General features: G+C 43.1%; 1 protein-coding gene across 2 annotated transcripts; it reads left to right on the plus strand.

The window, feature by feature from the left end:
• The first annotated feature begins 2,546 nt into the window (after positions 1-2,546).
• Positions 2,547-121,373, plus strand: ELL3 (elongation factor for RNA polymerase II 3). Of its 2 annotated transcripts, none has more exons than XM_068275279.1 (12): positions 2,547-2,618; positions 26,616-26,669; positions 55,085-55,212; positions 58,822-58,985; positions 73,496-73,755; positions 78,893-79,017; positions 80,891-81,008; positions 84,854-85,313; positions 93,394-93,451; positions 113,038-113,209; positions 115,394-115,438; positions 119,309-121,373. In XM_068275279.1, exons 1-12 carry the CDS (start codon positions 2,559-2,561, stop codon positions 119,414-119,416), a joined length of 1,752 nt encoding a protein of 583 aa, XP_068131380.1. In that variant the 5' UTR covers positions 2,547-2,558; the 3' UTR covers positions 119,417-121,373. The 2 variants fall into 2 exon arrangements, with proteins under 2 accessions (XP_068131380.1, XP_068131379.1); XM_068275278.1 differs by lacking the exon at positions 2,547-2,618 and adding an exon at positions 10,629-10,803.
• Positions 121,374-121,896: the final 523 nt, after the last annotated feature.

The raw sequence follows: 121,896 nt of genomic DNA on the forward strand, positions 1-121,896 counted from the left end.
AAAATAAAAATGGCAGCCTCCATCCTTCTCACTTCAAGCATTCTTTAAAGCGGTACTGCTACTGTCACCATAAAAATCAAATTTCAACAGCAACTGGCCTGAGTGTATTAAGTGATAAAGATGCTAATCCTGCATTCAAAACTCTTTCTACTGTTATGGTTTGGAGTTATCACATACTTTAGGAGCACTGGCCCTAGTGCCAAACAGTGCCAAAAAGTTGAATGGTGGGAGTTCTTTTGAATGCTGAGAGTTCTTTTTATCTATAATATATTCCTCCTCTTCCATTTATTTCCCTGCCTAGCTGATCACTTGTGTTTACAAGCAAAGCTGAGGTGACTCAGTGATTGGATGTGTAAATAAAAAAAAGACTCTGGGAGGAGGGCAGCTAATGAATACACAATGAGCAAGAGAAGGGAGGGCGGAAAACAAGAGTCAGGAAGGATATGATGTCAGCATTAGCTTGGCAAAATGGCCACTGCCTGCAATAGGATTTTCTGCTTTTCCTTTATAAAATTCACAGGAATCATTACGTGGATAGCACAATACATCTGTTATGTAAGTAGAAGTAGTTTTTATCTACTTATATACAGTACAGTATGTGTTTTTTATTACTAGGTTAGCATGGGTGTCGCTTGTTCTTTAATAGCCAAGGAGTTATGTTTACCATCAGGGGCGTAGCAATAGGGGGTGCAGCAGTAGCGACCGCATCGGGGCCCTTGGGCCAGAGGGGCCCCGAAGGGCCCTCCCTCAACTACAGTATTAGTTCTCTATTGGTCCTGTGCTCATAATAATCACTTCTATATATACATTGAGTAGTGGTAAATATTAACAAGCTCTTCCCCATCCCCTTCTTGCACCTCTGACACTGTAGTTGCCATTGGCAGGTTTTGGTGCGCCGTATCAATTGTTATGTATAGAGTGCCTGGGGGGGCCCCATTGTAAAACTCGCATCGGGGCCCACAGCTCCTTAGCTACGCCACTGTTTACCATACAGTACACAGTAGACAAACACATAACCAAAAAAATGTTAGTGTTCAAAAAGTCATATTGTCAGACAAACATCTGAACCACCAACAGTTTAGACCAATTGTTAATTCTTGTATTGTATGACACACAATCAACAGACATTGTACAAGGTTAATGTCTCCTTACTCCTTAAAAAGCTACTGGACATGCACCGGGATGTTTGATTAGGCCAAATTCACAAAAGGTCAGTAAAATTGCCGTGGGCAGGGAGAACACTGCAATGTTACAGTTACCTACAGTATACTGATAAGGTAGAGTGTGTTGTACAATAAGCATTTCCCGTGTTATCTAGGTAACACAATCATTCTTAGAATAATGTGCACTGGGCTAGTAGCCTAACATGCTAGCAATGTTCACATTACCTGGGTAACGTGGGTCTACCCAACTTTTGGACTCGTTGCGTGACAGATTTTTCACACATGGATAAATGTTCGTTAACAGTAAATATACAAATTTGCCAGATTCCTCTAGCCAAAGATGACCAGTGATGGTCATGTTTAGGAAAACCCATGGAGAAGCATATGATTAGTTTGGTCAGGTGATAAGATATGTAAGTCTCTGATTTGCTAGTCATGATCATGTGCTAAAGCAGGATGTGATCACAGCAAATCAGAACATTGCAAATCCGCTGATCAAACAAATCACATGCTTCTCCATAAGTTCTCCTAGATATGGCCATCACCAATGATGACGAACAGGCAGAGCTGCTTGTTAGGTGGCCTTAGACCTAACAAACACATGCACAAGATCAATACATCTTTAATTTTGTGGGGTGTTGTTAGACTTCAGTCTAATTTGTGGGGACCAGTAAATGTACCGTCATAAGTGGTATCTTCAATGTACAGTCATGCTCAAGGGTGCACCAAGACCTATGGGAGAGCACCAGAGCCAGAAACCACAAGGGACATGTTAAGGACCCTTTATTTAGTTCCAAATTCCAGAAAATATTATTTTTAGTTTTGCTTGGTGTGAATAATTGTTACAGACTTTTTAGTATTTTTATTGGTGTCTGAAGGACATGAGTGGACACAGAAGGTGACTATTTGAACTGTTGATATATCGATCAATTGACCCAATGGCCCATATGCAATTAACTTTTTCTCCTGAGTTATCTCCTTGGAGATATTTTTCATATTCTCTTTAAATTAACTTTTAAGCATTTTACAATTGAAAAAGTACCCAAAAGTTGGTAAAAAGGTACAATCAAAATTATTTTGGACTTTTTCTTGCTTGCTGGTGGTTTCAAAATAATTTTATGGCAATTTGGGAAAATTTCACCAAGGAGAAAAGTCAGGTGAAAAAGTGAATTACATATGGTCCAATGTATACCCCACACACTACAGAAGGGCTAATTGGACTGCCAGTCTTTTATAAGTTTTTCTACATCCTATCTAAAGCGATAAGGTGCATTACACATGCCCAATAACTGTTGCTCGTAGTGACTGGAACTCAATCGCTATGGCGACAGTTCAGAGCGCCAGCATTATACAAGCACGTCACTCAATTACAGCCAAGGAACATCAACTGTTTCTATGGAGAAGGTAGTAGAAACAACAGCACAGAGGATGATGGAACAGCTTCCATTGGAGAAGGTAAGGAGGGAGACAATGCACTTATTTGTTGCTGTTATTTAAAGATCCAGCATGCTGAAAATTAAATCGGAAGGAGGCTGCACAATCTTCAGACTCCTGGCCAAGATAGACTTGTACTCTATCGTGTGAACTAGTGGCGTAGCAATAGGGGTTGCAGAGGTAGCGACCGCATCGGGGCCCTTGGGTCAGAGGGGCCCCAAGGGGCCCTCTCTCAAGCACAATATTAGCGCTCTATTGGCCCTGTGTTGGTAATAATCACTTCTATAGATGCATTAAATAATAGTAATCATTAACAAAACTATTTCTCATCCCCTATTTGCAGCTCTTACACTGTTGTTGTTCTTTGCAGGTTTTTGTGCGCCGTAGCAATTTTTATGTATAGAGTGCTTGGGGGGCCCCATGTAAAACTTGCACTGGGGCCCATAGCTCCTAAGCTATGCCACTGGTGTGAACAAGGCCTTAGTCCCACCAGAGGTACTGGCTCCACACTTTGGGAAACATTGACCAAGTGCAATTGTCTGGCGAGCAGGGGAGTAACAAAAGCCCCCGCTACCTCATCCTAGGGCAAAGGGGGCACGGCTGTCTTGAGATGCATAGTGTGGCAGCGGAAGCGTCATACATAACCTGTCAGCGGAGCTAGCAACATGTCCTCTTCAGCCTCGAAGTACAGTGTAAGGCCTGGTGCACACCAAAAACCGCTAGCAGAGCCACAAAATGCTAGCAGATCCGCAAAATGCTAGCAGATTTTGAAACGCTTTTTCTTATTTTTCTGTAGCGTTTCAGCTAGCGTTTTGCGGTTTTGTGTAGCGGTTTTGGTGTAGTAGATTTCATATATTGTTACAGTAAAGCTGTTACTGAACAGCTTCTGTAACAAAAACGCCGGCAAAACCGCTCTGAACAGGCGTTTTTCAAAGCGGTTTGCGTTTTTCCTATACTTAACATTGAGGCAGAAACGCATCTGCAATCCAAAAAATGCCTCACCCCGGGAGGATTTGTTTCTGCAAAACGCCTCCCGCTCTGGTGTGAACCACCCCATTGAGATACATTGACCAAGCGTATCCGCAGCCGCAACCGGCTGCAGAAACGCTGAAAAAGTCGCTCGGTGTGCACCAGCCCTAACTCCTTGCAAGTGAAGAGGATGGAAGAGGATTAAGAGGACGTGTCGCTAGCTCCGCTAACAGGTAAAATAAGTAGCTGCTGCAACACTCTGCTCGCTTAGGGGAGGGGCATAAGTACTCTGATTAGGACTATTGTATGTATTTTGTGACATATTTACATGTCGGGACCTCTTGTGACATTAATAAAGTTAAAATAATCTAGTAACATCCTAAAATACAAGCATAAAGGAATCATTTACCAGTTACAACAGGTGTTTTAGTGTTTCTGGATAGTTAACCAGACTGGGGGAGGCAGAGTGGTCCTCAGAGGGATACCTAGGGGAGTTGTGGTTCTCTGGGAGATGGGCTGGAAATAACGTTCCATGACAACCAACTTCTTGGAGACAAGTGCTTTTGTCATGCAATCAGACAGTGAATGCTTGTTCTGGCAGATGCAATAACATCTGATAGCCTGATCTTGTACTTGTAAGCATTAAAAGGTGTCTTAGCTGGTTACCCAGTGATACAGCAAAGCCCCTATAGTAAGACAGTGTAGGGGAATGGTGACAGCCTCTTATTAGTTGTTTAGGATTGACAGCTCCATTGCCATCCCATTTCTCCTCTAATTTTTTATTTATTTTAGTATTTATATAGCGCCAACATATTACGCAGCGCTGTTCAGAGTATACTGTCTTGTCACTAACTGTCCCTCAGAGTTGCTCACAATCTAGTCCCTACCATAGTCATATGTCTACGTATGTATCATGTAGTGCATGTATCATAGTTTAGGGCCAATTTTAGGAGGAAGCCAATTAACTGTATGTTTTTGGGATGTGGGAGGAAACCAGAGTTCGTAGAGGAAACCCACGCAGACATGGGGAGAACATACAAACCCCTTGCAGATGTTGGTCTGGCTGGGATTCAAACCGGGGACCCAGTGCTGCAAGGCGAGCATGCTAACCACTACACCACCATGCTGGACACATCATGGCCTGGTACAGAGACAGCTTGGTAAGGAGGCCCGCATGTTATCAGACCCTTAAGGGGATATCTACCTGATGTGTCAGCCTGTAATAGCAGTAATTATTTTTATTTTAAAAATCCAAACAACAGACTGGCAGTGCCAGACCACGCATATAGGCCTGCTGAATGGATCAGATAGTCTACCGGGTTGTTTGATATTTGCACGTAACGTATTCTCTTTTGACCAAATTGCCACATTTGCGTAAAGATCAGATGGGACCACTATCTGTTTGCATTACTCCTAGAAGTGTGGCCACCATTCTAGTGACCACTCTGGTGACAAAACTAGAAGTGTAGTGAACATATGAGTGTTTTGAAGTGAACATATGAAATCAGGAAATCAATAAACTTTATTTTAAAACACTGAGGCCCATATGCAAATCACTTTTCCTCCTGAGTTTTCTCATTGGAGATAATTTTTCCTCTTCATTTTAAAATAACTTTTTAGCACTTTGCAATAGAAGAAGTACTGAAAAGTAGGTGAAAAAGTACTGTCAAAATAACTTTGAGTTTGTTTGCTTGGTGGTGGTTTAAAAAGCATTTTATTTTCAAGTTGAGAAAATATCACCAAGGAGAAAATTCAGGTGAAAAAGTGAATTGCATATGGCCCTGCGTGTGCATAAAAGTAACACCTACATAAAAACCTTGTTATAATTTACAGGGGAATTGTACGGGGCCATGATTGCTATTTTCAAAACACCAGAATTGTAAAAGGGCAAACAAATTTTGTACAGTGCTCACTAGTGCTTTGATCAACATAATGTATTCGACTCTAAACTGCTGCTCCTCAGCTCTGTTCACTGTATGTAATGGATCTCCCTCCCCAATCACTTCTTCTCCACAGAAAAAGTGGCCATATGCAGCCTGTTGACTTGCACTGTGGTCATGTACCACTACTACTTCTTAGCTGCAATCTGCTGCAGTGCAAACTAATGAACAGAGTGTTTGACATAAAAGTGCCCGATTTCCACTGTACCTTCAAATAAGTGAACAAGGTTGACTCTGACAACTATTGACTGAAATGTAATTGGTCATTTATTAGGCAGCTTGAGGGCTGAGTGGATTGCACTCTTGCCTTGTAGTACTAGCATACCAGTTTCAATTCTTGGACAGTATCTGCATAGGGTTTGTATGTTCTCAACATGTTTGTTTGGGTTTCATCCTAAAACATACAATTTTAAAATGGCTTCTATCCAAAATCTGGACCTAGACTATAGGAGGGATATAAACTGGTACCCATACACTGTTCAATTTTTTTTATAAAAGCCGATGATAAATACTACAATGCATACTACAATGGTAGAAATGGTAAAGAAAATGATAGATCAGATTTCTGCTGAAATATAATTTCATATCTAGTGGAAGTGGGTATGAACAAAAATGATTAATATAAAGGAGATATCGATCAATTACCTGATTTAATAGTGTATGGCCTCATCATGTCTACAGCAGGGACATTACATTGTTAATTCCTTTATAGGTTATTAACTGACTTAAATAATTTAGTGCATAATAACAACAACATTTGATAATAATTTTAATTTTATTTCACATTGCATCAATTGAAGCCTAAACAGCACTGCTGAAAGTAATAGATGTTCATTAGGCCTCTTTTAAATGGACAGTTGAACTGTGTGCTCAGCAAGCAGTTACCAGGTGTCAGTGAGCAGTTACCAGGCAGCAGTGAGCAGTTACCAGGCAGCAGCAAGCCGTTCTGAGGCCTCGTTCACATCTGAGGAGCGCAGATGGCCGTGCGATCAGAACGCAGTGCATCCGATTGCACGCCATCTGCGCTGCTGCCCGCGGCACTGCTGATCTCATCCATTGACAGTGATGGGATCAGCTCTGCACTTGCGGGCAAAATGCAGGCAGCAGTACGCAAGTGCTTCCCAGCGCATCGTACTGCTGCGCAGCGCAGTAGATGTGAACGGTAGAAGGGCAGTCTATGCCCTCCTGCCATTCCTGCGTTTCAGCACATCATACGCGCTTCCATATCCGCACGGAAGCGCGTATGATGTAAACGAGGCCTTAGAGTTTGAAAGGCATTTCACTGCCTATAAACAGTCCGTGGAAAAGAGGCCTTAGTGTGTTTCTGCAGCACTAGATGATCTGTTGTGCCCTATGCACCCAAACATGCCCATTAAAGTGGACCTGAACTCTTGCACAGGACAAAAGGAAAATATAGAGAAATGCACCCTGTATGTATTTAGAGAGTTTAGCCTATTTAATTCCCCCTCATTTACGTCTAATCACACATTGTAATTTAATCTCTCCCCTGGGTCACATGACTGCCATGGCAGATAAGCTCATTTGAAAGCAAAGGCTGTTAACAATGTCTGATTCTATGAAAACAGGAAGTAGAAACTGTGCAGATTTATTTTAGGAATTGTATCAGCCCTATCAGAGAAATGTTGTTTGTTTAAAGATTATTATGCTACTAGTGACCTAAGCCCGTTTGAAAACGGGCTCTAGGTCTGTCATCATCACACACGCACCCGCCTGCCCGCACACCCACCCGCCAGTCGCACCCGCACACCGCTGCGCGTGCACACACCCGCCCATCCACTCGCCCTGCATCCTGTCCCAACGGCTGTTAGTGCTTGACATGCGCAGTAGCGCAAAAGCACTGACACACGGACAGGACGCAGGGACGCTTGCCAATTATTAGGTAGGATTTAAGAGCAGAGAGGACGTTCTGAGTTCAGGTCCGCTTTAATGGTACAATGTTTTCCTCAGACGCGATCTTTCTATCAGATTTTTAGGATCGATTAGTACAGGATACCACAGTATGTGGAGAAAATCAATGGAAAATCAAATGATTCTATTAAGGTGCCCATTAATGGAAAATATTTGCATCAGATGCAATCTTTTGACGCAATATTTACAATCGAAATGTACAGAAAACAGCGCAGTGTTTTCAGACAGCAATGTGAAATGATTCTTTGGTCAATTGGAACTGAAAATCACTTTGATCTGAAAGTTGAATTTTACGATCGTATCTAAAGCTGGTCACTAACGGTCCAATTTCTAGTGAAAAATCGTTAGAGCGATCAGAAATTCTGATCAGATTGGTTGTAAATAATCTCAGTTGATGGGCACAATCGATAATGAACGATTATAAAAACAATCGTCTGATTGAATTTTCGTCGAACCAAAATTTGGATTTTCTTATTGGTCGTGATAGATAGGAAGCAATGATTGGTTAGTTGATGGTGTAGTGAACAATTTTTCGTCTGATCAGATTTCTGATCGCTCAAACGATTTTTCGCTAGATATTGTACCGTTGGTGGCCACCTTAAAGCAAGGCCGGATTACCGACCAGGCAACAAAAGCAGTCGCTTGGGGCCCCCATTCAGAGTCAAAGGGGCCCCATCAGCACATAAACCGGCCCTTGCCATCCTGTCAGCGGTGGATGGATGGTATAATGGTTAAAGGGACTCTGAGCAGTGCAGTAACTATGGAAAGATGAATATCATTTTAAAGCTCTCTTTCTCCTCTTTCCAATGATAAATAAACCACCGCCCTATGCCTTTTAGTTTTCGCTATTTTCACGATCAAAATCACAGCAATTTTGATCGCGAAAATAGCGAAAACTAAAAGGCGTAGGGTGGCAGTTTATCTATCATTGGAAAGAGGAGAAAAAGAGCTTCAAAATGATATGCATCTTTCCATAGTTACATTGTATTACACAGGATGACTTTTCTCCAAAGTCGGCAGCTCGATTCAGCACAATGCAATGAAATATAAGGTAACCAGGGGGATATAACTACAAACATCATGCTGGTAGGTGTGAGGATGTAATTAATTAGTTGTGGGTATGCTTAAAAGGACACTGTAGGGGGATCAGGGGAAAATGAGTTGAACTTACCCGGGGCTTCTAATGGTCCCCCGCAGGCATCCTGTGCCCATGCAGCCACTCCCCAATGCTCCGGCCCCGCCTCCGGTTTACTTCTGGAATTTCAGACTTTAAAGTCTGAAAACCACTGCGCCTGCGTTGCCGTCTTCTCTCTTCCCCTGATGTCACCAGGAGCGCACGGTGCAGGCACAGACCATACTGGGCCTGCGCAGTGTGCTCCTGGTGCGATCAGCGGGAGTGAGGACACGGCAACGCAACAGCAGTGGTTTTCTGAAATACCAGAAGTGAACCAGAGGCGGGGCCGGAGCATTGGGGAGTGGCTGCATGGGCACATGATGTCTGCGGGGGACCATTAGAAGCCCCGGGTAACTTCAACTCTTTTTCCCCTGACCCCCCTACAGTGTCCCTTTAAAGGCATACCCACAGGCACTGCTCGGAGTCCCTTTAAGGGCTCTGCCTCTGACACAGGAGACCAGGGTTCGAATCTCGGCTCTGCCTGTTCAGTAAGCCAGCACCTATTCAGTAGGAGGCCTTAGGCAAGTCTGTCTAACACTGCTACTGCCTATAGGGCGCGTCCTTGTGGCTGCAGCTCTGGAGCTTTGTGTCCACCAGGAGAAAAGCACGATATAAATGTTATTTGTCTTGTCTTGTCAAATGATGCCGTGCGCTGCTGATTGTCTTCAGAGCCAGGCTCTCCTCCTAGGTCCCCCTCCTGCTACTGTGCGCTCTGCCGCTGCCCACTCCTCCCTCCCTTCCCACAGAGAACCACAGCTGCAGCAAGAATGATAGCAGCAGATGGCAAACGCTCATTCACCTATCCATGATCCAAGCGATAGAGATCCCGTCATCTGAAACCCATCTGTCTCTTCTACAGTGCAGCCGCTCGCTCTGAACTTCCTGATTCTCAGATCAGACAGGAAGTAGTCATAGTAGTAGTAACAGAGTGGCAGCACTCTAGAGGAGACAGATGGGCTCCGCAAATCAGTTACTTTGCTTAGGGCCCCATTTAGCCTTAATCCGGCTCTGCCTTAAAGGATACCTTAGTCCTTAATCGATTCGAAAAGTGAAGTGGGTGAGGAGGTGCGCATAAGCGTGAGGAGGTGCGCACCTTTAGCGGCCCGACGTCTAAGGACTAATATATCCTTTAAAGGGTGAAGATGCCCTAATTGACCTGTTTATGGGAACAATCAAGAATAACCTTCCCATTCCTATTGATCATAAAAAGTGCGGCGAAAGATTGCATCCAGGGCCGGGCCGAGGCAGAGGCAGAAGAGGCTCCAGCCTCAGGGCGCTGTGTAGGAGGGGGCGCACAACTCACTCAGCTATCATTCCCCTATTGTGTTTGTAGCAGAGAGAAATAAGAAAATGGGATACATGGCAGTGACTGCAAGCCAGATAACTAGAGATTAGGGTGTTGGGGGCCCTGGGACGCCTCTTACTCTAATGGTAATCAGTGTGTGATGAATGGGGGGGGGGCACTTTGGTGTCTCAGCCTTGGGTGCTGGAGGACCTTGTCCCGGCTCTGATTGCATCTGATAAAAATATTATACCGTTATTATTGGGCACCTTATGGGCGATTGGATTTTGCAATCTCTGAAGAGAGAAAGTTCGGTTTATGCAAACAATCGATAATTACCTTCCGATTACTGTCGACAGATCTAATCAAGTCAAATGGTCGCATCTGATAAAAATACTGTACACCTACATAGACCACTTGGTTATAGTGTTGCAAAGTGTAGTTATAGTGTGACAGCAGGCAGCGTGGAGGAAGTGCTGTCTGTGATGGGCTCAGCTGCCTCATGTCTATAATGAGTTGCAGACGGTGGAACTGAACAGGCAGCCAGAAGCATGTAAAGTCAGAGCTGTCATCAAGCTTCTTCCTGGAGCCAGAGGTGGCTGCTGCTCCCTCAGTCACGTCTCCCCAGCTGCAGCTCGCTGTCCTATGTGTGTGCAGCGCCATGCCTCACATCTGTCATCTCTCCTGTGGGCGTGTTCTCCTCCCCGCCACGCCCACCCCTCTCCTAGGCTGGGGCATTTCTCCCGTGTCCAGCTGTCTGTCGCTGCTGTCATGTCTCGGCCAGGAGGAGAAGAGCTGTGTGGCACGCTGTCCTATCGGACCGAACCCCGCAAGACTCCCCGGCTCAGCCTCTTTCACCTCAAGCTGACGGACTCGGCTCTGCGCTGCCTGCGGGACTTTCAGAAGGCGCAGGTGAGTCCCTGCTGTCACTGAGAATGGGTCACCCTACTCGTGTCACCTGCCTTGCGATATACAGTGTCTCTAGCTGTGACCAATGCTGCCCTATTCAGTGTGTGTCACTGTCACCTACATGCAGAGATCGCCTCTCCACAGGTTGCCCAACAGTTAGCAGAGCATGTCCTCCACCTCTGTGTGATATCTACATTATCACCTGGTGACTTTCCATTTCTCTGCCAGTGCACCCTGATGTTGTGTGTAATGCTTTATGACTTATGCTTTGATGTAAATGCTGAGCTATTCTGAAATGCTGAGCGATTCTGAAATGCTTCTCCCAATACTGTGAAGCCTGCTGTTAACCCTTTGCATGTGTTAACCACACTTGTATTTTCTGGCAAAGTTTCCATTGACAGTTTCTAAATATAGGACCTCTTTTAGGATATGTGTGTTTATGTATGTGTAGATAGATAGATAGATAGATAGATAGATAGATAGATAACTGACATACTACGCAGCGCTGTACAGAGTTTATTGTCTTATCCCTAACTGACTAACACTAACTCACTAGATTTTCCCTTTTCAGCAGTGTAACTTATCATGTGCACCATGACATTTACTTGTGGCATTAAGGTACAAAGCCTGTGCCATCTGTTGTGCACTTGAGAAATGGCCTTTCACCAGTAGCCCGTCCTTGCTATGTATTATTACCTGTTGATATCAGCTCTGTCCCACCTGCCAGCATATGTTCTGTGGTTTTCACCTTTCTGACATCTGTTGTGAAACTGCTCCTTTCTTATGGTTTCTGTACCTCATTTTCCATAGTGTGATCTCTTTAGTATGAATTTCCTTGAAGTTATGGGCTGCTGATTGATATTAATTCGACAAAGTGTTTTTCATGCATGGGTTTCAGAATGGCTGGGAAATCCCATCATTAGACAGCATGGTCACATACACTGAGACATAAAGGGAGGGACCACTATTAACTAGTGGAGGCTGAAAGTAGGACTGCATATATACAATACTGTATCTGTATTTTGGAGCAGATGTCAAGTCTTGAAGAAAACTGGAGCAAAAGTGCAGCAGCTCCCTAAAACAACCAATCAGGATCCAGCTGCTAAAAAAAAATCCAAGGATCTGGGCAGCTGCTCCACTTTTGCTGCAGTTTTCTTTTCCATCTCTCTTGATTAGTCAACCCCTCCTACATATCTTTTTTGTTTTGTATTGTTACAAAGTGCATCCATCATACACAACTGCCCATTCTTTTTATATTCCAGTACTAAGTGACCTTCAGTTCCATGAAAATTTTATTTCATTTTGTTTGGCCAAAATGCAGATTTTTTTAGTATCCCGTGTGTGTGTGTTTTCCTTTAACAATGCTTTCTCTGACTTGTAATTTATCCATCTATTTATAATTCCCATATATTTGTATTTATCTGAATGTGTGGGTGTTGTGTGCTGCAGTATCTGTTTGACTCATCCTCTGTTCACTTGGCGTGTTTCTTTACATATGGAACAAGGTTATATAGAGAGATGACTGCTGTACTCAGAATCCACTGGAGCAATGAGGCCTAGTGCACACCGGAGCGTTTCCGCTGCGGTTTGCGATCCGCTTGCGGGTGCGGATCCGCTAGGGTAATGTATTTCAATGGGCTGGTGCACACCAAAGCGGGAGGCGTTTTGCAGAAACGAATCCTCCCGGGTGAGGCATTTTTTGGATTTCGGATGCGTTTCTGCCTCAATGTTAAGTATAGGAAAAACGCAAACCGCTCTGAAAAACGCCTGTTCAGAGCGGTTTTGCCGGCGTTTTTGTTACAGAAGCTGTTCAGTAACAGCTTTACTGTAACAATATATGAAATCTACTACACCAAAACCGCTACACAAAACCGCAAAACACTAGCTGAAACGCTACAGAAAAAGAAGAAAAAGCATTTCAAAATCTGCTAGCATTTTGCGGATCTGCTAGCGGTTTTTGGTGTGCACCAGGCCTCAGTCACTAGCGAGATTGTTTTTTTTTTAAAAAATCGACATCTTCTGCAAGCAATTGGAAGTTTGAAATTATTATTTAGTATTTATATAGCACCAACATCTTCTGCAGCACTGTACAGAGTATATTGTCTTGTCACGTAACCGTCCTTCAAAGGGGCTCACAATCTAATCCCTACCATAGTCCTATGTCTGTATCATGTAGTGCATGTTTTGTAGTCTAGGGACAATTTATGGGGAAGCCAATTAACTTATCTGTATGTTTTTGGGATGTGAGAGGAAACTAGAGTGCCCGGAGGTAACCTACACAGACACAGGGACAACATAGAACTCCTTGCAGATGTTGCCCTGGCTGGGATTCAAACCAGGAATCCAGCGATGCAAGGCAAGAGCGCTAACCACTATGCCCCCGTGCTGCCCACACATGAAATGCACATGTTCACTTCACTGCACAGGTCTTCACCTTTACTGCTCTTGTAAGCATGTATCTGATGACTTTGGTATAGAGAGAAAAAAAGAGGACATTAAATATCTGCCGTGCCCCTAAGTTGTTAGTCTGTAGAATGCCAATGAGCCCCATCTGCTTTGGTTATTACCAGTGACAAATTCATATAGAGATCAGAGGCCATTCTGTACAGGCATAGGGAGGATGTGCTGCCTTTAAAAACATAGCTGGTAGTTCAGTGATATATAACACAGTGTTACTTGACAATGTTATGATAGGTACTCCCTTATGAAAGCTGCAGTTTACCAAATAGCCCCTAGAACGGGAAACAATTTAGTTGTGTGTAAAAGCCATTTAGGGTCCTTTTACATTTACTGTCCGCGGTACTTTCCCCTGCCACAGCTTGTTGCAGTGGCCATTACAGTCAATGGAACATGACACACTGCTTGCGGTGCGACGCGATGTGACGCAAGTACTCCAGGTAACGCACAAGCTACAGTGCGACTTCCGCGGTAATCCCAGAAGTGCCATGTCATTTTTTTTTTTAAGTTTTCCTTGAGTCATACCTCGGCCAGGAGGGGCGGAGCGACTTGAGGGCTATGGTGTGGTGCGATTGTTCCACATTGCACTGTACTACATTGCACCTAATGTAAAAGGACCTTTACCTACCTGAATTATTTCTAGGTGTGTGATACTTCCACTTAGCCAACTTCATGCTATAATGATTATGATGTACCTGTCATTTTAAAAATCCCTTCTTTCAAATTGCTTACCAGTGCTGGTAATAATCACTTTTATAGATCATTTGAATAGTAGTAGTAATCATTAACAAACTATTCCCCATACCCTTCTTGCACCTCTGACACTGGTTGTCCTTAGCAGGTTTTGGTGAGCCATATAAACTGTTATGTATAGAGTGCTTGGGGGGCCCAATGTAAAACTTACACTGGGGCCCATAGCACCTTAGCTATGCCGCTGGTGACAGGTGGGCCCCTTGACACCCACTAGACCCCAAGCAGCTGCCTATGTTTCCTGGTGGATAATCCTGCTTTGGCTGCTGCCCACCCATGTGTCTTCTGGGAGCCACGGCAGCGTTTTCTGAGTCGCACCTCCCCCCCCCCCCCCTCCTTTCTGGACCCTCCCTCCCCCCTTCTGGACATGACAGTCATATGAACTTAGGTGTGGTCCCATCCCATACATCCGCACATTTGCTGTATTATGGGGCCACAAGTGGCAGAGGGGAAATCACAATGGCAATGGGACTGCGTCAATTTCCTACGCAATCTGCAGTGACCCAAATATAAGCTTAGATTAGACATAAAATGCCAGTTTGACCCCCAAAATATCTTGGTTTATATTTCCTGAAACTCAAACCTTGTTACGACGAATTGAGCCGTTTGTACTATGGTTCTTCTGAGCTGGAGTACAGCAGACAGCAATGTCTAACCAAAGTGATATGGCAAAACCAATGCTGGATTCATTAAAATTCTTTTCTGTTATGTAAAACAAGTTTCAAGCCTCACTTGGTTATATCAGAGCAAACCGAGGAATTTCACTAGTAGCAAAAATAATTTTACAGTAGGCAAAATATTAAGTTACTACCTGTATTTGACAACAATGTCAGAAGAGGTCTCCACTGGATTTGACAACTAAATCAAGATGATATGAAGGCTGTCATATTTATTTCTTTTTAAGCAATACCAGTTGCCTGGCTATCCTGCTGATCCTCTGCCTCTAATACCTTTAGCATAGACCCTGAACAAGCATGCACCAGATAAGGTGTTTCTGACATTATTGTTAGATCTGACAAGATCAGCGGCATGCAACTGGTATTGTTTAAAAGGAAATAAATATAGCTGCCTCCAAATACTTCTCATGACAGCTGTCCTTATGTGCCCTGTATACTATATATGGCTCCAGGGAACAATCTGCGCCTGCATTTTAGTTTACATGCATTTAGTTAATTTTAGATGCAGCTCATGTATATACAGTGCTTGTCATGCTGTATTTCAATATTGTTGATTGCAAATCTTATCTGTCATTTGGAATTATTCATTAGTCTATGGAATTTCCCACCTGCCTGCAAACTGTGTTAGTAGTACAGCCACATTGCAAAGACATGCAGTAATACACTAGAATAGCAGGCAACATCTACAATGCACTGTCTGCCACATACTGTTTTGTACTGTAAATGTATGTATTTCTGGGCAGCCCTTTCAATCGACCATTAGTTTCTCTGCACCTGTGAAGAATCTGCAGATGTTAATTTCACAAGTCTTTGATCTCAGTTTTTAAATTATTACTTTAGTGGCAGCCTTAGTTTTCACACAAGAGGCTGATCTATTTACATAAGTTTGAATTTACTGGCAGAATCTAATCCTCATCAGCGCAGAGTGAGAATAGAGAAACAGGTGCATGAAATGAAACAAAGTTTCAGACATTTCAGGCACTATGGTTCTTAATTGTATCTAAGTGTTACAGCTTCGTACATGCAAATTGCAGTAATCATTGCGGTTGACTAACCAAAGCTGCTGTGTTGTATGCCTGTATCAGTGAAGCTTGTATGAGCTGGCTTGTATGTTAGTTCTTAGGTCTTCATCATGACTACGGTATAGATACGGTGTGTATTCTTTACAACATACAGAGAAATCTGCTTTGTGAGTGCTTGTAGTTATTTGGGCAGTAATACCCCATGAACTGAAATACTGTAATGTAATAATGTTTTGTATTGTGATTGAGTCTTGTGGACTGATCTAATTGCAGTAACTGTTCCCTCCTCCCACTACCAGCCTCACCTGATAAAAGCCTGAGTGGCCACGAGGACATTCACACTTCTGCCTCCTGTCCCAGCATGCCTTTGGTGCTTATCTGTCCCCAAAGAGAAGCAAAGCTCTTATCTGGCTGAATTTAAACAAAAATCATTTACAAAATCATCAATACAGCATAGCTTACAACTGTGCTTCTTTTGGAAGCAAATCTCCCTGTCAGCTTTTCCTCTTCTATTGTCCTTATTTTTGGTTACCTTATTTTGATTTATGAAGAAATGTATTTCCCTACTAAAATGTGATTACATGTTCTTACAATGTAGAATTTCCAGATGATCACCTTGCTTATCTGAAATTACTAGTATAATGGTTGAAAAGGGATGGAAAAGGGATTAGGGTCATCTGAAAATTGAAAATATGTCTCTTGCTTATGACTTTTTCATGCCTGGCTGGAAGTGTGGTAAAGGCGTGAATGTAAGTGTGATGAAGGTGTGACTGGTGGTGTGATGAATATGTGGTAAAGGCATGGCTGGAGGTGTGAAAAAGGTGTGGCTGGAGGTGTGATGAATGTATGATGAAGGTGTGAATGGAGGCGTGGTAAAGGCATGGCTGGAGGTGTGAGAAAGGTGTGGCTAAAGGTGTGATGAAGGTGTGGTTGGAGGTATGATGAAGACATGCTTGTGTGATGAAGGTGTAGCTGAAGGTGTGACTGGAAGCATGATAAAGGTATGGCCAGAAGTGTGATCAAGGTGTGGCTGGAGGTGTGATGAAGGCGTGACTGGAGGTATTATGAAGGTATGGCTGAAGGTGTGATGAAGACATGTTTAGAGGTGACTGAAGGTGTAATGAAGATGTGTCTGGAGTTGTGATGAAGGTGTGACTGGTTTCATAATGAAGGTATGGCTGGAGGTGTGATGAAGCTATGACCGGCGGTATGATGAAGGTATGGTTGAAGGTAAGATGAAGGTGTGACTGGAGGTGTGATTAAAGAAAATCTGTAAAAAAACAAACAGCCCTAGGGGACACTTACCTTAGGAGAGGTAAGCCTCTGAATCCTAATGAGGTTTCCCCTGGCCTCTTCACCCTCCGGGATCCAACGCTGGCAGCCCCAAAAAATATTTACCTTCCTGGCTCCAGCACAGGCACAGTAGCGGCTTTCCGATGGGCTTCCGCGGAAATGGCGCTACTGCACTACAGCGACAAGCTTGTCGGCTGTATTTTCGGGGTCTGCCAGCACTGGATCCCAGAAGGTGAAGAGGATTAGGATCCAGAGGCTTCCCCCTCCCCAGGTAAGTACCCCCCAGGCGCTGCTTTTTCTTGTTACAGATTACTTATAAGCACAGCAGAGTCCACAAACAGCCTAAGAAGCTGGTCTTCACCACTGTGAGTACTGCTGGCAATTTGTGCTGGTTGGTTGAGACTGTTGTTTAGTTGAGTTCCGGATAACCAAGTCTCTACTGCAATTATAAATGTCATAGAGTGATTTATTGTAGCATCCTTAGATAATAACCAGTTGCACTGCAATATAATGGCTTTGACTGTTATTCATTATTGGTGGTCATTTGAAAATAGTATAAAATCCATCAAGGATTGCTTGTGTGTTTTTAAAGGACTGAGAGGGATATGGAGGCTGCCTTATTTATTTCTTTTTAAACAATACCCATTGCCTGGCTATCCTGCTGATCCTCTGCCTCTAATACTTTTAGTCATAGACCCTGTACAAGCAAGGATGCAGATCAGGTGTTTCTGACTGAAGTCTGACTTCAGTTGCAAGCTGCATGCTTGTTTCAGCTGTTTGATCCAGCTACTACTGCAGTCAGCAAGACTAACCAGGTAACTGGTTTTCTTTCCTTCTTCAATAGCCTTTTACATTCATGGGTGAGGTGTTTCAGCTCAAAGTGCTACCGCCTGATGAATTAACCATATGGTGCCAGAACAAATGTTTTGGTAACAGAGATGTTCTAATTAGATATGTTTACTTGCCCTTTCCTGAAGTAGGGCCTTAAGATTGTCTTTGAACAGTTTTGGCAACTATGATATGTTTGACCTTAGCTCAACTAAGAGTACAGGACTCTGTCACTGGGGAGTTTCTGGGATCAGTCATGGGGTGCTTTATGTTACTGGGGCCCTGTCTGTTGTAGGGGTGGTTACTTGGAGCCCTGTCTCTTACTGGGTCTTTCATAGCAGTATTGTCTAGTACTGAGGTCTGTTATTGAAGTGCTGTCTGTTACTGGGGTCTCTCATGGAGCTGCTCTTACTTTAGGTGCTGTCTGTTACTGCTGTCTATAATGGGAAGCAGTCCAAGCTGAACTGAAGCATGGCTAATATGAATGAAGTATGGCAATAGGTCAGCAAACCTCTCAAATAACAACTGGGCAGCATAATAACAAAGTTATTCAAGCATTTTTACCTAATATCATAATTAGGCAGCATGCATACCCCAAATACAATACCAGACCATGTAAGAGATAGAGTGCCATGATCTACCCCTGTAATAGACAGCAATCCCAGTAATAACTAGCTATTCATTAAAGAGCACCAGTAACAGACTGGTGGACCCATCTTGCAAGGGTCAGAAAACACATGTGGAACCCATAACAAGGATAGCCACAAAAACACCTGATCTGAAGGAAGGACCCCCTTTATCAGAGGGAGTATAAAGAAGTAGTTGGAGCCCCCTTACAGCTCTGAGCCCCCCTGTGGTCGCCAGGGCTGCTCCCCTGTAGTTATGCCCCTGTTTCACAGGTCTCTTGTGAATTTGGAAGCTATATTCTGATTAATATTGCTGTAGCCATAAACTAATTCACTTGAAAGGGTGACTGGAACACTTAAAGCCAGGGGTTCCTGTAAGAATAACTTGTTCTAGTTTCCGCCTACAGTTCTGCCCTATCTTGTAGATCTTACACTCAGTATATATGACTGCGATTCATAGGAAAGAACAGTGATAAGGACTAGATAAGTGTGGGCAAGCCGTTGAAAATGTCATATTTAAATGTTTACGCAGATAACATAGCAAATATGATGTGAATAATTAAATAAGCCTTAGCTTTAAGCTTTCAAGTCACATTCTGTATCTCTGAAAAATATACCATAAGTGAATTGCCTATTAAAGTCATTATTGTAGACTATTGTACACTGCAAGCAATGGAAGACCAGCAGCTAATTAAAGGCTGTTTTTAATTGGCAGCCATTCGTTTTTGCACTTTTCTTTTTTTTTTACTTAAATGTGTGCTATTATATCTTTTAAAACTTGGATAAGCAAGGTGCTGTACAAATCAAATGAATACTGACCGCCCTTTTCATATTCCTATTCAAGCATCAAGCCATGTTTATTTTTATAAAATGTGTTATGACCATGCAATGTTTTCTTTGCATGCTGAATATCGTTTCTTGAATTTTGACCTGCACAAGGTATAATAGAATTCCTTTATTCTCTTTCCAGTAAACAGGAGTCCGCTGTAGCTGCCTTATGTATAAAAAGGTATGCTTAAAACTCACATTTTGTGCAGGCTCTGTATAAGGAAAGGTGGCCATAGATCTGCAGATGGTAGATTGGCAAACACTACAGTATGGTCAGTCTGCCAGCTGCAGAGCAAAGTCTATCAAAGCTGTGCTGTCACAAACCATGCTAATTCCTGAACATGCTTACGCGCAGATCTGGAGCTGTGGCAGGGCTGGTTTCCATTTGAGGGGTGTTCTGGCAGCCCTCTGTGGTGCCCTCCAGGTGGAGATGGGAATCCATGGTCTTGCTAGCCCAGCTGACAGATGATTTTAGGATAAAATAACCATGTTGCATGAAGGGCACAGGGAGGTATTGTATAAGGATGGGTACTAAGAATAAGAATTTTATGGCACTAGAGGCTGAAATAACTGTTTCAGAAAAAACTTTTGACTGGAGTTTTGCTTTAGATTGTAACCAGCATGTTTCCCTTTATGACAGGAATTTCCCTTTAAATTATCATTAATTGAATTTGTTTTCCTACATTTGTACCTTCCAAGATAGTATGTCTCTGCAGTTTTGCTTAGTTCTTTTGTTGTTCTATGGTTACTTTCTTTTGTTATATTCATGCCAAGATCATGAGAAAAAACACCAAAATGTATTTCATTTGAATTTTAAAGACACGCTTTTCTATAGAATACCCTCCTGTAAACAAATGTAGTTAGAGTAGTCTGGATGTTGCATGCACAATGGTAAAGCATATTTTGTTTTTATGAAAAGCCTAGTTTTGTAATGTTTATTTGGAAAGACTAATTTACCTAATATAGGAAGTAGATGTACTGCCCCATCTTCAGTTACCTGAAAGATTGCAGCCTCCAGCATTGAAAGTCTGTGGCACAGGAAGTGGCCAGTGTCTGCGCTGATAAGGTACTTGGCATAAGCTAATAGCAAAGCTTTTACAAAAATGACAATAAGCTCTGATACGAAGTACCTACACAGGTTAATGAAAACATTAGTGCCTGGAGTGGGGTTCGTATACGCGTTTATGTTAAAGTGGTGGCTTGACAACTACATTTGTGGCTCCCCGCTACCATCCCCATTTACTGAATCCTTTATAACCCGTGTGGTTTTGAACATTTCTTCACATTTAATCATTAAATTATGTTAAATTTGTCCAGTAAAGGACAGTAAGCAGCATGATACTAGTACATATTTTACTTAACTATATTTTTTGAAGATATTGCATTCACATGTGCCTAATAGCAAGTGTGTAAACAAGCATATGTGAAGTTTAATACATGGAAGTATGTATTGAATGCTTAACCTCTTGAGTAATGCAGTGTTAAACCCCCCTAGTGACCAGGCCATTTTATGTAAAATTGGCCACTGCAGCTTTAAGGCCACGCTGCAGGGCCACACAACACAGCACACTCGTGATTCCCCCCCCCCTTTTCTCTCCACCAACAGAGCTTTTTGTTGGTGGGGTGTGATCGCTCCCCCCATGTTTTTTTTTTTTTTACAAATATTTTTTTTAATTTTTTTTTTTAATAAAAACCCTATTTCTTTAAATATTTTCCCTCCCTCCCTGCCTCCCCCCGCCAGCCTATCACAGCGATCAGCGTTCAGCCTATCACCGCCGATCACTTCTAAGTCCCCCAGGGGGACACGGCTGTCCCCAGTACTGTGCTGCTGCTGATAGCAGCGCTGTACTGATATAAACACGGCGTTTCGCCGCTCGGAGACTGAAGTCTGCTCTGCCCCTCAAGCAGGAGATGCGCGCGCAGACTGCGTGCGATCTCCTGCAAACTGCTGCCCCAGGACCTTACGCCAATTGGCATTAGGTGGTCCTGGGGCGGCCGCCACGGTCATCGGTGTGACCCGGTCGGCAAGCAGTTTTAATAAAGGCCCTTTTCATTTTTGTATAGAAGAGAGTTGGTGGCGCTCAGGGAAGCTCATTTGTAAAAGCTGCCCCTGCACATTTCATCTACAACTTAGAAAAAATAAAGGAAAATGGGACTGCTTGCTTTGTCTTTATAGGATACATGAGGTGACATGTGACATGATGATATAGACATGTGTATGTAAAGTGCAAAGCACACAAATAACTATGCTGTGTTCCTTTTTTTCTTTCTCTTTGTGAGGAAACGCGGAAAAGCCGCCGTCTCTCAAAGTGAGGCGGCTGTTTCCGCGTCCAGCAGGGCGTCACAACGCGGAAAAACCGCCGCATGCCGCTTAGGCAGAGCGGCGGAATCCGCATTGGGAACGGCGGAATCCGCATTGGGAACGGCGGAATCCGCATTGGAGGCGGCCCCCGCAATCGGTTCACAAGATACATTGCAAGACAGTACTGGTGTGGCTGGGACTGATAGTCCACCAAGATTCAGAGTGACACGCGCGCGCGCGCACAGAGGCTGAGTTTAAATAACAGCCAGAAGTGAGTCAGCTGACCAGGCTGGTCAGCTGACATTTTCCACAACTCTCATTGGTCCAGCAATTAGGGAGGTCCTGGAAAGGTCCTTGAGTATATATACTGCTGGCTGTTCACTTGCTCTTTGTCTGGCGTTGCGATCACATATGTGGGAGCACCCAGATCCGTAGTCAGATGCGCAAGTGTGCCGGGACCAGCTGGAGCTGTAATCCTACACTTAGCTAGATTCTGTTGATAGCTAAAGTACTAGTTTGATTGTGATTATCTGTTATGAACTTTGCCTGCCTTGACTATCCCCTTGAACTCTGATCTTGTACCTCGATACTTCTGATACTCTGTTGCCGAACCCCGGCTTGTACCTAGACTCCGCTTCTGCCTCCTGATTCTGTACCTCGTTATATCTGATTCCCCGTTGCCGAACCCTGCCTGTACTTAGACTCCGCCTTTGCTTTCTGATATTGTACTGTATCTGTCCGTGTGTGTACTACCTGGCTTGTCCGACCTCGAGAACCGACCTTACCGTTAGAGGCAGTTCCTCGCTCTGTTAGTGACCCTTCCTCCTGAGTGTCACTTTCAGTCTGTCCTTCCTACTGTCAGTCTGACTCCTCCCGTCTTGGAGAGCTCAGGTCTGCGGAAGGAATCTGTGCAGTACTCCTTGCTGCACTGAGGCCTTGCCCTCTAAGTATTACTGTTACACCAAACACTACACTCTACTCAGGTGAACAGAGGTTAGCTTGTATATCGGATTATCAGTGATACTGCAGATCACTTATAATCTGGTATACTTCTGTATTCCCAGTGATACTGCAGATCACCGGTAATCAGATCCTCTCTGTGCTTCACCGATCTTTACACTCTTCCTGAAAGAGTTAAACATCATGAATACAAATGGACCTGGTTATAGCGTAACCTTCATTGATAAGGAATTACAACCATAAAACCCTTTCCTTACATAAAATGGCTTCTGAGAGCAGGAAAGAGATAGAACGGTTCAATAATTCAAAGTTTTCAGTTCTGGCATACTTCAATAAATTTGTCATTGAGGAGAGACAATACAATGAAACAGTAAAAGCTTAGAGTCAAATATAACATAAAACTGTGGGATATCTTAAAAAAGTAATTTTTAGGAGAAGGAGGGTAGATACAATTGTTTATCTCATAAGTTTAATGTCATCTCATGTTTCCTTTAATGAACTCTTTTTTACTCTACTTCAGTAAAAATATGTATTTATTTATATTGCTTATCCTTGCCACTCCACCTATTATAAATACAATAACACTAGGAGCACATACACTTTTCAGATATTTTTGTTATAAAAATATGTAGGAACAGGAGAGGTCTGTAGTCTCCCAGTAAAGGTGCACATAGCTGTCCTCAGAGAGCCTTCTGCAACGTTTTCTCTCCTTTAAAATCAATTGTCTTCATAACATGACATGTTCTCTGCATCACATCTTTAGAATCAGCCATATAATGCAATCAAAAGTAGCAAAGTCTAAATTCACAGAAGCAACATAATTGCATCAGTAGTTAGACATCACAGCCAGACCTGGTTTTATGGGAAGGACAATTACCGGTATGATGACAATTCTTAGGTAGCAACAGCTTTCTTTTCTTTATAAGTTGAGTTTTGTATTTGCAGTAACAAACATGGATGAAGGCAGGAGAGACGTTTTCAAAATCCAGACCTGATAATTAGAAGAAAAATGTTGCTTTTAATTTTTGTATTTTTGTTGAATCATTGATTTACTGTTGCTTTTGCTGTTCCACTGATTTCAGTTGAAAAGGGTGATTTGTAATATATATATATTTTTAATGAGTTTACAGATGCTTTTATTCAAAACCGCATGCACTAAACCAGCGTGCCTTGAATCTTCTAAACTCTTGCCATTCTCAGATGAATAGTAGGGGTTACTTCTCATCTGAGAATGGCAAAGGATGAAAAGATTCAAGGCATTCGCTGATTTATGGAAGGTTAAATCCACTCATATGTGATGCAATCGAAAAAAAAATTCCCTTGAGATCTGCACTCTGCCTATATCGCAGTTATGCTGGTATTATTCAGAGCAGTAGTATCACCTTACCCCGCTGGATCCATCATAAGTATATGCTAGATAAAACTTGGCCAAGGCGGGCAGTCGTTATTGCCTCTGCTGAGAATCCAGCATGTGTACAGCATTTCCCGACTTTTCCTCTCCCCCCCTTTCCTCCGCCAGCAATCCGCCTGGTGGATTGATTTGGCTGTGAGATGTCCGAGTGCTTGTTCTCTCCACTCAATGGGTTCCTGTGTGGCAACCGTCAAGAGAGGTAAATCCTGAGTACTCACAACCTTGAAACTGAGTCAGGAAGACACAGACAAACATACAATCCCAGGGAGAATAGACTATGCCAACACTGTGAGCAGAAGACCCTCGAAGATGAAAATCACTTCCTACTGCACTTCCCCAAATATACCACAACCGGAAAAAAACTCTTTAAGAAACTGATGGAAGTATTTTTTTTTCATTATCATAACTACAATTCTTTTTTTTTTATATTTTCTTCACATAAATCACACAGCATTTTTCAATTAGTGCACATTTTAATTCTAATACATGAATTCAATATGCTTGATGGGACTATGTCCAGTCTTTCACACATTAGAAAATGAGATAAAACTCTACATTCTACTTGGAGATGAGGAATCGCAGTGACAATCGCTGCACTCTATGTCGCAGCATGCCACAGACTGAGAGTTGCATAAATGAATTGTGACCTTAAAGTCTATGGACTGCTTACCAATTGTACCTCTATCCCTCCCTCTTCCCCCATTCCCATGTCCCCTAATTCCCGTTGCCTTGGCAATGCCTGTATGAGTCTTGGTAATGCCAATAAAGCTATATTTGATTTGATTTTGATTTCAGTCTATAAAATGAAAGCAATGGGCACATCTGTTTGCCATGTAATGTCTATGGCTAGATTGGAATGGTATCAGCTGTTATTATATAAGCATATTAGAACAAGAAATGTATTGTAATTAAAGGCAGATAAATATCTGACAATTACAGAGCTGGAGTGTCTGGCAAGGCTTGCTATGTGAGTCACCTTTATATACAATCTATCTTCTTAACTACCACTCATGTTGCGAAGCCAGGCTGAGGTTGCACAAGAAAACTTCCTGCTGCTATACCTTTGTGTACCTTGTAACTGGGACATTGCCTGCAGTATATCACACATGTCTCATTAATGGTCAAAGAGTGCTTTTGTAAAGAAGAATTAATTGTATTTTAAAGCCCTGGTACAACCTCTCATTTTTAGCTCATATGATAGCAAACTTGCATTGATTAGCAATATGCAGCGTTTTGTGCATACCATGCCTGTACTTTTTTCAGTAAATATGTTAATATTACCTGGCTGGCTCTTATAATTCCATTTACTATGGAGACAACAATGCAGTTTTACTGGACAGAAAGTTGTGTAGCCTACTCCCTCCTACCCCATCATCACCCACATGAAGCAATCAGAGTGGCTATGGGAGGCGGCAGGAGACAGCGTCTCCCTGTAAGCCCAGATTAACTTACCCAGCTCACCTCTGTCTGCTGGTAAAATATTAGCTCTTTTTAACCAGCTCTACACCTCACCAGAGTCTCCTAATAATGAGACTCTGGTGAGCTGCACAATGCTGGCCACAGAGAGTTAATCTGCAGCAGATAGAATCTCTGCACAGTAATAGCTGCTCTCTGGCTGAGAACACCCACTCTGGAGCCAGCCCAATGTTTACTTGCGGGATCTCTGAGTCACATGACTGATCTTTTCAAAAAGTATTTCTCTGGAACGGCTGCATCAAATATAAAACTTGTGCAAGTAATGGCAAAGGCTCTATTCAGCTTGACTAATTATGAAAAGGGAAAATCTGGGAGGATGAAGTAGCATCTTAATATAATTTCCATTAGGATATTTTTAAACAACTAGATATGCTTCTCTAATTACTGCCAGTGGCATGACCACTTTCCAAGTCAATATTTTCCTGGCTGCTGTCAGAATACAAAAAGAGTTCAAATGAGGAGGCAATGGATTTTTTCTCTGATGTAATATGCAAAATATAAAAATAACTCAAAATATGTTTTCATATTTGTTTCAGCTGGGCAGTCTGCTGTGTAGCAGGGAAGGGTTCTGAGTACTGTGCTGATTATTTGCGGACAGTGTTGAGGAATACTGTATACTCGCTGCCTATTTATTAGGGACACTGACTAATCAAGGGAACAAAAATTGGATCCGATTAAGGTCTCTTGCATACTGCAAGCAATTCAGATTCAGATTCCGCTTTTTAATCAGTTTTTACCTCCGATTCAGATTCAGATTTGCAGTGTGCAAGGAGCAAACTGCAAATCTGAATCTGAATCGGAAGTAAAAACAGATTAAAAAGCGGAATCTGAATCTGAATTGCTTGCAGTGTGCAAGAGGCCTAAGGTAGATGTTTGTTCTGCAGTAGCATCTCAGGCCCTTTATTCAAATCATTTTTTCTCCTAAGTTTTCTCCTAGGCGATAATTTTTTTTCTTCTGTTTAATATAACCTTTCAGCACTCTGCAATTGAAAAAGTACCAAAAAGTAGGTGAAGAAATACTGTCAAAATATTTTAAGCACTGGACATGCTGCCTTGCTGATTTTGCCAGTTAGTAGTCTGTCAGTTAGTACTCAGGTGTGTGTAGCTACATTTCCTTTAGAGTTTGTTTACCAGCTTGCTCCTAGTTACATTTAATGACATACATTTCTCTTCTCTCTGTTAAAGGGTTCAGGAGCCACATTGCCACAGCCTGTGATCACTTTCCAAGGCAACCAGGGGGTAAGTAACCTGCATCAACTTGTTTGATTATAATACACGAATTATCCGTACTGCACATACAATTCATTATATCTTAAGGTTTTTTTTCCGGTTCAGTGTTACTTTAACTACATAATGAACGCGTCACGCCAATGGGCGTGACCGCGGAGGCAGCCCCAGGACCGCCAAACGCTGATTGGCGTCAAGTCCTGGGGCTGGGTTTTTTCCACTCGGAGACTTAGACGGCAAAACCATTGTCTATTTAGTTAGTACAGCGCTGCGATCTACAGCAGCGCTGTACTGGGGACAGCCGAGTGACACAGCTGTCCCCCTGGGGGACACGGGCGGATCGCTGTGATAGGCAGAGGGAGGGAGGTAGGGGAATTAAAATAATAAAAAAAAACAGGGAAATTTAATACAAAATAAAGACATACATATTTATTTATAAATAAACATCTGAGGGGGGTGATCTGATCCCACCAATAAAAGCTCTGTTGGTGGGGAGAAAATAGGGAGGGGGGGGAGAATCACTTATGTGCTGAGTTGGCAATGGCCTGGTCTCTAGGGGTGTTTAACATTGCCGTCCAAGTGGTTAGACTGAGCTTATCCCAGCTCAGCTGCATTGCCCCTCTCTAGCAAAATAGGCCAAAGAACAGCAACTTGTAGGTCTTCAATTTAGTAAATCAGGCTCAAAATTATTGCAGCGGATTATTTTGGCGCGCACCGCTGAGCACCGTGCGCTGGAGCTGGGCGCTGTCATAGCAGCAATGCTACGCTGCGTGCCCCGCGTACCGGTAATTCGGGGCTCTGGCAGCTGCTAGACCCCGAATTACATCTCCCTCCAGTTGCTACAACTCGGAGGGGGAATAGTATTTAACCCCGCCAGGGAGTTTAGAGGCAGCCGGGAGAGCCGTCATTCTGCTCTCCCCATGCCGAACTGAGCGGTGCTGAAACAATATGTACTCAAAATTATAGATTATTAGTGAGATGCTGATTTATCTGACGATGCAATCTGCATACGAATTGAAGTTGGGCAAATCCAAATTGGCAGCAAATGCACTTGATTAGTCCAATTTGCATCAAAAATTAGAAACAAATGCAATTCCTTGATCTCTACTTAACAATCTACATATCAGTATATCAGGATTTTAAAGTTATTTCACAAACTGGTTAGAACAACTTCTGGATTTGGGAAAAGTTTGAGTAGAGTTTATAATGATTGAAAATGGATGGGACAAGGAGAGCATAATGACTTTTCAAAATCCTTTCTACGCATTAGAAAAACAGATCATTATTTAATGTGAGCATGTTGTTCTGGTTCCATGAAAAACAGTTGGGTGATCTGGAAGTAGTTTAGTTGTTATTGGCATACTATCTATACAGATAATAGCACATTACCATATGTAATATCTCTTTTAGCCTATGTTAAAAAAAAAATATTTCTTTTTAAAGGATACCAAAGCTGAAAAGCTCAAAGAAAAATGGGGAGCAGGCATGTGCAGGGAGCTGTCCTGATGGCCACCGCTCCGCCCGCTCTCCTTTGTCCCCCTCCTGTCATAACTGAATGCCCCCAGGCAGCCTCTTCTGGGTCGCCGGAGTCGGGCCTCATTGCGCAGGCACTAGCCTAGCTGCGCACATCCTACAGTACGCGACCATGGAATTGTATGTCATGTGCATGCGTAGAGCGCTCTCTGTAGGACACGCGCTGCTGGGCCACCAGAAATCATCCTTAAAGCATTACCTTAAATACAGATTGTGATTAAACAGCAATTCCCGTATAGGAACAGGGACATCTTAGGGCTGTTGACTTGAATGCTGCCGAGTGTTGCCATAGTGTATAAAGTAGTGGATATATACCACTATCTAGTGCAAGGGGTTTAATTTGGTAGCCAGTGTTCGGCTTTTGGACAAGCACCAGATAATGGCTACAGCAAAAAATTGAGCTCCAGCATTCAGTTATAAATTTGAGGATTGAATGCCCAAATGAATTTCATGCAAACCATAACAACAGTGATTATGGTCAGGTGCTACATCAGGTGGGTTACTGTTAGATGGTAGGGTGGGGAAGGATAGAGTGAATGGGGTTAGGAAGTCAAGTTTAGGCATCAGAAAGGACTTTAAATGTAAGTAGAGGTTAGTATTACAAAGGGCAATGTGTAGCAGTAGCAAACACTAAAGAAGAGTTTGTGGTAAAGCTGATCATAGATTACTGATAATTACACCTTACCTATATTCCATGGAAAAGCTTACCTGGTGCTCAAGTTAAACAATGGCTATAGTAAACATACCATTCATACAAAGCAGGGTTAGGGGCTAAATTAGGAGGGTTTGGTGTTAGGTGGTAGGGTGAAAGGAAAATAGAATTAAGCAGTAAGGGACAATTACACTTTCTATTGAATGGCTCACCCAGGCTAGGGCCCAAATTATGTGGTGGCTATAAACATGTATTGATGCTATGGTACAACATTTGTGGAGTTCCACTATAAAGCTGAGATCAAACTCATACTTCTCTGTGCGTGATTGCATCACCAGTTCTTGAAAATGTATGATTCCATCACCAGTACTTGAAAACTTTTAAACACTTACTCTGATTGCACCACAGCAATTACATACTTATGAGTGGTTGATTGCTACTATCATGTTTCATAGCAGATAGTATTGCTAAAGCTGTGTGCAGGACTGCAAAAGAGGAGTCTATTTTTGCCTCTGTTTAGGTTAGCATATGATTATGCTTAAAGGAGAACTCCAGGTTATGGAAGTGATAGGTATGTGGAACATGGCAGTCATGACCTCTAGTAAAGGAAAGTATAGACCAGGGTTGCTTTAACACACTCAGCAATTCTAATTTAAAGCAAATTTTACCTACAGTAGGTAGTGACCGCACACTGTCCTGTGTGTTGGTCTTTTTTAGGTCCAAAAGTGTGCTTACAAATTAAAGAACAGTTACTTTTGTGCCCCCTGGAATTCTACTTAAAGGACCATTCTAAAAAATAAAAAAGTAAGCAGTTTAAAATAGGTTTTGCACTAGTGCATCTCCTCATGGGGGATTCCCAGGTTTTCCTTTCTTTTCAAAAGCATTTCCTAAACGCCATTAATTTACTCCCTTCCTGTACAATCATAACAGGGTGGTGCTGCCTAGAGTCAAGCAGCAGGAACCAGCCTGTTAGAATAATAACTGATGTCACTCCCTGTCTGCAGAAGAGCCGGGGGGATAAGGAGAGGGACAGGACTTATGACTCCACCATACCTTCCTGCTATTTCTGTAGATGGGTGGACATCAATGATTGCGTTGACAGGCCTGTCTGACACTTTGCTGCAGCACCACATTCTGTACCTTTGTAAATATGGTTATCCTTTAAGGCTGCAGCAAGCTTAAAGAAAACCTGAACTGAAAATTAAAAGTCAAAATAAGCATACACAAGTCATACTTACCTTCCATGTAGTCTACTCCTCAGCGTCTTTCTCCTGTCCCGCATCCTGTTTGTTCACTGTGATCAAGGGAATTTTCCGTCCTCCATTTTGAAAATGACCATTACCCATAACAGCTTTCTGGTCAGCACACAGTTAAACTGTAACATCGCCCACTTGAGCCATAGGAAAACATGGACATTACCTGGTACATCAGTTTTCCTCTCAGCTATAACTGACAGCAACTGATATTTTATTGACAGCAACTGATATATTTCAGATCTGACAAAATATTGTCAGAACTGGAAGGGATTATTGTCAGAAGAAAATGGTGAGCCTCTGAGAGGAACTGATGGCAATGTAACTATGTAATGCTCATTTGAAGTTACCTCATGTGTTTATTTTAAATATTTTTACTCAGTACAGGTTCTCTTTAATATAGCTTTATATTCTCATCTGACATATTACTAACATTATTCGCCAGAATAGCCTGTTAACCATTTTTATCCGCAGGTCTTAGAGTCAGTCAGTGGGCTTCTCTTTCCCATTAAAATAGATGGTGGCAGCCTAGTATTTTGGTTTTATAGTTCGCACGCCTCCTTCTAGTTTGTCTGCTGTCAGAATTCCAACGGTTTCCGCCCATCAATTGCGTCCACGAGATTGGATGGTCTGTGTGCTGAAACCGATTGGAAAGCATTGTGCGGTCTGGCCACCAGGGGGGGCGTGTGACAGTTAAATGTAAGTCCAGTCATAGAAACAGATTTACATTATTAGCATTAACTTATATTATTTATTAACCTCTACAATTTACTGTATGAGTAAGTCAGAGGAATGCTCTATTGCTTGAACTCTAAGTATGATATCTACTTTGAGTTTGCTTACATACTTGCCCTCTGTATAATATTTAGTAAAAATCACTGTAATTAATGGGGAGAGGGGGGGGGGGGGGGGGGTGGAGCACTGGAGAGGACTGAGGACTCTAACAGATTTAAGATTTGCATAACTTGCATAGCAGTGATTGTGAGCCTAAAAAAAAGCAGTATGACTTGTGTGTGTGTGTGTGTTTTTTTTTAATGTGTTGTACTTACATATACAGTAAAGTAGGTAATTTAACCTGCCAGCATATACAAATAAGGCTCACCATTTCTATAAAGGTGAAACTGTGATCTCTAGAACCAACTAAAAAAAAACAAAAACAAATCTTCGGGTTTTAACAAATAAAATCTTATAGAAGCGCAGCAGCAGTGGCATAATTGGGGTCTCCTCTGAATGATGGGAAGTAAAAACTCCAGTGTGTTGCAAGTAGAATCTGCTTTATCCAGATTAAAGCCAGTGGCGTAGCAATAGGGGTTTGCAGAGGTCTTGAGTGCACCAGGGCCCTTGGGCCAGAGGGGCCCCATAGGCCCCTCCCTCCTTCACGGTATAAGCTCTTTATTGGTCCTGTGCCTGTAATGATCACTTCTATACATGCTTTGAATGATTATACTGATCAACAAGCTGTTCCCCATCCCTTCTTGTACCTCTCTGACACTGTGGCTGTCCTTGGCAGGTGTTGGTGCACTATATCAATTGTTATGTGTAGAGTGCTGGGGGTGGCATTGTAAAACTCACACTGGGGCTCACAGCTCCTTAGCTATGCCAGTGGTTAAAACACAGGTGTCAAACCCCAGTCCTTGAGGGCCATATCCATGCCATTGTTTAGGATGGACAGAGACATGGAAAATTGATTTCTACTTGATGGACCTCACCTTTCCTGATTCAAGTCCCATCAATTAATGTGAGCTGTGCCAGAAATGTGTGAGGAACTCAGCCCTTGGGGACTGGAGGTCGACATGCCTGCTTTCAAGGCAGAGAAATTGGTATGTATACTTTATTTAGACTGCCTGTGATGACTACGGCCCAACATAGCTGGATTGAATAATAAACTCATGCTATGCCATCAAGAAATACCCACCAGTGACTATTATACTGGGAAGATTGTACAGTTTTGAAAATCGAGCTTGCTTGCTTTTCTTTTTTCCTGCAAGCAGGTATGTGACTAGGCTCCTTCTTCCCCTCCTATTCATTTAATCATGTAAGCTTGGTTGAGCTGATCATACATGGTCCTGTCACAGCTGACTAATAGTGCATATTTACGGTCAGCTTACCCGTCAGTGGCTGACAGACAGGAGTGCAAATTAGAGGCAAGACTATTACATAATAACAAACAATAATAACTACAATTAAATTTAGTCAGAAATATTTGTCTCTGGTAGTATTGTGTATATTCACATAGAATGTATGAGGAATTTGGGTTCTCGAGGGAGTCGTTTTTTCTTCCATTTTTAGCATGTTAAAATAACACCATTGGGGGTCCATGTTAAACAGATCTCCTAGAATTAGCGATACTGCCCCAACAATACAAGACTGCCATGCTACTTCTACATTTATTTAGTCATAAAAACACAGTTACATGATCACTTCAGCTCAAACTCCTCCCCCATTACACAGAGTAGTAGTAGGTAAGCATGAGCAATGGCATCTCTGTCCTATCTAATACTTCACTATGGGCAATAGTGGCTACAGTGTCCCCCCACTGGAAATAAGAGCCGGAGAGGTCATGTGACTGTATGTTTCACATTAAAATTAGGATTTATTTTTTTTTAACCCAAGTTCAAGTTTATTGAAAATTAAGATATTTAAATGCTGCAGGGCTGTGGACCATATTAACAGTTACATATAGTTACATAGTTATTTGAGTTAAAAAAAGACTTATATCCATCGAGTTCAACCTAAAAATTAAGTACAACACCAGCCTGCTCCCTCACATATCCCTGTTGATCCAGAGGAAGGCGAAAAACTCTTACAAGGCATGGACCAATTAGCCCCAAAAGGTCCTTCCTGACTCCAGATGGCAATCAGATAAAATCCCTGGATCAACGCGATCGGGAATTACCTAGTAATTATAACCATGGATGGCTTTCAACGCAAAGAAGTATCTGCTTTAAAGTGTACCTGAACTCTTCCATGGGACAGAAGGAAAACATAGAGACATGCACCCTGTATGTTTTTAGAAGGTTTAACCTGTTTAATTCCGCCTCTTTTGTGTCTAATCACAAGTTGTAATTTGATCTCTCCCATGTGTCACATGCTATGGCAGAGATGGCATATAAGCTCATTTGAAAGCACATGATGTTAACAATATGTCTGCTTCCATGAATCACAAAGTAGAAACAGTGCAGATATATTGTAACATGCAAACTTACCTTGAAAAATACATACTAAGAACTGTTAGCCATTTACAGACTAGATTACCTTCCCTGAGAAAACTGTTTCTGATTATCTTAGATAAATATGTAGGTTGAACACAGGTGTTCTATCTACGAAGCCATTGGATCACTAACAACCAAACATTATTGTTATACTTTTATAGTTCCCTTGGCAGGGTAACTCCCCTCTCCATAGAACAGCATAGGCTGCATGCATTGTGCAGCAGTACGTTCTCGTGTTCATGCATTTTTGTCAGTGGCGCAAGACTATCTTATTTGTTGCCAATTAATGGGATCACCACTGCAACAGAAAGCAATGTAGGTGCTGTGCCTTAGCATACAGCCTCCATGTTTTCAAATTACAATTATATATCAGTTGTATGTAGCTGTACTGGTGTCACTGGATGTCCTGATTGTACACTGTGTTGAACTGCTCATTAATCTACACTCCTCATCAGTGTATGTTTTGTACTATGTACATTAGTATGGAAGATGATGGCGCAATATAAATTAAACATAACAATAATGTTAATACAAATAATAACAATTTGCAACGTTATTAATGTTGAGTAATATTGAGTTCTATAAGTGTTATTGCTGTTGTCAAGATTAGATATATCCCGGTAATTTTAGTTCTCACTTTTGCATAGTCTGCTGTAGTTATAACTGTACAATTGTGGATCAGGTAAAAATGTCGCAGGACAAGCACTACTAAAAATGGCCCAGCGCCCGCTATTTATCTGAAGCCATAATTACCTTTCATTGCAGCTAATCGCACATTTTACTATTGCTGCTTACAGCGGCAGGCATTAGTTTGTATGAGCAGGTCATTTGTAAGTCAGGTGTTTGTAAGTCGAGGACTACCTGTACAGCAAACATACCCAATGGGTGACAGGTTAAACTGTTAGAAGCAATTTGGAAATACAGCTGTCCAGATCTCAAGAAATTAACACTGTTTTATGAATAAGTCCGATCAGTTATTTCATGCTGTATATGTCGAATATTTTATCAGTTAACATCTGCTTGGTAGGGAGAGCTTCCTTCCAATGTCTTGCTAATAGTAAGTGGACAGCTGAACAAGCAATTAAGACCCATTTATTCTGCAGCGAGGATAGTCATGGGAGCTTCCTGTTAAACAAAGTAGATGAAGAATGAGGGGCAGTTTTGTTAATGCAAGGCAAACTTACTGTGAACGGAGAGTGTTTTAGGGGCTGCAATAGAGCCTGCCACTATTGCAGCCGCTAAAGCACACATTTAATGCAGTTAGGCCAAGTGCAGAAGAAACTTTGAAGTTCAACAGCATTCATAAAAAAACCTTACATGGTTTCTCCTCAGTGATGGTTTTGCAAGAAGATATGGCCAGAGATGGGAAGAGGGACCCCACTCCCAGGTGGGTTTCCCATATCCCAGTGAATGCTGATTTGTTAACTTGGCAAGAGGGGACACTTTAATCATAAAGAAAGGATGCCTGGAGAAGATTGGTCATCAGTGAAGCCTGGAGAAGTGAGTCACTTCCTCTATGCTCCACTGCTGAAAGTCTGCATCTGCATCTAGCTACTGGGGGGTAATTTTGCCTTCCCTTAATGAGAGGGGAGGGGGGGACCTTCTGCCTACCGATATTGGGGAGTCCTTCTGCCTGCCTATACTGGGGGATTCTTCTGGCTACCTATACTTGGGGGGGAAAGGGGGGTGTCATATCTGACTACCTATACTGAGGAGACCTTCTGCCTACCTATACTGGGGGTCTGGCTAATTCCAGTTACCTATACTGGGTGTGGGACCTCTGGCTACCGATACTGAGGCTACCTCTGACTACCTATACTAAGAGTGTACCTATACTGGGGGGCTACAACTGGCTACCTATACCAAGGAGGATAATTCTGGCTACCCGTACGGGAGGTACAGGAGGGTGTGCTACTTCTTGCTGCTTATACTGGTGGATCTCTGTACTGGGGTCTACCTGGAACTATATAATACTAGGAGTTACTGGAGGGCTACTTAAAACTGTTGGGGGGGGGGTCCCTCTGGCTACTAAAAATTGATGAGGGGCACAAAGTTTCCATATCATTTTATTTGGGGGCAATGAGAACTTTACTATGGGGCATACATCAAATAAGGGCGCCTGGGAAAAAGGGTGCAGGTATAGTCAATATTTTAAGATCTTGTGTTTTACAAGATTTTTATCAGTTATTCATCTTTATGTAACATAGAATAGTAAATATGTTAAAATGGTAATAATATCGCAAAATATCATGTATAACAATAAAAACGAAGTTACAGTCGTAATAAGCATAGTAAAACAGGTAAATATCACCGATATTTCACTACAACTACACCTAACCCTACTCTCTCACACAAAACCCTCCCTATACCAATGCCGAACTCTAAGACCCCCCCCCCCCCCCCCCCCCGGTGGTGCCTATCCCTAAGACCCCCCTGGTGATGCATAACCCTAAGATCACCCTGGTGATGCCTAACCCTAAGACTTCCCCTGGTACTATTCCGTTAGCCGGGCGCAACCACCAGGTGGCGATAAAACTTCAGCGTGGAACAGTGCTGGGGAAGGTTCGGGCGCAACTGAGCTAAGTAATGTAGAATGTAATCTCCCTCGGCCTGAAAAATCCCAGCGGCGTTAATTACTATTCCCCCTCCAGGCCGCCATGGATAGTAGGGACAGATGTAACTCTACTGCCAGCGATTGCTGGCGAGGGAGATTACATTCTAAATTACTTAGCTCAGTTGCGCCCGGCTAACGGAAAATAACCCTTCCCCTAGTGGTGCCTAACCCTAAGACCCCCCTCCCCCTGGTGGCTCCCAGCTCTAAGACCCCCTGGTGGTGCCTAACTCTTAAGACCCTCCTGGTTGTGCCAAACCCTAAAACTCCCTTCCTGACGCCTAACCCTAAAAACCCTTTCTCCGCTCTGATATTAAAGTTCAAAATGATAATTTACAAACACTAGTTGTCAAAACAAAAAAATTCAGTTGGATGAGCCTGGCAAATGCTATTTATCGTGTGCCCTAATTTCTTCTTTGGGGGCCCAATAGCCAGTATTTTGCATTACTGCCTATTGGGCGTCCAAGTATTCCATTAGCCCCAGGCACCCAAATTTCCTGTTCCCACTACGGGGCCCCATGATTTCTACCTATGCCCCTGTTTGGAGCTGCCATATTTAACCTTGTTTCACTAACCAGAAATCTTGTTTCACTTGAACTTGAACAAGACATTTTTTTTAGTGCGCTTCCAGTCCCACGGCTTTCATGCCTCATTACGTTTGTCCATAATCGCTGTTTGCTTACAAAAGAGGCTGAATTCCATATGTAACACTTAACTTACTTTAGCTGCTTGCAAAGCTGAGCAGTGTAAAATGCAGTATTTACATTTATGAAATAGAAAGTGTTTAAACAATGAAGACTTTCAGGTCAGTGCTTATTGCTAAGCTCGCTACAGCAGTTATGTGTGTTTAGTTAGGACAGGATCTAGCTAGTATCTTTCTTCCTGTGTTTTACTAACCAGAAGGTGTGATGCAGTCATTAGCAAAATACACTGCTTTCCTCAGAAGGTGGGCACAGTTTAACCACATAAATGCCCATAGGCATAATACTTCATTATTATTATTATTATTATTATGATTATGATTATTAATAATGTATTATTATTATTATTGATTTATAAAGTGCCAACAAATCGGTTAATTTGACTGCCTATCCGCAGCAAGAAAGACCTTCATTTTGTGAAAAAGATGTTTCCTGGCTGAAAAATGAATATGCCAAGAAAGATTATTTCTGCTGAGGATAGATTTAGTGTCATATGCATATAGTAATGTCGCCCAGCTGTACATTGAAATATTCCATTTACTTCTGCATCTGTATACCTGCTTCAGCAGACATTGCACTGTTTCTGCAGACAGTGGTCTACAGTGTCTATGGATAGGTCTGCAGGTGTTAGGATGGATATAGGTGCTTGATGATTTACCCATTTGTAGACTAAGGTATAATATCTATGGCCAGCATTGGGGTAGGTTCACACTACTAGCGTATTTTTAGTGCCAAGGACTTGAATAGCGCTTTGCTAACATACTGCTAGACAAGACACAGGACATCTATATCATGCTTTCCTCCTGGCTGACTCAAAGCGCAAGAGCTGCATCCACTTAAGATGCTTTTCATGGGCACCAGGATCATTAGGGAGCCTTGCCCAAATACTCCTTACTGTTTTGCGTACTGGTTTAAGCCGGGATTCAAACCCATAGGCATGGCATATGCATTCCATTAGTATATTGCTTGGGATGATCAGTAATTAAATGAAGTACCGTACCAACAGACTGACCGAACTGACTCATTCTGGGGGATTATTCTCTGTTGTTCCTGAGTATTTACTGACATCTGAGCTTTCTGCCTTCTGCTTTGATTGGCAACCATGTTTAGATGCAAACTATCCCAGAAATATGTCTGATGTGGTCTGAGCATGCCCACTGGGGTGACTTCCTCCTCTTGATTCCATAGCTGACATTAGGCATAAGACTTTCTTCAACACCAGAAGAGAGAGTAGTAAAGTTAATTCTGCTATAAACAGAAATCTTGTATAGTAGGAGGATGCACTAAAAAAGGTGTGGATTGTGCAGGGCAGACTGTATTGTGTGCAAGCCATCAGCAGGTCCTGTCAGAGGAGATGAGCACAGTTATTCACAAGCTGCAAAGCCAATTAAGCTGAGTGTATTTCGTCTCTACAGGAAAAGAGACAGATGCTTAAAGGGATACTGTAGGGGGGTAGGGGGAAAATGAGTTGAACTTACCCGGGGCTTCTAATGGTCCCCCACAGACATCCTGTGTTGGCGCAGCCACTCACCGATGCTCCGGCCCCGCCTCCGGTTCACTTCTGGAATTTCTGACTTTAAAGTCAGAAAACCACTGCGCCTGCGTTGCCGTGTCCTCGCTCCCGCTGATGTCACCAGGAGTGTACTGAGCAGACACAGACCATACTGGGCCTGCGCAGTACACTCCTGGTGACAACAGCGGGATCGAGGACACGGCAACGCAGGCGCAGTGGTTTTCTGACTTTAAAGTCTGAAATTCCAGAAGTGAACTGGAGGCGGGGCCGGAGCATCGGTGAGTGGCTGCGCCAACACAGGATGTCTGCGGGGGACCATTGGAAGCCCCGGGTAAGTTCAACTCATTTTCCCCTGACCCCCCTACAGTATCCCTTTAAAGATCTGTACTTAGATCTGCATTTCTGAGGCCACTAAACTCTTGTCTTCTAGGAACACAAGTTGCAGCTTGAACTCTAAGATAAAGCTTACTGTAGAGTGAAAGCCCCAAGCTTTGGGCCTGTTGAGGCCTGATCACACAGGCAGCATGCACTCGTGGCTGCTGTGACATGTTGTATGTACAGGCTGGAGGATTAACCACCTAACCATCGCTCTCCCTCCTGCCAGCATCACCACTGCTCATTTGCTTTGTGCGTGGGAATAATGAATGTCAAAGCAAACGGGATTACCTTTCTCACTACATAATGAACTCATAAGTAAAACTGTTTTACCTAAAAAACAAAAGTATGCAAATAGTTGTTAAACAGGGATATTCTAACAGATGTTGTACTTGCATAGTGGTCTTGCTCTTGGTCTTCCTTGTTTTCTTTCTGTCTGCAGTCAACCTGCATACACTTTTCCATTCATGTAGTGAACAACACTATTTTGTTAATATAGTGAAAAATATAGAAGATATTTTACTTGCCTAGATGGTTGCAAACAGTGTCGGAATGGAAGGTAGAAATGGAGAGGAAATCCACTCTTGCTGGCCAAGCAGCAGTAATCAGGTGTTTGTGCTCACAGTATACTGTAGACTTGCTGCAGGTTTCTATTGGGAGTGATAACACATGGTTTCTGCTGATTGGCCAGCAGGTGGATTTCTTCAGCTTTTCCACCTCTTAGTCCGACACTGAGTTACACAAAGCCTCAAACATGCACCAACATTCCATATACCATTATCTGGCAGGTCTGAAAAATGGACCACCAAGCAGGTGAGAAAACATGACTTGTTTAATTGTCCTTGTTCCGTAACCCAAATGATGAAATAAAGTAGGGATACTGTCACCATTAAGATCTGCTGGCCAGCCTAACAATAAAGCACGTCACCACAGTGGGCATTATGCATGCTGTGCACACCCCAGTGGCGTAACTAAGGAGCTTGGGATCCTGGTGCAAGTTTTACATGGGGCCCCAAGCACTGTATTGATATAGAGCCCCAAAACCTATCGAAGACAGTTTCTGTGTTAGAGAGGTGTAATGAGGGTAAGGAAACAGTTTGTTAAGGATTACTACTATGCAATGCACATATAGAGGTGTTCATTACCAGCATAGCACCAATAAAAAGCTAATAAGATGGATGAAGGAGGCCTCCTAGTTGGCTCCTCTGGCCCAAGGGCCCCGCTGTGCGGTCGCAACCTCTGCATCCCCTATTGCTATGCCATTGGCACACCCCTAAAACCAGGCCGCTTACCAGATGATGATATGCGGCTGCTAATTAAAAGTAGTGGAAATAAATGCTCGATTTTAATGACAGCATAATCCTCTGGTCAAACAGCAACTCCAGATGTCGATCCACACACCAATTCAAATCTCCAGGATAGGAAGACACTTTTTTCTAGTACTTAAAACAAATTCCATATATCTGCCCTGAAGCAGATGAATGCACCTCTGGGCACACTGATCTCACCCTCCACGGCATCCTGCTCAGGCTCCCTTACAAAGTCCATAGCTGTCCTCTAGACATTACTACATTCAAGGAATAGAAGCACACTGCAACTCCACCTACCACACCCTATTGGTTTATTGCCCATAAGTGACCTTCCTACTACATCCTGATTAACACAACACTAATGCACCTAATTAGTATACCGGTATATTAGTGAGCTTTTGCAGCACACAGTGTAATTTATTAACAATAATGTGATTAGTGTAATGGTTAGTTTAATTTGATATTGCCTTAGTGTTATGTTAATCAGGATAGAGTAGGAAGGCCACTAATAGGCAATAAACCAATTGGGTGACGTGGGAGGGGTTGCAGCGTGCTTCTTATTTTTGGGAATCCTTGCTTATTTTTATTCTTTGGAAGACTTGCTGGGAGTGGTTTGGTGCTGATAATGGCAACAAGAATAATCTACAGTACCTATTCTTTGCAGGAAGAATCTGCTGTAGCTGAAGTGCTGGCCACAAAGAGTTAATCTGTATGCAGTAAAGGGAAGAGTGTGTGATGAATATTGAGAGCTGCTGTCTAGATAGGGAACTCCCACTCTCTGTAGTTGTAAGCTTTTGTGAATGCATCCTAGTCCACATGTCTATCTGTTTTAACAGAGAATTTATCCGGAACAGGAACATCAAATATGAAAACCGTGCGAGTAATGGCACAGTCACTGAGTTACTAACAGTACATGGCTAAAGTGTGTCCCTGAATCTATAGCAACACATGATAAAACACCATTGTATGTTTATTATAATTTTGGATTCCATAACACTACAGCACAAAATTCCATAATAGGATGCAGAACATAATAAGTAATGTAAATATTTGCTAAACCCTTCATAATATACAGAGAACCCTGGAGAGAAACCTATTTTTTTATCTCAACAAAAGTTCAGTTCTAATTTATGGCCATTTTATTCGCTTCATGGCCTTTATACCTAGACCTTTTTAAATAAATAATCATTTTTAGTTTTACATTTCTCTGGTCTCTAATCAAGTAAAATAATAGCTTTGTCCATTTGTATCCTAGAGCGTTCTCTTTTAATTGGCTGTGGATGAGTTTCAGCAGGATAACAATATTTGGAGACCCTTGCCTGACACTGATGTATGTAATGTGACACAGCCATGGTGGAATCAGACCAGTAATGCCATGATAGTTAAAATGTCTGGTGTCTGCCTAATGATTGCCTTTTGGCCACTCAAATACATTTACATTTCTCATGAGTTTTAGAGGGATTAGGGCATTTATGAATATGGCCAACCCAACAGTAAAATAACAAGTTCATCTCTTTAAATTCTATCTTTCCTTGCAAATCACACAAAGGTAGTCTGTAGAATCCATCCATGATTGCTCTGAATCAGAATAGTGGTCTTGGTGGGTAAGGACCTGTAGCGACGACCTGAAGGGAGAAGATTAAGATAACAGTTGCCGGGGTGAGTTTGCTATCCTGATAGCTCTGGAACGGAGTCTGGAGGAGTAGAGAAGGTCAAGTGGTGGAAGGATGGTACCTATGATACTTTCCACTGCATTCATGACTTTCTGTAGTTTATGCTTGTCACTTGCAGAGGCCCGTGTATTATAGGATAACTGCAGTGCATAGTATTGACTCGTTGGTAGCAGAGTAGAAGCAGGTCAAACGAGCTTGCGCCGTTCCAAATGTTTTCAGTTACGCAGGAAGAACAGTCATTGTTGGGCTTTCTTCTGGGTTTTGGTGGCATTTTCCTTCCACCTTAGGTCACTGGAGATGGTGGTGCCTAGAAAACGAGCATACGGGATTCTGGCGACTTTGTTTCCTACGGTGAGGACTGGGGGGAGTTCAGGGAGGCTTTTCCTGAAGTTTATGATCAGTTCCACAGCTTAGTGTTTAGAACAAGCTTGTTTGCCTTGCACTAGTTGCAGATATTCTCAATCACTTGGTGTTAAGCCTCATCTACACGCGTAGATGAGGCTCCGATGTTACTTATCATTCGAGCCGCTGATGCGGCTCGATTGATAAGATCCAACAGGTCAGATCTTTCTACCGCCGAATCCCTGCTCGTTCCCCGCGAGGGGACAATGGCAGGGAATCGAGCGGAAGATAAGCGGCATGGCGCGGGGACGAGTGGGTATCGAATCCGGCGCACGTGGGGGGGCGAGCGGGTACGCGCGGGTACGTGGTAGAGGCGATCCGGCGGCTAATCAAGCCGCCGGATTGGAGCCTCATCTACGCGTGTAGATAAGGCTTTAGGCTTGTTCATCGCTCTCATCAATAAGGCCAAGGATGGTGGTGTCATCTGCTAACTTGAAGACCTTGGCAGAGTTGTTCATTGAGGTGCAGTAGTTTGTGTACAGCGACAAAAAGGATTAGAGACAGGACACATACTTGACGGGTGCCTGTCTTGGTGACTCACTTGTGAGGAGAATGTGTCAAGCTTGACTACCTCAGTCCTGTTAGAAAGTCTTTCAGTCAGCCGCAGAGGCTGGGATGTACATTAACCTGCTGAGCGGTCTGGACGAGCTCAGCTCGTCCAACACCGCCAGAGGCTGCCGCTCAGGCCCTGCTGGGCCGATTTGCACGAAATAAAAAGCAGCACACGCAGCCGGCACTTTGCCAGCCGCGTGTGCTGCCTGATCGCCGCGAAAGAGGGTCCCCCCAGCCGCCCGAGCCCAGCGTAGCCGGAACAAACAGTTCCGGCCAGCGCTAAGGGCTGGATCGGAGGCGGCTGACGTCAAGACGTCGGCTGACGTCCATGACGTCACTCCGCTCGTCGCCATGGCGACGAGGGAAGCGAAACACGGAGGGCCGCTCATTGCGGCCTTCCGTGTTATCTCTTGCCGCCGGAGGCGATCGGAAGATCGCCTCCGGAGCGCCCTCTAGTGGGCTTTCATGCAGCCAACTTTCAGTTGGCTGCATGAAATAGTTTTTTTTTTATTTAAAAAAAACCCTCCCGCAGCCACCCTGGCGATTTAATCAGAACGCCAGGGTGGTTAAGGTGAACTAGCTTGTTGAAGAGGATGACAGAGCTAATGGTGTTAAAGATGTAGCTGAGATCGAGAAGGAGAATCCTGGCATAGCTGTTTGGCCTGTCTAGGTAGTTCTGAATATTCTCCAGACTGATATTGATGGCATCCTCCATGGACCTGTTTGCTCTGTAGGTGATTGTTATACAAATCTTAAAATGAACTGTTCACCCAAGGGTTTTGTATGGAAAGGAATCAGCTAAAGGTCTACATATGAAAAAGTGGACTTATAATATATGTGGCTAAATTAAAATCCACTCCTATTGAGAAGTAAAGGAAGCCTAACTGTCCTTAATAGCTATTGAATTACTTGTGTCTGTGCTTTCTCCCTCTGTATACACACTGTACATGGTGCAGATGACTGGGGATGGTCAGTGAGAGACAGATAATTCTCAGTTGATGCACGATTATGCACATTGTTATGCAAATGTATGCAGCTTGAAAATTGACCAATTGGTCCATTTGTCAAGCTGCATTAATTTGCATATGCAAAGTGTATTTCTTTCTGCCTGTTCAGTAAGCCAGCACCTATTCAGTAAGGAGTTTCTTGGGCAAGTCTCCTTAACACTGCTACTGCCTACTGAGTGCACTCTAGTGGCTGCCTCGCAAGCGATTCGAGTCCGACAGGAGAAAGGCGCTATACAAATACTGCAATTATTACATATGAGTACTGTAAACGAGTACCTTTGAGCATTTACAGAAATCCACCGCTCTTTTACCCTAGTGAAAGCACAAAGAGCTTACTAAACTGTTTATCGTTCATTCTTCAAAAAAGATAAGCATATTATTTCTAAACACATTGGCCTCAATTCACTAAACGTTATCAAACACTTTATCAAACGTTTGATAAATTTACCTCATGGGTAAAATCAATTTTGAATTCACTAAGGTGTTATATATTCATCAAATGTTTTATCGATAAAGCGTTCAATAAATCTATAACACCTTAGTGAATTCAAAATTAGATTTTACCCATGAGGTAAATTATCAAACGTTTGATAAGGTGTTTGATAAAGCTTAGTGAATTGAGGCCATTGTATTTGAAGAAATACGAAGTGTTTATTATGTCCCTCCTTTGGCTGAGGAATAAGAGCAATGAGATTGCGCTGTGACTTACGTTTGTAGCGTATTAGTTATGCCTGACTGATATAGTATTGGTCGTTTACAGCCTGGTAGGCTTGTGGGAGAAAACAGATGATCACATAGTACATTTACCTGGTGGCACTGTGTCCTATCATCTTCCTTCCACTAAAACCTCTCATGCATTTGTTAATCCGTCTTCCTCTGTGTTCATTAATACATGAACTCTTGTATTTGTCATCATGGAAAAACCTGCAAAATAAGCCCACATTCATCTGCATGAATGAACCTTTGTCTGTGCAAACACACTTGACTTACCTGTGTGTTTTATCACACTATTTACTCAGTGAGAAATATTATATTCCAGATACCTATTGAATACCCTACAAGGCGCATTACTAGTTGTGCAATCTGGACAATAAAACAGCTTGGAAAAAAAAATCAAATGACCTTTTAATTGTCTCAGAAATAATGCCTTTGATACCGTAATGTAGGTGGTGATGGATTAGGAAAAAATGACAAGGCCCTGAGAGTACATTGGTAGTCAAAAGTTGCTAAAGAGGGGAGAATTCATGCAAAATCTGGAAAAAAACTCAGCTGCCCACCAGTAACCAATAGGGATGAGATCAATTCAAGCTTTTCATGCAAATTTTCACTGACAGAGTTGAGCTAATCGAGCACAGTGGGGCTGACTAATTAGCTGGCTTGTGGTTAATTTAACCAGTTTGATTGGCTCTGATTCCATTCAGTGAACATTTACATGCAGTTTGAATGGAATGCATGCGTTGATCCTCATCTCTGCTAACCAATATGATTTCTGATTGATTGCTATGGGCTTCACTTTTTTGTCTCTTATTCTAGGTTTCATAATTGAGCCTCACAGAAAATGGCCTAAAGGAAAGCTTTATTTCTCCAATGATTTGTGCTTATTCCATACTGACAGTGAAGTGGCCAGCATCAATAGAACCCACTTTCAGGCTTCCTTTACAATGCAAATCGCAATCACGATTTGCGATTTTCACTGGATGCTAACAACACATGAAGAGAAACACAGAAAAAAAACACAGCAGGCAGGACTTTTTTTTAGTGGCATCGAAAATTGGAATTGCATATAGTGTAAAAGAGCCCTGTTTTTTTTTTTTTTTTTTGCAGCCAGAGGCTAGGCTTAGGATACAGTAAAACTTATAGAGAAGTGAAATGCTAATATGATCACATAAGCTAAGGTTTTCATTACTTGCACTGTCCGTGGTCACAAATCCTGACACAGTTGTCTTTTTGAGTAAAGCTAGCTGGAATAAAGTGATATGTGAATATTAACCCTGAAACACTATATTCTCATGAGTTATCCATGGGTGTTGGGAGAATATCTCCAAGGGGGGTTGCTGCTCCTACTGTAGGGTGGGTGGGAGGGAAGGTATCTCCGGGGGGGGGGGGGCTGCTGCTGTGGGGTGTTGGGAGAATATCTCCAAGGGGGGGTTGCTGCTGCTACTGTGGGATGGGTGGGAGGGAAGGTATCTCGGGGGGGGGGGGGGGGCTGCTGCTACTGTGGGATGGGTGGGAGGGAAGGTATCTCTGGGGGGGGCTGCTATGACGCACATCGGGGGTCCCCCTCCTGTCACCCTGATCCTCCATAGCGCTGCCACTGCATTACAAACAGCTTCACACTCACTTTCCCTGGCTCTGGGCTCCGCTGCAGCGTGGTTTCTCATCCACAGCGCAGCGCTATGGAGGGGCATGGTGACAGGAGGGGGGACCCAAGGAGAACAAAAAATAAGTCGACCCCCCTCTGGTCCTGCTCCCGTTCGTGGCGCCCTGCCCCCACCACAAATTGAGCCTTCAGAGAGGCTCTGTTCGTCACCGCTATTCAGAGAGTCTCTAACAGGCTGCTCGCTCTGGCTGCTCCCATGAGTCGACTCATGATTCAAAGATTACTGCCCTAGATTCTAGGGCCACAATCTTTGACTCATGAGTCGACTCATGAGTCACAGGAGCAGCCAGAGCGAGCAGCCTGCTAGAGACTCTCTGGCAGAGACTCATCTCTAGCTGGTTGGGAAGTCCGGCTCACTAAAGAGCAGCAATGAAGAGTGTAGCCACATACGGCTAGGGGATGACATGCTGGGCCATCCCAATGCAGAAGTAGGGGCGGGGGGGGGGGGCGAGTTTCCCTCCATGTGGTTGTGCTCTCTGCTGCAGACACACACACACACACACACACACACACACACCCCCCCCCCCATCCTCTCTCGGCAGGCAACTTTTTTTTTTTTTTCCTTAATAAAATTTTTAAAAGAAAAATAATACATAGCTAACAGGTGCCCCCCCCAAGGGGCCGCCCATGGCACCGGCCCACGGGTGCCTCTTAAGAGATACGTCCCTGCTTATCTGATGCAGAGAAAGTGTTCCAATTATCTAAATTTGAACATTTTCTTTTACTAGCGGCTAAAAAAGCAGTGTTAAAGCAATGGTTGGAAGAAAGCCCTCCATCCCTTTCTCTGGTACAAAATATTTTAAATCACCTTCTTCATATGGAGAGACTAAACTTAGACACATTTTTATATAAATCCATACATGGGTTCTTCAAGGTATGGAGAAAATATATTGAAAAACTATTTACCAGAGATCAAATTATTGATTTAATGAGACCACTGGAAGGAACGGAATGGTATTTAGAACCAAAAATTGGAGGGTATTTGGGCTCCCTGGTGATTTGAGGGGTGTAGGACGAATGTAGTGAGGGGTGAGCGGCATTATAGGGCAGGTAGTGATTTAGGTTGTTAGTGTTTAATAATGTTTGTTCATTTTATTGTATTATTGCACAAGTTTTCTTCCTGATATTGCTGGATTTGAAAATGGCGAAAGATGATTCTAAAAATAACCACTGTTATGTTCTTGATGAGGTTATTCACCATTGTTGCCTTTCCGTTAACTTTGGATCAATAAGAAGGACAATATACATGAGACTATTATGTGATTTAGGTTTTTATTGAAGAAAATTGTGTATGACTAACTATTATTTGACGCAATGATACAATAGTAGCAAATGCAACTTTTTCTTTCTTTTGTACATCTCTCATTGCATGTACAGTGTATATGTAATCATCAATAAAATGTGTTTTAAAAAAAAAGACACAGGGCTTGAGAAAGGAGGATATCCCTCCGAAACGTCGCCATTGCAACTGTTATGTGTCTTTTATTAAATAAAAGAGCTTGAAAAATACAGATGGTGCCGGTCTTCATCTACTACTACTGCATGCGGGACTGGAGTGCTGACTTTCCCATTTGACGGGGCACATCGCTCTGAACAAGTTCTGGAGTGCCTTCTATTAGACGTCTAGCATATAGAGGACATCAGGGCCGGTTTAAGCAACAATGGGGCCCCAGGGCAAAATAAACCTGGCCCCCCCCCCCCCCCCCCCCAACATATACCACGGAAAAAAAATCGGCATTAGGGGACCTTTTTTCAGCTGGTATAGTCAGGGTGTGAAGTCCCAATCGGACAGAGCTCCACATTCTGGCTATCCCAGCCTGCATGGGGGACAAGGGGTTAAAAAGTTTCAGGAGGGGGGACCCCACATAATTGAAAAAAACAATTTTCCCACACTCCATAAAAAAAAAAATGGGAAAATAGGAAAAAATGCCAGGGTCCAGAGATCTTCATACAGCCATATTGCGGCTGTATAGCAATCCCTGGCCAAAGCGCTGCGGCTGCGTATAAACCCCCTGGAAACCCCGTCAGGAAATTTATTGCGCTTTCGTTTGATGCATGTAAAATTACACTACCGTTAGGTTTGCTACTAAAAGTGACATTTACCGCAATTAAAACTATACTTTTTTCCTTCTAAACTTTAAAATCGATTTTCTCAAAAACTATAAGGTCTTTTTGAAAAATTGTTTTTTCCTCTTATTCCTAATGATCTCCTTAACATATCCTGCAAATTTAGGGTTTCTAGCATTTAAGGTGGACTTGCTATTAACCATTAAAGTCGACAGGTTTTTAAATGTGTTTTTTTTTTTCCTTTGAAACTTTAAAATCGATTTTCTCAAAAACTATAAGGCCGATTTGAAATTTTTTTTCCTCTTGTAGCCACTGGGGGCCCCTACAAGCTCTGGGGCCATGGGGCAGCTGCCTCTTTTGCCTTAATGGTAGCGCCGGCCCTGGAGGACATGACCAGGGGCGGGGCATCTGCTGAGGGGCAGAGTTTGAGGTGTCAGATTGTCTATGCCTATAGGCTTTTGAGATATAAATGTGGCCTGGCTGTACAGCAGCAATTTTTGACATATATGAGGGATTTGCATCACTTTTGCCCACAGACTTTACACATGCAAATACATCTCCTGACTTCATGCTTGTTATTATTTTCTGTTTTAGGAAGGTACAATTATAAAACAAGTCAGTGAGCATTTCAAGTGACCAGGTGAAATGTAAACAACAGTTTGGCTCACTATTAAATCCCCACAATGCATTTCTATATCGTGTTTGCAAAGTAAATAGACTTTCAGGCTGCGCAATCTGAGAAGTTTAGTTGAAGGTGTCAGTTTAGAGCCCATTATTTTCTCTTTCAGGTGAGCCCCTCCTGAGGCTTTTCCATTCTAATTGTGATCTCCCTTGAGCCCCTCTGTTTACAGATTGAGAACCCAAGTGGTTTGCTGCCTAATTGTCAGGTTATCCAGGGCAGGGCAGCATCTGGATGAGCCCCCATAGGAGAGTCACAGACATGATCAACACCCACAGAGCTGGCTCACCTGAGCACATTCCCCACCATTCAGTTATAAAGTCACCTGCATTGTACACCATCCTGCCTTATGGATCAGTGAATGTAAAAGTAAATTAATATTAAAAATACATAATATTAGTCTCCATGCCAGGACCACGATAATGTTTAATTATTATATGATGTATTTATACTGTGCTGATTTCTACTGCAGAGCTTTACAGAGTACATAAACAAGCCACTAGCTGTCCTTCAGCAAAGCTCACAATATTTTGTCACTAATTATGTATCTTGTATATTGAGGGTACACCATTGTCTGTATTATTATGTACCCCATGTTTGTTTCTTACTTTGTACAGCGCCACGGAATATGTTGGCGCTTTATAAATCAATAATAATAATAATAATAATAATAAATATTTCTCTTACTAAAGTTATAGTCTTGTATCCCTATCCTCATGCTAGGTACGTGCCATACAATTTTCTGGCAGATTTACCTGCCAGATTGTTTTTTTCCAACATGACTGATCTGAATTTCGATCTATTTTTCAATTTTCCGATTTTTTTATCGATTTTCATAGAACTGAACAAAAATAGATAAAAAAAACTATCGAAAAAACGATTAAAAACACAATCGGAAAATCAAAAAAATTGATCGAAATTCAAATCGGAAATGTTGGAAATAATCGACCTGGCAGGTAAATCCGCCAGAAAATTGTATGGTGTGTACCTAGCATAATGTGCCCACTAACTATACAATCTTGACTGTGCAGTCTTCTGTGTAATATGAGGGATGACCTAAAGTATCCATTCAAAGTATATTCACTCAGTTTACTCTTCTACTTCAAAGATTTGGTAAGATTGTACAATCATGATTGTATCATTGGCCCAATGCCTGGTACACACCATGCAGTTTCACATCAGATTTCGGGTGGAATCGATTATTTCCAACAGGACCAATCTGATTTCTGATCATTTTTATGATCGATTTTGTGCAGAAGTGATCATGATTGGAAATCAGATCTGACCTGTCAGAAATAATCATTTAGATTAGAAATTGGATGGAAATAGCATGGTGTGTACCAGGCATTAGGCTAGTATTTTGGGGGAAAACAACTAACCTAGTAGCATGTGTTGCCCAAATGTAAAAAAAAAAAAGTTTAAAATTATATAGAAAAAAATAGTTTAATTTTCCTACTTTATAAACTTTAAAAATATGTTGGCCAAGTATGTGTGATGCAAAATTCATAGCATTTCCCAGTATTGAGTGTTTCAGCATCCTCACATCTTTATTGTCTTGGTGGAAGGTCTCAGCAGCTGCCCTGGGAGCCCCTAGAGAGCAGCATCGCCTGCCTGACTCTGCTCTCCTGTTACAGAGAGGTCTGGGAATTCTCTCCTTTCTTCTCTTCTCTGTTATTAACATGTAAAGGTCGGATGGTGATTATCATGTATTTTGCATATAAGAATAGAAAGAAAGTGCATACATTGTACAAACAAAGCATGACCCCACCCCACCCCACCCTCCCCTTTGGTTTTTCATACACATGACAAAAAAAATTATTGGTTTACCCACCCTGTGACAATTAGAACCTGAAATTAAAGACTCATCTACACAGTACAATTTTCCATCAGATCGGATCTATTAAGCCCCCTCTACACCATGCAATTCTGCGTGCAAAAATTGAATTTGATTAGATTGAATTTGATTGGATCGATTAAATCCGACATGTCCAATCGGGATTCGATTGGTAGTGTGGTCAATTTTGCATTGATAACTATGCAAAATCGACCCCACTACCGATTGAATCCCGATTCGACATGTCGGATTTAATCGATCCAATCGACTTCGATCAATCGCATGCGGAATTGCATGGTGTAGAGGGGGCTTTAGACAGATTTATTAGATAATTTCCAACCAGTCCAATCGGATTGCGTTAGATTTTGCAATGGATTTTGGGTAGTCATCAAAGCAAAATCTATTGGGAAATTGATCTGAAACAATTTGGACGTCTACAAACTATGCAATTTCTTATTCGATCTATCTAATAGATCCGTCTATCTGATGGAAAATTGTACCATGCAGATGAGGCTTAACAAAAAATGTTTTTGATCTTTGAATGGAGTGAAACGTCACTATCAACATTTATCATTTTTGATCCGAAAACCATTAATGAGATCAAGATAAAAGTAATATTGTGACTTGTATGGGCAACCTGACAATTCAGTGATTTAAAGAAATGTTCCTGGTACAGTGGAAAGCGAGTTAATAGTGGATTTTCCACTGATTACCATTGTACTTGGGAATGTAAGTATATATAAGTAAAAGTCAACAAAACACAACAGAGTTCAAAGAGCCCTAAAAGCAGCAGCTGGAAGAACTGCTCCGGGTACGTCTTGGGCTATACAGAGCGCATTGTTAACAAACTGCCATTTTACCCTAATGCCCCATGTACATGCTGAAGATCTACTGCCAGAAATAATCCTGCAGATTCTATAACAGGGCCAATTGCAGAAGAGGAAAAGGGCTGATATCTGGGTACGGTACGTACCCAATCTAAAGTTTGTTTAAGGCAAACCTGTAGAGAAAATAAACTTATGAGATAATGAATTGTAATAATGAATTGTAGTAGTGTAGTACAGTGTAGAACATTAGTAGCAAAGAAAAATATCTCATGTTGTTTTTTTCAGTACAGGAAGAGTTAAAAAACGACAGTTATTATCTATGCAAAAGCGCATCTTTGAGCTCTTCGACCCTACATGGGTTGGATACAGTCCTGTTTTCTGAGGCAATTAAACAACCAAAAAACTGTGAGAGACAAGGTTTTACTGCAGGAAAGTTCAAAGGGTCATTATGCTGTGTTTTATAGCTTAAAAGACAGAGTGTGCTTTCTAAACTGCAAATATTTTTTGTTTAAAAATATACAACTGAAAATAAAAATGAGACTTTTTTTTGGCAACTAATCCTACTAATGTTCTATTCGTTATCCGTACTACACATACAATTTATTATATCATAAGGTTTTTTTCCGCTTCAGGCTTGCTTTAATGAAAGGATACCAGAGCAGAAAGGCTCATGTAAAAAGTGAAGCAGTACCGGGTAGGGGGCATAATCAAATACTTACCGCATTTCCCGTTTCCCTCCATCCCCCCCATTCTCCTCCCGTCAGTCCCATCCTCCTGGACGACTCCAAACTCACTCTCTCGCTCCCCCGGCGGCTCCAATCAGTGCTCACGTCGAGACTCAGGAGCGAGCACGCTCTTGTCCTGCTACATCACTACGCAGCCACAGGGGAGAGGAACGGACATTCTGCGCATGCATGGCACAGTGTGTTTGGGTTTGGAGTTGCCCAAGTCACCCAGGAGAACGGGACTGACTGGAGGAGAACAGCAGGGGATGGAGGGGAACGGGAGGCGCGGTGAGCATTTGATTATTGCCCCCTACCCAGTACAGCTTCAGTTTTTACCAGAGCCTTCCGGCTCTGGTATCCTTTCAGTTTAAGCGCATCCGAGATGAAAAAATTAACGGTAACAAGTAACTTGTCTATATGTCTTATCTAAAGTTTACATAGTTTACACAGCAAATCAAGCTAAAAAAACAGCTTCAACAGTATATGATTATTTCTTCCTGTGATACAATGACAGCAGCCATGTTCTGCTTGTAAACATTACATACAGGCAAGCTGCTCTGCATCTCCATCCCTCAGCCTGTGAAAAATTCACTCCCCTCTACTCCTCCCTCCTCCCCTCTTCCTCTGAAATCTCTGGCTAGTAACACCTCCTCCTCCTGCCCAGACTGAGCTCCCATAAGCCCTTGCTACATGGGTCTGAGAGTGCCAAGGTACTGGAGAAGCTGTAGGCAGGGCTTGTTTAGTTTATAGGTAATTAGAGTATTAAAACAAAAAAAAAGTATTTGGCTTGAGGAATACCGTATAAACTATATGAAAGGAATACAAATTATGCAATGCGTAAACGTTTATCTCTGATCATAGTTACATAGTTATTTGGGTTGAAAAAAGACATATGTCCATCGAGTTCAACCAGAGAACAAAGTACAACACAAGCCCGCCCCCTCACATGTTGATCCAGAGGAAGGTGAAAAACCCTTACAAGGCATGGTCCAATTAGCCCCAAAAGGGAAAAAATCCCTTCCCGACTCCAGGTGGCAATCAGATAAAATCCCTGGATCAACATCATTGGGCATTACCTAGTAATTGTAGCCATGGATGTCTTTCAACGCAAGGAAAGCATCTAAGCCCCCTTTAAATGCAGGTATAGAATTTGCCATAACTACTTCCTGTGGCAATGCATTCCACATCTTAATCACTCTTACTGTAAAGAACCCTTTCCTAAATAAATGTCTAAAACGTTTTTTACTCCATGCGCAGATCATGTTCTCTAGTCCTTTGAGAAGGCCTAGGGACAAAAAGCTCATCCCCCAAGCTTTTATATTGCCCTCTGACGTATTTATACATGTTAATTAGATCCCCTCTAAGGCGTCTTTTCTCTAGACTAAATAAACCCAGTTTATCTAACCTTTCTTGGTAATTGAGACCTTCCATCCTTCGTATCAATTTTGTTGCTTGTCTCTGCACCTGCTCTAAAACTGCAATATCTTTCCTGTAATGTGGTGCCCAGAACTGAATTCCATATTCCAGATGTGGCCTTACTAGAGAGTTAAACAGGGGCAATATTATGCTAGCATCTCGAGTTTTTATTTTCCTTTTAATGCATGCCAAAATTTTGTTAGCTTTAGCTGCAGCGGCTTGGCATTGAGTATGATTGTTTAACTTGTTGTCGATGAGTCCTTCTCCAAGTTTGATGTCCCCAACTGTATCCCATTTATTTTGTATGGTGCTAGACCATTGGTACGATGAAAATGCATGACTTTACATTTTTCAACATTGAATTTCATCTGCCATTTATGTGCCCATATAGCCATCCTATCCAGACCCTGTTGCAATATGACACTATCTTCCTGAGAGTTGATGATTCTGCACAATTTTGTATCATCTGCAAAAATAGCAACATTGCTCACTACTGCATCTACTAGGTCATGAATAAATAAATTGAAGAGCACTGGACCCAGTGCAGACCCCTGTGGGACCCCACTGCTAGCAGTCTCCCATTTTGAGTACGATCCATTGACCACAACGCTTTGTTTTCTGTCCATTAGCCAGTTCCCTATCCATGCACACAGACTCTTCCCCAGTCCGTGCATCCTCAACTTTTGCACCAGACTTTTGTGTGGAACAGTGTCGAAGGTCTTTGCAAAGTCCAAGTATATCACATATACAGCATTCCCAATATCCACATTAGCGTTCAATACCTCATAAAAGCTGAGCATGTTAGTCAAACAGGACCTGTCTTTAGTAAACCCATGTTGATGCTGAGAAATAAGATTATTTTCTACTTTGAAGTCTTGCATAGTATCTCTTAGTAACCCCTCAAGTAGTTTGCATACAACTGATGTTAAGCTTACAGGTCTATAAATTCCTGGATCTGATTTTTTGCCCTTCTTAAATAATGGGAAAACGTGGGCTGTATGCCAATCCACTGGGACTCTGCCGCTTGAAAGAGATCCACTTTAAGCTCTGAATACACTAGATGTCATGTGATGGTCTACCCTGTGATGTGTTATGTTGGCAAAATTAACCCTTTCCACAAACCTCACCCCTATTAAATGTTATATAAAATAAGATAGTTGGAATAGATATTGGGACAGTCTCACACTGACTGTATATTCATATGTTAAAATGAGATTAGTGTACTGTATTTATAAGTCACATGTTTAGCTCCAAGGTAAGCAAGCTATGCTCACAGCTGTCACAGTTTCTGGGTGTGGGTAATGACATGTGCTGGAGTTGGCTGTTTTGGGGGATAACGTTTGAAGTATTGTAAGATATGCATTCACATATGTACTGATGGGAGGATACTCCCTTTGAGCCCCTCAGCTAATTCCCAGCATTCAGCGTCGATTCTTGATTAACTGGAAATAAGCTAATTAAATATGAGTCACATGCATCTTGTAAACCTAAGAGCTGCTTTAAGTAACGTATATCTTTCATACAACCAAGGCAGTACAATGGTGTACTAATAATTATTCTATGAAAAGCATGCATGCGTGTAATTTTCGATTAAATTGCAATTAGGCTTTTAGGCAAGTTGCTTATTACCACTGAATTTTGAAATCTACCGTACAGGTCTGAAACTTTGATTTTAGCTTTAATACTTTTTTCTTATAACCAACAGTACATCAAGATTCCCTCGCCAATTGCAGGATCTGATGACAGAGTCCGGGTTTTTGCCTTTTACTTATCCAGGGAGATAAAGGACAAGCCTCAGTCAAGTTTTGAGTGCATAAGACAAGGCACTACCTGGTAAGCACAGCCCAGCCTCCGCTTGTCCCCCGCTGCTCCGGCTGCATTCTCCTCTTCCGCATACATGCACACCCCACGTGGTTTCCTTGTAGGTGCGCGTGTGATGTCACACACGCGCACCCTTACTAGGAAACTTACTAGATGTATGGCCACCTTAACTTCCACAAAACATGCACTGTTGGCGGCACTTGAGGACAGGGTTGGGAAGCCCTGTTATAGAACTTATATGTGTATGATGGACAGCACACCTGGTAAAAAATGATGTGCCTGGTGTAAGGGTCTAGCAGCACTCCAAGCCTAGCAAAACTGGTTCAGAAGATGAAGACCAGCACCATCCATTATTTACTGAAAGATCACATGACAAAATACAGCAATGTTTTGGAGTGATGTCTTCCTTTTATCAAGCTCTCTCAGTGTCTAACATGAATCAAACTCACCTATAGTATATATACTCAACCCCCCATGGAATACAACCAATCATGTTCAAGTGTTGTCTTTGGTGACAGGTGATTGGTTGTATTCCATGGGAATTTGAGTATATATAGGTGAGTTTGTTTGATGTTAGTTAGACACTGTCAGAGCTTGATAAAGGAAGACATCCCTCCGAAACGTCATCTTGTCATATGGTCTTGCAATAAATAAGAGCTGAAATACTGGATGGTGTCGGTCTTCATCTTCTGAACCTGTTATAGAACTTACTAATGGCAATCAGACACATTAAAAGACTGTTGCTTGCCAACATATTGACACAATTTTGACCAGTCTCTGCATTCTGTGATAGAACAAAGTAGTGATTGAGGCCAAGAAATTGTCAAGTGGGATTGGGAAAATTGCAAATTTTCGCTTGATCTGTTTTGCGATGGTTGTCAGATTGCACAACTATTTGTTAACAGCAGATATATGTATCAATATGTGCTCTTGTAGCCAAATCATGTAGGGCAGGGGTGCCCACACTTTTTTGGCTCGCGAGCTACTTTGAAATTTGCCAAGTCCAGGAGATCTACCAACATTTAAAAAGTGTTGCAGACACCCCCCCCCCCCCCGATCATGAACAGCCCCCAGGTACAAGTGCCTCCAGTATAGGTAGCTATGTATAGGTCCCTTCAGCAAAGGTAGCTGGGTACAGGTCCCTTCACTGGGTAAAAGTGCCTCTAGTATAGGTAGGTAGGGATAGGTGCCTCTAGCATAGGTAGGTAGGGATGGGTCCCATTAGCATAGGTAGGTGGGGATGGGTCCCATTAGCATAGGTAGGTGGGGATGGGTGTCAGCATAGGTAGGTAGGGATAGGTGCCTATAGCATAGGTAGGTGGGGATGGGTCCCTTTAGCATAGGTAGGTGGGGATGGGTGTCAGCATAGGTAGGTAGGGATAGGTGCCTATAGCATAGGTAGGTAGGGATGGGTGCCTATAGCATAGATAGGTAGGGATGGGTGCCTCTAGCATAGGTAGGTAGGGATGGGTGCCTCTAGCATAGGTAGGTAGGGATAGGTGCCTCTAGCATAGGTAGGTAGGGATGGGTCCCATTAGCATAGGTAGGTGGGGATGGGTGTCAGCATAGGTAGGTGGGGATGGGTGTCAGCATAGGTAGGTAGGGATAGGTGCCTCTAGCATAGGTAGGTAGGGATGGGTCCCATTAGCATAGGTAGGTGGGGATGGGTCCCATTAGCATAGGTAGGTGGGGATGGGTGTCAGCATAGGTAGGTAGGGATAGGTGCCTATAGCATAGGTAGGTGGGGATGGGTCCCTTTAGCATAGGTAGGTGGGGATGGGTGTCAGCATAGGTAGGTAGGGATAGGTGCCTATAGCATAGGTAGGTAGGGATGGGTGCCTATAGCATAGATAGGTAGGGATGGGTGCCTCTAGCATAGGTAGGTAGGGATGGGTGCCTCTAGCATAGGTAGGTAGGGATAGGTGCCTCTAGCATAGGTAGGTAGGGATGGGTCCCATTAGCATAGGTAGGTGGGGATGGGTGTCAGCATAGGTAGGTGGGGATGGGTGTCAGCATAGGTAGGTAGGGATAGGTGCCTCTAGCATAGGTAGGTGGGGATGGGTCCCATTAGCATAGGTAGGTGGGGATGGGTGTCAGCATAGGTACGTAGGGATAGGTGCCTCTAGCATAGGTAGGTGGGGATGGGTGCCTTTAGCATAGGTAGGTGGGGATGGGTCCCTTTAGCATAGGTAGGTGGGGATGGGTCCCTTTAGCATAGGTAGGTGGGGATGGGTCCCTTTAGCATAGGTAGGTGGGGATGGGTCCCTTTAGCATAGGTGGGGATGGGTGCCATTAGCATAGGTGGGGATAGGTTCCATTAGCATAGGTGGGGATAGGTTCCATTAGCATAGGTGGGGATAGGTTCCATTAGCATAGGTGGGGATAGGTTCCATTAGCATAGGTGGGGATAGCTGCCATTAGCATAGGTGGGGATAGCTGCCATTCGCGTAGGTAGGATGGGTGCTCAAACACTTACCTCCCTCCAGCGGCGATGTCTGGTCTCCCCTCTCAGACTCGGAGCGCTCCGGCGGGCAGCGTGCTTGAATGAGACGGGCAGCGTGCTTGAATGAGGCGGGCAGGCGTGCGTGCGTGCCGGACGCCGCCTCTAGCCATGACGTCGCGTCATGGCCTCTTCAGCCGCGCCTCCTCTCTCCTCCCCTGCTTCCTATTGGCCAGCGGCTGGCAGCAGAATTCGATGAGACAGCTGCCAGCCGCAAAATGTGATGGGACGCGGCCAAGAGGCCGCGATCTACCAAATAGGCGGTCGCGATCTACCGGTAGATCGCAATTGACCTATTGGGCACCCCCGATGTAGGGACATATGCAGGTACATTAGTGGTATGTTACGTCTAGATCATAGATTCAAACTCCGGCCTGCATGCTAAATCTGGCCCTCAGAGCCATCAAATTTGGCCTCACGTGGTTTCCCCACTTTGCATTATGTTTGGCGCATTCTAGACCACCAGGAAAGCGATTGTGGAGGTAAAGCCCTAGAACACCAGAGAAGTCATATGGGGGAGGGAGGGGGAATGCACAAGACATCAGGGAACAAGCAATTTAGGCCCACTTTGTATTTGAGTTTGAAACCCTTGATCTAGATGCTACAATTCTAGCATTGTATTTCTTTAATGCCCGGAGAAAACCTACAAAGACAGAGGGAGAACATAGAAACTCCATACAGATAGTGTACAAACCGGGACCCATCGCTGAATGGCCAGAGTGCTCTCAACTACGCCACCTTTTAAAGTGGCAAATTCTATCTGGTGATCTGTAATGTGGTGTGATTTGCTTGTTCCTCTTTTTATAAATATGGTGAACAGCATTTTTTTCTGGCAATCATCACAGAAAACTAGTGATCATTGGTAACTGGAAATCTCTTATAAAGAGCTTTTAAGCTGACCATCACTTTTATAAATATGTATATCTGAAAAATGTGTCATGTCAGTAACTATTTTTGTGACAATCAGTGGATCACCAGCTTTATATAGGGCTCTTAGTCAATAATAATAATAATAATAATAATAATACACGTTTTTGAGTGATGTCAGTACAAAGTAATTTTCAGTTTTCTGAATAACCATGATAATTTGCAGAAGTTTACTCTAACTTTGTTCACCCTAGGACTGGAGAGAAGCATCTCAGTTGTATTGGCACAATACAAGACAAGATAACTGTATGTGCAACTGATGAGTCCTATCAGTTAACGCGTGATCGTGTGTCCCAGGTGGAGAAGGAGTCGTGGAGCAGGACTGCCATTGAGATTAAGCCTGAAGTATCTCATCGAAGTATGTATCGACCTGAAGCAGATCCTTATTATAGAAGTAATTATGGTAGTGATAATGTAACTGGGGATTTCTTTGTGTGTGTGTAACTCTAATCTGGCCTTCCTGTTTTTGAACCAATGGTTTACATCTTGCGGTGAACCCTCTGTATTCACTATGGTGAAGTCTTCTCTTGATTGTTGACTTTGACAAAAGCAGCAGGATTAATTCAGAAATGTTTCAGGCAATATTATTGGCTCATATTCAGCCAAATGCTTCAGAACTCATTGGGTGGCGCTTCACAGTGCAGATGGACCCAAAGCATACTGCAAAAGCAACCAAAGAGTTTTTGAAGGGAAAGAAGTGGAATGTTATGCAATGGCCAAGTCAATCACCTGACCTGAATCCGTTACAAAGCAATTAGCACCCTCTGGAGGCTACGCTCTCTCCTTGCAGCGTAGCGTGCCTTATTTTGCTACGCGCGTTGCTTTCTTAGCAACGCGCGCTCCTTTAACCACTTTACCCCCGCCCGTACGAATTTCTCCGTCCTTTTTCCATCCTTTCACCCCCAAGGACGGAGAAATCCGTACTTTCCGTGCTCCCGCCGCTGCCCGCGCTCCCGCTCGCTCTAGCGCGCACTCCTGCTCATAAACACGCCGCCGGCCGCTCGCCCGGAGATCAATGAACGGGAAAATCTATTCCCGTTCGTTGATCTAAGCCCCACAATGATCCACTGCTTCTCCGCTAAGCAGCGCGATCATCGTGAAAAAAAAAAACGTTCCCAGCCTCCTAGTACTTACTCCAAGCGTCCGGAAGGACGCTCGGAGGTCGCATTAAACAAAAAGTTACTGTTGCCATCTTGTGGTCAAATAGTAAAACTACACCCTAAAGCATTTTTCACATACAAATACATTACTTATACACAAAAAATTTACTCATTACCTCCCACACTCCCCATATATTTTTTTTGTAATTACATTTTTTTTTAAAAATTTACAATTAAAAAAAATACATAAATAGTTACCTTAGGGACTGAACTTTTTAAATATTTATGTCAGGAGGGTACAACACTGTTACTTTATAAACTATGGGCTTGTAATTAGGGATGGACGCAAAACTGAAAAAAAGGCACCTTTATTTCCAAATAAAATATTGGCGCCAAACATTGTGATAGGGACATCATTTAAACGGTTTTATAAGCGGGACAAATGGGCAAATACATTTCATGGGTTTTAATTACAGTAGCATGCATTATTTAAAAACTATAATGGACGAAAACTGAAAAATAATAAATTTTTCCCACATTTTTCATATTTTCCCATTAAAACATATTTAGAATAAAATAATTCTTGGCATAATGTCCCATCTAAAGAAAGCCTAATTGGTGGCGGAAAAAACAAGATATAGTTCATTTAATTGTGATAAGTAATGATAAAGTTATAGACGAATGAATGGAAGGAGCGCTGAAAGGTGAAAATTGCTCTGGTGCTCAAGGGGTAAAACCCCTCAGTGGTGAAGTGGTTAAATAGTGGGTGCCACTGTGAACTGTGGCAACCGTGATACTTCACTAGCGTGGCCGCTTCTCATAGAATTCTGGTTGATGAATCAGCCTAATTGTGTTAGTTTCATTTCAAATCCATTGTGGCTGTGTATGGAGCCAAAAATGTTAATTGTGTTGATGTCCCAATATTTATGAACCTGACTGTATTGTGAAGTCCAGGATGGACTGTCAGTGGCTGCTGGGCTGACAAAGTATGTCAGTACAGGGCTTTCATAACAGTGCTTGCCCACAGATAAATATTTTGCTTGTCTCGATTCAAAGCTCAATTGATACGCAGATTGGCAACATTTCTAGGTTTCCAATTCTTGAAGAGTTGTGTTTAGAGATATTGACGGGACAAACCATTTGAAAATTAGAAAGTGTCAAAGTTTTGGCATACAGATAGCAATGAGTAATTCTGCCTTCACCTGGTAGATAGAGAAGGCGTGAGCAGTACAAGGCAGATGTCATGTGATAAAGATATGTTTGCTACATGGGCTGGGTAATTAAAGTCCATATGGTGTATTCTTGTCAGCATTCAGATCTGTGTGTTCATCCTTAAAGTTGATAAGTCTTTTATTAGCCAAAATGAAGACATATTCTGCCTGCCGTATATTTACTATTATTATCAACAATACAGCCTTCACCTTTTTTAAAAGCTTTGCAGTTATTAGATGGAGGGAATCCTTTATTTTAAAAGCTGCAGTGCTCCAGGCTGTGATGACTTCAGACACATGTAATTCTGATATGAAAGACTTGTCCTCAGGTAGAGGTGTTAAGGCTCTTCATCATCTGATAGATGATTGCCCAACGTGAAGGCCGAGTTTCATCCCTCCCACCCCTATCGGAAGACAGTTTATATGACCTTTTTATATCCTTCATAAATAAAAGAAAGATTAGTTACAGCCATTCTGTGCCATAACTAGTGCCCTTCTCAGTGAGTTCTCACAGTATGTTCTGTGCAGAATTAAGCAGTGTTTCTCCTTCTTTCATATATTTTTGTATCTGGCATCTACTTTCAGCTTTATTGGGCGTACTGTAAAAGAACAAACTGTAACAACTTACCGGTACGGTAAGTGCTGAACAGGACAGTGAAGGGATTTCCTGTGAGGGGGTTCTGATCACATTTGCCCTTAGGTTTTTATTTACACTTCTGATTGAATCCACGTACACAAATATTTCCTGTAGAGCTCACGAATGGTATTTTGAATTGTTAGTGCCTATGTTTACTGTATTATGTAATTACAGGTATCAGCTGCTAGGAATTGTGCTCATCATCTCATAAACACTATTAAGACACAAGTAAAAATAATCTCCTGTTAAAAGATATATGTTATGCTGGGTCCACCCTTTAAACTGTCTTATAGGGTTAAGTTTTGTTTCTATCTCTTGTTTTAAATAAAGTTTTCAGTAAAGAATAAACAGTAGCAGTGGCATAACGACAGGGGAGCAGCACCTGCATCTGCAGGGGGGCCCGGATCTGTAAGGGGGCCCCAAATACCACTTAACTCCCTCTGATATAGGGGTCCATCCTTCAGATCGGGTGTTTTTGTGGCTACACTTGTTATAGGTGTGAAGATTATGATGGCCACACTTGTCTTATGACCCTTGCAATATGAGACCTCAGGCTGTGGGGGTCACAAGGGTTAGGCAAGGTCGATCAGGGTCGAGGCAGGTGTGGTGGTTGATCGTTAGCATCAACTGAGGTTCGACCAATCTCCAATAGATTTCCTGCTGAAATGTAGTGGGAATTGTTGTACTGTATGCGGAAGGAAATGATCCCTCTCTGATCAGATCCAGTCAGAGAAGGATTAATCGTTTTGCCACTTTGGCGGGAAATAGATGCGTGTATGGGCACCTTAAAGTAAAAGAACAAGACAGTAACCTGAGAGAAATATAGAAACGAGTTAAAGCAACACCGAATAAATATGCAGTAGCAGTAGTTACAAGTAACAATTCGAGAGGGAGCCCTGCCCTTGTAAGCTTAAGGTGGCCATTAACGGTCCAATTTCTAGCAAACAATCGTTTGAGCGATCAGAAATTCTGATCGAATTAGTTGTAAATAAACTTCATTGATGGGCACAATCGATTACGAATGATTATAAAAATAGTCGTCCAATTGGATTTTGGTCAAACCAAAATTTGGATTTTCTAGATGGTTGTGATCGATAGGAAGCAAAGATTAGTTCGTTGATGGTGTAGTGAACGATTTTTCTTCCGATCAGAATTATCTGATCGCTCGAATGATTTTTCGCTAGAAATTGGATCGTTAGTGGCCAACTTTAGAATATAAAGGGATAGGGGAGGAAACACAAAGTAGGGTAAGCTGCTTATGGATTATTGATTATTGCTGTGATTGCTTTCTACTTTGCCCTGCACAGGGAACAGAAGCAACATAGGGCCATCAAATTAGAGCTCTACAAACCTAACACCTGACCAAACTGATCATCAGATTCTCCATGAGTTCTTCTACACACCACCAACTCTAACCACTGACACCAGCAACTCACTGCTGATTGTGCAAAATATGCTGACTGGCAGATCAGGTCTCTGGCTGACAATGATCATGTTTTGGTGTTGCAACAAATCATCTGCTGTAACAACGCCCCTGACAGAATCATGGCTATAGTTACTTTGTAGTAGAAAGAAATGGAAAGGGAAACCAGACCCGAACATGTTTAAACAAATCACTACAATGCCGAGCTTAAACACATGCAGCTGGTCAGGAAACATGTTTTGCTTTCAGTAGGTGTGTAGTATTGTTACTGTTCAATCTCTGACTTGCATGTTATGTTCTGTTTCCCCGATCCTCAGAGTGATATTCCATCTGGGTGACATTAGGGGTTTAGCACCTGCTTTCTGAGGATTGGATTAACAAGCTTCTAGCTGCTTCAGTCTGCACCTACTGACACGAGTTCCCTAATTATTCTTTTCAGGGCCCAATTAGCATGTCTGTCTTTCTCAAATACTCTGCTTCTGCATGAATGGGTTTTTTTAAAAGCTTAGAGACAGAGGACGATTCCGTCATCAGTGCCTTCAGGGCCTTTTCACACTGGCGTGGTTCAGCATTTTTACTGCAGCCCACCGCAGGGCAATGTTATTACACTGACGCGGCGCAATGCGACGGATATGACATTTTCGCCACATCCCCGAAGTGAGACATGCAGTGGACTAGGAGTCATGTAAGTCTATGGCGACACATGTTTTTTAAAATGCCCGTCTCAAGCTTTACGCGTCGCGCATACACGGAAGTGTATTTTAGCAATACGTCTCCGCGCGCTTTGGCCACAGGAAGTGAGCGTCACCTCCTGATTGACCGACTTCCAGACGGGGATTACCGCGTACTAACAGGGTAATCCCCAAAGGCTTTTTGTGGCGGTGCGGTGCAGCCCCTGGGCCGCACCGCTGCCGCCAATCCGTAGTGTAATACCGGCTTTAAAGTAGAATTCCACAAGAGTAAAACTCATAATAATGTTTGCCCATTGTAAAATGTTCCTTCTCCCTGATTTACCTTCTGAAATGTATCACTGGTGGTGACATTTTAAGTTCTGCCTGGTGATCTGTATGGAATGTTAATTACTAATAGTTCTATGCGCATAGGGAGATATTGCTTGCTTGGAGGTTGGAAACAGCCATTATTACCAACAATGCAATGAGGTTTACAGACAGTAAACTGTCAGGACATCACACTGTAGGAGTGGTTTCACCACAATATCGCCATACAGACCCCCTGATGATGTATTGTAGAAAAGGTAAAGATTTCTCGTCGGAAATGGGATATCAGCTATTGAGTGGGATGAAGTTCAGTCTATGGTTAAACTTCCTCTTTAATCACCAAGCATTTTCACTGTGTTGCTATCTTAATTACTATTTTTAAGTACAACTAAAAATATGATGTGGTCGTTAAAAGGTGAATTGCCAAGTTGTAGCTCTAATAAGCTCATAAAATATTATTACTGCTATGTTACATTGCAGATCTAAACTGAAATCAAGAAACAACAAAAAAAATCAATGTAGGATAACAGATTTGAACATCCTATATAATAAAACCCCTCTGTCCCTGCGTCATCCTCCTGTCCCTGTGTCCGTGTATTTTAGTTACTGGAGGAGCCGTTGGGACAGGAGGATGATGGGGCCAGGGGGGGTGGGCATGTGTGCGTGCGGGTATGAGGGCGGGCGTGTGCACGGGCGTGTGCACGCATGCTTGTGTATGCCCACTTACATGTGGCAATCATAGGGGTGGGAGGGGAGGGGGGTTGTGAGGAACTAAAGCCCGTTATATTAACGGACTTGGTCCACCTATTATTTCTATAATCAACTGATCAACTGATCTGTTAAAAGTATTATATATTGTATATGCAGTACAGTACTACAGTACTAAATGTGGTGTGTCCTATGACCATTCAGAACAATGGGCACAAAGGGATGACTAATTGTATGCCAGGTGCTTCTGAGAGAGGAGACATTCCTTACCACCCTGTAATACAAGCTGCTGCTGTTGTCTCCAGTATGTTCCTCTCCCCTGTAAAGGTCTGTCTGACCAGAAGTTACTAGCTTTAGCCACAAATATTACATTTCAAAAACATCTTACACTTCCTGTAAAAGTATAAATATTTGTATTTTCTCACTGAATGGATGGCTATTATCATTGGGTATATTCGGACAGCAATTCTAGGGTAGGATTGTGCTTTTTATAATACAGTTGACATCAGGCCCGGATTTACTTCACAGGAGCCTATAGGCACAGATGTCCTGGCGCTCTAGACGTCGCCTACCATGAACCTACAAACCCCTAACAAACTGCACTGCAAGTGGTGCTGGCTGGCCCAGCTGTCACTTCTCCCTTACTTTCCCTGCCCAGTGTAGGTAGCTACAGGTGCCCTTTAAGCTGGCCACTAACGGTCAAATTTCTAGCGAAAAATCATTTGAGCGATCAGAAATTCTGATCGGATTGGTTGTAAATAATCTCCATTGGTGGACACAATCGATTATGAACGAGTGAAAGAAATGTCGCCCGAATGAATTTTCGTCGAACGAAAATTTGGATTTTCTTGGTGGTCGTGATAGATAGTAGGCAATGATTGGTTAGTTGATGGTGTAGTGAACGATTTTTCGTCCGATCAGAATTTCTGATCGCTCGAACGATTTTTATCTAGAAATTGGACCGTTAGTGGCCAGCTTTAGTAATAGTCAGCCAGAGCTATCCTCAGTATTCAGTAGCTAGAGGTGCCCCAAGTATTAGGTAGCTAAAGGTGACCCCGCCTGAAGGGAGTTCTGGTCAGTGAAACCTCTCATTTACACTCTGCTCAGAACTCTGCATAGGGAAGGAGAGAGGGGGGTACTAGCGGAGGGGAGTGAGCTGCCTTTCCATCATCAGGCGCCTGTAGGCACGTGCCTACAGTGCCTTATGGTAAATCCGGCCCTGGTTGACATTCACATTTAAAAGATAAAATATCATTTATACTTGCACCTTTAAAAATCTTTGTACTTGAGAATGAAAAAGATAATAAACCTTATGCTGTCTTCTGCTATACTGCTTGTGCCTTGATATGCACCATGCTCAAGGGAGCACGTAGGGTCCACCAAGAACGAAGCAGATTATTTTGGCACGCAGTCCTGAGCGCCGTACGCAAAAGCTGGGTGCCATCATAGCAGCAATGCTATGCTGCGCGGGACGCATAGCGGTAATTCGGGGCTTTGGCAATTGCCAGACCCCAAATTACATCTCCCTCCGAGTTGTGACAACTCAGAGGGGGGAATAGTATTTAACACCACCGGGGAGTTTAGCAGCAGCAGAGAGAGCCGTCATTCTTCTCTCCCTGCGCCGAACTGCCTGCCGCCACAATAATATGTACTCCACCAAGTATCCCCCCTTAAAGAGGAACTGTCGCGAAAATCTTAAAATTTAAAACACATACAAATAAGAAGTACGTTTCTTCCTGAGTAAAATAAGCCATAAATTACTTTTCTCCTATGTTGCTGTCACTTACAGTAAGTAGTAGAAATCTGACATTACAAACAGGTTTTAGGCTAGTCCATCTCTCCTAAGGGGATTCTTAGCATGGCCTTTATTCTTTATAAAGACACTCCCTGAAAATGATTTATACAAAGATGCTGACCAACGTCTTTGCTCAATTTTTTGGCAGTTGGACCGAGCAACTGCCATTCACTAAGTGCATTTTGAAAATAAAGAAATCCCTGTGAACCCCCCTGAGGAGATGGGCTAGTCCAAAATCTGTCGGTTCTGTCAGATTTCTACTCCCTACTGTAGGTGACAGCAACATAGGAGAAAAGTAATTTATAGGTCATTTTACTCTGGAAAAAAACTTACTTCTTAATTGTATGTGTTTACATATATTTCAAATTTTAAGATTTTCGTGACAGAGGTCCTTTAAAAGGCATCACTATTGGATTATGGGCTTGCAGTGCATTCTGAGTGTCACCATCAGAGGGGTGACATCATCTCTAATAATGGCTGTGTATATTCACATGTTAATATTTCCGCGGTTGAATTAGAAAATATGCAGTAAAGCTGGGTACACACGGTACAATTTTCCGTCAGACCAACGGATGGAACATATTTTTCGACCAGTCCGATCGGATTCTGATAGATAATGTGATCAATTTTGGGTAATTATCAATGCAAAATTGATCGCATTATCGATCGGGAGATCACCTGTCGGTCTGATGAAAAAGTGTACCATACCGTGTGTATGAGGCTTCATAGTGTTGTTATCTATGCAAAAGAGCTTATCTGAGCTCCACGACCAATTTTTGCTGCTTTCTGGAACATAGTTTAAAATACAGAGTGTGGCTTATATTTGCAAATATAAGAGAATTATGCAAGGTAATCTAAAAAAAAAAAAAAAAAGCTATATATATATATAAAAATATCTAAAAATTAAAATATTTTTTTTTTTTACTAATATTCTATCAATTATCAGTACTACACATACAAATCATTACATCATAAGTTTTTCTTTCAATTCAGTGTCACTTTAAGAAAAGGGCCACCTCCCTGTCCCTGAGGCCCATATCAGTCATTATTGCAAATATAGCTATGTCTACACCTCTTCTTATTGTTTTGAAGACACCTGTTAATAGACAATAGAAAGGAGAGCTTTCTCCTGTTGATAAACATTCTGAAAACACAGGTATTGGTATAAGACTTGTTACTTACATTGCATGTAGTGTCAGTAGGTGGAGGGAGGGCATGACCACAAGGAACGGGTTAAGCTGGTCTGAAGAATATTTCAGACGTGACTCTGATCACAGGCAAGGCTTTACCTGGGTTACGTTATAACTTGCACTGTACAAAGTGTGAATACTGAGAGGGCAGGAGGAAAATGCATTGTGTGATACACGGTCAGGCAATAGCAGCCATTTCTGGCTCTCATTCACAGATCTAGTATGTTTTCAATTTAGCTTAGTAATTTATCTGTGGTTTAATGTGCCTAATTATTTAGTTTAGTTCTTGATTACAGATAGTTAAAATGGAAGATTAACACAGGGGGCTTGATTCACAAAAGCGTTAGCACGCCTATGAAAAGCCCCTTAGCACGTCTAAAGGCACTTTGCGCACTAATACGTTTAGCGCCACGAAACGTAGCGAAGTGTACTTAGCACACGAACGGTGTGACATTTCGCGTGCACCAGTGCAACGTTTCACGTGCACCGCGCAGCGCTAAACTTTGCGCGCGATCACTAACAGCTTTAGACGTGCAAACTACTTAGCACCCTAGAAAGCTGTTAGGCGTGCTAACTATGTTAGCACAGCTTTGTGAATCTAGGCCAGGGAAGCAGACTCTGACTATTAAAACTAAAACTTAACATTTATGAATTGTAGCAAAACATAGTAATAAATATAGGTGGAAAGTGACTAGATCCTGTGAACTGACCTGAGAGGGATATGGAGGCAGCCATATCTTTTTTTCTTTTTAAACAATGTACATTATCTGGCTGTCCTGCTATGCTCTGTCTCTAAGGGCCCGTTTCCACTAGCGCGGAAACCTGGCCGAATCCGGAGAGTTTCCCCACAGGCAAATCGCGCCGGGAAACTCTCCCATAGGCAACTATGGCGCCGCCAGCCGAATCGCTTACCCTAGTGATTCGGCCGACACTGCCCACAGTTTTCGCGCGGGAGGCTGCGAATCCCATAGCCGTGCATGGCACAACTCATGGGATTCGTCTGCTTACCCGCAGAGCAGGAAGTGCCACCGCGCGTCTCGCAGCCACACGCGTTGGCTAGTGGAAACGGGCCCTAATACTTTGAGTCATAAACCATGAATAAGCATGCAGATCATGTGTTTGACTTAAGTTCGACTGCATTTGCTGCATGCATGTTTCAGGTGTGTGATTCAGACACTACTGATGCACGAAAGATCAGCTGGATGCCAGGCAACTGGTAATGTTTATATGAAAATAAATATGGCAGCCTCCATATCCCTGTCACTTCAATTGTCCTTTAAAGTCTCTTTGAAGTTGCATTTCTTAAGCTATGTACTATGAACATTTGTCACTTGAAACCTGTATCAGACTTGATTTGGATATAGACACACTGAAAGGTTCAAAGTTCTGTTCAGCAAAGGGGGCTGGAGAATGACTGAATGGTGCTTCTCTGCGGAAACCTCAATAAAAGCCATTTGGCAAGAGCAGCCCCTCCCCCGCTGGATCGCTGGTGAGGAGTCCAGTGGTGTTAGGAGACCATTGTGCACATTCTAGAATTTTGGCCAAGATGATCATGAAAGATCTTCTTATTGAGATAAATCTAAAGTGTGTACCCAGGTCTGGGTTGGTGGAGATTACATGTTTCATTTCTTGTCTGTCTTACATCAGTTAGCCTATAAAAGATCTTTAAAAGAAATCACGTAGGAGAAATTAATCATCTCAATAAATGATTCTAGTCAAGCCATTAGTGCAGAGTACTGAGCCTAAGAGAAGATAATTTAAAGAGGAACTCCAGCCTAAACAAACATACTGTCATTAAGTTACATTAGTTATGTTAATTAAATAGATAGGTAATACAATCTCTTACCCACACTGTTTTAAAAGAACAGGCAAATGTTTGATTTCATGATGGCAGCCATCTTTTTGGTTGAAAGGAGGTGACAGCGAGCATGAGACACAGTTCCAACTGTCCTGTGTCCTGAGCACCTCTCCCAGTTGCTAGGCAACGTGAATAACAACATAGGAAATCCCATCATGCTCTGCACAGCATGAGGGAAAGAAAAGCCCAGGCTTTTTTTACTTTGATGGGTGGAGCTTAGCTAAAAATGCAGCTAAAATGATGCTGTGAAACTGTTAAAGAAACACCAAGGTTTTTCAGTTCTGCTGAGTAGATTTTTAGTCCGGAGGTTCACTTTAACTGGACATGTTCTCCCCTCCCTCATACACCTTGACCTAACTTGTTACTCTACAGACTGTATGTGAATGGGGAGGGGGGGTATCGTAAACCAAAAACAGGTTGTGACATTTATTATGGCAGGGCTACATTTGTAAATCTCCCTAGAAAATAGTACTGTTTTTGTAACGATTGTGGAATTCTCTCCGTGGTCAGCGCACAGGATGCGCGCTGACACTGCGGAAATCCTCCACAAGCGTATAATTTGAGAGAACCCAGCAAAAGTTGCAACGCACCTGTAGAGGGAAATTCCTGTCGGCAGATGGAGCTGTGGAGTGCAGAGGAACAGATCCTCTGCCCTGCCACAGACGCCAGACAGGAATTGCACGAAGGGAAGAACGCAGGGCAAGATAGCCCTTAAAGAGAGAGAGTAAAGCGACAGAGTGTATGTGTGTCCACCAATCTAGTCGCCACCCAGCGACGATGAACACACAACCATGAAGATCAGGTGAGAAGGCAATCGCAAGGGATGGCGATTGCTAACAGCGACACAAGACAGAATAAGCACAGATGAGGAATGTATGTGTGCGCACCAATCTAGTCGCCAACCTGCGACGGTGGACACACAACAGAGGAAACCAAGTGAGAACGCAATCGCAAGAGAAGCAATTGCGAATGAGAATGAGCACAGGGACAGAATGTATGTGTGTGCACCAATCTAGTAGCCAACCCGCGACGGTGCACACACAACAGCAGATACGAAGTAGGAACGCAATCGCGAGAGAGGTGATTGCCAGAGGTTGACACAAGGCTAAAGCAAGACAGGGCACGAGAGTAGCAAAAACACAGCAAATCATACAATGAGATGATACGGAAAATAACAAGAGAGTAAAGCGACAGAGTGTATGTGTGTCCACCAATCTAGTCGCCACCCAGCGACGATGAACACACAACCATGAAGATCAGGTGAGAAGGCAATCGCAAGGGATGGCGATTGCTAACAGCGACACAAGACAAAATAAGCCCAGATGAGGAATTTATGTGTGCGCACCAATCTAGTCGCCAACCTGCGACAGTGGACACACAACAGAGGAAACCAAGTGAGAACGCAATCGCAAGAGAAGCAATTGCGAATGAGAATGAGCACAGGGACAGAATGTATGTGTGTGCACCAATCTAGTAGCCAACCCGCGACGGTGCACACACAACAGCAGATACGAAGTAGGAACGCAATCGCGAGAGAGGCGATTGCCAGAGGTTGACACAAGGCTAAAGCAAGACAGGGCACGAGAGTAGCAAAGGCACAGCAAATCATACAATGAGAAGATACGGAAAATAACAAACGCTAACTAAACACGAATACCGCACTCATTCGCAACAGTGAACACGTTTACTGCGCAATCTCCGCACGTTGAGCGCAACAGAGACAAGCACGCCTAACTAACCCCCGCCACCCAAACACTAAACAGAGAGCGCGAGCGAATGCTTAACGGTTACCTCACCGAGCCTACAGCAAGCGTTCGTATCAGACAAGACAGACAGACGGACGTGAAACAGGATAGGAAAGATCCACTGCTTTTTCCGCCAGAGCGAGTGCGATCCGGGTTCAGGGACAGGATCGGAGATCAGAAGGATCCACAGCTGCTACCGCTAGGGGCCAGTGCGATCCAAGCAAGACAGATGAAACAGAAGGGGCTACCAGTAGCAACCGCTGCTCTGGTTAGTACCCCACAGACAGACAGGACGATTTCCTATCGACCACCGTTGGCGACAGGACAATCACAACAGATAGGCAACATAGACAAAAACAGATAAGCAGGCTAACTGCACTAGAGGAGCTGCCTAGTGCAGTCCCCACAATACTCTAAGATAACTATAACAATCCAACAGGGAAGGCTGTCACTCCAGAAGTGTGTTTAACAAACCGTTATGACCAGAAAATCCTTCTGGTCAGCAGAACGCTTATATACTGCCAGCCCTCAAAGGAGACAGCTGGGCAATTTGCATGTATGCAAATCCCTCAGCAAGGCAACTCAGAAAGTTGTAAGATGAAGCCAGGTCTCTTTTCCAGAGACCTGCATCTCTCAGACATAAGGAATGGTCAAACAGCTGGCAGCTGAGCGGATCATTACAGTTTTGATATTAAACTCCCAGAGCACTTCTGACAGGTGCCTCCGTTTTCTATATCAGCTTTATTGCTAATCTGTTACAGTTGTCTACCTTTCTGTTGCAGGAGATTTTGAGTGCAAAAATAGAGGAAAACCATTGCAAACCATTTGGTGCACAATTAGCAGCTAGATTTGCACTAATCAAGTTACAGATTCTGTCCCAGGCTTGCTTGATAAATGTCCTACTTTGAGTTACACTGCAGTGGTGCAACAATAGCCCTCAAGACCATGGGGGCATGGAGGGAGGGCTTAAGTGTCCCCTGCTCTTCCTTCATTGGATATTTCCCTCCTTCAGTGTTCCCCCTCTGCAGAGTAGCACAGCAGAGAAGTGCAATATTTATAATAATATTATATGAAATTATATCCATTTTAATTTAAAATAAAAATAAAGATTAAGTAGATAAATACTTGCTCTATTTACATAGCATATGTATTGCACTGTTCACGTTTTGATTTTAGAGATTTTTCTACAGTAAAAAAAGAGAAAATCCTTCTTAGAATTTCCCATTTTAACTGTGGCTATTTTGAAGCCAATCCTGATGTCATTTCCTCCCTCTGCCTGATTGTGTATACATTGCCCGCCCTTCACTATAGAAAGTGCATTGTTTCAGCATAAGAAATATTGCCCATTCAGTGAGGAACAGCGGTGTGGGAGGGGAAAACAGGAGGGAAAAAGGCTTCAGCCAATCAGGCTGCATTAGTTAAAGGGACTCCGAGCTCACAAAAAAAAGGAAAGTTGTACTCACCAGGGGCTTTCTCCATCCCAGTGCTGGTCGGGAGGTCCCACGCCGGCGTCCTGGCTCCTCTCCTTCTCCCCGCTCCGGTATGGCTGACAGGCCGCAGCCCGGGCGACACTCGGTAGAGTGTCGGGCTGCAGCTTCCACGTATGACGCGGATTACGTCACACGCCGGCCGCCTCGCGTCATCACGGCGGCCGGCGTGAAAGTACTGCGCATGCGCGCTTTAATCGCGCATGCGCAGTACTTTCACGCCGGCCGCCGTGATGACGCGAGGCGGCCGGCGTGTGACGTAATCCGCGTCATACGCGGAAGCTGCAGCCCGACACTCTACCGAGTGTCGCCCGGGCTGCGGCCTGTCAGCCATACCGGAGCGGGGAGAAGGAGAGGAGCCAGGACGCCGGCGTGGGACCTCCCGACCAGCACTGGGATGGAGAAAGCCCCTGGTGAGTACAACTTTCCTTTTTTTTGTGAGCACGGAGTCCCTTTAAGTCTGAGGAGAATTAGAGAAGCAAAAAAAGACAACCCAACATGCCCTGCAACTTCCTTTTTTGTGTACCAAATTGTGTGTGTATCAAATATGAGTCAGGTAAACTGGGGAATGATCATTTATCAACAAGAAAAGTAATAGTGAATTTAGCTTTTTGGTTAGCATCCTCATTACTTGTTTACCAAATAAAAATAAAGAATTGATTTTTGATTTTATGCCCGGCAGTTACACTTTAACATGTGCTTTTTATTTGTTTCAGGTAAATGCCTCAAGATTCCAGGCAAAAGCACAGCGGAGTCCAATACAGAGAGTCCCCCACCTGTTCCACGTCCCCCTGTGTTCTTGACGCCAGCAGCCAAAAAGTGCAATCGGGTTAATGGGGAACGAAGGCCTCTTCAAGAGTGGCTTATTCAACTCCTAGCCTTGAAACCATATCGAAAACATGACCTCATTATGCGCCTAGAGAAATCTAACACATTCCCTAGAGATCAGATGGAGCTGTTATCTGCACTGGATGTGGTATGTCTGTTTAATAATGCGTTTTGCCACAAAGATCACAGCCTTTTGTGGAGCTCATTTACTCAGCTGAAACCATTATTTCAATATTCAAAGGTAGTGGGCATGTTAGCTGGTCAAGATTTGACTAATATTGCACTTTATTAGATATGCTTTTATTATATATAACAATCATAGAATTGTATGTGACCTAAACAAGGGTTTGGATATCCCAAATGAAAGAACACACTTGCACAAAAAGATGAAAAAGAGGAGGAATATTTTTCCTGGCTGATAATGTCAAGTATGTTGTTATGTCATTTATTAATATTGATTAAAATGTCATATTGACATACAAAGAGATAATGGGCCCCATCCAATTCACTTTTTTTCCAATTTTTGTCCCAGGTTCACACCTATCAATAAAATGCTTTTAAAACCACCTGCAGGCAAAAAAAATACTCAGAATAATGTTGACAGTATTTTTTTTCCATCTACTTCTTGATGCTTTTTCAATGCAGAGTGCTGAAAAGTTATTTGAAACAGATGATGAAAAATGATCTCCTTGGAGAAAGCTTAGGAGAAAAAGTGATTTGGATTGGGCCCATTTTTCAGTGAGATTACACATTCAGATGCCATGGGAGTGAAATGAAGCGTAATACCAGCTTGTTTTACTTCCCTGACACATATTTTGCAGAAGGGTTTAATCTGCACTCTTTGTCCTGGCGGAAAAAGACACTTTTTCATTTGGTGGGTACTTGATTGTGGGGCATATTTTAGATACAGTACAGCCATGATGAAAAGCATAATTTTAGTTCTGACTACAGCAAGGATAAGTCTGTCAGGTATTACTGCTGTTTGTACCCCCAAAGATAATTCCCTTTTCCTTTCATCCTCAGTGGCTCTTGTCACTGAGACAGGAACTTACTTTGGCCTGGTTCACATTGGCACTAAGTGAACAACGGATCAGTTTTCCATTCCAACGGATGCCAACGGATCAATTTTTCATCTGTTCTGTTGGCATGCATTTTGCTTCCGTTTCGTTAAAGCTAGAGGTGCTAAAAATAGCCCTTTGAGAAACACACAGGGCTGTGGAGTCATAGTCGAGGAGTCAGAGTAATTTTGGGCACCTGGAGTTGGAGTCGGAGGTTTCATAAACTGAGGAGTCGGGAGTCAGAGTCGGATGATTTTTGTACTAAATCCTTAGTTCTGTTAAGTATTAGACTAAAGAGTTGTAGTCGAGGAGTCGGAGCCATTTTGGGTACCTGAAGTTGGAGTCAGAGTCAGCGGTTTCAAAAACTGAGGAGTAGGAGTCAGATGGAGTCAGATGATTTTTGTACCGACTCCACAGACACACACACACACTGTAGTACTGTTTCTCTCAGAGTTACATGCTCCGGAATAAAAAATATGTCCCCATACAACAATATCATTAGAGCTGTATTAACTCTCCCAACTTTCAACTCTCACCATCCACCTTGCTCATTAGTGAACATGACTACAGCATTGATTGTCTCCCAAGAGACTGGTCGTGTGCTGCTATACTGCACCTCCTATGAATGTAACTGTATTTAATTTAAGGAAATCGACTACTTGAGCTGTTGCAGCAGTGATTTGTGCTTTCTAGGAATCGCCCACTGATTCCAAATTTTTCCGATTCCTATGGCAGTGATTCCGCAGAAGCGATTCACTGAAATCTCAATCACAGTGCCTGCAGCATTTATGGAATGATTTCATTCAGTGAATGCAGGGGGCCAAAATTGCAATCCCTGAAATCACTCCAGAAATTTCTCGGTTGTTAGTAGCAAAATCACGCTAAAAATGCTTACGTTTTTGAGAGTGAATTGCAATCTGTAGTGGGCCACAAGCCTCACTAAAGATAGTTACATTTCAGCTACATGTTACCAAACAGAGCTAAGGATACTGTTCAGAAACCCCTTATTTGAATTTACCACCAGTGCTATTAGTTTGAACCAATATGCCAATTTTCCAAGAATACTCACATAAGCCCCCAGTGCAGATTGCAGAAGTCAATATTTGTATTTATGGCTAAGCATTGGTCCATTCATATGATGCTGACTGTAATCTAACCTAGTATTGAGTGATGCAGTGTGATACACCAGGGAAACAGTCAATACCAGGGAGGTACTGTGGTACTGCAAATGAAGTTCTCTGATGCTGCTGAGACTCTGCTGGTGAATACTTATTCCAGTTCAGTAACTCCATAATTACTGAAGCAAAATAATCAGCATGATAGTTTGACAAGTGTAATTTTTTTCAGAATGAGAAAAAGGATAAGAGGGGAGCGTATTTTAATCAATTCAAGTTTTCTTGAAACCTCATGGCAGTCAGACTTTGTGAAAAATAAGAGCTAGGCAGCCAGCTCCAGAAGGCCCACCGCGTGCTTCTAATCTGTGCTGTCAGCAGAAAATACAAAGTTAGTACACAGTTAATGGAAATAGCTTATGCTGGAAACGTTCCAATCAGCTGCTTGAAAAAACTTGCCAGTATGCTAATCTCACATTGGCCAGATACACCCTGAAATTTAGGGATTAAACTGTTTATGCATCGTAATTGTAATTAACAACAGAGTTTATAGCTAATTATTTAATTATTTTGTTTGTATAAGTTGTTCAGGATACATACCACTTTTGTGTTACTTTGCATCTTGGGGGGGGGGGGGGGGGGGTACGTTTTTGAGTTGCTTAATCCAAAAATCATGACTTTCTGTTCACCTGAAAATCACCATAGACATTTACTTAGGTTAAGGCCCCCTGCACATTGCAAATCCGATTTGCGATTCCGATTTGCGATTCCGATTTTCCCTGGATGCTATCAAAAGAAAAACGCTGAAAAAAAAACGCAGCTTGCAATACCAAAATCGTAATCGCATGTGAAAATTGATTAAAAATCGGAATCGCATGTAGTGTGCAAGAGGCCTTAGACATCAACTTAAAGCTTAAAGGGAACCTGAAGCGAGTAAAATTATTTAAAGGAGAACTGTAGTGAGAGGGATATGGAGGCTGCCATATTTATTTCCTTTTAAGCAATACTAGTTGCCTGGCAGCCCTGGTGGTCTATTTGCCTAAAGAAGTGTCTGAATCACACCAGAAACAAGCATGCAGCTAATCTTGTCATATCTGTCTAATTTGTCAGAAACACCTGATCTGCTGCATGCTTGCTCAGGGCCTATGGCTGAAAGTATTAGAGGCAGAGGATTAGCTGAATAGCCAGGCAACTGGTATTGCTTAAAAGGAAATAAATATGGCAGCCTCCATATACCTCTCACTACAGTTCTCCTTTAAAATAAACACATGATGTACCTGCAAATCTGAATATTACATACTAACCTCACCATCAGTTCCTCTCAGAGGCCTACCATTTTCTTCTTATAGTGATCCCTTCCAGTTCTAACAATATTTTGACAGAACTGAAATATACCAGTTGTCAGTTATATATCAGCAGCTGTCAGTTACAACTGAATGTGCAAGGTAATGTCCATGTTTCCCTATGGCTCAAGTGGGTGATATTACAGTTTAACAGTGTGCTGACCAGGAAGCTGATATTGGGTAATGGCCATTTTCAAAATGGAGGACGGAGAATTCCATTGATCACAGTGGACGAATAAGACGTAGGAGAGGAGAAAGTGATTGAGGAGTAGACTACTCAGTAGGTAAGTATGACCTGTGTATGGTTATTTTGACTTTTTATTTTCAGTTCAGGTTCTCTTTAACTCCAGGTATCGCTTTTAAATAACCCCAATGTTTGGCTAAATTGATATAGTAAATATATACCATAGGCTGCTTAACAAAAAAAGACCATGTGCTTGATTCACTAAGACAAATAGCATGCCTTATCAAAGTTAGCATGTCTTATCAAAGTTGACATGCTTTATCAGAGTAGCATAGCGAACTTATGCCTGCTAATTGGCAATGACGAGAGCTCCACTTGTTCTGCCCTGAGTCCTGCAGATTTGTAGCGCTCGCTATGCTACTCTAATAAGGCGTGTTAACTTTGATAAGGTGTTCTAACTTTGATAAAGCATGCTTTTTGTCTTAGTGAATCAAGACCCATATGTTTTCTTCACAAGAGAGTCAGTTCTTCCTGTCCTGCTTGTTGGAAGGGTGTTTCTTGCGTTCTGCTGTACTGTTTTGACTGACATTTTAGACACAGCAATGGGTGGAGAAACCTTTCTGCATTCTCACTCACTCAGACTTTCAACTTTTCAAATGACATCTAACTAGCATTTAAAGCATGAACAGTTCATATAAACAGAGCAGAACGGCTTCTCTGTCTGTGTAAGCTGGTCTTCTGTGTTTTCTGGCAGCTCCTTGAGGCACATTAAACAGAAATATGTATTTCTCCCCTTCCTCCTCCCCCACTTGCAGTGTTGTTCACTGTCCACTCTCCTTATTAGCCAGATCTGTGGCAGCTCCACATTTGAAGATAACCTGAGCATAAACCATGGAGATGAGATAAGGTTTTTTTGGGGCCAGTTCAATAACTTTGTTTAAATCTTCTTTTGCCCCCAACATATCAAATTGATTCATTTTCAGTGGATTTTGGACATTTTTTTAATCAAAAGTATGACAGAACATGTTGGAGGATCTCAGTGTGAGTGGGTGTTTAAACAGTAGTTTTGGCTGATACATCCACCATTGATCTTTTTGCGAACAACATGTGTTGGAATAATTGCTGTACAGACATGCTGCCTAGCTATAGCCAAGTGACTTGGTGCATGGGAAAGTGCTTAGCAGAAAAAGGGTCAATGAGAATGTCACCCTCTTCCCACTCCTCTAACCAGCTCTCTAGGTATGCCCCTAGCCTGGTGGGGAGGCTTGTAAGAAGGGGGGCTCATGTGCTATCTGATTGCCTCCTTAACAATATAATGATAATGAGGGACTCCAGATGGCCTAGGTACATATGTGAATAAAAAAGGTGTCTGTACAACCGCTCACTTATCCACAAAAGTTTAAAGGAAAACACACACACACACACACACACACACACACACACACACACACACACACACACACACACATCAATTAGCACTCAATAGGTCAGGTGACAGTTATGAGTAGATTATGAGTGAACCAATGACTGTATTTTTACGTGTAGTGATAATTGCATAGATGAGCTTGCCTGTTTCTGTGTATGCCAGGTAGGACAGCTGAACCCCAAGGATGGCAAGTATTGTCTCAGGGAAGACCTGTACAGTCAAGTACAGAAGGACTGGATGGGATACACCCCAGAGGAGAGGCAGCACTTAGCAGGTATTCTTTCAAGGTACGGAGGACAGTTTTATTACTAATCGTTGCTACACTTGATTTGTTTAAGACACTACAGTATTGTGAATGAAAGTATGGGTGTTATCCAAATCCACAATAAGATTTTAACTATAATTTTCCTAGTGTTAGATGAAAATGAAAGCAAATAAATAATTAAAGCAGGCCCAAAACAAACATTTTTTTAATTCAAAATATTTAGTTGCACCACTCCTTCAAGCCTATGAGCATTTCAGTGCATGCTTTTCTCCCTTCTTTTTTCATAACTAGGGTTATACAGGTGGCAGCCATTACTTCTGAGCTTAGTAGGAGGTTTTAGATCATGGGTAGGTTTGTCATCAGCTAAGCTGAGATCACCTCCCCTGTGACATCATCAGTAGCAGCCTGTGTTTTGTTTTTGTTTTTTATCTCCTTTACCAGTCTGCCGGATTCTGTCCTTGCAATATGAAAGGAAGGGAGGGGTTCCTCCAATAAATGTAAAATATTTTATATTTGTCATCATGCAGCTGAAAAAAGGCTGCTATTATTATTATAATTTAGAAAATAGATTTTATTTCTGAAATCTTGTATTATTAATTTAGGTCCACTTTAAATATGAATGGGGGGGCCATTTCCACTAGTCACTGCGCGCGGCTATGAGACGCGCGGTGGCACTTCCTGCTGTGCGGGAAAGCTGACGAATCCCATGAGCCGTGCCATACACAGCTATCGGATTCGCAGTCCCCCACGCGAAAACTGTGGGCAGTGTCGGCCGAATCGCTATGGTAAGTGATCAGACCAAGAGGCACATGTACTGTCCTATCACTAGTGACCAGACCAAGAGGCACATGTACTGTCCTATCCCTAGTGATCAGACTAAGAGGCACATGTACGGTCCTATCACTAGTGGCCAGACCAAGAGGCACATGTACTGTCCTATCACTAGTGATCAGACCAAGAGGCACATGTACTGTCCTATCACTAGTGATCAGACCAAGAGGCACATGTACTGTCCTATCACTAGTGACCAGACCAAGAGGCACATGTATTGTCCTATCACTAGTGATCAGACCAAGAGGCACATGTACTGTCCTATCACTAGTGACCAGACCAAGAGGCACATGTATTGTCCTATCACTAGTGATCAGACCAAGAGGCACATGTACTGTTCTGTCACTAAGGATTAGACCAAGAGGCACATGTACTGTCCTATCACTAGTGATCGGACTAAGAGGCACATGTACTGTCCTATCACTAGTGATGAGACCAAGAGGCACATGTACTGTCCTATCACTAGTGATCAGACCAGGAGGCACATGTACTGTCCTATCACTAGTGATCAGACCAAGAGGCACATGTTCTGTCCTATCTCTAGTGATCAGACCAAGAGGCACATGTTCTGTCCTATCTCTAGTGATCAGACCAAGAGGCACATGTATTGTCCTATCACTAGTGATCAGAAAAGCTTTCAACTGCTAGGAGAAGACAGCTTTCAACACAGCTTTCAACCCAGCCAAAAAGAACATTTCACATGTGAATATCACATTTGTTTACAAAGTAGGCGTATTAATGGAAGATTGTCTGCAATAAATAAAGTATTGAATTAATTGCAATAAAATGTTACACATTACATCTCTGGGACTTACGGTACTCTACTGTCATTCATATGAATGAATCAGTGACTCCGAGTTAACAATTTGGAGGATTCCTATGGATTCCACAGTATCTTCCAAAAATGAATTCATTTTCAGACAATAATATCATGGACAGTTCAAAGTCTTATGTAACATTGTAAATGTAAAATTCAGAATGTATTATAACATTTTGTGTAGAAATGTATAAAACTCTCTATTTATTTGTGGTATTAATTAATTTGTTGTCATTTCATCATGCAGTAGGAAGTATCCAAACATTTCATCATCCCAGAATGAACAGACAGCAACTGAAAGAGTAAAAACTCAGCACAGTCCATCATTCTTTCACCACAGTGCACGGCCGAGACCTCCTGACACAGTAAGTACTGAGGAGATACTGTCATGTTTATGTGAGATGAAGTTTCTTTAAGCACGCTAGCTTCTCCCCACAGCCCAACTGAAGCTGCTATTTTTGACTTTGTCTTTCCAGTGCTCGGAGCACTGTATTCAAATGAATGGAGCTTCCAGCACAGCAAAATTAAAATACTCAAGGCATAAAGATTAATACAGGTCCGCTAACAAAGCCCATAAATCACACATTTGGCCATGCAATTTTGGTTTGAGTTTCCTGGAACCAGGGCCGGCCTTACCATGAAGACACCTGAATTACATGAGTTAGGTAGCAAAATCTAAGAGGTGGCACTGTGACAGGTATCGAGAGCCTACGGAGAGATCCTTCTGCTTGGTGATGGGCTGCAGTGAATAAAAGGGAGGAGAGGAACTGATGCTTGAGTAGGTATTTGTGCTGCACTGCGTGCTCTCTATTCAGATGGAGAGAGAGAGAGAGACAGGCCTCGTTAGTGTAACGATTGTGGAATCGTCTCCGTGGTCAGCGCACCCGACGTGCGCTGACGCGGCGGATTTCCTCCACAAGCGTATTATGCGGACACCCAGGCTAGGTGCTATGCACCCGCAGAGGGCAATTCCCACCGGCAGATGGCGCTGTGGAGTGCAGGCGAACACAGCCGCTGCACAGCCACAGGTTCCAAATGGGAATTGTACAGATCCGGGACAAGGTACAATCAGGCAGGGCTGGATAGCCCACAGGGAACAGAGCAAAGGGACAGAACCAATGTGTGCCCACCAAATTAGTCGCCACCCAGCGGCGGCGAACACACAACGGCGGAAACGAAGTAGGAAACGCAATCGCAAGAATGGCGATTGCCAATAGCGACACAAGACTGAGCAGGACAGAGCACAAGGGTAGCAAAGGCACAGCAAATAATACAAAGAGAAAGATAAAGAAAATAACAAACGCTAGCTGAACGCGAACACCGCACTCATTCGCAACAGTGCACGCGTTCGTGCGCGGTCTCCGCGTGTTACGCACAACAGAGACAAGCACGCCTAACTAACCAAAGACAGACAAACACGAAACAGAGAACGCGAGCGCTTGCTTAACGGTTACCTCACCGAGCCACCAGCAAGCGTAGCAGACAAGACAGACACACGAAAACAGGGACAAGCGAGAGATAGGATCCACAGCACTAGCGAAAAGTGGCTAGCACGATCCAGGTACAGAGTAGCAGAACAGAAGGATCCCCAGCGCTAGCGAAAAGTGGCTAGCGCGATCCCAGAAGCCAGAACAGAAGGATCCCCAGCGCTAGCGAAAAGTAGCTAGCGCGATCCCAGGAGACAGAACAGAAGGATCCCCAGCGCTAGCGAAAAGTGGCTAGTGCGATCCCAGGAGACAGAACAGAAGGATCCAAACACACGGCAGACAGAACAGATGAGGTAGGCAGAAACAACCGCTGTTCCAACCTACACTCCAGACTCAATCAGAAGGATTCACAACCGCTAACGCTAGGGCTTGTGCGATCCAAACACAAGACAGACGGAACAGGCAAAACAGATAATGCAGTCCTAACTGCACTAGGGAACTGCCTAGTGCATCCCCACGAATTACACTAAGATAACTTCAACAAACGAGAATGGCTGACACTCCAGCAGTGTCCATCAGGAACAGACCATGGAAGGGAAATGTCCAGCAAAGCATTCTGGGAGCAGAATGCTTTTATAGTGCCAGTCATCAAAAGAAGGCAGGTAAGGGATTTGCATGACTAATGTATGCAAATCCCTCAGCAACACAAGCTGCACAACTGACAGAAGGTCTCCTTTCCAGAGTCCTGCAGCAAGCAAACCTAAACAATGGTCAAAAGGCTGCCTGCCTGCGCAGGCAGCTGAGCGGATTCTCACAGTTAGCCCTGGGAACTTATTAGACTGAGGGGAACACAAAATCTTGCATCACTTCCTACGGGGGGAGATAGTAGCCGCAATTCTTTATGGGGAGAGAAGAGCGTCAAGAGGACCTGCTTAACACGGCAAAATCTCTAGCACCACCTGCTCTGTCTGGCGCTGGATATGTTTGTCATGAAAAAGGGCTACTTCACTCCTGCATCACCACACGTCTTGAGGTGAGTATTTTTAAGGTTTTTATTGCTTATGGGTTTGTAGGTTTTCTACTGGGGTTATTGGGCAGCGGGGTGGGGGTGCTAGTCTTGAAGGGGGGAATAGTATTTTATAATGCACAATTTCTAATATATAATTTTATTTCATACGCTACATTTATTTAAAGCCAATTTAGACTTTCCTTTTTGGTGAATTTGGTAGTAAATCTGCATCAATTCACAATGAACAATTTTTGTGTACTGCTTGTCCATTCTTTTTGCAGTAAATTTGTTAACTATAAGTTGGTTGCTGGATACTATAGCCACTCTTCCTAATGAGACAACAGTGCAATTGTAGGACAGAAAGACTTTTCCCCCAATCCTTATTACCAATACTCTAAGTAGTCAAAGTGTAGCTGTAAGGACAGCTCAAGAGACCTAAGCCATGTCCTTCCTCTGGTAAGATATTAACTTTTGTGATCAGCACTGTAGCTACAGCAGAGTCTCATAAGGAAAAGAATTTACTGAGCTACAGTGTTCTCCACAATGAGTTAATCTCTAAACAACCAAGGTGGAAGCTGGAGTGAGAACTTTTTACTAGCTGGGAAACACCTACTTTGTGGCTAGACCCCAGCTTTCTAAAGTGGTGCCTGGGTCACATGACTGACCCTTCCAGAGGAAATTTCTCTGGAGCGGCTACATCAGATATGATAACTGTGTGAGTAATGGCATAGTTCACTATAGTTCCCTATTTTTTTTATATAATCTTTATTCATAGAAAGGCGGTACATCAAATTTTATCACAACATATAACAGTCTATTATCTATCCAAGCAGGGGTTCATCATCAAAAGTAATCTGACAATCATTCCATAAACCTCGGAAATTGCCTTTCCCATTAGGCACCATTGCCATCAGGCCTGTTGGGATCTGCAGCCCTAGGCAATCTTCAATTTCCCTTGTATGTGGCCTGGCGACTAGGCACCAGTCATATCTAAATAGATTAACACTTTGGGTTTAACACTTTGGGTTTGATTCACTAAACCATGATAACTCATATCACGGCCATTTTCTCGCTTTCGCGCGATCGCGAATTTGCGTGTATCGTTTGCACAGAAAAATGAGCAATTGCGCGCACAAATTTGCAATTGCGTGCAAACGCAAAAATGCGTGCGAAAAAACGGCCGTGATATGAGTTATCACGGTTTAGTGAATCAAGCCCTTTGTCTTAACCAATGCAGAAAAATCAGCTTATCAATAGTTAACCAGAATATCCAACAAAATCATTATACTAAACGAAAAGAAAGGAAAGGTAAAATAAATACCAGCATCTAATAAAATTCATAGTCATTTGATTGAGAAAGCGATCTCCCTCATGACATGAGTAATTGATATTTCTCTCAGTCTTTGTAGTCTATCCAGACTGCCCAAGTAGTATAAAGTTTATCGAATTGGTCCATGCTAGTCATGACCGTTTCTTCAATGTTTTGTATAGTTCCCTATTCACTTTTTTTATTAATGAGAAATCCAAGAGGGTATAGTAGGACTTTGTGGCAGTTGTCAGTGAAATGTCACGACCCGGGTGAATAACCTCTCATTTACACTCCACTCGGGACTATGCATAGGTAAGGCAGGAGGGAGGGACTTGGGGAGGGGAGCGAACCGCCTTTTCACCATTAGGCACTCGTAGGCACGTGCCTACAATGCCTTATGGTAAATCTGGCCATGCCTATTGCTAAAAGTTTAAAGTTTATAACTTTATTTTCTTATAATTTCAGAAACGGCCACTGGGAGTTGATGCTTCAGATAATGAAAATTGCAAAAGGGTAAAATCATCATCAATGGATGGAGATCCACACAAGCGACAGTCCAGTTCCTCATCCGGCCTTCACATGAACTCTAGACATCAGACTGGTTCTGAAATTGCCAAAAATCTCACAACAGTGTCTGCCAACCATAATGTTTTGTCATCACAAAATTACAAAAAGCACAGTACACACCAAACTCTGCATAAGAGCCACCACTCAGAAACACACAGGAGGGACAAGACTTGTGATGTGTCAAAGACTGGCAAAAGCAAACATAGAGAGCCCACAGCTCCAGTTTCCCAGAGGGATAGCAGAGCTGACTGTGTGAAACAAGAACAGAGAGTCCAAGATTCCAGTGAAGAGGAAGAGGAGGAAGAAGACTGGGAGGAAGAAGCTCTCCTGCTGGAAAGGTGCCTGACTTCTCCCGAAGGTATATAGCATCACAGGGTGGGACACATGGTTATAATTGTTCTTGGCGTATGTGAGCATGGAAGGCAGCGAGTTATTAATGTGGGTACCCTGTTACGGATTACAGCCACAAACATTTTCCTAATCTCTGCATCTGTCTCTAGCAGTTAAACTGGACTTATCTCTTACATTTCAAGCCTGCATAAATGGAAAGCATTTACATTACTGCAGTTTATGTATATACTATAATGATCCATTCCATAGAGAACATGTTTCTGTAGTAAAAGGCAGCTATAGGATTTCCATCAGGTGACTTAGTCTAGGAAATTTGTATTTGAAAAACCTTCACAAAAGCATTCTGGAGAATGATGCTGATTGTAGCTTGTAAGCTGTGCATGCAGAAGTAAAAGGGAGATGCTTGCCCAGGTCTTGGGAGAAAAACTAATATGTTGGTTCCCGTCATGGTGGACATACTATAGTATGCAATTTGCTTTAGCACCTGAAATCCTCAGCATATTCACAAGCTAATTTTTTTTGTTGGGTCTTTTTAAAGGTAGACATGTGAAGCATGGTCCAATGTTAGTCATAGAGCAGATCTGACCTTCAAAACCATACATAAGCTCTGTATGCAGCATTCAGTTTTGTACGGATCTGGTCCAGGTCTGTGTCATGCCTGAAGAAACTTAAAGTTTTGAAAGCTTGCAAAGGAAAGAAAAAATATGTACAGTTAATTAGTCATAAAGATTTTACCCAAATAAACTTTTGTTGGTTTCATGTCTGCAGATCTTAAAGTTAGACACACACTATTGGGTTAGTGGTAAATCATACACTGCTAGTTTAGTGTTCAATCGGTTAGTTAGATTGTTTCCCTTTTCTTCCACAAAGAACTGTCGTGTCCAACCTTTGTTCGGTCAATATTCCTATTGTAATATCAATGTAAATGTGTTCTAATAGATTAGATTCAGGACAGTTTTACACTTGATGTGTGCGTTTGCCACACCGCACCGCAAAAATTAGCCTTCATATAACCCTGTGCCACTATGTGGCGACAGGGTTATATGCGTAGGAACCCCCCTCCCCTAGTAACATACTTCCTTTTGGGCAGGAAGTACGTCTCTGGGATTCCTGTCAGTCCGTGCATGCGTGTTGCATGGCACAGTGCTCCTGCTGAGCACTTACTACGTAGCCCATTGAATCCATATGGTAGGCACAGATCATGCAGTAACACGCTGCAGATTTTGTGTCAGATCAGATGCTTCTAGCACATTGCAGTGCATAACTGTGAAAGGCTCCATTGACTTTCATTGCACTCATGGCACCTTGCAGTAAGAAAGGATAACGCAGCGCAGGTTTTAGGGCTAGTGTGAGAGGGGCCTCAATGTTTATACTGAATCTAACATCTAACCTGTTAAAAATATTGTGTAGTGTATGCCTATTAACCACTTAAGGATCGGGCTGTGTTTGGTTGATCTGTGCTGCGTGGGCTCTCCAGCCCGCAGCACAGATCGTGGTTTAGGCAGGGCGATCAGACTTCCCCCCTTTTTTCCCCACTAGGGGGATGACCTGCTGGGGGGGTCTGATCGCTGCCGCTCCGTGTGGCCGAGCGGGGGAGCTCCTCAAAGCCCCCTCCGCAGCGATATTGCGCGCTCCCTCCCCTTACCTCCCTCTCCCTCCGGATCTGGGCGGCACAGGACGGCGATCCATCCTGCGCCGCCTCCAATAGGCATTAGCCTATCAGATGGTGGCGATCCCCGGCCAATCAGAGGCCGGGGATCGCCGATCTCCTTTACGGCGCTGCTGCTGTATTGATGTAAACAGTGTTTACAATTAGCCTGCGAGCCACCCTCTGTGAACTGACATGGAACGGCTTCCATGTAAAACCACAAACGACCAGCCGCCACCTATCGCCGTTAGCTGGTCGAAAAGTATTTTACCCAATACAGTACATCAAAATCCATAGCAGTACCAACAAATCACTTTACAGAGAATCTGAGCTGAAGTGGGTTTAGAAACAAACACTAAGGGCCTGTTCACACTACAAGAGCTTTTTAAACGCTAGAGATTTTAATAGCTCTTGCTAATGCAATGCTATGGGGGATTTGTAAAAAAGCACATCACTCCAGTGTGAACACTCACATGGGATAACATTAGCAAGAGCTTTTAAAATCACAAAGCTCTTAGAAAAGCTTTTGAAAGGCTGGTGCACACCAAAAACCTCTAGCAGATCTGCAAAACGCTAGAGGTTTTTGAAGCAGATTTTCAGAGCGATTCTAGGCAAGATTTTCTAAACATGCTTAGCATTTTTTGGAGCCTTTTTTGTGTAGCAGTTTTCATATATTGTTACAGTAAAGCGGTTACTGAACAGCTTCTGTAACAAAAACGCTTGGAAAACCGCTGTGATCTAGCGTTTTTCAGAGCGGTTTTCTACTTTCCTATACTTTAACATTGAGGCAGAAACACCTCAGAAATCTAAAAAATGCTGCAGCCCCCGAGTTTGCGTTTTTGGAAAAAACAAACCGCTCTGGTGTGCACCAGCCCATTGAAATACATTACCCAAGCAGTTTTCAAACCTCTAGCGTTTTTAAAAAACGTACCAGAACCGCTCTGGTGTGCACCAGCCTGAAGTTTGAATGAGCCCTTAAAGAGAGTCTGAAGCGAGAATAAATCTCGCTTCAGACCTCATAGTTAGCAGGGGCATGTGTGCCCCTGCTAAACTGCCGCTATCCCGCAGCTTAACGGGGGTCCCTTCACCCCCAAATCCCCTCCGTACATCGCGGAATCTCTTCCGCATTGAGGCAGGGCTAACTGCCGCAGCCCTGCCTCCCGCGCGTCTATCAGACGCGTACCTCCGCCTCTCCCCCGCCCCTCTCAGTCTTCCTTCACTGAGAGGGGCGGGGAAGAGGCAGCGATGCGCGTATGATAGACGCGCTGAGAGGCAGGGCTGCAGCCGTTAGCCCTGCCTCCAGGAAGAGCAAAATTTACGACCAATTTGGTAGTTGATTTTGCAGGGGGGGGGGGGGTTGGGGGTGAAGGGACCCCCGTTTAGCCGCGGGATAGCGGCGTTTTAGCAGGGGCACTCTGAAGCGAGAATTATTCTCGCTTCAGTGTCTCTTTAAGGAGAGAGAAGGCTCTGGATTCTAATGAGGTTTCCCACAGCGTCCTCCGGTCCTCTGCTGCTTGCTGGGATCCTCCTGCTGATTGAAGCTGCTCTTCTATGATGGCACGAGCGCACCTGTGCTGCAGTCACACAAGCATGGACGTGTCTGGGCTGTAGACTGGAGCCACTCGTGCGTGAGCAGCTCTGCCTTACCACACAGGCATGGCCGTGCTCATGAAAGCGCAGTATGGATGCGTGTGTGCTTGAAGAGATTGACGGAGCCCGGAGGACACAGAGGAAAACCTCATTAGGATCCAGAGGCTTTGCTCTCTTAAGTAAGTGTTTGATTTTGCATCCAAGCTTCGACTCAGATCCACTTAAACAGAGAATAAGTTATCAGCCAGTAATTTATTGTCAGCCAGATATCTTATGACTTCTATATAGTTGTACCACCCAGATATCTGTGCTGCATGTGAAAGACAACTTCCTTTTAAGGTCAAGCTTTAAAATGGGAGTTGCCAATGATGATTAGTGGTGAGTCATGGCTTCACGGCATAGCAGGACAAGCATGACTGAGGGAAGTGTTAGAATGCCTGACCTGCATATTTGCAAACAGATGACGTAAGGATAAAAATGGTTTCACTACACATTTAGAAATAAGCCAGCAGTAGTGGTCCCTGTGTACAGTATCTGGCATGATAGGTATTCTTCAAGCTGTATGTTAATATGAGTAGAAAAGCCACATCATGAAATGCGATCTATAATAAGTCTTCTATAAACCTATGGTGATCTATCTATAAGTCTTCTATAAACCTACGGTAATCTATAAGTCTTCTATAAACCTACGGTAATCTATAAGTCTTCTATAAACTCATGGTGATCTATAAGTCTTCTATAAACCCATGGTGATCTATCTATAAGTCTTCTATAAACCTATGGTGATCTATCTATAAGTCTTCTATAAACTCATGGTGATCTATAAGTCTATAAACCCATGGTGATCTATCTATAAGTCTTCTATAAACCTACAGCGATCTATAAGTCTTCTATAAACCTTTGGTGATCTATAAGTCTTCTATAAACTTATTGTGATCTATCTATAAGTCTTCTATAAACCTTTAGAGATCTATAAGTCTTCTATAAACCTCTGGTGATCTATAAGTCTCCTATAAACCTCTGGCGATCTATAAGTCTTCTATAAACTCATGGTGATCTATAAGTCTCCTATAAACCTATGGTGATCTATAAGTCTTCTATAAACTCATGGTGATCTATAAGTCTCCTATAAACCTATGGTGATCTATAAGTCTTCTATAAACTCATGGTGATCTATAAGTCTCCTATAAACCTATGGTGATCTATAAGTCTTCTATAAACTCATGGTGATCTATAAGTCTTCTATAAACCTTTGGTGATCTATAAGTCTTCTATAAACTTATTGTGATCTATCTATAAGTCTTCTATAAACCTTTAGAGATCTATAAGTCTTCTATAAACCTCTGGTGATCTATAAGTCTCCTATAAACCTCTGGCGATCTATAAGTCTTCTATAAACTCATGGTGATCTATAAGTCTCCTATAAACCTATGGTGATCTATAAGTCTTCTATAAACTCATGGTGATCTATAAGTCTCCTATAAACCTATGGTGATCTATAAGTCTTCTATAAACTTATTGTGATCTATCTATAAGTCTTCTATAAACCTTTAGAGATCTATAAGTCTTCTATAAACTCATGGTGATCTATAAGTCTCCTATAAACCTATGGTGATCTATAAGTCTTCTATAAACTCATGGTGATCTATAAGTCTCCTATAAACCTATGGTGATCTATAAGTCTTCTATAAACTCATGGTGATCTATAAGTCTCCTATAAACCTATGGTGTTAGAATACCTTGTCTAACTTCGCCCTCACTGACTATTGCTTCTCTGTATCCCTAAATTCATTGTATTGCATGCATGTATTTATGATGTTATGTAAATGTGAATTGTATATCTTTTTAGACTATTCTGCTGATATTTGACTTAGTTTCCTCCTCCAACACGCCCCATTGTGGAATCGCATTAAGATGCTAAGAACATTTGCTAACAAATAGAATAGTTGTGGCTCTGTCAACAGCAAATAAACACACAGTGTTTGCTTTGAGCAAGCTGACTGTAAATGCATCTTGTCCGGCTTGTGTGGTTACATTTTCTGATGATACAACCTGCAATGTTTCCTGAGATGTATCTATTTCGGGTGGTTATTGTATTATACAGAGTTCTTCTATTATTGGCTGGAGAGGGCTAGACTTAAGCTGCACACCTGTATGGCGCTTTGTTCCAAAGCAAATATAGGCTGATGGAGAGATGATAAAATGGGCATGTTGCTTCATAAAAAGCTGTAACAGCGTCATCACAATTAATCCCAGAGCAATCACAAACGCTCAGTGAAGACTTTAACTCTTTAGATGATCTCTTCTTAATGTTACTATTTGTCCAATAAAAGTTATATAAACACTGACGGATGATATTGTTAAAGTAAACTACACATTTTAAATCAAATTTCTTGTCAGATAGCCAGTGCGAAAAAATATACCTTTGCTGTGAGATAAAACCTTCATGCAGGAATCTATTACAGTCTTTCAGCAGCTCTCAGGCCCCTTTAATTACACTAACCGGGTAAAACCTGCGCTGCATTACCCTATTTTGCCACAAGGGGTCGCAGAAACAATGATGAAAGTCTGTGGAGACTTTTTTACACTTACTGTGCCGGAAGTATCTGATCTGACAAAAGGGCAGCAGCACGTTACCCTAAGCACTGCGCTCAACGCACAGTACTTGCGGTAATGTTAGTCTATGGGCGGCGCACGTAGTGTAAATGATGTGTGTCACTTCGCACATGTGTGGACTGAATGGAATGCCTGGGAAACCCAGTGATGTACTTCCGTCACTGAGCGGTAGGCGGTGCTATGCATATGACCCTGTCAGCGCACTCTGCCGCTAGGTCATATGTTTGTCATTTTCTGTGTTGTGATGGGATGTGGCCAGAGCATCACACTCCCACCACAAAGCCAGAAATAGGTGTAAAAACCGGCCTAAAGGTACATACACACATCCAATTTAGATTGGCAAATGTTACCTTTTCCATGTAGTATGGGAGCTTACCTGACCAGACTATTCATAATATTAAAAATCTGTTTGCCCTCATACTACATGGAGGTAGTAAATTTGACCAGTCATTGGCCAATCAAAATTGGATGTCTGTACCAGGCTTTAGGTTTAAACAACAGCCATCTAGATATATTAGGGAGGTCTGATAGATTATTTACTGGACCTTAGTGTAGCCAGCCATCCAAGTAGAAGTCCAAGAGAAAAGGACAATGACTTCAATATAAATGCTAGCCAATAATTACGTGGATAATATCTAAGTGATGATAATACCAAGAAAGCAGGACTTTAATTATTATTGATTTATAAAGCGCCAACATGTTCCGTGGCGCTGTACAAAGTAGGAAAACAAACAAGGGGTACATAATGATACAGAGAATGATCATTTCTACTGCTGTGAATCTGTTTTTTTATTTGGCATTGGTCCTGATTTAAAGTGGGCAAATTCTGAGAGCTCATGAGAGATCCACACACCAACTACACACCACCCACCCTGAGAGGAAGAGCCACGCCCCCTAATAAAAGACACCATGAGAGACTGGACCACTGCAGTGGTGTGGTTGGTCTGGCTCCACTAGCTGACAAGTCCCAGATGGAAGCTCCAGTGTGATGTCATTGCTGAAGCTTTTGGTGATGCCAATGTGTACTGTATATAGAAACAAAGATGATGGTAACAAAAAAGAAACAAATGATGCTTACGGTATATAATTTCACCACACACATAAATAAAAACACCAGCACAAAGTGGGTTATGAAAAGCATTCAGAGAAAAAGACAGAACAATAGACAGTCCACTAGGCAAGCTTTGATTCTCAGTTGATCCCACCATAAATCAGAGCTTTATCACTTCTCCATTTATGTCTTACTATATTTCCTTAACAATTAATAAAAATATCTAAGGAGTTGGGAGAGGATTAACAAACCAAGTTCCCAAATCCACTTTCCTGGCTGCTAAATATTGCAGTTCTGTTATAAGCTATGTGCCTAAATTTCGCCAAACAAGGTTCGCATGGCACCGTAGGTATATTTTCAATAAATACCCAGCTGCCACCCCTAATATTACCTCATGGGCTCTAGGATGTTATCCCAAAACAGATGTTTGGACTGGACAATACCAAGAGCTATGATAACTAATTGATGACATCTAGGACAACAGCCACAGTCTTAGGCCTGGGACCCACTAGCAGGCTGTTACTAAGCAGTCGGGATTTGAAAAGCTCTTGCTAATGTAATGCTCTGGGTGTGATCCCACTTGAGCGATGTGATTTTCTAAAAATCCCCCATAGCATTGCATTAACAAGAGCTTTTTCAAATCACTAGCGCTTAGAAAAGGCTTCTAGTGGGTTTGAGCCCTTATAGTGTCTCCTAACTAAATGATCCAATCCAGTAATAACATAATGGACATTTTTTTTGTAGTGTTAATATCTCACAATTTCAGTCAAGGACAGAAATCTATTCCTGTTTACTGAAAGTCCATGGTAATTTTCAGACTGTACCCGCCTCCATGTATTATCCTTTTTCATGCATTGTCAGATGTATTATTTTCCAACTAAAGAAAAGAGACATTTATTTATCTTGGATTTATTTAAATTGAAAAGACTTATTTTCTTTATGTGTAAAACGTTGTTTTTACATGAACATTCTCTGGAAAAAGTTCAATATGCAGTTTTTCAATAAAAGTTTGGATTGTGCAAGTTTAATTGCAGGAATATTGTAGTCTGTTTGTAAATGGCAATTCATTCTTTCTATGTCATCCACTTCGCTAAAGAAAGGTTTCTGTTCACATTTTCGGGTCTTTGTTTTCTTTTACTTTATGTTTTGTAAACAAACACCAATACCTGATTTTTTTCTCAGAAAAAGAAGATACCTCAGAAGCAGCTCTACCTTCAGAGGAAGTCCCAGATTATTTTAAGTAAGTCTCAAATATAAATATGTACAAGTCTGGATTATTATAATGTATAGTGAGGTCCAAAACAGCCCAGAGGATTAATGTATGCCTAAACATAACATCATTGTAATGGCATTGCCCTGTTCTAAGAGTCCAAAGGAGGCAAGAGTTATGTTAAAATATGACAAAATAGGTGTTGGATTTGTGGATGGCTTTATGGGGTTTTTTAAGTTTTGAATGCAAGAAGTTCATCTCTAGTGCTCTTAAAGGCTTGTATACACACACTAGGTGTATGTTAGTTTACAGTGTTGGTTACCCAGTGCTGTTTAACTGGTGGCATAATACATTTAAGTGCACAACTCTGGAATATTTCTTGCAACTTGACTGCCTCTTGCAACTGGACTGCCTCATCTCTTTCCCCGACCCCAACCTTACCCTAACATCTTCCTCTGCCCTGTGCCTAACCCCAAACACCACTCTCTCCTGAGCCTAACATTAACCATAACTCGTATTCCTATCTGTAATTTCACCTAACCTAACAACTTTGCCTGACCACATCCATTAAACTATCATAACCCATAACAGGTCAAACACCACTAAAAAATTGAAGGTTTATGCTGGACCTAGTATTCTGATTGTAAACTGCTTAATTCAGCCTCATTATCTGTGTTCTCCCAAGTTTGATAAGTCATTGGGGACAATGAGAGCTGTATGATCAAGATCAACAGTCGCTTTGGTAAATGTACATGCATATTGCCATTAGGATCACTGCATTCTTCTTTTTGTTGGGAGCTAAATGAACCAGGTTTTAGGTCACATTGATATGGTTGCAGGCAAAACGTAACCTCTTACGATTAAGATCAGTATGTATGACATCAGGATAGTTCTATACCATTGCTACTGCACATACAATCAATTATCTCTTGAATTCATTTTAAGATTAGGTTTGTGTCAAAGAGGAACTGTAATGAAAATTAACGTAATGAACACAAGGGTGGTAAGAGCCGTCCAGAAGTAGATAAAACTGAGTTTAAAACAGCTAATAATAGAAAAATAGAGGTGGCTTACCTGAATAACGACAAGTTCATCTAACTATGTATTATAATAGGCACAGGCAATGTGTTTTGTGGGTCTGCACCCACTTCCTCAGGTCAAATAAAGGGGCAGAGTTGTATCAGAGCCAGGTACAGAGCGCCTCTATGCTTATTATTTGCAATATTCATGTATAGATTATTTAGTCAGTGTTGGACCAAATCTTTCCTCTTCCTGATTTACATTCTGAAATGTATCACTGGTGGTGACATCTTTAGTTCTGTCAGGTGATCTGTACGGAATGTTTGTTACTGACAGTTCTATGCACAGAGGGAGATCCTGCTGGCTTAGCAGTTGGAAACAGACGTTATATCCTGCAATGCAACGAGGTTCACAGACAACAAACTGTCAAGACCAGGGCCGTTATCGGGGGACAGCTAACACTAGAGTGAGGGGCCCAGGCCCCCCTCTTCCCGCTGGAATTAAAGAATACCTTAGTGGAAAATAAAATGAAAAACGTGTTCTACTCCATCCCCCTCCATTAGTAATGACCCCCCAAACTTACTTCTGGGTCGCAGCTCACTGCAAAGGTGCTGCATGGTGAATATGTATCCTTGTACATATTCACCCGGCCAGGAGCGATTGCTCTGCGCAGGCGCACTACGTAGTTGTGATGTCACATCTACGTAGTACACTGGCGCAGAGCACTGCCCGGCAAAGTGTATCCTTGTACATATTCACCCGGCCAGGAGTGATTGCTCTGCGCAGGCGCACTACGTAGTTGTGATGTCACAACTACGTAGTACACTGGCGCAGAGCACTGCCCGGCGAAGCGTATCCTTGTACATATTCACCCGGCCAGGAGCGATTGCTCTGCGCAGGCGCACTACGTAGCTGTGATGTCACATCTACGTAGTACACTGGCGCAGAGCACTGCCCGGCGAAGCGTATCCTTGTACACATTCACATGGCCAGGAGGGAGTGCTCTGCGCTGGCGAGCGACGTAGTTGTGACGTCACAACTATGTAGTGTGCCTGCTCAGTGCACTCCCGGCCGTGTGAATGTGTACAAGGATACGCTTCATTGGGCAGCGCCTGCGCAGTAAGCCGTGTCCCACCTGACCAGGAAGTAAGTTCGGGGGGTTGCTACTAACGCAGGGGGACGGAGGTGAACGGTGGCCATGAGGAGAGCCCACTAAACATACCTGCTCCCCCGGTTTTCATTTTATTTTCCACTAAGGTATCCTTAATCCTATGAAAGCAATTACTGGCGGGCATGGGGTGGGCTGGCTAGTGGGAGGGCACAGCAGCCAGTGGCTGGGCCCTTTGGGGCAGGCCTGATGATGTGTGAGAAGCCCCAAAATCTCTGATGGCGGCCCTGGTCAAGACCATGGTCATGACATCACACTGTGGGAGGGGTTTCCCCACATTATTAGCCACACAACCCCCCTGATGATCTATTCAAGAAAAGGTTAAGATTTTTCATGGGAAAGGGGATATTGGCTACTGATTGGGATGATTAGTGCTCAGTCACAAGACTTATTACTGAACTACTGTAGTGGTACTAAATGCTGATTTCAAAATAAAAACTGATAGGAGTTGGTATTTATAAAGTAGTGATATGTGTTATCGCTTGTTGAGGCATCCTGCATAAGTAATCCAATCCCAGAGACAGCAATACCAATGCAAGCTAATGAACAGAAGCATCACCACTCATCAGTTGCCTCTCTGTGTTATCTCTGTGTTACTACTGACTTATTACTACAGGAAGTCGTTCAATAATGCTACGTAATGGCTTCCTTTATGGCTGCAGTTCTCTGAAGCATTTTCACTATTGTGGCGTTATAAATTCAGTGAAAAATGATCTTACCTTTCATAAATCAGCCCCTTAGTTTAGAAAGCCAGGTGGTCCACAGTATAGTGTTGTAGCATGCACAGTTTACCAATCATTACAAAAAACAACAACAACAAAAAACAAGCTGTATAAAAATAACTACGGTAGTTTCACTCCCTATGTGCATACTGTGCATGAAGTCCCTTGCTACATGTGTTTATTAGCCTTGCTAGGAGACCCCCTTGGCTGGTGACAAGAAGTCTTTTTCAAGGTTAAGCGCAGTATGCATAAGGAGATAAGTCTCCTGGCACAACATGCTTACTCCACCCAAGCTGAGGCGCTGCACAGATGGGACACTGACAAGCAGAGCTTATATCTACCAGCTGTGAAGCAAAGCTTATGCTGCAGAAAATACTGAAGGAAAGCATAATAAAAAATTCTTATTCGTAAAGCTGCAATGTGAAATAATGCATGTTCTTTGAGTGAAGGGTGTCTCATTACTATGATTTAAACTTCGGCAGGGTTTGCGTCTGCCAAATTTTGTAAATAGTTTTCCATATTGCAAAATGTTAACCACCGGGTGGTTCACTCGATGGTTCACATTGTTTGATGTTTGCGTACGCATGGAACATTTTCAGACAGGCTGCAGCATTTTTTTACATGCCGGGTGTGTTTTCTTTGTTTAGTACAATGTTGTTGTGGATGAATGTGAGTGTATTTTCACATATGAATGTATGTGGTGTCAAAAAAAATGACCCTTCCCTATACCAGTATGTGTTTGGGATATGGAGATAACAAAAGAGAGCTCAGAGGAAGCACATGCAAAGACAAACACATGCAACAATACAAACTCCATGCATATTGTGTCCTGGATGAGATTTGAATTTGAGTCGAAGCTCAGGATCAGAAATAGATACTTAGCATGAGGAGAGGGAAGTCTCAGGATCCTATTGAGGCTAAACTTGGTGGTCCAGTGTCCCCCCGTTGGTAAACATGACCCACCCCCCCACCCCCACCCCGATTGTGGCCATGTGGCTCATTTTCTGCATTAATGGCTGTGGATTAGAAGCTTGAGCCGACCCACACATGTGCAGTAACACAGAGCCCGGCTTACTGCACATGCACGGGTGGGCTCAGTTAGCTATTGCGCTGCAATGAATGCAGAAGAGGAGCTGCACGGCCCCGATAGGATTAGCGACAAGGCCTTGTTGCTAATATTTGGGGGGGGGGGGGAGAGGCAGCAGAACAGAGAGGAAAGCCTCAATATGATCCTGAGGCTTCCTTCTCTTCAGATGAGTAAGTATCTGATTTTGGTACCCGAGCTTCAGTTCGGGTACACTTTAAGGCACATACACACTTTCAATTTAAGTCACCCAAAGTCATCATTCAAAATCCTTTCAGTCTGTCTGTCAGTCAGTCAGTCTTTTGTCAAATGACAATCCTGAGTTCAGCCTGTGACCTTGACCCTGCTCTGCCCGGCCCTGATCTCAGCCTGTGACCTCAATCTGGCTATGCCAGCTGCCAGTCCTGGCCTGACCCTGTTCTGCCTCACCTTCTCCACACTGCAGGGTTTATCCTCTTGTTCTTCTTGTCTCCTGTAGGGTAACCCCAGCAACCTCCTAGTCTCTTGCAGCAAAGTAATCTGTAGCCCACCCGAGACAACAGCCCATCTCTAGTAAAGACCAGTGACTATTTAGAGTCTAGTCAAGGATCAATAGAGCTCTGATAGAATATGGCATATCCTTTACGTTCAATAAACTGTTCAAGGGTCCAGTATTGTATATGAACAAACACACCAAGTTCTGTTGCTTTCAATATTTATTATGTTTTAAAAAATGTAAAAACCCTTTTTTAAAGTAGACCTGTATCTGCAAAAAAAGATTCTTAACTGAGAAGAGGGAAGCCTCTGGATGTTCTAGCAGCTTCCCATGCCCTCCTCAACCCCACCACCACTGGCCAGGACCCTCTTCTTCTTGGTGGACAAGCAGCTTTGGCTTACTGTGCAAGTGTGACCATACTTGCATACAGTACAGACGCGCTCCTACATGTAGGGGGTGTGGCCATGAGAGCAAATCCAACAAGCTCTTGTCGGATATGTTCATAGGACCCCAGCTATGGATCACTGGGGTCCTGGAGGACATGGGAAGCATCCCTCCCTCTACTGAAGCAAGTACCCATTTTTATTTTTGTATTTTCTTTGATACAGGGTTGCTTCAAGTATGGGGATGCCAATGATCCAAATAAGTGCACCATTTTAAGACATTTTTCAGGGCTCCATGACCATTAAAGCTGGCCTTGTACACCATGGTGAAAAAGTACCGTACTTTCCATAAGTAAATAGCCTGGCTGTAAAAAAAACCTTTGTTTAAGTTGTGTCGTAGTATCAGCGTGACCATGTGTGAATCAGAGTGGTCAGAAAATGGACACTATACATCAAACCCTGCTTGTACTGGTCCCAGCTGCTAGGTCTCCTCACTTTAGATTGCTGCTTGTCCCTGTGTCTGTCTTCTTAGGGTGGCAGACAATAGTGGCAGCATGACAGACAAAGACCATTATGTTGGTGTGAGCAACAATTATAGAGTAGAGGTCCGTTTTTTAACCTGTTGTTTCAGCTTATACTGTGTCTTTAGTAGTTGTTTTACATAGTGTAATTGTCCAAATGGATGATAGCAATTGCTTGAAAGTCACAAACCTTAAAGGACAACTGAAGTGAGAGGGATATGGAGGCTTCCATATTTATTTTCTTTTAAACAATACCAGTTGCCTGTCTGCCCTTCTGATCCACTGCCTCAAATACTTTCAGCCATAGACCCTGAACAAGCATGCAGCAAAACATGTGTTTCTGACATTATTAGATGCAGGCTTGTTTCTGGTGTTATACAGACACTGCTGAAGCCAAATAGATCAGCATGACTGCCAGGCAACAGGTATTGTTTAAAAGGAAATAAATATGGCAGCCTCCATATCCCTCTCACTTCAGTTGTCCTTTAATAACTGAAGAAATGGCTGGGTGGGAACATGTACCATTCTTACGTCCTGGGATCCTAGCAGACCTGGCCCTACCTCTCCCAATGCAGTGTACAGAGCAGGATACAGGACACAAAACTCCAATAATCTACATTAAGGTACTCCACCACCGATCAGAGTGGGAGGTACTCCATCATTGATTACGCGCTGCGTAATATGTTGGCGCTTTATAAATACAATACAATGCGCTTTGAGTCCTACGGGAGAAAAGCGCTTTACAAATGTTATTGTATTGTATTATTGTATTAAAGAAATAAATAAATAAATAGATCAAGACAAGACAAATAACATTTATTATTATTCTCCTGGTGTACTCCAGGCAGTAGCAGTGTTAGGGAGTCTTGCCCAAGGTCTACCGACTGAATAGGTCCTGGCTTACTGAAAAGGAAGAGCCGAGATTTGAACAGGGTTGTGAGGTACTCCACCATTGATCAGGGTGCAGTCAGGGCCGGTCCTAGACTTTTTGCTGCCTGAGTTACTCCTCACAAAACACAACAAGCTGCTTTCCCCAGTGATGACCTCTTCACCTCGCTCGCTCTCCTCTCGCTTCTCCTACTCTGACTGCATGTGCAAACACACAGTACAAACATGCTGCCCCTGTAATCTCTGCGTCTGATGCAAATGTTTCACCTTGCTTCATGAGAGAAGAGGCTCTGGGTGCAGTGTGCCAAGACCGAGGGAGGAGGTGAGAAAGAAAGAACCCGATGACCATCATGTTACACCAGTCAGTGATTAAAATAAAGCTATTTGTGCAAACGTTTTTCAGTTGATACCTACACTGATCTGGTAAGAATGAGAAACTATATTATTGGAATTCTAACTATGGTCAGGTTTGTCAAAAACCTGCTTGATTGCTCACATCCTAAAACTAGTTTAGAATTGGCAGTTTGAGTTGAATATATTGATACTAAACATTAATGCAACACAAGCTCTATAGATTACATGTTGTCTGCATTTAAACATTTTTGAATCGGACTCCAACAATTCTTAAAACAATGTTCTTAAATCAACTGTACATATCAGACATAGAACCTCAGATACTCGCCATGTCATTGCAATTACATAATCTCTACCAGTCACTTACAACATGATGGACTGTTAAAACAGCTGTTACGACATTAGGTTACAGCTTTGAGGATGTCAACCACATCACTATCTTTTAAACAAAATGTACATTTTGCTAAATAACATATTGATGTTGCAGGTCTGTTGTGTTGAAATGTTCACCCTCAGAAACAGCTGAACAGTGCCACCCAGTGTTAATATCATACATTAAGAAAATGTGAAAAGGCAAAGGACCTTGGTTATTAGTATTATCATTAATTGAATTGATATAGCGCCAACATATTACGCAGTGCTGGACAATAGATAAGGCAACAAACAATGGTGATAGGGTTGACAGACAACATAATACGGGTAATAGGCAATAAGACTCTATGCCAGATCATACACTGGAGTAGCAGTTCCAATAATATTAGTTCACACTTTTCTGTGAGCAGGATGCACAATCAAGTACCGTACGATACACAAGGAGGGAGGGCCCTGCCAAAGGGTTGAAACTAAACTGCAGCTTCTCAGAAATAATACTCTGTAAGATTATGCACGGATGATAAACTGAGGCATCAGGACAACATAAAAACAATTAAAAACAATTTCAAAAGTTTACAAACAGTTTCAAAAGGGAAGTCACATCCTCCATGTATATTGAGCTCAGCAAGCTCCTTGCTGACATCAATATACAGTTGCTCCTGTTCTATTGCCTGATGAAGCTGATTGAATCCCGAGGAACGCGTTGCAAAATTTTGGAGTTTTTACAGAACTTTCACTTAATACAGACTGTTTTGGTCTTTGGGGGGAGGTAAGTCCCCCAATACCTCCCTTTAGTAAAGTGTTTTTAATAGTTTTTATTCTGTTCTGCTGCCTCTGTTTATCATCCATACATAGTTCAGTCCACCCTTGGTGGAGGGGTGCTGTCCCCATTCCTTTCTTTCTACAGAGAGCGACTTTTAACCGGAATGGGGTCAGGTTTAACCTCCCAATCTGCCGGTACAGTGGTTGCTTGAGAAGCAACCCACCATAGTGAGTACCATTTCATTTATATAAGATCTCATCCAACATATCAGCTTACACTATCTTGGGCTTTCGATTTTTGTTTCTTTGTATTTCCTAATCTTAAGAATTTTTTAAGATTAGATACTCTACAAAGTGGGAACTACTATTTATAGTTGTTTACAGACCACCAAAAAGCAACAAGATTTCTCACAAAACCCCCGCAAGAATATTATATGGATGGATGAACCCAGGGTAGAGCCAAGTGAATTACATGAGCCTATTTAAATCCATAGTTTCATAGTGAATCTGTGCACAGATATCTGGCATGAGTACCGGTGTTCCCTGACTCACATACACTGTGTGTGAGCTGGGATGCAGATATAAACAGAATATGTGGGCACAGAGAAAAGGAAGACCATGGGCTTGATTCACTAAGACAAATAGAATGCCTTATCACAGTTAACATGCCTTATCAAAGTTAACACGCCTTGTCAGAGTAGCATAGCGAGCACTACGAACACGCAGGGGCTCAGGGCAGGATGAGTGGCATTGCCAATTAGCAAGCATAAGTTCGTAGCGCTCGCTATGCTACTCTGATAAGGTGTGATAACTTAAGGCATGCTATTTGTCTTAGTGAATCAACCCCATGTGTGGTACAGGGGAACACCTGTCACTAACTCCATTGCTAACAGCTGATTTTCTCGCAGAGAGCAACTGTTCAGAGGATATAAAATGGTGTTTTGAGGTATTTTTCATACAAGCTCTATGGAGAATGATATGCTGTCCCTATTACACAACAGCATTGTTTTTTTTGCCACAGTGCACCTTACAATATGGTCCCAATTGCAGAAGTCTGTCTACACAGATATGCACACTTAGCCGAGACATGTTATTATGACCACTTCTAGCAGCATAGATGATAGCCACACACATTGGGACTTTGTAAAATACTGGATGATTGGTAAAGGCATCTGGAACCATGCAGATTGCAGTGCATCTGACAGTTGCGTGGCAGTAGATCCAATTGTCAAACGTTGATTTAGATGGTCCACAACAAAATTTTCACCAGCACTATGAATGGGTATCTTCACGTCAGCTAAGCTGGGTTGAGTCCTCTACCCTTTAAAGTCCAAATTGCAACATTTGTAGTTTGAGATGGTCCCAAATGTGCTCAATTAGATTTAAGTCTGGGGAATCCGGAGTCCAGAGGACTGCGCTCAAAATGTGACTCATTGTAAAAAGCAACCGTCTACCATTCTGTATAAGTAAAATGTTGGTACTCCTGTGCCAGTGGGCAACCATAGCAACATGTTTAATTGGTATTAAGGGGCCCAAAGTGTGCCAAGTAAATGCCCCCGCACTTTTACACCACCACAACCACTCTGAACACTCAGACCACCCCTTCTGGCACCAACAAACATGTCATGTTCAATGCCACTTAAATTTCCTTTCATTTCCATTTTGGTCCAACCAGTTAACTTATGTAGACAAATATTTCCTTCTAATGCAATCAAAGGCTCACATGATGTGTCACATAATCAATATATAAACAGACCTCGTTTGAAAGGTCCCTGACTCTGCAAAACTGTTAAGTAAGCAACATGAAGACATGAATATGCCAAACAGGCCAGAGACAGTGTTGTGGAGAAATATATATCTGGCCTGGGCTATAAAAGAAATTAGGAGTTGGGACAATTTGTCTGAGAAATGGGTTGAAATTCCAATAGCTAGATGTGTGTTATACAATCAAAAAAGGTGGTTGTTTGAAGTATCGGGGAGTAAATACCTATGAACATGATCCCTCATGATTTCTGTTTTTTGTCCCTCCGTTATTGTTTGTTTCACAATAAACATAGTTTACCTTCAAAGTGGTAGGCGTGTTGTGTAAATGGAGCAAACCTCCAATAATCCATTTCCGTCCCAAGTTATAATGCAACAGAAAACAAGACAAGCACCAAAAGGGATGAAGTATCGCAAGGCACTGTTCCATGGTCTGTGCTGTGTGCTCATTGCAGGCACTACTACCAGCCCCAGAAAGAGCCAAGCAGTCAGTGGCGTAAGGAGCTTGGGCCTCAGTGCGAGTTTTACATGGAGCCCCAAGCACTCTATTGATATGGAGCCCCAAAACCTACCAAGGACATCTGCAGTGTCAGAGAGGTGTAATCAGAGTAAGGAAACTGTTTGTTGAGGATTACTACTTTCCAATGCACATACAGAGGTGTTCATCATTACCAGCATAGCACCAATGAAAAGCTAATAAAATGGATGAAGGAGGCCTCATAGTAGTCTAGGGACCCTCTGCATCCCCTATTGCTACGCCACTGCAAGCAATGTATATGTTACGGCCAGAACCCGAAGTTTGTCCACTTCGCGATCTGGCTGGCCACTTCGGGTTCTGGCCGGCCAATGTGCGAAGTGGCCGCTGCGCGGCGGCCAATGTTAGAAATGACATTTATTCCAGAAAGATTAATGTCTTTACATGCGGGCAAATGTAACAAAACTTAGTGAATTGAATGGAATTAAGCCGGCAGCAATGTAACAGATCAAGCTGCCGGCTTCTGCTCTGCCTCCTCCCCTCCCCCCTGCCTCCCTCTCTCCTACGGGCAGCCGGGGGGACACGCGTCTCCCCAGGGAGTTGTTTGTGGCTGCAGGGAAGCAGAGCGGGGAGGCTGCAGACATTGCTTCTGCCAGCACCCGCTCTGCAGGAACGAACAGCAGGATTGCCTGCCGCGACGAACGACTCTGGGGGGACACGCATGTCCCCTCCGCTGCCCATTATAGGAGAGAGGCAGGAGGGAGGAGAGCGAGCTGAAGCCGGCGGCTTGATCTGTTACATTGCCGCCGGCTTAATTCCATTCAATTCACTAAGTTTTGTTACATTTGCCCGCATGTAAAGACATTAATCTTTCAGGAATAAATGTAATTTCTAACATTGGCCGCCACGCAGCGGCCACTTCGCACATTGGCCGGCCAGAACCCGAAGAGGCCAGCCAGAACGTGAAGTGGCCAGAACGGTGGCGTAGTGGTTAGTGCTCTCGCCTTGCAGCGCTGGGTCCCCGGTTCGAATCCCAGCCAGGGCACCATCTGCAAGGAATTTGTATGTTCTCCCCGTGTCTGCATGGGTTTCCTCCGGGTACTCCGGTTTCTTCCCACATCCCAAAAACATACAAATAAGTTAATTGGCTCACCCCTAGATTGGCCCTAGACTACAGTACTTACACTACATAATACATACAGACATATGATAATAGTAGGGATTAGATTGTGAGCTCCTTTGAGGGACAGTTAGTGACAATACAATATATATATACTGTACAGCGCTGCGTAAGATGTCGGCGCTATATAAATACTAAATAATAATAATAATAATAACTTCGGGTTCTGACCATAAGATATATTATAAATGCTGTGTTTGAGTAATCTATTCTGTATTGAGTACAGTAATATAACTAGGAAAAACATCAATGAACATAGTTAAAAAGCATAAAATACATAAATCAATGTAAAATCTTTATGCAGGTTTATTTATCAGCTCCAGTTTTTCTGTGTACACGCTGCTTTTTGCAAGATCCTATGTAACAAATAATTGCATGCTTAGTCATAGTTTCTTAAGGTCTAATTTTAGTACCTTTTGTAACATCACATTTATGTTAGCGGCTTCCTACACACTGTATTAGTGCATCTTGACAGTCCTCCCCAATACAGTCCACTGCAGGAGATTCATTAGCACTACCCTGAGGAATGCTGTCATCTAATGGCAGATCGGAAAATTACATGTCTGTTTTGGATATACATATCTCACAAAAGTGAGTACACTGCTCACAATTTTGTAAATATTTGATTATTTCTTTTCATGGGACAACACTGAAGATATGACACTTTAATACAATGTAAAGTAGCCAGTGTACAGCTTGTATAACAGTGTAAATTTGCTGTCTCATCAAAATAACTCACCACACAGCCATTGCTTGCTGGCAACAAAAGTGAGTACATCCCTAAGGTAAGAATGTCAGAGTTCTGCCCAAAGTGTCAGTATTTTGTGTGCTCACCATTATTTTCCAGCACTGCCCTAACTCTCTTAGATATGAAGTACTTAGAGCTTCACATGTGGAAGAGCCTCTTCCCCTCCTCCATGATGAAGCTGGTGGAAGTTAGAGACCTTGTGCTCCTCCGCCTTCCATTTGAGGATGCGCCAAATATGTTCAATAGGGTTTAGGTCTGGAGACATGCTTGACCAGTCCGGCACCTTTACCCAGTGGACAAACTAGAGATCTCTGGCCCCCTCCTGCCCTCCACTGCACCCCAAAAAACCTCTCTACCCGCCCTGGACTATTAATTATTTATTCTGATCAGAGTAATTAATCAATAATAATCAGAGAAGCAAGCTCCAGTCAATTTAGATTAGCTTGATTGCAGGTAATCTTATCTCTTTTCCTAGCTCCCCCTTCCGCCCTATTGTCTTCCCCCATGACCCTTTCCTCTTTTCAGATTTTAGTGGGTTCTTTTAACAGCATGTCCCTGCCAAACAGCAAGCACTGGTGATGTCTGCAGTCCTAGTAAGAGGTATTCCTGCCATTACTCCTCTCCCACCAGGCTCTCTGTCTTGTGCCTCTACTTCTTTATCCCCCCCGCCTTCCCCTCCTGCTATGACTCCCCCTCTTTGGTATGTCCCCCTTTTCTGAATGTCCTCAGAGGAGCTCACAATCTAATCGTACCATAGCCATAGTCTATAGTCTAATGTCCTACCATATTATTATTGTGTATTTATATAGCACTGACATCTTCTGCAGCACTGTTTAAGTACAGAGTTTCATAGCGGTTAGCGCCGTCTACATCCTGATTACTCCTTTTCCCCCCAAATCCCCCAAACTTTGCAGCTACACACTTGGCCCCCAACCCATCAACTCTCCCATCAAAAAATTTTTTGTTGATTCTTTATAAAAATTGGAGGGGGGGGGGGGGGGGGGGGATGGGCTGTAAATAATCGGCACCGGGTGTCAAATTCACTAGGTACGCCACTGCCAAAATGACAAGTTTACATTGCATTAAGACCTCTTTATAATCAGACCCCAAAATATATTAGTCCAGGCTCATCACTTGCCTGTAAGAACTGATAAATGTCACTTTATACTCCTGCTGGCATTGTAACATGTTGTAGCTCTTGGCAAAAGGACAAAGTTTCATTTGCACAAAACGCGTTTCTCTGATAAGCCACAAAGTATATGAAAGTGTGTCCTGATCTAGCAAGGCAGATCAGTTTCAATGTTTGCAGTGAGAGGGGGAGATATTATTCTGCCCTTCCATTGTCATTGACCAGGTTGTGTCACATGAAGCATGTAAACATGATGTGAAGCAGACTGACAAAGAAGAGTAGGAGGACATCCCTTGTTCTAGTTGTAAATAATGACCATGGCGGGTGGCTGAGGGTTCACTGGAGGTCAGCAGCCTGAGAGAGAGAATTGCAGGCTCACTTACTTGAAGATTCATTCAGAAGAAAAGACCTTGCAATAATACTCAGGTGACAAGCAGTGATTTGTCACATTGTAGGTTTAGAGATAGAGTTGCACAGCAATTTTGATATAAAAGATATAAAGTTACATTTCTATATTTTATAGTACTTAAAGTGGACCTGAAGAGATTTTTAAAAAAGCTTTTCACTTGCCTGGTGCTTCTGCCGGCCCCCTGCAGGCAGGCTGTACCCACGCAGTCCAGGAACGATCCTCCATTCCTCATCCATGGCTCACTTTTGTTCATGTCGACTTTTAAGTTGCCGTCTCCTGCGGCCCTGGCTGCGTGCATCCTCGTACGCACACCCATGGCCAGGAGCATCTTTTTTTTTTAATCTCTTCAGGCCCACTTTAATAAATAAGTCCCTTAAAGAGGAATATGTGCCATGGAAGATTAGAGAAGGTTTCCTAATTTGCAATGAAATTCCTTCCGGAAACCCAACTTGAAAGCAGCATGTCAGACCTGTAATGAGTTACTTGTGGTAGCTAAAGAGAAACAAAAGTGTGCTTTCTTACAACAGAAAGCATTTGTAATAATTCAGGTTGGAGTGAGCTCTGAGAAGCTTAAAGGATACCTGAAGTGTCATGTGGCATGATAATATAGACATGGGTATGTACAGTGCCAAGGACACAAATAACTTTGCTGTGTTCCTTTTTTTTGTGGCTAACTCAGTCCTGACTCAGACAGGAAGTGACTACAGTGTGACCCTCACTGATAAGAAATTCCAACTATAAAACACTTTGCTAGCAGAAAATGGCTTCTGAGAGCAGGAAGGAGATAAAACGGGTCAATAGTTTATAGATTTTAGTTCTGGCTTAGTTCAATGAATGTGTCATTGAGCTAAAACAATAAAACAGTTAAAACTTAAAAAATAGATTTAAACATAAAATAAAACTTTGGAATATCTTAAAAAGACATTTTTAAGAGAAGGAAGACAGATGCAAACATTTTTTTCATTCGTTTTTTTTTCGCTTTCGGGTGTCCTTCAACAAGCTGACACATCATTGCATTCAGGGGTGCTCCGTGCACCAGGCCGACTAGGCGTTTGCCTGGAGCACTATGCGGGGGGGGGGGGGGGGTAGGGGAGAGAGGCGCACCCACCCCCTGTCCGATGGTAAACTGGCTTGCACCAGTTGACCGGTTGTAGCCCACAGCTCACCTCTCCAGCCTGTGGGTTTCGTCAGGCAGAGCAGGGCTACAAGAAAATGGAGTCCAAAGCCCTTCAATAGAGACTATTTGTGTTGAATGTTAAATGGACAAATGTCTTTCCATGACCTAGTCAGAGTCCAGACTTAAACTCTAATGAAAATCTGTAGAATGATTTGAAGATTGCAGTCCACCAGTGGTCACCATGCAGTCTGATTGAGCTTGAGCAAATACTACACAGTCTAGCAACATTGGTAGAAATGTATCCAAAAGGAGTCATTAAAGCAAAAGGTGGTTCTTGCCTGGTGCTTCTGCTGGCCCCCTGCAGGCAGGCTGTACCCACGCAGTCCTGGAACGATCCTCCATTCCCCCGCCATGGCTCACTTTTGTACATGTCGACTTTTAAGTTGACGTCTCCTGCGGCCCTGGCTGCGTGCATCCTCGTACGCACACCCATGGCCAGGAGCGTCTTTTTTTCTTTTTATCTCTTCAGGTCCACTTTAATAAATAAGTCCCTTACAGAGGAATATGCAGAGGCTTAGCTAGGGTTTTCAGCGCCCGGGGACAAAGACTATTAATGCGCCCCCTAAGGTGAAGGGTCGTGACCAAATGTGGGCGTGGTTATGGGTGCTCCACATTTGGCCACGCCCCTTCAAATGTACATGGAGGTTAGTAGGCTCACGCTCACCCACCCTCTCTCAGTATGTACCTTCCAGCATGTTCCAAGACAAATTCAGCAATCATGAGCCCCCCCATCAAGACAAATTCCGCAATCATGAGCAAACATGAGGCCCCCAACATGACCAACTCAGCAATCATGAGGCCCCCAACAAGACAAATTCAGCAATCATGAGGCCCCTAACAAGACAAATTCAGCAATCATGAGGCCCCTAACAAGACAAATTCAGCGATCTTGAGGCCCCCAACAAATCATGAGGCCCCCAACAAGACAAATTCAGTAACCATGAGGCCCCCAACAAGACAAATTCAGCAGTCATGAGGCACATAAATAGACAGCATTTCACATAAATAGGCAGAATGCCCCCTTAATATGGTAGACACCTCTCACCTGGCAGCAGTTCCCCAAAATACACTCAATCTGACAGCAGTGCTTCCCCAAAAATAGGTAGCCCCAGGTCTATAGGTGTCCCCAGAATAGGTGGCCAGCAATATAGATGTCCCCAGAACAGGTAGCCAGGGGTAGAGATGTCCACAGAACAGGTAGCCAGGGGTATATGTGCCCAGTATATGTAGGCAGGGGTATGTGTCCCCAGTATATGTAGCCAGAGGTATATGTGCCCAGTATATGTAGCCAGGGGTATATATGCCCAGTATATGTAGCCAGGGGTATATGTACCCAGTATATGTAGTTAGGGGTATATGTGCCCAGTATATGTAGGCAGGGGTATATGTGCCCTGAGTAGGTAGCCAGGGGTATATGTGCCCAGAGTAGGTAGCCAGGGGTATATGCCCAGTATATGTAGTTAGGAGTATATGTGCCCAGTATATGTAGGCAGGGGTATATGTGCCCAGAGTAGGTAGCCAGGGGTATATGTGCCCAGAGTAGGTAGCCAGGGGTACATGCCCAGTATATGTAGTTAGGGGTATATGTGCCCAATATATGTAGCCAGGGGTATATGTGTCCAGAGTAGGTAGCCAGGGGTATATGCCCAGTATATGTAGTTAGGGGTATATGTGCCCAATATATGTAGGCAGGGGTATATGTGCCCAGAGTAGGTAGCCAGGGGTATATGTGCCCAGAGTAGGTAGCCAGGGGTATATGCCCACCCAGTATATGTAGTTAGGAGTATATGTGCCCAGTATATGTAGGCAGGGGTATATGTGCCCAGAGTAGGTAGCCAGGGGTATATGTGCCCTGAGTAGGTAGCCAGGGGTATATGTGCCCAGAGTAGGTAGCCAGGGATATATGCCCAGTATATGTAGTTAGGGGTATATGTGCCCAATATATGTAGGCAGGGGTATATGTGCCCAGAGTAGGTAGCCAGGGGTATATGTGCCCAGAGTAGGTAGCCAGGGGTATATGTGCCCTGAGTAGGTAGCCAGGGGTATATGTGCCCAGAGTAGGTAGCCAGGGGTAGATGTGCCCAGAGTAGGTAGCCAGGGGTATATGCCCAGTATATGTAGGCAGGGGTATATGTGCCCAGAGTAGGTAGCCAGGGGTATATGTGCCCAGAGTAGATAGCCAGGGGTATATGTGCCCAGAGTAGGTAGCCAGGGGTATATGCCCAGTATATGTAGTTAGGGGTATATGTGCCCAATATATGTAGGCAGGTGTATATGTGCCCAGAGTAGGTAGCCAGGGGTATATGTGCCCAGAGTAGGTAGCCAGGGGTATAGGTGCCCAGAGTAGGTAGCCAGGTCAGGTGTCCCCCTCCCCAGCAGGAGGGGAGCAGCGCAGAGAAGAGGAAGATCTGCTCTCCCTCCCTCGCTGTCCCCTCCAATGTCCGGGTGGCTGGCAGCGGCGGGCGGAACTGACCTCCGTCTCCTCGCAGCGCCGGATGGATCTGCCACTACTCTGGTCTGGTCCAGACCAGAGCAGCGGCTGCGCACCCGAACTTCCGGCCGGCGCTGGAGCGAGACGGAGGTGAGTTCCGCCCGCCGCTGCCAGCCACCCGGACATTGGAGGGGACAGCGAGGGAGGGAGAGCACCTAAGGTGAGAGAAGGAGGGGGGAGATGGCCCCCCTTCCCCACCGTCCCCACAGCTCTCCCTCTTCTCTGCACTGCTCCCCTCACCCGCCGAAAAAAACAAACAAACAAACAAAAAAAAACCCCCGCAGCTCAGCCAGGCGGAGGGCGCCCTTGGGGACCAGGCGCCCCGGGGCACTTGTCCTACCCCGACCCCCCCTAGCTCCGCGCCTGGGAATATGTGCCATGGAAGATTAGAGAAGGTTTCCTAATTTGCAATTAAATCCCTTCCAGAAACCCAACTTGAAAGCAGCATGTCAGTCCTGTAATGAGTTACTTGTGGTAGCTAAAGAGAAACAAAAGTTTGCTTTCTTAAAACAGAAAGCATTTGCAATAATTCAGGTTGGAGTGAGCTCTGAGAAGCTTAAAGGATACCTGAAGTGACATGTGGCATGATAATATAGACATGGGTATGTACAGTGCCAAGCACACAAATAATTTTGCTGTGTTCCTTTTTTTCTTTCTCTGCCTGAAACAGTTAAATATCAGGTATGTAAGTGGCTAACTCAGTCCTGACTCAGACAGGAAATGACTACATTGTGACCCTCACTGATAAGAAATTCCAACTATAAAACACTTTGCTAGCAGAAAATGGCTTCTGAGAGCAGGAAAGAGGTAAAACGGGTCAATAGTTTATAGATTTTAGCTCTGGCTTAGTTTAATGAATGTGTCATTGAGCAAAAACAATAAAACAGTTAATACTTAATTAGTAGATTTAAACATAAAATAAAACTTTGGAATATCTTAAAAAGACATTTTTAAGAGAAGTAAGACAGATGCAAACATTTATTTCATTCGTTTTTTTTCGCTTCGGGTGTCCTTTAACAAGCTGACACATCATTGCATTCAGGGGTGCACCGTGCACCAGGCCGACTAGGCGGTTGCCTGGAGCGCTGTGTGGGGGTGGGAGGAAGAGGCGCGGCCACCCCCTGTCCGATGGTAAACTGGCTTGCACCAGTTGACTGGCTGCAGCCTGCAGCTCACCTCTCCAGCCCGTGAGTTTCGGCAGGCAGAGCAGGGCTAAGGCTGGTTTCACAGTGGGTCGTTAAAGTCCCACGTTACAGCAGCCAGTAACGCAGCCTAACTCACAGCACTGTAAAATCAATTGTGCTGTTCACAGTGCCTGCGTTGCGTTATATAGTAACGCAGCACGTTTAAACAAAGTGCTGCATGCTGTACGTTATACTGGGCTAAGCAGCGTTAGACTGCTTGCACATGCTCAGTAATGTTGGAGGAGTAGGTCTCCCCTCCTCCTCCGCAGCCAGCCACATGGCTAATTAATATTCACTGCACTGCAGAGACCCATGGTAGGACTTTAGTGTTGTCCGGATCATGAACGAATCGTTCATTTGATCCGGATCTTTTTTGTGAGTCGAATCATCCGGATCATCACAATGAAAGATTCGGTTCACAGTGGATGTCTGTCTGGAAGAAACAGGAACATACATAATGTACAGTGTGGGGAAAGTCCTGTCATGCTAGTCATTTCACCCAGTCTGCTTCCCTGGTAAAATGATTCAAATGATTCGGTTCAAAGATCCGGATCTTTTCAATGATCCGATTCAAATGATCTGAATCCTTAAAAAGTTCCTATTACTAACCTGCAGCGGCTGCTTTGAGAGCTGCATAACGCAGCTCAATCTGACGTCCAACTTCAACACCACATGTTGCGTTAGGGGCACGTTATGCGACCATAACGTCCCCTAAAACGCAACGTTTTGGTGTGTAAGTAGCCTAAAGAAAATGGAGTCCAAAGCCCTGCAATAGAGACTATTTGTGTTGAATGTTAAATGGACAAATGTCTTTCCATGACCTAGTCAGAGTCCAGACTTAAACCCTAATGAAAATCTGTAGAATTATTTGAAGATTGCAATCCACCATTCAATCTGATTGAGCTTGAGCAAATACTACACAGTCTAGCAACATTGGTAGAAAAGTATCCAAAAGGAGTAATTAAGTCAAATGGTGGTTCAGCAAAGTACTGATTGGGTGATGATCCTTGGTCCATCTCTGTGATTCTGTATTTTTGTTTCTGAACTGTTGCTGTTATATCTTTTACTTGGCTACTAATAAGTTGCATTGAGTAAATATATAGCTAGAAAATATATTTTGTGTGTCATCATTTCAGGCTACAAGGCCGTAAAATGTGCATATTTTGAAGGGGCTGATTGTTTTCTATACTCACTATAACGGCCATATGTGTCACATATTCTGTTAATAAAAGTAGATTTTTTTTCAGACTAAGTATAGATAGATAAAATGCAGAGATTAATTTCATAATATCCTATTCTTTTGCAATATTCAGTAAATATAGCACAATTACGTCTGAAGAGCAGCGGAAAATGTACGAGGAGGAGTTTGCGTCTGATCACAGTGAATATCTTGAGCTTCACTCAAAGATTGGCAAGGTGCTGGAAAGATTTGTGCAGCTTGGCTCCAGAATGAAGAAATATCAACCGGGAACCGTAGAGTACAAGGTGGGGTGAACACAATTTTTACGCTTATGAATATATTACCAAAACGTCTCATCAAATTGTAACTATTTTTGGAGAACGTTTCATGTCTTAAAGGGGCCTGTAGTGAAGCAAAAGTACATAATGTAAACACAGCTCCATTAAAGGGAAGGTCCAAGCAAAATAAAAAAATGAGTTTCACTGACCTGGGGCTTCTACCAGCCCCATGCAGCCATCCTGTGCCCTCGTAGTCACTCACTGCTGCTCCAGTCCCCCACTGGCAGCTTGCCAACCTCGGAGGTCGGCGGGCCGCATTGCGTACATTGTTACGCATTCCCGCTAGTGCAGGAACATTGACACATACATTTTTACGCGTTACTGGTTCAATGCGTACATTTTTATGCATTGAACCACTAACGCGTAAAAATGTACGTGTCAATGTTCCTGCACTAGCAGGAATGCGTAAAAATGTACGCAATGCGGCACGCCGACCTCCGAGGTCAGCAAGCTGCCAGCGGGGGACTGGAGCAACAGTGAGTGACTACGAGGGCACAGGATGGCTGCATGGGGCTGGTAGAAGCCCCAGGTAAGTGAAACTCATTTTTTTATTTTGCTTGGACATTCCCTTTAAGAGTGCTGACTGTACTTCCATTGATAAGCTCTGTCCCAATACCACCATTCGCATGCTTGCATGGACCTGGGTGCAGTGATTGCTTCAGCCCATCTCTGGTGGCATTGTGCATGCCAGCTCATCGGTTCATGCTGGTAAGGGTAAGGTGAGCAGGGAGTGAAATCACAATGTGGGCAGAGATGGGAAAAGGCAGCCATTCCATCAAGGTCAAGCTCCATGTGATGGTTGGATTTGCATGGAGGTATACTTATGCATGAACACTAGGGATACTAACATATGCAATGATTTGCATGAACATTGGGGGATACTAATGCAGCGTAAGGGCCTGTACACACTGGCTGCCTTGTGCTGCAATTTTAAAAGCGCATGTGTTTTTTAATTGCAACGCCTTTCTAAAAATCATGAACATCGTGATGACCTGTACACAGTGGTGCGATGCATTTTTAGGAAACACATGAAAAAAGGCAATACATGCAGATGGCATTGTGTTTTTTAGGTAAACAATCAGGAAACGAGAAAAAGCTAGCCTCAGCAAATCGCATCGCATCGCAAACAGACAAAAATCGAGACTAGAATTCTGATTAAAAAATGCAATTGCATTGCACTGCGTTTGCGATTGTGCTTGGTGGTTTTCAGTGTGTACAGGCCCTTACTGACAACACTGACTGTGCTCCACATGGACCTGTGTCAGGTATATTTAGTTTTGTCTCACCAGAGGATCCCTTCAGCTGCTTCCAGGACAAGATTTCCTTTTAGGCATACTAACCTTGTGCCTTAGGCTCCATTAATTGAGGCTTTCGCCTATAGGCACCACTGATGTAGGGGCACCTTTTATCAAAATGTCCATAAACATCACTGCAACGTTCAGCAATCAGTCTTTTTTAAAAACTGTATGAACATGAAAAAAGATTTGTTGGCTCTTTGTGTGTTGTTGTTTTTTTAAATATGAAAAAAAAAAAAAAGATTTCAGAGATCATCCAGTAAACAATATCTGACAGACTAGGTTACATTAAAATTAAACATTTTAAAAATATAAAATAACTGTCCACTTGCATTGTACATGTATTGATGGGCTGGATTTGACGCTTCTTTCACAATACATCTGTTGCGTCACGCAGATGGTAAATATTGACGTGTGCTGTTCAGGGCTGCCAGTGCTGCCCTGAGGAAGTTAACCAAAGCTCCAAACCTGGACTGTAAACGGCCCAACCGTGGGGCATGTTCCAGTTACTTAACGTCTGTCTTTACTCATCAATTTATATCTCCTTATCTGTTTTGTCTCATGAATTATTTCTCCTTATGATTGAGGTGAACAAGAAGTAAGGTGAGATAATTTGTGGATAATTTGTGAGGCAAGTTTTGTGAATCAACCCCTTAAATTTGCGTTTTAGGCAGCACATCATAAAAGCTAAACCATTTGCCAAGATCATACATCTCACTGCCTTGGTGTGTTGTCGCAGCGTATCTCTGCACATTACCAGGGAAATAGAATTACATGTCTGCTGAGATTGGTTTGAAAACCACTACTTGCATGTACTTTACTTCTATTGAATCTGTAGCTTTATTTTGTCTTTTAGGTGGTTGAAAACAAGATTGTGTCTGAATATAAAAAGGTGAAGAAGGTGAGAGTTCTCCTTTGTCAATGACAGTTTCCATCTAGTTGTTACGATCTTATGAATCAGCACAGACTACATCAGCACAGAATATACAGCAAATACATTTGTTAAAAATACTTCAACAATTAAGGTGGCCATACACTGCTGGTCAATATTTCTTCTCAATATCCGCAAAGCCACAAACAATTTCCGAGCAAGTGATTTTCAGGCAAATTGGATTGATTTGGCTCATCGTGCCGAATAGAATATGTCTCTCAATTGGCGGCAGGTCACCAACTGCATTCAGTTTCGGGCCGAACGACGCAGTAGCGGAGCTATGCTTACCTGTCTGCCGTTGCTTCCTCCCATGTCTCCTCTCCACCACCAGGGCTTGTCCCTGTCTTTTCACTCCTGTGAAGCTGTGTATCATGTGACAAACACTAGAGGCCAAATACTAGAGTAATAGAGGCCTCTAGTGGTCACATAAGGTACATGCCAGAGTGCTCCCAGTGCTTGGTCATGGTGTACACAGCTACCCCCGAGTAAAGAGAGTAAAGAGAAGACGGTGGTTAGGAGACTGTAGCTCCACTGCCCCTACACTCTGCACAGCCCAGGATGGGGGAGTGGAGGGCTGACAGAAGACCTGGGGACCCAGCAGGCAGTGCGCTCAGATTTCCGATAGATTTCATGCTGATCTACCGGTGTATGTCTGGCTTTAGTGTGCTGACCATCCTCCCAGGCTGGTTACAGAGACCCTGTAGCAAAAAAAAGTGCCCATGCGAGGTACTTACCTCGGGAGGGGGAAGCCTCAGGATCCTATCGAGGCTTCCCCTGTCCTCCTCCATCCTACGGTGGTCTCACTGGGCTCTTCCGAACCCACAGCCAACAATATGTCAGGCGCCTGCAATATTTACCTTCCCTGGCTGCAGCGCAGGCGCAGTAGCGGCTCTTGGCTCGAGATCAGGCAGAAATAGCCAATCCCAGTCGCATCCGCTCTACTGCGCAGGCGGATCCGACTGGGATCGGCTAGAGCCGAGAGCCGCTACTGTGCCTGTGCTGGAGCCGGAGAGGTAAATATTTACATGGCCGCTGTTCGGAGGGGCCCAGCAAGACCACCGTGGGATGGAGTAGGACGGGGGAAGCCTCAATAGGATCCAGAGGCTTCCCCCTCCCGAGGTAAGTACCCACCAGGGGCACTTTTTTACGTTACAAGTTTTCGTTAAACAGCCCATCTGTCTTTGATATGGAAACAAGGGGAAGCAGTAGTTCTTTCCCACCCCCTTGCAAAATAGCTTTTCCATGTCAAGGGCATGGAGTCCATCACCACCTCCGGTGCCCTGGAAGAGGTAGGGGTAAATGCCCCTATGCATGTGTTGATTGCTCCTGTACTTTCCTGGATTTGTGTTAAAGGTATTGAGAATAAAAAGTAGCCCAGTTCCTAATCACTAATAAGTGAGAATGTCAATCGGTAGCCAAAACTGTATTGCCATTGTGTAGTGGCATCATCTCCCTTCTTGGTGACTTTCTTTGTGTCATATAATGGCCTCCGGAAACGTTCTCATCTGAAAAATGTATAATGAAATAACCAGAAGTTACGTTTATCATACTAGTTTAAAAATCCTGCTTCTGCTTATTTATCAGTGGGCTTGCGTTGGTTCCCTCAGCTTTTGAGAAACCTGCACTGATCTTTTGTGTTCTCTGGCGCGCATGCACGCACACACCTCTGCAGGTATCAGGACTTGATCTTTTGGGTGACATTTTGTCTAGAAGCCAGCAATGCCTTCTGTGCTATGGAGGGGGTAGAGGGAACAATGATACCTTACATCATATTCCCAGTTTACTCTGCTGGTCTTGGGGGCATAAAATGACAACAATAAAAACCTGAAGGGGTGCCCCCCCATCCCCCCGGAAAAAAGGCAACAGACTTTAAAATGCCACAAATATGTCTCTACCCTGCACAAATAAGATTCTTTATTAAACCAGCAACAGACAGTATCAAAGGGGCTCATTCTGCACTGGGCCGTAGCTTCCCAAACATTACTAATGTTGCAGTGTGACAAACATGGTTTTAAAACAAATCCAGGTCTAGACGAGGCAGTCAAGACACAGAACATTTATATTGCGTTTTTCTCTTGGCAGACTCAAATGCCTTCAGGGCTGCAGCCAATTAAGGCATGTTTCATGGGCACCAGGATCATTAGAAAGGCATGCCCAAAGATTCCTAACTGTTAAATATACTGGCTTGAGCCTTGATTTGAACCCTGGTCAAAGGCTCAAACCCTGCATCAAAAGAGACAGCCTTAAGGGAGAACTGTAGAGAGAGGTGTATGGAGGCTGCCATATTTATTTCCATTTAAGCAATACCAGTTACCTGGCTATCCTGCTGATCCTCTGCCTCTAATACTTTCAGCCATAGACCCTGAACAAGCATGCAGCAGATCAGGTTTTTCTGACAATTTTGATGGATATGATGTGATTAGCTGCATGCTTCTGGTGTGATTCAGCCTCTACAGCCAAATAGACCAGCAGGGCTGCCAGGCAACTGGTATTGCTTAAAAGGAAATAAATATGGCAGCCTCCATATACCTCTCACTACAGTTCTCCTTTAAAGTGGATCCGAGATAAACTTTTACTCATTGCATAATTGTGTTCCTTATATATATATATATATATATATAGCATTCTTCAAGCTAAATACTTTTTTTTTAATACTCTAATTCCCTATAAACTAAACAAGCCTCGCCCACAGCTACTTTTGTGCCTTGGCACTGTAGCAAGGGCTTATGGGAGCTCAGTCTGGGCAGGAGGAGGAGGAGGTTACTAGCCATTGATTTCAGAGGCATAGGGAGGAGGACAAAAAGTAGGGATAATAAAAATTGCACCCTGCAGGAAGAAAACACAGAGACAACAGGAGCCCAAATGGTGCAGTATGTCACAGTACCAGAAGCATGTAAAATATGCGAATGTATTATACTCACAAAGGTGGGTTGCAGAAGGGCAACCGACCACTAGAAGCAGGTGGAGATATACAACCCCGACTCCACTCGGGTGACCAGACAGAGCTGGTGATGGTCGCACTCTTGATAAAAAGCAAACCTCAAATGACCTAAACTGGTCAAAGAGGGTTGATCCCCCTCCAAAAGGAGGGTGAAGGCACAAGGTAAAGGGGGAAGAGGCGCCCAGAGCAGATAAAATACGTTAAAAACAAATAAAATGAAAAAAGTGAGGTGGCTTACCTCAATGAAGACAAATTCACGTATTAATAGAATTTTATTGCACTGGCAACGCGTTTCGTGGGTGCATACCCACTTCCTCAGGCCAAATAGCAGTGCCTAATAGTGCTTGTAGCCACAAATAAGGCGCCTTATTTGTGGCTACAAGCACTATTAGGCACTGCTATTTGGCCTGAGGAAGTGGGTATGCACCCACGAAACGCGTTGCCAGTGCAATAACATTCTATTAATACGTGAATTTGTCTTCATTGAGGTAAGCCACCTCACTTTTTTCATTTTATTTGTTTTTAACGTATTTTATCTGCTCTGGGCGCCTCTTCCCCCTTTACATAGGGAGGAGGAGAGGGGACTGAATTTACACACAGGCAAGCTGATAGCATCACCAGCCCTGGACCTGTGACAATGTGACAAACAGAACATGGCTGGCCTCATTGTATCACAGGAATAAATAATCATAAACTTTTGAAGCTGGTTGCAGCTAGATATGCTGTGTAAACTATCTAAACTTTAGATAAGATGTATAGACAAGTTACTCGTTATAGTTAGTTTTTCATCTCGGATCCACTTTAACCAGTACACTATCCAGCTGACCTGACCTCTATGTGTAATCCTGGCCCATTATTCAAAGTTTTAAGTTAAAATGTCCTTCTGTTTTTCGATGCAGACATACCCCCGCTACAGTGAGGAAAAGTCACGTTGTGAATACCTGCACCACAAATTGTCTCATATCAAACACCTTATTTTGGAATATGAAAAAAACACACCGACCTAGCCAGGATGACACTTGAACCCTCTGGCAACCTGATAACACTCCGTCTGTTACCGCACGCCTTGAAGGAACCAAGCTTTCAGCTACTGTGAAAAAAGTGCCATCAGACTATTGGTTGATCCATGCATAATATGGAGGAAATGCCTTGATCTGGATCATTCCAAATGCATCAATTTCTGCCTTAAGAAGGACTCATGCAGATTACAAACTTTTTATAGTAACAGCTTTCATGCTGGATATTGAATGTGAGCATGTGAGCTCATATAGAACAATTGGAGCTCAGAGCACTGAATAGTTTTCCAAGAGATATGGATGTGCAAACATTGCTGTGCAGTGTGGTGAAGAACTTCTAGGCACCAGTAGTGGTACAAAAATATACTTTGTGGTCTTGTGAATGAAGGAGAAATGGTTAAAATGTAAGGCAATAAATGTTCTGGAAAGGATTCTTGGTAGGGTTGGCAGAGTTACTTAGTATCTCCAGGATTTATTCCAATTAACCTCTCAGTTCTGTTGGGCTCCACAGATTACCTCTAGGTCATGGAGCTCTGCTCCAGCGTTTCTCTATAAAACTAACTTTCTCCAGCTCCAGGTAGAGGAAATAGCTCCAAGCCCCGGGCCTTGCCTACGCTTATTCTCTATGTACAGTATGTGAGTAGTGAGAACTTTTCTTCCCCTAGTCTAAAAGTGGTCATACACGTACAATTTTTTCCTGTCCATATTTGGCAGATTCAATCATTCTGACCGAAACTGCTAGAAATTGATACCTCAAACAATGCCTGAACAATCGATTTCAATCGGTTGATCGCACTGGACAGAAGATATTGCTTGATTGTTGGTGGATTGGAAGCACGGCAATAGCAACGTTCTATTTTTAGGGCTGACCAACGTACAGTGATGGCAGCGAAGCTTCCACTCACCTATCCACTGCCGTGTGTCTTCTCTCCATCGCTGCCAGGGCTCTCCTCCCTGTCTCTTCTCTCTATCGCCTAAATCCTGTGACAAACACTAACTAGAGGCCCGATCAGTGGCGTAGCTAAGGAGTTGTGGGCGCCTATGCAAGCTTTATAATGGGACCCCCCCAAACACTCTATACATAACAATTGATACGGTGCACCAAAACCTGCCAAAGGCAACTACAGTGTCAGGGGTGCAAGATGGGGATGGGGAACCGCTTGTTAATGATTACCACTATTCAAAGTATCTATAGAAGTGATTATTATGAGCACAGAAGAGAGCTGAAACTGCATTTGAGGGGGGGCTCTTCGGGGCCCCTCTGGCCCAAGGACCCCGATGCGGTCGCAACCTCTGCAACCACTATTGCTACACCCCTGGGCCAGACAAGTAATGCACATGGTCACATAAGGTACATACCACCGGGCCTCTAGTGTTTGTCATGGGTCACAGGCGATGGAGAGAAGAGGCAGGGAGGAGAGGCCCAGCGGCGATAGAGAGAAGACACACACTGGCAGACAAGTGCGCTGCCAACACTCTGCACGGCCTGGGGATTGGGGGGAGCACCCACTGTCAGACAGGTGAGCGTAAGCTCCGCTGCCAACACTCTGCATGGCCTGGGGGAGGGGGGAACACACACTGGCAGACAGGTGAGTGTAGGGGAGTAGCACACAGATAGAAGGAGACCTGGGGTAGCCCGGCAAGCAGCGCGCAACTCCACCGATTTTAAATAGTTTGAAAATGTGTGTAGTGTGGAATAATTTCATTACAACCCGAGAGGGATCTATCTGTTGGTTGAATATGGTGACCATTTATTAGTGTATGGCCACCTTACCCAGCGCTGAGCTGATCTGAGACCAGATTCTAGATTGCAGCACATTGTGCTACTTACAACTCGTTACGGACTATGCCTTTGACATTTGCAGTTTTAGATAAAGACAATCACCTGTTACAACTGAAAATGCAATTTTGCTCATTATCCAATAAAAACATTTGATCTCAATCTAAACTGTGTTCCAAAAGTATGTGACATCCTGGAACCGGAATAGGTGATGTGCATACTAGAGCAGAGAGAATAGTGTGGAGAAGCCAGCCAGCCTGATATAGACACATGTAGAAGAACAAACTACACATACGTATATTGAGATCCAAATCACAGTCATTATTTAAAGTTAGACAAAGCAGCTAATGTGTTCCATCCAGAACAGAAGCCTTATTCACAACTTTCATTTAAAGCAGTGTCCCCCAACCCTGTCCTCGAGGCCCACCAACAGTGCATTTTTACTTGTTCAGAAGAGAAAGGATTCCGGGCACCAGCCTTGCAATCACCTCACTTTAATGACATCCCAAACATCAGACAAAAATGCAGTAGAATAGCCTTAAGGCTATTCTACTGCACTTTTGTCTGCTACTGCACTTTTGTCTGATGTTTGGGATATCATTAAAGTGAGGTGATTGCAAGGCTGGTGCCCCGAATCCTCTCTCTTCTGAAGAAGTACACTTGAACTGGCATTTTGGAGGCAAAGCTATCA

The sequence above is a fragment of the Hyperolius riggenbachi genome, chromosome 3 (assembly GCF_040937935.1).
Source record: "Hyperolius riggenbachi isolate aHypRig1 chromosome 3, aHypRig1.pri, whole genome shotgun sequence".
In the NCBI taxonomy this organism is placed as follows: domain Eukaryota; kingdom Metazoa; phylum Chordata; class Amphibia; order Anura; family Hyperoliidae; genus Hyperolius; species Hyperolius riggenbachi.

Coding starts and splice junctions, on each gene's coding strand:
- ELL3 (XM_068275278.1), top strand. CDS start 10,663: ATGTCTCGGCCAGGAGGAGAAGAGCTGTGTGGCACGCTGTCCTATCGG. Junction 26,670..55,084: donor CTTTCCAAGGCAACCAGGGG/GTAAGTAACCTG, acceptor TATAACCAACAG/TACATCAAGATTCCCTCGCC. Junction 58,986..73,495: donor GCCTGAAGTATCTCATCGAA/GTATGTATCGAC, acceptor TATTTGTTTCAG/GTAAATGCCTCAAGATTCCA.